Source organism: Dendrobates tinctorius, unplaced genomic scaffold, assembly GCF_039654945.1.
Source record: "Dendrobates tinctorius isolate UK_male_01 unplaced genomic scaffold, ASM3965494v1 ptg000039l, whole genome shotgun sequence".
In the NCBI taxonomy this organism is placed as follows: Eukaryota; Metazoa; Chordata; class Amphibia; order Anura; family Dendrobatidae; genus Dendrobates; species Dendrobates tinctorius.
Window position 1 is genome coordinate 66,735,017 of NW_027361707.1, and position 144,179 is coordinate 66,879,195.

A 144,179-nucleotide genomic window follows, 5' to 3' on the forward strand; every position below is an offset into this window, starting at 1 on the left:
TTGTGTATCTAACACAAAACTAGTATTGCCCAGCGTTTTAACCTTTTCGAAAGTTTGCAGAAAATGATTTACATGAATCGTCTCCTGTTACTCTCACCTGTCTTGGTCTGTATTGTTCAGTGAGTTCTTTGTGAAAAATCCTCAGACCCCCTTCCTTTTGTCCCACTCCCCCAACACAATCTGCAGTGTCTGCCAGAAGCCCACCTACCTGCAGAGTCTATGTGACTAAACCAGTCCGGCAATAGTTAAGCCTCTCTCGCCCTGCAGGTAAAGAGTCACGCATTGTAGGTCTAGGAAGAATGAAAGAATTTATTTCCATGTCTGGTCACGTGATGCCTTAATTCTCGGTGTCACCAGCTCCAGTCCCTCATTAGGAGAGGTCATGCAAACTGCAGGCGGCTCGCGCAAGTCAGATTCATTTCACATTCAAATCCAGAAGACGGACTGAAAATTATGGAACATACATAGAAGAAGTCTTCTTCACCCCGAGTGGCGAGAAAAGACAAGTAAGGAACCTTCTACCTTCTACATAACGCTGTGATCAGCTTCTGGCCGGGATCACCTGTCCTACCTGCCATGAGCGCTGACACACCTGTTACACCAGAACAAGGACACCACTGTATATCACTGCCACAACGCCATTCATAGATGTAGCAGAGCTGAATTAGTCATTTAACTAGAACTTTTCAATTATCTTAACTTAAAATAATCCGGGTTTACCTTTTGTCTTGTGTCCGTTAGAAAATACCATTTTTTTTCGTAATTTTTAAGCTATTATATTAATATCGGACATAAAATAAAGTTAAATATTAGAGCAAAGTATTAAAAAAAAAAACAGAATTATTACTATAACCAGTAGAAATTATATCCAATATGGAAATAATTAAAATCACACGCCATTTAGGCGATCACATGCAGGGGTGTAACTATCGTGAGTTCAGGGGTTGTAGTTACACTTATGTCTTAGACTTTACGGGGGTCATTAGAGAAGACTAATACTATTAGAGGCCCTGACTGGTGGGGGCCCTGTCGGAGATTTTGCAGTGAAGTTACAGTACCGGTTAAAGGAAATGTATTAGATATTATTTCACTATAGAATGCCGTGCTTTTATATTAAGTCTACCCTACTTCAAACAGATCATTGGTGCAACCAGGGGTCCAACAGGTAAGGGGGCCACCACTAACCTCCGAGCAGATGGGATTGTGCACGATGATGAGCTATTGCACCGCACAGGGCTCATGTAATGCTCTTGCACAGTGGGCTCTTTTCTGTCCACCAGTGGGTGAGACCCCTGATGCAAGTGCCATATGCCTGGGTGAAGCTGTGAATGCTGGAAGTTACACTCTATTCTGCTACTTGTACAGTGATGCAATTGAATATTGTCAGTTTTATACTTACCTGCATATTGTGGCCAGAAACTGCAAACTAAATCATTGTACAATGTGACTGCAAACAAGCAAAAGCATGTTTTGTACATAAAGCTAGTAAAAGTTGGCATGGTGACATCCCGGAGAATATACATGGAGCAGCGCCGAGTTTATCATTTATTAAATTTTAGGCTTACGTCACGTTGTATGTAAAAGTCACTGGAGTGCCACAAATGTTCAAGGACAAATTGTGCTCTGCTACACCTGTGGCTGAAGTATTAGGTTAGAGTCACACAAACATATTCTCCGTCTTCTAAGAAAATCAGTCCAATTACTGTATACAGTGCTAATCACACTCTAATCAGAGTTTAAACAGAGTGTGTTCACAGTGTGATCAGAGTGTGATCAGAGTGTTTTCAGATTCTATTCAGAATGTGTTCAGAGTGCGTTCAGAGTGTGTTTAGATTCTGCTCAGAGTGTGTTCAGAGTGTGATCAGAATGCGGTCAGCGTGTGTTTAGAGTGCATTTAGAGTGTGTTCACAGTGCGTTCAGAGTGTGTTTAGATTCTGCTCAGAGTGTGTTCAGAGTGTGATCAGAATGCGGTCAGCGTGTGTTTAGAGTGCATTTAGAGTGTGTTCACGGTGCGTTCAGAGTGTGTTTAGATTCTGCTCAGAGTGTGTTCAGAGTGTGTTTAGATTCTGCTCAGAGTGTGTTCAGAGTGTGTTTAGATTGTGTTCAGAGTGTGTTCACGGTGTGTTCAGAGTGTGATCAGAGTGCATTCAGAGTGTGTTTAGATTCTGCTCAGAGTGTGTTCAGAGTGTGATCAGAATGTGGTCAGCGTGTGTTTAGAGTGCATTTAGAGTGTGTTCACTGTGTGTTCAGAGTGTGTTCACGGTGTGTTCAGAGTGTGTTCAGATTCTGTTCAGAGTGCGTTCAGAGTGTGTTTAGATTGTGTTCAGAGTGTGTTTAGATTCTGTTCAGAGTGTGTTCACGGTGTGTTCAGAGTGTGATCAGAGTGCATTCAGAGTGTGTTTAGAGTGTGTTCAGAGTGTGTTCAGAATGTGTCCAGAGTTTGGTCACAGTGTGTTTAGAGTGTGTTCACAGTGCGTTCAGAGTGTGTTTAGATTCTGCTCAGAGTGTGTTCAGAGTGTGATCAGAATGCGGTCAGAGTGTGTTTAGAGTGCATTTAGAGTGTGTTCACGGTGTGTTCAGAGTGTGTTCACGGTGTGTTCAGAGTGTGTTCAGATTCTGTTCAGAGTGCGTTCAGAGTGTGTTTAGATTGTGTTCAGAGTGTGTTTAGATTCTGTTCAGAGTGTGTTCACGGTGTGTTCAGAGTGTGATCAGAGTGCATTCAGAGTGCATTCAGAGTGTGTTTAGAGTGTGTTCAGAATGTGTCCAGAGTTTGGTCACAGTGTGTTTAGAGTGTGTTCACAGTGCGTTCAGAGTGTGTAGATTCTGTTCAGAGTGTGTTCACAGTGTGTTCAGAGTGTGATCAGAGTGAGGTCAGCGTGTGTTTAGAGTGCATTTAGAGTGTGTTCACGGTGTGTTCAGAGTGTGTTCAGATTCTGTTCAGAGTGCGTTCAGAGTGTGATCAGAGTGTGTTCAGATTTTGTTCAGAGTGTGCTCTGATTGTCTCAGATGTGGAAAAAATGGACACAAAAACCTTATCCATCTTCTCCATTCTGTCAGTCCACAAAAATCTTGAAAGTTTTTTTGATGGACACACTTGACTAGCATGGCTGATCACAATCCAACTTACAGATGAAAATCGCACATGCTGCAATATTCTCTCTCTCTCTCTACAGATTTCAACTGACGTCAAAAAACTGAAATGTTGAAAAGGCCTAATTTTGTTTGTGCAGTTGAACACTTGTGTGCAACATGTTACAACATATTGAAAATGATCGTACAACTATTTTCTCTAAAAATAAGCAATCAAAGCAATAAAAATAGCCATTCTTGCATTTTTGACAATTCATAAAACATGAGCCAGATTTTAATGAATTTTGCACAAAATCCAACAGTACAAAATGAAAGACAAAACAAAAAATTACTTAATTTGTCCCCAATTCATCAAAACCAGCAACATTTACGCTGCTCTTGATGAGGGGACGTGTTGGAGTCAGATGCTCCTGATTCATTAAGAGGAGCACGTCCCTTAATGAAATCGGCGTGTCTGAAAAGTGGTGCACCTCGTCAAAAATTTTACTCCAGTCATGAACTGGAGTAAGATTTTTGGCATAAATGATGACACAGCTTGTAATAAATTAGACCAGCTGTAGCATCACGCACCCATTCCACTCCAGCTCCTCTAATTTTGGTAGAACTGGGTGAAGTTGCAAAATAAATCCTAAAGATCATAATTTTCAAGAATAAGGTATCTTGCAAGTGTCCTTAGCAAAATCTTATAAGCATTTTGTATTTTGATGTTGTCATAGTCTCAGCCCAAACAAGGTCAACACGTGGCTCCTGGATAAACATAGAGATAAATGTATAAAGTATGGAAGTGGATACATATACAGAGAAACAATCCCTTCTGCAGCCCCATTTCTTGGAACTAGCCCTTAAAGCATACCTGCTATTTACAGTAACTTTTCAGAATAATTTATGTAAGTATTTGAAGAATAACACCATTTGAATCCTGTATTTTTTCGCCAGTTTTCCCTGTGCAAGCTCGATATCTAATTTTCAGCTGTCTCTGAGCTAGTGAGTGGAGACTAGTTGCTGTGATTCTCCCATATACAGTACAGTACACGGAGATTCTTATTCTTCTTTCTCTGTAGCACACAGAGAGAAGCACCAGCACGGTAGACATTATACATGAATACAAAAGTGAAGTGAAAGAGATTTGCTAGACGATGCAGCTCGATCTGCCTATGTCTGCCTACTCTCTCACTGTGCTGAGCGCTCCTCACTCCTCCTGTCCTGTCTACTCTACATAAAGTTTAATAGGAACTGTAACCTGACACCTCACTGGGCTTGCAGCCTGTCTTGCTTAGACCATGACAGATCTGAGCTGATTTTATTCGGAGTGGATGAGGTAGGGGGTGAAGCGGAAAGATGTGATATAGGGTTAATCTGCAGATAAATAGTGTAAGGCCGGGGTCACACTGGAGAGGAATACGGACGAGTGAGAGGCGTTAAAAGCATGCATTACACACGGACAAATAATTCTCTATGGGGCAGCTCCCAACAGCTGTATGTTTCTCGGCCGTATTCTACGGTCCGTGCCAATCGCAGCATGCTGCGATTGTCAGCGTACTACGCCCGTAATATGCCAATGCAAGTCTATGGGTGCGCAAAAAATACGCATTACACACGGACCACACATGTGACTTGCGAGAAATACGCACCCGGTGTCTTTTAGCAAAGCCGGCAATTCAGTGCGCTATACAGTAAACTCACACTGACAGGTTTAATAAAGAAACGAAAGGATATATACACATATATATATATATATATATATATATATATACTGTATGCATTCTATGTGTCTATATCTATTATTTGGTTTCTGTTATAAACCCTGTCATAGGGCTCCATTATATGTCCACTTTGCAAGCCTGCGAGAAAATCTCGCCATACGGATGCCATACGGATTACATACGGATGCTGACATGCGCAAAATACACGACCACACCTTGCTTACGGATGACATACGGAGCACTGTTTAGGGGCCATTCATCCGTATTACGCATGTAAAATACTGACCGTATTTTGCGTCGGTTAGTGTGACCCCAGCCTTACAATGAAGCCTGGAGTGTGGCAAAAAATGAAATTATTTCCTCCCAGGAGCTGCCGGCTTTCAGTCATAATGCACAGTACAGCACCACACAACATTCTGTAAGGTCGCCCTGGCACTGTGATTGACAGCTGGGCCCAGGAGGTCTCTTCCAACTCTACGATTCTATGATTCTATAATAGAAGTCTTCAAACAGAGGCTGGACAGACATCTGACTGGGATGATTTAGCGAATCCTGCTTTGAGCAGGGGGTTGGACCAGATGGCCCAGGAGGTCTCTTCCAACTCTACGATTCTATGATTCTATGATTCTATGATTCCACAGATGCAGTAACTTTCTTTCCCTTAGACTATGTTCCCACAATGAGTTTTTGGTGATTTTTTTTAAGATGCATATTTTCGAGGAAAAAAAATGCAAGTAACCTAATGGGTGCAGACATGGTGCAGAAAATCTGCAACATCAAAAACTCACCAACAGCTTGTTGTGGCAACGTAACCTTACGCTCCAGCATGCAGTGCTACTGCCATTGTCTGCTCTGCACTACCTACCTCTCTGTAGGGCCACAATCACTCATCCATTCTACACACCTGTGTGGTGTGTGCTTTTTACACAGACAGCACACAGACCCATAAAGCTTCATTGATCTATACACACATCTGTTTTGAAAATGGATCGGTGCATCCAGTTTGTGAAACTCAGAGCCTGTCCTATTTCAGTGGATCAGACTCAGACATTGAAGTGAACCTGACAGCTGATATATGCTGCCCGATGCACGAGCATGTGTCAGACACTAGCTTTACGAACTCGGTCAGACATGTTTGACTCTGAAGTGTTGAGGGGTTTCAGAGGAAAACAAACCTTAAAAGCTGCCAGGGACTGAGCCGCACGGCAGCCTAGTAAGACAGGAAGATCTCTGGGGTGACAGGTCTCTCCCTATACGCGCACCTAGACTGTCAATCTAGGTAACGGGTGCGGAGAAGCCATCGGGAACCCTTTGGCTCAGGCAGCAAGAACCGGCTGTCTGGTTTCCTTGGGGATCCATTAAAAGCAGAAGAAAAATAGAAAAAAGTTAGTGTTCTCAGTGTTCCATCCATGTTTCATCCTTTTTTAACTAATCCACTGAATGAATATAACAGTTCACCGTGAGTTTAAAAAAAAAATGAGAAAACATACAGACGCAACACAGGTTTAAAATGGAGGCAAAGCGGGATCAAATTGAGTGAAAGTTGTCTGTTTTACACAAATATAAAAGTAGCGTGGAGGTGTGAATGTAGCCCTACGCCTGTGTGTAGCTTGGGCCCGACCCAACTCCCTGTAATCCATCTGAGTTCCTGCTGTTAGAGACGGATTACACAAGTCGCTGCAGGCATTGGACAATAAGTTACACTGCCTGAGTATTCAGGTTCTTGGTTTTATTTATTTTTTTTAAATCTGCCATAAGGTTCCAACGATGTGGGCCAATGTAACTAGCTCTATTTTATATGGTATTTAGGGGGCCATACTAACAGGGTAATAATACAGAGCAGCCAAAAGACACGCCCCAGAGGATCCTGTGAGCCACGCTCCTCTGGAAAGACCATCAAAAATTAGCACCAAATAAAAATACCCATATCTCTGGAACAGTATGGCAGATTTAAAGAGAAAAGAGCAGCAGTGAGAAATAGACAATGGCCACCTGGCGACATGTTTTTTTTTTTTTTGCAATGGCACACGTGACCACAAGTACACGCAAATATCACCACTTAATGCAGTGAGGTGCAATAGCTAGATAACGAGAAATAGGAAATCTGATTTCTATGTTTTTATTTTTTTTTTTAATGATTCAAAAATCCATATAAACTGTTTTTGCGAATAATGTTGACTTCTGTGTGAATAACGTCTATCTATGAACAAGGCCTTATTATAGTATATCCTATGTGCAGACTTTAGTATCACTGCACCTTTAAGAAAGCATGTCATAGATTTGATATTTAGATGTAATAGTAAGTCTATTCCTGTCACAAGCACCGAGCTGATGGTTCTCGCCTGTCAGAAACACGTCCCCATGTATTCTGTTGGATTTGTTGCCTGGGAAGTATGAAAATTAGAGGCGCTGACAGCAGAGCAGTGAAGGATCGTCATCAGGTGCAGCAGATGGGAAGACTCTGTGCATTCTACATTTGTTTCTGAGACTTTCCACAAACTGAATCTATGACATCTTTGGTTAAAAATAAAATTTCATAATAGTGGATTTATGCCATGATTACAAAGCTTCTTGGTGATCATGTTTCCATAGATGTTTCCTGATTCCCTTTCCATGATGGATGATCTCTGCAGTCAGACTTTCCCCAGACTTTCTCCACCATTAGGGGAAGTCCTGAGCACAGAACATACCATTTTATAATGGAGTTTAAAGGGAATCTGTCAGCAGGTATTTGCTATGTAATCCCAGGACAGCATGAAGTAGGGGATAAAACACAGATTTCAACTTTGTGTCACATATCAGTGGCTGCTTGTAGAATTTTCTTATGTAAATTTACATGTACACTGGGAATAAAGCTGTGACCGCTGTAAGATATACTAGGAAAGTAATCTGCATAGAATGTTGGACCTAAAAACGTCATAATGATAAAATGTGAAGAAGATTTACTGAAAGGTTCACATTGACTTGTAAATTAGAGCATCCCACAGAGGACGCCGGTTTCCTTGCATAGAGAATAGACTCATCTGAATACTCTGCGGTATACGGTTGACATAACAGGAGCTGTTACCTCTACAGGTCAATTCTCTGGGGTCAGGTAGTTTTCTTCCTATAGAAAAATCTGTAATTTTTGGCAGCGTAACGACTGTAGCACTTTCTATCTCCTACTGATCGTCCTTCACGGCACTTTATTGCTGCAGTAGCAGCTGGGGGACTTTGCATTCAGTCGTCGTGTCATATTACTTACACTTTGCTTCATCTACACATGAAACGTTTAGGTGCTCAATGTAGGAGAACTACAACTCTCAGCATGTATCACAGCGCCAATTTAAAATGGTATATATTGTTTATTACTTAGATAATCTAAGAAAATCTCGTCAATGCAGATCCTGGATCTGTCATGTAGATAATCAATGCAGGGGAAAAAAAGACATGTATTATGATGTGCAACCTGAAAAAGAACAGCAATTGTCATACTCCATGGAGTTTTATTATGTTTCTGAGCATGAAATGTTAGTCCAAGCTCTGCAGGATCCACAGTATACGTGACACCTTGCTGGGACCCAGAGCCGGACTGGCCATCTGACAAATGCCCGAAGGGCCTGTCTGGTCGTGGGCCGCCTTGTCTGCTATGTTGATAACAAAATCGGTGTTCTCATGACCCCCATACTGTTAAGAGTTGTGATGGAGCGCCTAATAGCTGACTCCATCACTTACCCAGCAGGCCACGGGTATCATTAGACATATTGATCTTGTAGAAAATCTTCCTTTCCTCCATCCAGCGTAATATTAGTAATATATCCCATCTGGTTCATAAGGATGGGGACAACATGGGCCTGTGTGATGTCAAATTCCAGGGCTGAATTTCAGCCTCAGTCCGCACCTGCTGGGACCCAACCTTCCCAGACACCAGGGACCTCTGGCAATCCTATAGAAAATAAATCAAGCGATGACGGATGTGAGGCCAACAAACCGTCCCGACAGTTTTATCTGGATTCAGTCACTAATCAGCAAATTATCCATATTCTGTGTATAGGTAATAACATGCCAATTTTGGAATAACCATTTATCAGGGAATATACATTTTGCAGTATAGATGGAAAGAAGTTGGATGTAAGGCTCAAGTAGGGTGGCATCAAGTGCAATATCATTCTGTGCCACAGATCTTCTAAATTCTTCTGTTCTTCACTCACACTTATTCCTCATGATGAGAAGTCATTGAATATGAGGGGCTCTATGCTATTTCTATTTTTACTATGTGTAGATTCAATATCCACCATAGAATAGCTGATTTGAGGGATCATAGTTGACTAGGAATGGCACTTGATTGCATACACTAGTCATGGGGGACCTGACAGGTTCCCTTTAAGAGGAATTTTGTAAGTTCTGATGTCTTGTTTGATTATCAGAAGACAACTGTGGCCATGTAAAGTCAAGTCAGAATAGAGGGAGAATTTGGGCACCTAAAAAATATACTCAGGATTCAGAAACTTAGTGATGGCATCGGCATACAGGAGTGATCAAATTTGTCAATAGGGACGAAGAGAATATGACTGTAAGAGATGTGCGAGAAGATGATGGGTGTATAGAGTTCACTACATTGGTGAGGTTTTATAATTAACCTGCCTATATACAGTGCACTACATATCAGGTCACCAGGTCTAGTCTAATGGTGAATGTGATTAAAATGAGTCTGCCAGCACAAAACGTCTGTTCAAACCAAGCATAGACATTCAGTGCACGTGCTATAAAGCCAGAGCTGTCAATCAAGGAAGAGGGTGCCGAGATAGATGGAATATAAGTAGGAATGAAAATGCCCAGTAAGTGAGTGACTTAAAGCTGTCACTAAGAAAGACAATAAGTTTTTATTACTGTGTGACTTCTGATAAAATGCTTGAAAAATGTTGCCTGCTGCCATTGCCATCTTACACATAGGAATTTCAGCTCCAAAGTAGGAAGTTTTCCTTCCGCTAAAGAAAATTTGTTCAGATTTTCTTATTACTAGTTGATATTGAGAATAGCCAGAAATGTGGTTAAAGAAGAGGTGTAATTCATTAATTGAAGCCATGCTCTGGGTACTTGTAATAGCTTATCCTGAGAATGTCACAGAATTATGTGTAGTCTATAATTCTAGAACAGGTATGCCAGCATTTTTATCAACCAATTGCCAAAACCTTGAGAAGCCTGACATCTTGTAAAGCAAATTGTCCTGGAAGAAACTAACCTATAATAATGATTAATGACATTCAATGTACAGTGTCTTAGTGGACTTGTTACAGCAACACTAGGACATGCAATAGTCTATAGGGGGAAGAGTTATATTTAGTGCTGGGTTGGTTTGGAAATTGGTATAATAAAACACACAATTTAACCAGAAGATGTAAAATCTATAATTCATAAAGTGGTACAACGGGAATATAATGTGGGGTTTTCCAGATTTTCATTGCCATAAGCATTTTATGTGTAAAAATAACAAAATCAACAGGACTTATCCCCTGCTGCTCCAGCACTCCACAGGTCTTGGTTGACTCTTAACGTGTCCATAATATTAAAATGAAAAAAAAAAAGCCACCGGAAAAACGCGTGTCAGGAATCAACAATCACTCTGAGATACTGTATATAACACTATATGCTTTACAGCATGCTTTATATAAATGTCATTATACTTTTTGCACCTATCTTTGCCTATTTATACTTTGGCTGTACCTGCACCTTGATGGGCATGTTGTTTTCTACGTATACCCTGATGACGTGACATACCCCCACATCCTGGGCTATATTACACTCCGTATTATACATTACTTTGGCTGTGCAGTCTCTGATGCACTTCTCTATATCCTTTTGTGATATCCCTTTGTGATACTAAACATACATACTTCATGTTTATTCCTGATTACATTTGCACAGGTGCACTATACTTGTGTTTACACCTGATTATAGGTAGATATATATATATATAACCATGTATGCACTGATGAACCTTATTTAGTGATCTATATTACACCATAATCTCTTTGGTATCATATTACAGACACAGTGTACATATAAGTCTTACAATGTTCTATGGCTATATATGACATTTTTGGGTGTGTAGTACAACATTGAAATTGTATGCTGTAATTTCTGTACATCTGGTCCTCACACCATTTTGGATGCATATTTTATTCATAATATTTTTTGTGGCATTTCCCTTCGTGTTATAATTTTATAAGCAATAAAAGTCATGCTATATTTTTCCCAATACCTTTCGGTTTTGTATCCTTTTGGAGGTTTTTCAGTTTTATTTGAAACATTATATATATATATATATATATATATATATATATATATATACACAGTGGTGGGATGAAAATGTCCTCTCTTTTGGCACATCCTGTTTCTGAGCTGTGTAGCTAATCCTCTCCTGTGTGATACTGACTGCTGAGCAGTGTATCTAATCCTATTGTGTGTGATACTGTCTGCTGAGCCGTGTATCTAATCCTCTCCTGTGTGATACTGACTGCTGAGCCATGTATCAAATCCTATCCTGTGTGATACTGACTGCTGAGCTGTGTATCTAATCCTATCCTGTGTGATACTGACTGCTGAGCAATGTATCTAATCCTATTGTGTGTGATACTGTCTGCTGAGCCGTGTATCTAATCCTATCCTGTGTGATACTGACTGCTGAGCCATGTATATAATCCTATTCTGTGTGATACTGACTGCTGAGCCGTGTATCTAATCCTATTCTGTGTGATACTGACTGCTGAGCCGTGTATCTAATCCTATCCTATGTGATATTGTCTGCTGAGCCGTCTATCTAATACTATTCTGTGTGATACTGACTGCTGAGCCGTGTATCTAATCCTCTCCTGTGTGATACTGTGTGCAGAGCTGTGTATCAAATCCTATCCTGTGTGATACTGACTGCTGAGCCGTGTATCTAATCCTATCCTGTGTGATACTGGGCTCCCCTTGCTGTCTGTGTCAGAGGGTGGTCTGTAATGGCACGGCAATGAATTGTGTTATTTCCAGCTTTACAGAAGGACAATAGCACCATAGAAATGATAAGAATAATAGGCAAAATTGTTTGGTGAATTGGAATGTGCGGGGTTAAAATTTTGCCTCACAACATGGCCTATGACGCTCTCGGGGTCCAGACGTGTGACTGTGCAAAATTTTGTGTCTGTAGCTGCGACGGTGCAGATGCCAATCCCGGACATACACATACACACACACACACACATAGATACATACACACACACACACACACACACACACACACATACACATACACACACACACACATAGATACATACACATAGATACACACACACACTTGAGCTTTATATATTATAGATTTAGGTTTATTGTCCATACATATTAGTTAAAGGGCTTAGAAGACAAGGAGACCGGTCAGACACTGGCAACTGGAACCTAGTAGAGTAGTAGCGAGGTGGCACAGATCAGAATAATCTCATTCTCTTTGCCCAGAGGAACTGCAAAGTAAGCAAACAGGTTCTGATGACTTTTTTCTTAACTCCGACCCCACATTTTCTAATAACACAATCTAATCTTTGTTCAGGATGACACCATTGTTTCCTGCTTAATAGGATGGATAAAATAGATCCATTAATGTTCAATATTCAGTGAAAAATTCTATGTGCTTTTTTAAGAGGGGAGAGGGGGTATTACTGCATTGTGGCCAGAGAGCTGCATGCTTGCTCTGTTCTATTATGCTTTTACTTGATTGTCAAGCTCATTCTAATCAAGGCGATTTTCTGAATGTCGTTTTATGTGACTTTTAATGAGGATGATTAAATACCAATTAAATTTATGGGGTAACTTAGAGTATAGAGAGGATTTCTGGCTTGTTTAAAAGAGTAAGAGTGGCAAGCCATGGGTATAAAAAATATATACTCACCCTGGGAATCTGCGCCCTGCACCAGTGCTGCATCTTTGAGTCTCCTCTGGGCCACTTCCAATGAGGCCATGACACCGAGCCACCGACTGCTGCAGCCAGTGATTGCCTGCAGGATCATGAGACTGATGATTGGGATGGCATTACTGTAGCAGAGAGTGAGTTCCTGGGATGGGTATATCTTCTTGGCTTTTTTTACAAGGCAGAAAGTTCTTTAGAAGGGTTTCTATACTGTTAAAGGAAACGTGTCATTAGGTTCATACTGCCCATACAGCATGTATCAGAGCCCTGATTGTGTGACTGCAGCACGGCATGTCTAACTCTGAAATTACTGTGATGCGTTCCCCGGCTGACTTCTCCCCGCCCAACTACTTTTGATTGACAGATCCCTCCCATGTGTACATAGGAAGATACTTACAACTCAACTAGAGTGCGGCAGTGAGAAACCGGCCAGCAACATCTGCGCAGGCAGGCTCTGGTTTATGGTGCCCATGGGTCAAGTAGCATGGAGCTGCAAATGTTTACATCTTCAATCCTCTCCCGATCCAGTGCACATGCTCCGGTAATAAGCTGCCAGTCTTTGTTGATAGGCAGTCAATACAGAAGTGTTACACCGCCATTTAACCAAAGCAGCCAATCAGTGACGTCAGTAGTTTATTATGAACACAGAAAATAATCAACCGGCCTTGTGACTAGTGATGGGCGCAAGTGCTCGTTACTCGAGTTTGCTTAGGGTGCTCGGATACGCACTGAGTATCGCGAGTGCTCAAGTCACATGTTCGAGTCCCCGTGGCCGCATGTTTCACGGATGTTAGACAGCGACGAAACATGTGGGGATTACCTGACAAACGCGAGCAATCCCGCCTGTTTTGTGCCTGTATAACAGCTTCGAAACATGCGGCCACGGGGACTCGGACATGCCAGGCAAACACTTGCGCTCATCAATACTTGTGACTATCATGTTAAGGAAGGAAATAACATAAATGATACATCATGCATCCAAACTATAGTAAAACGCAGCATTACACGTGTCTGCTCTATAATTTTCGGCTGCTGCCATTTCTGCTGTTCTTCAGTTATTTGTATAGGACTGGAGGTTCCCTTTAAATCACTAGTAAGGCTACTTTCACACTTGCTTTTTTATGCAGCGCGTTTTTCCCGCAAAAAAAGCATTGAAAAAACGCATACAAACGCATACAAATGCTGCGTTTTTTTCAAGCATTTTTATGAGCATGCATGAAAAAAAACGCAGCATTTTTATGCATTTGTATGTGTTTTTAGAGCGTTTTTAGTGCGTTTACATTTTTTTCCAACATTAGGTGGCCCCTCACACTAACCCAAACCATGACTTTACTAACCCTAACCCTAACCCTGACCCTAACCCTGACCCTAACCCTAACCCTAACCCTTAACCAAACTATGCCCTGATCCTAACCCTAACCCTGACCCTAACCCTGACCCTAACCCTGACCCTGACCCTAACCCTTAACCAAACCATACTAACCCTAACCCTAACCCTTAACCAAACCCTACTAACCCTAACCCAAACCCTAACCCTAACCCTAAACCCTAGCTAACCCTAACCCTAAACCCCCTTAACTAACCCTAACTCTAACCCAAACCCCTAAATTCCATGGTTAACAAAAAAAAATGCATGTGCAAAAAAACGCATACATAAGCATGCCAATGCGCACATATGCACACCCATAGACTTATAATGGGTGTCTTGCTGTAAAAAAACCGCATTGCGTGCGCATGCGTTTTTTTGAGACAAGTCGGACGCCCAAAAAATGTAACAGGATGCATTTTGTGCGCCCGAGCGCATACCGCAAAAAAATGCATGCGCGGAAAAACGCATACAAACGCATGTGTATGCGCACATAAGCGCATCCCATGCAAAATATAGGGAAAAAAACGCATGCATTTTTTAGCGCTAAAATCCAGTGCAAAAAAACGCAAGTGTGAAACCAGCCTAAGTCACATGCTAGCAATATACATCAAGCCATCAATGAGAATTAGCGTAATTGTATGTTCCACTTTAGGGAAACCTCATTTTCGTTGTTATCCTCATTCCTCACTACCATATCATCTAGTAATTTGTTTCCTTGTGAATGCCACGAGAATGACGGCATCAGTTCTACTAGGATAAACTAATGCTTAACGAACGGCAGCAGGGAAGCCATTCACAGTGACAACGACGGGAATAATTACAGCTATAGCGGCTTTACAATAGACATTTTATTGGCCGGCGTGGTGGATGTGATCATTACTGTAAGATATACTCTTCTTGTATTGTGACTTTTAGCGGGTGGAGAAACAGGCTCCTAATATGGAGCGTTAATTGCTGGAGAAAGAGAACGCCTCTGGGAGTCGTTCCACTATGATGACAAATAACATGAGGTATTGGATCCTACAAGAATGTGGGGAAACCAGGTTGGACGTGTAATTCATGACCTCAGAGACAGATACATCACCGGGAACTAATGGCATTGGCGCGTATTGTACAGGTTTACCGCCTACAATTCTCCCATCAGAAAGTTTTGTTCTAGTTACAGAGGGGAATGTATAAATCACAGGATCACGGAGATGAAAAGGTTAAATGCCGAACGGTTCTTACAATTAAGGAAACCGGAAAAAAAAAAAATAACACGGCGTAGCCCAAATAATATAATTCTTGTACTTTATTAGGCAAAAATATGCAAATATTCATTAATCGTAATGCACTAAAAAATAGCATGAAAAGAGGTGAAATAGACGGAATATTAGTATCATACAGATCAAATAGTCGCAGGGAGGATCATCGCATATGATGGGTGAAATATACCAATCCCACCGTAAATAAATACAAGGAGAATAGTATTATTAATCCACTAAAATATTATAAACACATTAACCCCTTCACTACCCGGCAAGTTTCCTTTTTTTGTGTGTTTTGTTTATTTCTTTTTTTTTTTATCCCCTTCTTCCAAGAGCCATTACTTTTTATTTTTTTCTGTCATTATGAGCCATACGAGGGCTTGTTTATTGTGGAAAGAGTTCTACTTTGAATGACACCATTCAATTTCTCATGTATTGTACTGGAAAAGGGGCAAAAAAAATCCTAGTGTGTTGAAATAGCCAAAAAAAAGTTCAATTCCCAATCTGTATTCTTGGATATTTTACTTACCGTGTTCACTTTATGGTAAAACTGACCAGGAAATATAATTCCCCAAGTTAGTACAAGTAAGCAGATACCAAACATGTATAGGTTTTTTTTTGTTTTTTTTTTAATTTAGGTGGTAAAAACCAATTTGAAAATTTGTGCAACATTATTGATTTTGCTTTTTGTCGCCATTTTCCGAGACAAATAATGTTTACATTTTTATGGATCTGGGGCTGGGTGAGGACTTATTTTATTAGCGTCCTGAGCTGACATTTTTAATGATACCATTTTGAAGAGGCTAAAAACACAATTCTTTATTTTTATTTTTTTTTTCTCATTACGCCGTTTACCTATCAGGTTAATTTACTTTATATTTTGAAACAGCAGACATTTCTGAAAGCAGCAATACTAAATATGTGTATTTTTAAAAATTTTAATTATTTTTAATGGGGCAAAAGGGGGGGTGATTTGAATATTTGTGGGGGGGTCATAATTTTTAAAAACTTTTTTTTACTGAATTTAATAGTCCCCTAAGGAGACATGAAGCTGTGATCGTCTGACTGCCTGTGCTATACATAGCATAGTTAAAGAAATAAATGAAAAACAGTGTTTATTAATTTATTAGGGAATAGTATTGCCAGCAACTCTCCATAGTATATCTTTTACTTAAATGTAATTTGTCAGCTGGTTTTAGCTATTAAATCTGAGAGCAGAGACCCTGATTCCAGTGATGTGTAACTTATTATGCAGTGTGCTGTAGTTTCAATACAATCAGTGTTTTATCAGCAGGAGATTATCACTGGAGGACTGGGAGTCACGTGCACACTAGTCAGGCTCATCTGTGTTACCCCGCCCCCATCACCAATTGGCAGTTTGCTGACAATGTGCAGTGAGCACAAGAAGCTACCAATCAGGGGTGTGGGTAGGGTTATGCACAGCTCAGGATTTTGAGCACTGCAACATCTACAGCAGAGAAAACAGGGATTCTAGCTAGACTACAGCAAGCAGTCCGGTAAGTTATACATCACTGGAATCAAGATTTCTGTCCCTACATCATCCTACTCTGAGATTGCATAGCAAAAACTTGCTCGCAAATTCCCTTTAAATCAGCCCCTAACAAAAGGAAGCCACAAATAGACAACAGAGAGAAAAAAAATCACACCCTCAATATGCCGTAAAGCAGATTTAACACATTGATAGTAGTTCTCCTCAGTGACAAGCATAGAAGAGGTGGTCCTAAAGATAAAAATCGGACCATATTATAGTACTAGGTTTTGCCCATTATGACTCTTGGTCCAGTTCCCCACACCTTTGCCCATATTGCCAACCCATGATAACACCAACTATGGCTGAGTCCCCTTCTGCCCTAGTATCCAAGCCAACTACTTGTGCTGCCTGTATGGTATGGACGCCCCTGGTTCTTCTCACAGGTTACACAGGAGATATAAAGCCAAGGGGAATAGGCTGGAGCTGTATAACCTTTTGTTCAGGGTAAAGTAGGTTGGGTTAGAAGAGGTATGTTAATTACATTCTCGTGATGAAATATAAACATGAATGTTTGCTTGGTTATTTACAGAGAGCCGACATATATTCTGCCTGTTTATTATTCCACCGAGCCTTAAAGCATTTTACCCATTTACTGTATCTATGCTAGACAGCGGACACTCCGCAAAACTGAAACTGCAACATCAAGGAGGAAAAGTTGTGGAATTATGAAAATCACTGGACTTACAGACATGTGAGTGATATACAAATGACTGAAAAATGGAAACAACATTTTCAAAACATCTCAATTTATTCAGTATCGAGCATGAGCACCAAGTGCAGAAATCCCCCATACTTCCACGCCTTGGCTGCGATCAATGGGGTTATTAACCCTTTAACCCCCAAGGGTGGTTTGCACGTTCATGACCGGGACAATTTTTACAATTCTGACCACTGTCCCTTTATGAGGTAATAACTCTGAAACGCTTCCATGGATCCTGGTGATTCTGACATTGTTTTTTTCGTGACATATTATACTTCATCTTAGTGGTAAAATTTCATTGATATAACTTGCGTTTATTTGTGAAAAAAATGGAAATTTGGCAAAAGTTTAGAAAATTTCGCAGTTTTCCAACTTTGAATTTTTATGCCTTTAAATCACAGAGATACGGCACTCAAAAAAATTAATAAATAACATTTCCCACATGTTTACTTTACATCAGCACAATTTTGAAACCAAATTTTTTTTTGTTAGGAAGTTATAAGGGTTAAAAGTTGACCAGCGATTTCTCATTTTTACAACACCATTTTTTTTTTTTCAGGGACCACATCACATTTGAAGTCACGTTGAGGGTCTATGTGATAGAAAATACCCAAAAGTGACACCATTCTAAAAACTGTACCCCTCAAGGTGCTCAAAACCACATTCAAGAAGTTTATTAACCCTTCAGGTGCTTCACAGGAATTTTTTTTGAATGTTTAAAAAAAAAACAAACATTTAACTTTTCACAAAAAAATTACTTCAGGTCCAATTTTTTTATTTACCAAGGGTAACAGGAGAATTTGGACAATAAAAGTTATTGTGCAATTAGTCCTGAGTACGCTGATACCTGACATGTGGGGGGAGCCACTGTTTCGGCACATGGCAGAGCTCAGAAGGGAAGGAGCGCCGTTTGACTTTTTCAAGGCAAAATTGGCTGGAATTGAGATCGGATGCCATGTCAAGTTTGGAGAGCGCCTGATGTGCCTGAACAGTGGAAACCCCCCACAAGTGACACCATTTTGGAAACTAGACCCCCCCCAAAGAACTTATCTAGATGTGTGGTGAGAACTTTGAACCCACAAGGGCTTCACAGAAGTTTATAACGTACAGCCATAAAATTAAAAAATCACATTTTTTCCACAAAAATGATCTTTTCACCCCCAATTTTTATTTTTTCCAAGGGAAACAGGACCCCAAAAGTTATTGTGCAATTTGTCCTGAGTACGCTGATACCCCATATGTGGGGGTAAACCACTGTTTGGGCGCATGGCAGAGCTCGGAGGGGAAGGAGCACCGTTTGACATTTTCAATGCAAAACTGTCAAACTGAGATCGGACGCCATGTCGCATTTGAAGAGTCCCCAATTTTTCTTCCCAAGGGTAACAGGAGAAATTGGACCCCAAAAATTGTTGTCAAATTTGTCCTGAGTACGTTGATACCCCATATGTAGGAGAAAACTACTGTATGGGCACACGTCGGGGCTCGTAAATGAAGTAGTCACGTTTTGGAATGCAGACTTTGATGGAATGGTCTGCGGGTGTCATGTCGCATTTGGAGAGCCTCTGATGTGCCTAAACTGTTGAAACTCCCCACAAGTGACCCCATTTTGAAAACTATACCCCCCACAGAACTTATCTAGATGTGTGGTGAGCATTTTGAATCCCCAAGTGCTTCACAGAAGTTTATAACATAGAGCCATAAAAACAAAAAAATCATATTTTTTTCCACAAAAATGATATTTTTGCCCCCAATTTTTTGTTTTACCAACGATAACAGGAGAAATTGAACCCCAAAAGTTATTGTGCAATTTGTCCTGAGTAGGCTGATACCCCATATGAGGGGGGGAAACACAGGGCGCATGGCAGAGCTTGGAAGGGAAGAAGCATCGTTTGGCTTTTTCAACGCAGAATTGGCTGGAATTGAGATCAGATGCCATGTCACGTTTGGAGAGCACCTGATGTGCCCAAAAATTGGAAACCCCCCAATTCTAATTCCAACCTAACCATAATCCCAACCCTAACCCTAGCCCTAACGGGAAAATGGAAATGAATAATTTTTTTTATTTTATTATTTTTCCCTAACTAAGGGGGTGATAAAGAGGGGTTTGATTAACTATTTATAGCGGGTTTTTATATTTGGCAGCTGTCACACGCTAAAAGACGCTTTTTATTGTAAAAATAGTTTTTGCATCACCACATTTTCAGAGCTATAATTTTTCCATATTTTGACCCACAGAGTCATGTGAGGTCTTATTTTTTGTGGGATGAGTTGACGTTTTTATTGGTACCATTGTTGGGCACACAACATTTTTTGATCGCTTTTTATTCCGATTTTTGGGACGCAGAATGAACAAAAACCAGCATTTCATGAATTTCTTTTGGGGGGTGCGTTTACACCGTTCCGCGTGTGTTAACATTGATAAAGCAGTTTTATTCTTCGGGTCAGTATGATTACAGTGATACCTCATTTATACCATTTTTTTAATGTTTTGGCGCTTTTATACAATAAAAACAATTTTATATAAAAAATAATTATTTTTGCATCGCTTTATTCTGCGAGCTATAACTTTTTTATTTTTTCGCTGATGACGTTGTATGGCAGCTCTTTTTTTGCGGGACAAGATGACGTTTTCAGTGGTACCATGATTATTCATATCCGTCTTTTTGATCGTGCGTTATTGCACTTTTTGTTCGACAGTATGATGACAAAGCATTGTTTTTTGCCTTGTTTTTTATTTTGAAGGGGTTCACTAAAGGGGTTAACTAGTAGGACAGTTTTATAGGGTGGGTCGTTACGGACGCGGCAATACTAAATATGTATACTTTCATTGTTTTTTTTATTTCCAAAAAAAAGAATTTATTAGGGAATTCTTTTTTTTTATTTAGGAATTTTTTTTATTTTTTAAATGTGTTTTTTTTTACTTTATTATATTGTCCCAGAGTGGGACATTACTACATAGTGTCATATAGCTGATCAGTGATCTGACAGGCACCTGTCTGCACCTGCAGCGTTGCTCCGAGGGTCTCAGGGAAGCACGCAGGGAGCCCCCTCCCTGCGCGATTCTTCCCTATGCCCCCAGTACACTGCGATCATGTTTGATCGCAGTGTGCCAGGGATTAATGTACCGGGAGCGGTCCTGGACCACTCCTGGCACATAGTGCCGGGTGTGAGCTGTGATAGTCAGCTGACACCCGGCCGAAGTCAGGGGCGCTCCCCCCGTGAGCGCCGCTGATCTATGATGACGTACTATCCCGTCCTTGGGAATTAAGTCCCAGGGCACATGGATGGGATAGTACGTCATCTGTCAGAAATGGTTGTCTGAGAAATGTTCTTCCTCACTATTTGCAGTTGCAAAATGATCAAAATCCGCTGCTGGCAGTTCCTTTTGCAATTCCCAACCAATGACGTCCCAATGAGCTGGAGATGTTGCAGGTCATGGTAGCAGGTTTAGGATACGTAATCTGCTCAGAGTAGAATGAGAAATATGCAGCCTGGTGTTGTAGTGTCATAAAATGGCTTGTGGGACACTTTGGAGAAATGTCCGCACCACTGGTGTTTTAACCACATCAATGTAACTCCAAGCTGTTAGTGTACTTGAAATGAAGACTACTTTATGCCACCCCACACCATAATCCCTTCAGTAGGACTAGGGTAGCATTCCTTTGTGAAAGCTTCTTCATGGAGTTGCCCACATGGCCTCTACAATAATCTCTGGCTTTCATTGTATCCAAGCAAAGTTTGAACTATTGCTGAAGACTATAGACGTCCATTACCACCTCCATTGCCAACTTGCTTCTGCACCTTGGTAGCCATCAAGAGTGGTGGCTTGAGGTCAATGAATAAGCCTTCACAAGGGAATGTCATACCATTCCTACTCCAAGGATTATGGTCTGGGATGCTAGAATGTACATAATGCGGATCCCTCCATTCTTTATTTGGTCATGGAAACTTGGAGATAAAGTAGATATAAATCCACGTTGACAGAGGTCCATGATGTGATGATAGACTAAAAGAAAGGATGGATGCAGCCACTATTTATCTATGCGTTTTGAGGAAATCATACCTCTTCATCAGGACAAACCACAATGATGGAGCTCCCACCTTATGTCCACTTTATCTTCATCCTATCATTTTGCTGGATCTGCAGCATCCTTTTCATTCAAACAAGCTATTTAAGGGGTTGTGACTGTCACAACCCCACCATGTGAGCAATTCCTGTTTTAACCATTGTAAACCGGATACGATCCTATTGTGCTTACTGTCATTCCGTTTTTATTTTATTCATTTGGTCATGCACCCAGTGGTTCAGCCATTTCTTCAATGTGTCCCAAGAGACTTTTTTTAAACATGACAATGCCAGGATGCATGGAGCTCAGGCCAGAGGCGTATCTAGGCTTCCTGGCACCCGGGGCAAGAATTTGGTTCGGCGCCCCCCCCCCACACCAAGTACATATGCGACTTGCACACTTAGTCATGTACCCACGAGCTGCTCTCCCTAATGCTCTCAATGTTCAGTAAAAAACTGAAAGCAGGAAGAGAAGCTCGTTGTCAAGTATGAAAATCGCATATGAGTGAAGTGTCCGTGTGATGACTACTGGAACCTGCAGAGCTGAATCCTGACATTGCAGCTTCTGAATTCTCACAACGAATGCACTGCACACGTTTAGGATTCTCCCTTGCCGATGTACAGTCATGTCAGCACAAGTATGTGATTTATATACTTCTGGCCACATTCCGACTAGACGTGCCCAACCTCACTCCGTTCATTTTCATTGAGTGTGGCCACACATGTCTAGTCAGCATGTGACCGCATGTATGTAAATTACCGGCACGAGAGAGTCCTGACAGCGTTCAGTGCGCACTGTGAGAATTCAGAAGTCTGCAGTCACAAGGAATGACTGCAGACTCCGTACAAACCTGGACAACCCCTTTAATGTTCCTAACAAATAAAAACATGAGAATAAGTCAGTAGCACAAATAACATTTACATCCAGGTACCTTATAGATGACGTCTCTGGAGTCGTTCTCCTTTTCTTCTTCTTGTCCAGACCCCATGATGAGTTTTCTCATCCACAGCAGCCTCTGTAGACTTTCATCTTCTCCGGTCTTCTGCAGCAAATCTCCACACGATGCCCTTAAAGATAGAAGTGTCATTATAATGCTCCTAAATACAAATATCTGCAATATACTGTCGCCTCACACTCCCTCCTCTAACATCCCTCTGTTCACCATACTGTCTCATCATATATTTACCCCCTCACTCTCTATACCGTCTGCTCACACATACCCCTGACTCCCCATACTGTGTCCACATTCATTAACCCGTTCGCTCCCCATACTGTTTCCTCATACATGCCCTCATACATACTCTTCATTTTGTCTCCTCAAATCTCCCCACACATTAAATAACCCCCATCCACACTCCAAATCCCTCACACACATTAAATAACCCCCCATCCCCACTCCCAAATCCCCCCACACATTAAATAACCCCCCATCCCCACTCCCAAATCCCCCCACACATTATGTACCCCCCACTCCAAATCCCCCACACATTAACCCCATCCCCACTCATTAACCCCCATCCCCACTCCAAATCCCCCACACATTAAATAACCCCCATCCCCACTCCCAAATCCCCCCACACATTATGCACCCCCACTCCAAATCCCCCACATATTAACCCCATCCCTACTTATTAACCCCCCAAACAATAACCCCCATCCCCACTCATTAATTCCATCCCCACTCATTAACCACCCCGTCCATGCTCCCAAATCCCCCAACACATTATGTACCCCCCCACTCCAAATCCCCCACACATTAACCCCCATCCCCACTCACTAACCCCCCCACACATTAATTCCATCCCCACTCATTAACCCCCCCACACATTAATTCCATCCCCACTCATTAACCCCCCACACATTAACCCCCATCCCCACTCATTAACCCCCCACACATTAACCCCCATCCCCACTCATTAACCCCCCACACATTAACCCCCATCCCCAAACATTAACCCCCATCCCCACTCATTAACCCCCCACACATTAACCCCCATCCCCACTCATTAACCCCCCACACATTAACCCCCATCCCCACTCATTAACCCCCCACACATTAACCCCCATCCCCACTCATTACCCCCACACATTATCCCCCATCCCCACTCATTAACCCCCCACACATTAACCCCCATCCCCACTCTTTACCCCCACACAGTAACCCCCATCCCCACTCTTTACCACCCACACAGTAACCCCCCCCACAGTAGCCCCCATCCCCACTCATTAACCCCCCACACATTAACCCCATCTCCACTCTTTAACCCCCATCCCCATTCTTTACCCCCCACACAGTAACCCCCCCACTCATTAACCCCACTACACATTAACCCCATCCCCACTCATTAACCCCCATCGCCACACATTAACACCCCCCTTCTTCGGTGGTTCTTCAGTTCCACATTGGAGCACACTTACCACCAGCGCTGAGCGTTCACTCTGGGCGCCGGGGAGCGACGTCAGCAGCGTGATCACATGACATGTCACGCTGCTGACGTCACTCTGGCCCGGCGGTCAGAGCTGCAATTGTACTGGTGTCTATACAGTCGCCAGTACAATTGTTCTCTGAGAGCCGGCACGCGCACCTTCTCTGCGCCAGCTGTCAGCTTGACAGCTGACACAGAGAACCGCCGACTCTGAGGCCGGGGGGGCGGCAGAATGCAGCCGCCAGGGAGGACACTGCGGACTGCTGCATTAGGCGGCCCGGACTGCGCCCCCTGCCGGCTGCGCCCGGGGCAACTGCCCCGGCTGCCCCCCCCTAGATACGCCCCTGGCTCAGGCTATTGTGAGCATCTAAAAATGGTACCATGACTTGCGGCGTCTCCTGACTTGTCTCCCATCGAGCACGTCTGGGATGTCATTGGGTCAGTAATAGCAAAAAGAGCTTATCTGTGGCACCTTCTGCTGAATGCAGATGTGTGCAGGGATCACAGGTGGCCACTGCAGTCACTGTCCTCAGCAATAGGACAGGAAACAAAGACCAGGAGTGCAGAGGGTGTAACAGGTGACTAATGCTTATTTTGGCAATTCACCCTCTTAGCTACTTTTTAGTTAACCTCAGACAATGCCTTTAAAATAACATGTGTAAGTGTAAATCTACTTTGACTGCAAAAACAAAGAAACATTATATTACTGGCATATTATTTATTATTCTTATATATGTGAGGTTCTTGGTGCACGTTATAATCAAATGATATCTGCCACAACAAGGCGACCTCAAGGATAGATCATGTTAGGGACGGCGGAACGCACTAAATATAAATAGGAAGTGCGTTCACCGCCCGGGGTCCACCGTGCAGTAGGTGTAACAACCGCTGCTGAGTAATGGCGGACTCGCTATATGGCGGTATACTGTGCTCGGGTTAAACGTCACCCGAGGTGCGCAGAGCGGACTCTGTTAAACTCACAGAGGTGCTTTAGTATCAGTAAAGCATAAACGCCGAGCCTGTTAGCTTCACAGGTCTCAGCTGGCGTGCACACACAGTATATGGTCACAGGACATGGCCCAAGGCAAAGGTCGGTGTCCGTCTTGACCTACCGTGTGTGCGGCATCGCGTAGGTGCTGCTAAGTACAGCGCGGCGGCAACTACTGCCGCTGTCCGATAGTGCCGTGAGGCATGATACCATCGGACGCTAGTGTAGCTGTGCGGTAGGCACAGTGGCGTATGGCTTGCCACTGACTGGCACTGACTATCCTCTAATTCCCTATCCACATGCGTAATATCCAAGGGTAGGGGTTTCAAATGAGTCAGCCACCAGAATCATACATCCGCCACCATTCACACATCTAGCAAATAATGTCTATACTAGCGCATGGGCGAGCGGCCATGCAGGCCTTTTATAGCCATGCACTTCCGGGACCTTCCAGGCCTCTGGGATGGGCAAATCAGATCAGGACAAGGACCTGAGCATGTGACCCCCGATCTCCACTGGGAGAGCGTCTCATGGGCATGCCCAGTAGCGCGGCGAGAGGACTTAGCCTCTGGAGTGGTTTCCTGCAAAGCAGGTTGTGCTACCATTGCTGGTCCAGAGGTGGCAGCAACATCCAGACCCAGAGAGCTGGTCTGAGCAGAGCGCCTGGATCACCGAGATTGCTGTGCAGGTCCCTGAGTGGTCGGAAAGGAATGGGAGACCGCTGGATGTATGGCTCTGGATTCCTGCTGTGCAGCTGCAGGAATCTGACGCCTAAACGATCAATGGATCAATTGTTGCCTAGATAGACAGGCAGATAGATATCTAAACAAATAGATGAGAGAAATTGCGATAGAGAAAAAGAGAGAGCTCCAAGTCGTCAAATGGATGGATTCAGAAATTACTGATTTCCACCAGATAGAACTTTTCTAGGATTAACAGTATTACCATAAAAATAAAAAAAGTGGTGATGAAGCATGCGCACTACCACTCCATTCACACAGGACATTGAGACCACACAAAATCAGTGCTAGTCAGTAGTTAGACCACTAGGGATTATACCTTTGTCTTTACAATCCTTACCGGTTATTAACTGGTGATAAAAGCATTTAATGAGAAAACCCATTTATTAAACCTTTAAGTGAGTCTTTAGGGGAGCTACTAAATTAATATCAATACAAGCAAAAATAAATTATTTACCATATAAGTACCAAGAAAAAAAAGTTCCTAAGACTCACTATTAGGCCGGGGTCGTACAATGCGAGAAACTCACGCGAGTCTCTCGCAACTCAATACTCGGCACTGCCGCCACCACTCGGGACCGGAGTGTGCGGCTGTATGAATTTCTATGTAGCTGCACACTCCGGTCCGAGTGCCGGCGGCAGTGCCGAGTATTGATGCGAGACACTTGCGCGAGTTTCTCGCATTGTACTCACAAGTCTGACCTCGGCCTTAGTGTCACCCTCTTATGCAGCTTATCACTGTATACAAAGGCACATGGACCATGTCTGTTGTACGCAAACTCTGGATATATTTGCTATCTGGCAATAAAAGAGATGAGTCCCCATATGGCATCTCCTGTCACTGGAGGATCACTAAGGTCTACGGAAAATAATAGCAGTCCATTTATGTGGAGGTCAAAGGAAACAATGATTGCAGAAGACAACAGATTTGCATTATTCACTTGCTGGAGAGCTTATCAATATGTGTGAATTTAAGCTTATCTGGAAGATCCATACTTCATAGTCAGTAGCAGTCAGACTGGTTTACGCTGTTTACTCTGTGAATTCAATGTGGAGGGACGCGGAGGCTCTGGAGCTAAAATGGAAAATTGTAATAATGCAAAGGACTGTGTATTGCATGTTACATACAGAGTTCTTTATTCATTTTATCATTGGCTTTAGCATAGCTTTTCTGTATCTATTATTATGCCTATGGTAGAATCTGCCAATAGGACAGAGGCGTAAAACCATCTGACAACACAAAAGGCAAGGCAAGCTGACATAGGTCATTTATATAGAGAATATTGTCCTCTGGGAATATATAGAAATATATAGAAAGTGGTTACAACAGCAAATATATATAACTATTTGTTTTATGGAAATAGATTATGCAGCTAATCTGCCAAGAAATAGCCAGAAATGGTGAAGTGTTTTCTCCCTTCATATAAATAATAAAAAGTGATACAATGTGCTGACAAGTTGTGTTTCAGTTCAATAGTAATCTCAGAACCCCTTTAATTTTGGTAGACAAGCACAGACCTAAGACGAAATGCAAGGCCAAGAAATGATTGAATCAATTCAATGCAAATTGAATTTGAGATTAATTTTATGAATTTCCCAGATCTCCACAAATTCAAACAATTTGTGATTCGATGCAAATACCCACTATCTTTTTACATTTTGCTTTTTATTAGTCACAGAAGTTTGATATAACCTCAGGTGAGAATGCAAAAGCTTCCCAAGAATGCCTTACAGCTATTTTATCACTTGTTATAGCGCAGTCAATCAGGAGAGCCTATAATACGTAGCTTGTATAAAAGCCGAGGCAGGGAATGCAGCAACCATTTTATAGTGATTTAAGATAGCGAGAAGATATTAGCGTTCACAGTTCAGCAAGACAGGAAGAGAAAGTCCTAAAACATTGGACAAATGCTCCATACAGTAATGTGTTGTACAACTGCAACACTGAAGAAAAGAAGAATAGTAGTTTGCAAGTAATATAGAGGTCTAATTGATAGAGGAAGAGTGAGCGATAGGAGAGGTGCTAGCAATAGTTCAGAATCAGTGTGACTGATCATTGATATGTAGTGATCAGCGAGTATGCTCGTTACTCAAAATTTCCGAGCGTGCTTGGGTGTTCTCTGAGTATTTTGGGCATACTCGGAGATTTAGTTTGTGTCGCCGCAGCTGCATGATTTGTGGCTGCTGGACAGGCTGAATACATGTGAGGAATGCTTGTTTGTTACGAAATCCCTACATGTATTCAGGCTGTCTAGCAGCCACAAATCATGCAGCTGCGGAGACACAAACTAAATCTCCAAGCACGCCCAAAATACTCAGAGAACACCCGAGCATGCACCGAAATCTCGAGTAAGGAGCATATTCGCTCATCACTATTGATATGGTGCAGCTGGCATCTATCCTGCTTCAATTGATATACAATTACCGTATATACTCGAGTATAAGCCGAGGCACCTACTTTTGCCATGGAAAACTGGGTAAGCTTATTGACTCGAGTATAAGCCAGGCATGCATTGTCTCCTCATCCCTGTCCTGGTATGCATAGCTCCCCCATCCCTGTCCTTGTATGAATGGCTCCTTATACCCTATCCTTGAAGGCATGGCTCCCCCGTTCCTGTCAAAGTATGCATGCCTCCCCATCCGTCATTGTATGCATGGCTCCTTATACCCTATCCTTGTATGCATGCCTCCTCCATCCCTGTCATTGTATGTATGGCTCCCCCGTCCCTGTCATTGTATGCATGCCTCCCCGTCCTGTCCCTGTATGCATGGCTCCTTATACCCTATCCTTGTATGCATGCCTCCTCCATCCCTGTCATTGTATGTATGGCTCCCCCGTCCCTGTCATTGTATGCATGCCTCCCCGTCCTGTCCCTGTATGCATGGCTCCTTATACCCTATCCTTGTATGCATGCCTCCTCCGTCCCTGTCATTGTATGTATTGCCCCCCCATCCCTGTCATTGTATGCATGCCTCCCCGTCCTGTCCCTGTATGCATGCCTCCCCGTCCTGTCCCTGTATGCATGCCTCCTTATCCCCTATCCCTGTTTGCATGTTTCCTATTGAGAAAAAAACAAGCAAACATCCTACTCACCTACTTGCGCACCCTGGGTGCTGGCACTGCATCTCATCGGCGCCTGCAGCTCTTCCTGCTGAGTGATCACGTGGCCCCGCTCATTAAGGTAATGAATATGTGCTCCACGCCTATGGGAGTGGAGAGCAGTGCATATTCATTACCTTAATAAGAGAGGCCACGTGATCTCTTGTCAGGAAGAGCTGCAGGTACCGGCGGCCGGAACGAGATGCATTGCCAGCACGCAGGTAGGTGAGTATGCTGTGTGCTAGAAGCATGTGGCTGCAGCTGGCACTGTGCGCTATTACAGCAGCGGCACAGGCTTTAGCCACAGCCAGAAGCTCCTGCCTCAATGACCTGCCGCTCCCCCTACCCCGCCCGATTTCTGGGACAATGACTCATGTATAAGCCGAGGGGGGCGTTTTCAGCACAAAATAAAATGTGCTGAAAAACTCGGCTTAGGCTAGTTTCAGACTAGCGTTTCTGGGCACAGCGCAGGGCCGCCGCTAAGCCCCGCCCCCAGCTGCGCCCCCTACTGTCATCTCCTCCTCTGATCGCATGACTGTGCATGCGTTCAGCGTACCCTATACTTAGCGTTGGGTGCGCTGGTCTGATTTTGCTGGCGCTGCGCCCTTTTGGAGCTGCGCCCAGCGCACAAAAACGCGCTGTGTTGCATTTTTATGCGCTGGGCGCAGCTCCAGCAAACTCAGACCAGATTAAATCAGTGTCAGATGTTTGCTTGCGTGTCTCGTGTGACGGTACAGAGTTTTTGCATTTCTAGTGCATTCATTTTTCTGAATGTCCCTGTCCCTACATAAATAATGCTGCCAGATTACATAGCTACAACCTACAGACAGATTCCCTTTAAAGATATTGAAAGAGGTTGGCTATATTCCTAGGAAACCACAGGGTAGATCTACCTGCAATTTGCAGTAAATTTTTTACCCATCACCCACAAATCACATTTTTGGGAAATATTTAGCCAACCTGATGTATTTGAATGTCGAATGTTTCGATTATCTCTAGCTAGGACATATTCTACTTGAAAGCATTGTGGCATTAGGATGTTATTAGACCTCTGATCTCATTTCTATGAAGCATGTAATAGGCAGATGTTTTATATGGTTTGTACCTATATTTAGTGCTTTGTGCCTTTTCCGACGGCCGCTCTTCTATGCGGGCTGCTGCTATTCTTGTGCTGACTGCAGTCTTTTCCTCTCATGGATTGTGGTAAAAGCTTTGACCTCTAACTATTGCATATCAGTGTAAATGTAAGCTGTGGGCCCTAAGGTGGATGACTTTGTTTAGTAGTTTTCAGAAACCAATCTTGCATTTAGAGGCAATAAGCCTCCGCATTACCGTTGCTCTGGTAATCACTGTCACTTTCAGTAAGAATTGAAAGTTGCGCTATGTATCTCACAGAGATTAGATGAACGCGGTGGGATTTTACACCTCACCGGCTGACAATGACACAATTGTCCTCTCTGTTAGGCAGTTTTATAATATGGCAACAGGTCATTTTACCAATAAGCCATATTATTACAAAAGACTGGTGTCAATCCTTCCATTACCCTAGACTAGCAAAGCTGCATTAACCTCTTCAGTACCAAAAACCATCAACGAAGCAGATTTGAAACCCTAAACTAGATAATCAGACAAATCTAAAATTAGTCTGAATTTTTCTTCGGGTTTCTAGACTTGAGATTCACATTTACTAGATCAATCATTGGGGTTTGGCATTGGAAAACTCTACAGACCTCAAGTCCAAGTTTTTAGGTTCAGTAGAGAGACAGCTATGCATTTAGCTAGGTTGGAGATATAGAAACCTACAAGTGTTTCTATAACATCTATATATGTAAAGCCACTTCATCACTGAATACAAAAGTCAAGATGTCATCATTGGAATAGACCCCTTCCATTCTAAAACAATATCTTTCAAATATAACAATATTGGAACATGCAAGATCATCGTTAGGCATTGCCTCCTTTGTCCACCTTAGCAAATGTTGGGGAGAGATTGGACCTATTGGATTTCACATGCCTGATGCTTTGTTCTCAAGGGAGATAAGGTATTATTAATGGTGTCAGCTTATTCCTTTATTGCAAAAAAAAAAAATTCCCCAGAAGTGGACAACTCTTATTATAAAATTCAGTGATAGGAGAATTTGTAACTTTTTTTTAGCTATGCCCCTCTCAACTGATTTATGGAAATGGACCACATCAAAGTTAAATGAGCTGCAAAATAAAGAGCCTGTAAAAAGTCAAGCAGAGGAAAATCTATATACTAAATTGAATGTATATGTGTATCAGCAACCAATCACGAAGCATCTTTAATTTTACCAGAGCTGTTTAAAAGAAGCTGAGCTGTGATTGGTTGCTATGAGCAACACTTTCCTTGCAACCAATCACTAAGCATCTTTCAATTCACCAGAGCTGTTTAAAAGAATCTGAGCTGTGAGTGGTTGCTATGAGCAACAGTTTTCTTTGCAACCAATCACTAAGCATCTTTCATTTCACCAGAGCTGTTTAAAATAAGCTGAGCTGTGATTGGTTGTTATGAGCAACAGTTTTCCTTGCAACCAATCACTAAGCATCTTTCATTTCTCCAGAGCTGTTCAAAAGAAGCTGAGCTGTGATTGGTTGCTATGAGCAACAGTGTTCCCATTCCATGACAACACCTCAGCAAACATTGACCGGGTGGGAGAAATCTAGCATCCCTGGGAACATAAGCTCCCAGCCATTGTCTGCCCCCCAGAAAGGAGCAGAGAGCACATGACAGAAATGAATCATCCCCTCCCGTACCAATATACACATCACACATCCTCCATCCCATAGGCACATCTTCCCTCTTAAAGGGATCTCCAGAATGGAAGTTAGAGCAGATCCCTCAGCGCTCTGATTCTGACCCCAGGCTTCTATTAAAGGGATCATTGGTATGGAAGTCAGGGCAAATCCATCCAGCGCTTTGGTTTTGACCCCAGGCGTCTCTTAAAGGGATCCCTGATATGGAAGTTTGGACCGTTCCACTCAGCTGTCTGGTTCTGACCCCAGGCTGACGGTATGATGTGGGATATTAGGGGTAGTAGTCTGGTGGCTCTGACTGACGGGATGATGTGGGATATTAGGGGTAATAGTTCGGTGGCTCTGGCTGATGGGATGATGTGGGATATTAGGGGTAGTAGTCCGGTGGCTCTGGCTGACAGGATGATGTGGGATATTAGGGGTAGTAGTCCTTTGGCTTTGACGGGATGATGTTGGATATTATGGTTAGTAGTCAGTGGATCTGATGGGATGATGTGGGATATTAGTGGTAGTAATCCGGTGGCTCTGGCTGAATGGGATGATGTGGGATATTATAGTGAATGTGGCTATGCGGAGTGGGCGGGGCTCTACACTCAGCTTTATATATATATATATATATATATATATATATATATATATATATATATATAGATATAATCATTATAATTTGTTATAACTAACTGTAGTTAGTTATTATGCCCGGGCAACGCCGGGCTCTTCAGCTAGTTGTTAATAAAATCTGAATGGTAAAAATAATTTTAGCCTCAAATACATCCACTTATGTAAAAAAAATAATAAATTCCCAACTCTTGGACAACCCTTTTAAGTACCTCCATCAAGCTCCATGGGAAATTGTGAGAAACAAAAAAGCCGTCTATTAACTTTCTTGGTTGTCACCTCATTTTGCTAAGCACTAGGTTCATTGTAATTGACTAAACAAATATTAGCGCAGTCTTTGAGCAGCTGACTTGCCATAGCCAAGACTGGTTCCCACATTTGTGTATCTCATTTTAAACATCCATGACACAAATTTTCTATGGCTAAGTGATAAATGTTGACTCACTTTATCATTGTCCACAAGGTTAAACAGTCTAAAAATAAATAAGTGTGATATTTTATATTACTTTTAGTTTTGGTTCAAAGGAATAAAATCTTTATGCTTATAAAACCTTTACAGCAAAAGCCTAATAAACTTAAAAGGAACCAGTCAGCAGGATTGTGCAGAGTAACCTACACACAGTGTCAGGTCGGCGCCGTTATACTGATTAAAATGATACCTTGGTTGATGAAATCCATATCATGGTTGTTCTTTAATCTTTATTTTCTGCTTTGTAATAATGAGATTCTTGTGTCCTAAGGCGGGGCTGGTGTATGTAGTCCTCTGATTAGGCCTGTTTCACACATCCGTTTGTCACCATCAGTCAAAATCCGCCGATTTGCAAAAAAACCGGATCTGCCATTTATCTTGGCGGATCGTTTTTTTTCCCCATTGAATTTCATTATCTGCGGATTTTGACTGAGGAACGTCCGTTGCATCCGTATTTCTGCGGATCCGCCAAAATTTTGGCGTCCGCTGAGATCACCGAACAGACAATGCAACTTTTTTTGTTGTCCGGATCCGTATTTTCCTCTTTTGCTACATGTTTAACCCTAAATCCAATCTGGCTGCAGGATAAAAAATTTCTCTCTCTCTCCTCCACTCACCGCCTCATCGCCCGAGATCTAGCCTCATCGCCCGAGATCTCGCCTCCATTCACCGCGACATTACCCGAGATCTCGCCTCCTCTGACCGCTACATGGCCGGTAGTCATTTTTTCTTTTCAGCCGCGGTTCCATTAAAATTCCATAATCGGCGGATCCTGGCGCACCAACGGTCCGGTGGCTCCCGTTGGTGTTTCATCGCCCACAGATCCGTTATCCACCATTTTAGCGGCTGCCAACGCACAGGAAAAATGTAAGTGTGAAACAGGCCTTAGATATTCATAACTGCTGACAGGTCATTGATCCCTCAGTAACCTGCCCCCTAGTTTGCATAATATCTGTACATATTTAAAAAAAAAACCTTCTGCAGGCAGGTGCCAGCCAGGGCACCTGCTCTGCAGCAAAATTGCATTTTTTTATGTGCCACTAATACGTTTTATTCAAGTTATACAGCTAGACAAAAAAACCCTCAATTTGAAAATGACGCCCGCTGGGCCTACGCAGTAGCAGCTCTCGATGTCTAGCTGTGATACAATATTTCCTACGGTGCATGCATGTGCGGCGCCATCTTATCAGAGAAGAAGAAAAAAATTCCTCCTCCAAGATGGCGCCGTCCGCGCCTGCGCAGTAGCAGCTCTTGGCTATTTCCAAGAGCTGCTACTGCTTTTTTCTTCTCCAGTAAGATGGTGCCGCCAACACATGCGCAGTAGCAGCTCGGAGATAGACAAGAGCTGCTATTGCCCAGGCACAGGCGGTGCCATCTTGCAGGAGGAATGCGCAATAGCAGCTATCGATCACAGCTAGACACCGAGATGGCAGCTACTACGCAGGCACGGCGAGCTCCATTTTCAAATTGATTTTTTTTTTCTTTCCTCTAGCTGAATAACTTGAATAAAATGTATTATTGACGCATAAAACATGCGATTTTGCTGCAGAGCATGTGCCACGGCTGGCACCTGCCTGCAGAAGGTTTTTTTTTTTTTTTTAACGTACGTATTTATTCAATATGCAAACTAGAGGGCGGATCACTGAGGGATCAGTGGCCTGTCAGCAGTCTGCATTATGAATATCTAATCAGAGCACTACATACCCCAGCCCCGCCTTAGGGCACGAGAATCTCATTAACACAAAACTGAAAATAAAGGTTAAAGAACAACCACAAGACAGATTTCATTAGCCACGGTATCATTTTAATCAGTATAATGGCGCTGACCTCACAATGTGGTTAGGTTAGGTTACTGTGCACAATCCTGCTGACAGGTTGGTTCCCTTTAAGGAGCATTACACTGCAAGATGATCGTGAATGGGCTTTGTTAAAACGGCTTGTTTAACCGTTACCTTGCCATGTAAACAGATTGACAATCTACGAGCAAAACACAAAACTTTGGCACAAAACTTCATCACACTCGGTGGGGCATCTTCTCGTGTACACAGGACTTTTGCTGCTAAGAAATGTGGCCACCTATGTGCACCGGGCTATCAAGCATAGATCACTTGGTGTGCATCGCTTGCTTTGGTCTTCCTGTGTCAACAGGCGCTCAAATGACCATCAATCAGAAAATGCTTACCGATCTGCAGTCGCAGCGTGCCTCCAGTTGGTTTACGTAAAAGGAGCTTTCAAATGTACAAGCAAATATGAATTGTTCTGTTGACTTTGGTGGAGATGGTTGGATATAAAGATATACTTCAGGTAAAATGAGAAATGAAAACACCTCTCAAACATCAGAGATAAATAAATTTCCACTATAATCACCCTAACACATGGGCACTTCAGTACCACAGATATAAGTGACTCGGACCATATGTTTCCCAGACCTTTTATCACCTTCATATCCACCCCCAAAGCAAAATAGGACTATACATTTCTCTGACATAGTCACCATATCTGGTGCCCTCTGATCTCCTCTCTTATTCTTTTAGATCTGTAGTCTCTTGTCTCTTCCAATATGGCCACCAAGAAGCATATGGAGTGCTATTGATCATGTGAAACTTGCCACCCCTTCCTTTCCCATGCCTTTGGTTGCTATAATCGTCTTCACCACTTGTCTAACCCTCCCAATGTGAAAGCAGGTAAGGCATAGTTTAGACTTTTCACAGCACTCCCCATACATCCATGCTGGCTACTTTAGAGAAAAAGAGAATGGGCAATGCTTTGATGGATTACTGAAAGGCTGCAGCTTAATCATTGGCTGGTTAAGAGCTACAGTGGTCACGTGACATAATGTTAAGTGACCATTGTGTTGGACAGTGCTGACCTTGTAGAATGAGCATCAGACCAGGAGGTATATGTTTTTTTAATTATTTTTTGGGGCAGTTAAAGGGGTTGTCTACTACTCAGAAAAACCCTTCTCGGTCCCTATGTTTCCTCCCTGCAAAATAATAACACCTAGTCTCACCTCCAGGGTTGGCACCATTCCAGTGGTGTCGGCACTGGCTCTGCCGGAGCTTATGTCACAGTGCATTGTCACGCGATCCCAGTGGTCAATCAGTGTTGGCTTCATTCCCCCCTCTTTTGGACACAACTGACATCCAGAGGAAGTGAGAGAGTGCTTTCTCCGGATGTCTGATTTATCGAAAGAAGAGGAGCGTGAAACCAGTGCTGATTGGCCACAAGGATTGCGTAACATAATAATGTCACATAAGCTCCAGGAGAGCCAGTGCCGCCACCGCTGAAATGGCGCCGTCACAGGAAGTGAGTATACTGCAGGTGTTATTATTATACTAGGGGGAAACATTGGAATTGAGAATGGGCTTGTGTGAGTAGTGGACAATCCATTTAAGAACAGGTTGGACACCTTTCATTTCAGCTTGTTCCCCTCTCCCCATCACATGTTTATGGTGGAGTGGGATGAAATAACTGGCTAGTATTTGACAAACTTTAGTCGTGAAATGCAAAATACTCTTGCTACTATTATTAACATATTACTATCAGCACAATAATAACAGCAATGACACCTGTATATTCAGTGTTGTTGTAACACACAGAAAGTAGCACTGTCTGAAATCACGTTGTCTGATCACCGATCACGCGCTCCATTGTAAACTGAAATCTGCAGATTATGTCACTTTGTCCTTGCCGTTGTTTGCTGTATGATAACGTTACACTCACTAGTCACAATGAGGTAAAAAAAAATAGATTATAAAAGATAATCAAATATTTTATGCTAAACACATTCACTGTGTGAGCAGTAATGAGACATATCCACCATAGCCATGCGAAGAACGTCATACAAATGTCTTATTTCTACCTCTTAGGAAATAACAGGGGTCATGACAGGAGAATAATGCAGTTTTAATGACAGAAGCAAAATGTCCAGGAACATACAGCTCAATAAAAAAGATCCGCTATAATGATTGCCCCATGTCTACTCCTTCCTGCCAGCACAGATATGGGAATTATATAATAGTCTCTAATAGGTCCATAGTCCAGAAGTGTCTAATAGGGCAATTATGTGCTGATTAATTTCATAATTTATTTTTATAGTTGTGTTTTTCTCAATCAGAGCCCCAAATCCCCTATTTATACAGTATGTGACTAGTGAAATTCTGGCTGCCTGCAGAAACCACTAGGGTGAGGCACTGAGCTTATTAACTGCTATATTCATAAATTGAACTCAAACTCAGGTCACGGTCTTGGGTCAAAATGCCAGGAGATAGCAGATAAAAGCCAAAGGGCAAGGCAAGGGGATAGTATTAGTCAGAACACGGTCCAAGGGTCAGGCAGAGGAAGATCAGAACCCAGAACAACCGAATCAGGCAAACACTCACCAGGAAGCATAAACTACATCTGACAGGGATCAGAGGCAAACAGCTCAGTTAAATAGTTTGGGCAATCTCCAGAACAGAGAACACCTGGAGAAAGTCCCATACCTCCCAGTCTCAGACTGGACAGCCAAGCTGTCAATCGAAGCAACAACAGCTAAGCATGCCCATCACAAGATTAGAAAGCTGAGCAGTCAATCAAACCACTGACCAATCAGCATGACCCAGTTTCCATAGGACAGCAAAACAATCACTCACTGAGCAGAGAGGAATGGTAACACCAATCATTTTCAGTGAGTTGTTAGTATTCAGCCAGCACTATAGATCTTGGAACTTTATTTCACTCATTTTGAAGTATGCTTTGTGGCTGCCATTACAAAATGACTTTCCTGCCTCAAACTGAAAGCCGCCCTGTCAGTTATAACTGTTTTCAGCTTGCAATACCAATTATTCTTCCAATCTCACTAGCATGGAAATAAAATAATACTAATAATAATAATAATCTTTATTTATATAGCGCCAACATATTCCGCAGAAATAAAAACAATAAACCCATGAGAAACCATTTTTGTAAATAACAAATGTATGTTTTATAGCCTTTGCCATATTATCTTGTGGTTTTTCTATATGCAGTTTGATAGGCAGTGGCCCTCCCCCATGTCCTGTAATCCTTCTCGGTTTGACAGCTGCTAGAGACAGATGACACTTTACAACAGGTAGTGGACAGCAAGTTAAGGGCCCGTTTCACTAAGCGATATCGCTAGCAATATCGCTATAACGTCACTAGTTTTGTGATGCAGCAGCGATATTGCTAGCGATATCGCTATGTGTGATACTTACCTCCGACCGGCTCCCCCGCTGGTTATCGCTGATCGCGCGAGAACGTCCTGGGCCGTTTCTCGTCGGCCACTTCCTGCTGGGCTTCCTGCTGTGGCGATGAGCGACGCATGGATGCAGGCGGGAGGACATCAGGATCACCTTGTCTGACAGGTAAGTAGCGACCCCCGTCCCCAGCGATGTCGCTGGTGAGATCTGCCTGTGTGGCAGCTCACTAGCGACCACTTAGCGATGCACCAGAGATCCTCACCGGGTCGTATCGTAGTCGGGATCGCTGGTGCATTGCTAAGTGTAACAGTACCCTTAGACAAAAGGGACTAACCAAATGGCCAGCAGTTGGATATTTTTTAGGGGGTAATAAAACACAATTTTTAAATAAAACTTATCTATTAAATCGAATTGTTTGAAAATACAAGGACCATAAGTGCATGTAGTGGATTTGGATTTTTTTTTTAATCATAAAAACTCATCTTTGGTGTTCATAAAGATACCTTAAAAATTATGAATACCAATGATTGGACCTAAAATAATTAAAGGGAATGGGTCATCAGAAAATTAACTTATGTCAATGTTTAATGTATTTTTAAATATATAAATCTATATATACCAATCTGTGGGTTTTTAAACAAATCAGAAAGTTTGCAGTTTTCATGCTGGACACTAGGATTAACATTACTCAATACTTCCTTTCCTTTTTAGAATCCAGGTGGTCAAACGCATCAGTATATTGGCTCTAACCTATTGACCTCTAAAATGTTATGGTCATGCTCTGATCTGGGCAAAGGTCATTGTGTAGGTAGAGGGGGGAAGTGAGCTGTGACCGTCACCTATTCTGAATGGTGGATCCTATGTTATCTTCTGTATAAAGAGTTGTTACCTTTCATTGTAATCCCGCCTGTGATGATAATGAGACTGCTTGAAATGTCTTCTAAAAAATGTATTATTAGGCATAGTGCCCTCGTGATTTTTTTTTTAATATGGACAGTGATATGGAAAATAGAAATATATATATATACTAGCTGAAGAGCCAGGCGCTGCCCGGGCATAGTAACTGACAATGTTTAGTTATAACAAATTATAATGATTATATCTATATCTATATATATAAAGATGAGTGTAGAATCCCGCCCACTCCGCATAGCCACATTCACTATAATAACCCATATCATCTAGTCAGCCAGAGCCACCAGACTACTACCACTAATATCCCACGTCATCCTGTCAGAGCCACTGGACTACTACCCCTAATATCCCACATCATCCCGTCAGCCAGAGCCACCGGACTACTAATATCCCACATCATCCCGTCAGCCAGAGCCACCGGACAACTACCACTAATATCCCACATCATCCCATTACCACCGATGGACTACTACCCCTAATATCCCACATCATCCCATCAACCAGAGCCACCGGACAACTACCACTAATATCCCACATCATCCCATTACCACCGATGGACTACTACCCCTAATATCCCACATCATCCCATCAACCAGAGCCACCGGACAACTACCACTAATATCCCACGTCATCCTGTCAGAGCCACTGGACTACTACCCCTAATATCCCACATCGTCCCGTCAGCCAGAGCCACCGGACTACTACCCCTAATATCCCACATCATCCCGTCAGCCTGGGGTCAGAACCAGAGCGCTGAGTGGAACGGTCCTAACTTCCATACCGGGTATCCCTTTAAGAGAGGCCTAGTGTCAGAACCAGAGCACTGAGTGGATTTGCCTTGACTTCCATACCAATGATCCCTTTAATAGAAGCCTGGGGTGAGAATCAGAATGCTGAGGGATTTACCCTAACTTCCATACCAGAGATCCCTTTAAGAGAGGCCTGGGGTCAGTGCCAAAGCGCAGAGTGGATCCCTTTAAGAAGGGCCTTGGGTCAGAACCAGAGCACAGAGTGGAATTGCCCTAACTTCCATACTAATGATCTCTTTAATAGAAGCCTGTGGTCAGAACCAGAGCGCTGAGGGATTTGCCCTAACTTCCATACAGGAGATCCCTTTAAGAGAGCCTGGGGTCAGTACCATAGCATTTGAAAGCAATTACCCTGACTTCCATACTGGAGATCCCTTTAAGAAAGGCCTGGGGTCAGTACCAAAGAGCAGAGTGGATTTGCCCTAACTTCCATACCAATGATCCCTTTAAGAGACCCTGGGGTCAGATCCACAGAGCTGAGTGGAACGGTCCTAACTTCCATACCGGAGATCCCTTTAAGAGGGAAGATGTGCCTATGGGATGGAAGATGTGTGATGTGTATATGGGCAGGGAGGGGGGATTCATTTCTGTCATGTACTCTCGGCTCCTTTCAGGGGGGGGCAGACAATGGCTGGGAGCTTATGTTGCCAGGGATGCTAGATTTCTCCCACCATGTCAGTGTTTGCTGAGGTGTTGTCAAATGGGAAAATTTGCTCATAGCAACCAATCACAGCTCAGCTTCTTTAAACCAGCTCTGGTGAAATGAGAGATGCTTAGTGATTGGTTGCAAGGAAAACTGCTGCTCATAGCAACCAATCACAGCTCAGCTTCTTTTGAACAGCTCTGGTGAAATGAAAGATGCTTTGTGATTGGTTGGTGATACACACACACACATTCATTTTTATATATATATATGTATATACACACAATTTAAAATAACACCCTAATTGAAAAAATGGATAATTTTCCTATAATGCTTTCTCTTTAAAGGGATTTTATTTTACTGTGGGCATAAGTACTAACAGGCAGGTAGTTGCTAACTGCCTGCCTGCTGTGCCCGGCACCGATCTCCGCCAACACAGATCGATCACAGACCACTCCGCTGCTGATTCAACAGCTTTCACTGACATCACGTCATAAGAGCAGTGGCTCCTCTTTCACTCTGCTCTGTTGATGGGACATGACTACGAATGTTATTCCGATTGACAGTCAGCTCCCTGCTTTCTAACTGCGGGGAGCCATCTGAACATCAACATAGCAATCATGCCCAATTGACAGAGCAGCCCAGAAGTAGAAGAACTGCTCTGTTGATGCTGAGCAGCTGACCACTCTGTGCCCGACCCGGATAGAAAAAGCAGGTAGTTAGCAACTACCTCACTGTTAGTTCTTAGGACCACAGTTAAAATAAATAAATACAATAGTCCTGGCTACCTCATCAAGTATTAATAGGTGGACATTTGCTGTAAGGATAGATGTATGCGTTGTTGCCTGGTGCATTTATTTTGCTGCCTTCATCTTTTCAACAATAGTAAACGATCCAGAGAACAATGCAGGAATTATTAAATTGCACAAAGCCTTTCAGGTTGTAATATCACGAGAAAATTGGTATTTATGTCATTCACAAATATTCTAAGAACCATATATGACTTTATATTATAAATACCCTCTACAGTCAGTATCGGTTTTGTAGTATAGATTGCTGCTGCTCATGGAGAATTGTAATTCTGCAGATCTAGCTCATACTTACCCTACATTCATCAGCTGTTATCCTATATCCTATCTCCGATCCTATGGGACCAGGTGAATATTGCAAACAACTACAAGTTGGTGAAGGATTTTGTTTTTTTTTTAATAAAGCAGCATTGTTAATATTCTAATTCGAGCATCGCTGACATTCATCTTATGAAGTTCACGTTTCTCATCAACATTTTTAATGCAGGTCTTATTAATATATGAAACGATTGCTCCCATGAAAATACTAAAGAGCGCCATGCTAATTTCAAGGTCCAAAGATAAATGAATTGAAAGTGTGCAAGCACCTTAGAGAAAGGCAATTTTACAGCCGCGCTGTTTGATGTGCTCAGTCAGATAGAAGGTGAACGTCCCTGGATGTCTTTTTGAAGTCACTACACATTTACAGCGTCAGAAATGTGTTCATTGAGAAATAGCTGATGAAATGTAATATGTCAGTGCAGGGGACAATATGGAAATTGTAAGAATCCCGTAATCACTTGTTAGGAGATTAAAGGATTTCTGAAGGGTTTGCCTGCAACCAGCAGTACAGAAAATGGCCCTTCTAACACAATATTCTGACAGTGAGGGGTAATTGTTCACGCTATTAATATGTAGATATGGGGTGGGGTTGACCTAGAAGGACATTTACAGGTTTCCAAATCTTAGAAGTCTGCCATACCTGCATCAAACACTGCAGAAGGCAAATGAGCAGAATATACAGAATACATCACAGATTTTTATACCATCGTAAACTGCCTGCGAAGGAAGGATTTGAGGTCAATTCCGCATCACAAGGTCGGGATTAGTTTAAAACACAAATGTAAATATGAACGTCAGCTTTGAAATAATGAAGGGATTTCCAGGAGTGTGGGATTTTTATTTTTGCACAGACCTACAAAGAAAACTAAAATTACCTTAGCATGGCCATATCCATGAATTCATAGCAATAGTCACTGGTGACGAAAACATGACTTGTTAATAAACCTGGATGATAAAGACACAAGACAGAAGAAAAATCAATGTCTTCGAAAGAGAAGGATGTTATCAATTCCATGTCTGGCAAGAAGAACAAACAAGTTCATGTTCAGACAAATCAAGCCAGACATGTCATTGGAAGAAAGGATCACCAAGCTACGACTCGCCTACTTTGGTCACATCATACGAACAGAGAAATCACTGGAGAAGGACATCATGGTCAGAAGAATAGAAGGAACAAGGCAAAGAGGAAGACCAGCAACCCACTGGCTTGATACTTTCATGATAGCGATGAAGACGACCCTGGTGGAACTAGCTAGGCTTGCACAAGATCGATCTTCCTACAGATCATTCATACATCAAGTCAAAAAACGCAAAGAAAAACGCAAAACAAACGCGCGTTTTTTTAACGTCATGCGCACGCTGATGTGTAAAAAAAACGCAGCGTTGTTTGCGTTTTACATGCGTTTTTTGCATGCGTTGGCGTTTTTTATGCGCATGCGTTTTTAAGTGTGACGTTTTTTCCATTGTCTAGAGAACATTCTAGACTTGTTTAACTCAAAAACGCATGCGCAAAAAAACGCAAGCGTGCGCAAGACCATGCGCACGCATGCGTTCCCATAGGCTCCAATGTGGTGTTTTTGCGCATTCCGTGCGCAAGCGTGCGCATGCGTTTTTTTGACGAGACAGGGCGGAACCAAAAATGCAACATGTTGCGTCTGGCGCGCCTGGCGCAAAAGACAAAAAAACGCATGCGCACGAAAACGCAAGTATGCGCAAGACCATGCGCACGTCATGTTAAGTATAGGTGCGCAGTGCGCATGCGCACGGGTGCGCACGATGCGCTGCGCACAAAAGCGCTAATGTGAAACCAGCCTTATTGCGAGTATTGACAGCTTCAGTGTGGAATTGGATCTTCACTTGAATCGGTTGGCAATTATTGCTCTCGAGAGGGAGAAAAGAAGATTGCGAATCCTGCGTATGAGGAGACGGCGCCAGTGGATTCATCCCATTAATGCGCAGAGGTTCACCCGTGGCGTTTTTTCCACATTGTACCTGGAATTGAGGGATAATCCGGACAAGTTCTTCAACTACGTGCACATGAGGCTGGAATTCTTTGAGATATTGGTGGATCATGTTGGAGAACAAATCCGGAGAAGGGACACACAAATGCGGTTTTCTATATCACCAGCGGAGCGTTTGATGGTGACCCTTCGGTAAGTTATCTACCTTTTAAAATGTTTCAGATTCTGCAGGATTTTATTGTTATGTTATGGCTTGTAGTTTGTATTAATTTTACTGTTTCAATTTTTTTAACAGATTCCTGGCAACTGGAGAATCCTTCACCTCCCTCCATTTCCAGTTCCGGATTGGGATTTCCACTATTGCTGGAATTGTATAACAGACCTGCCGGGCATTATGGGATTCTCTACAGGAGGAATACATCTCAGAGCCAACACAGGAGAGGTGGCTGGAGATTGCAGACAAGTTTCAAGAAATCTGCCAGTTTCCAAACTGCATCGGTGCCGTGGATGGCAAGCATATCAGGATTGTGAAACCTATGGGATCTGGTTCACAGTTTTACAACTATAAGAAATACTTTTCTATTGTGCTGATGGCCATTTTGGATGCAAACTGCAAATTCATTGCCGTGGACATCGGTGCATACGGTCGTTCTAATGACTCTCAGGTATTCAAGATTTCCATCATGGGCCGTCGCTTGTATGGAGACAATTTTAACTTCCCACCTCTAAGACCACTCCCTGGAACAACAGGCCCACCTTTTGTGTGCGTTGGCGACGATGCTTTTCAGCATTCTAAACACTTACTCAAACCATACGGTAGTCGTGGATTAACACACCGGAAAAGAATCTATAACTATCGGTTAACTAGAGCGCGCAGAGTGGTGGAGTGCGCGTTTGGAATTTTAACTGCCAAATGGAGAGTCCTGTTAACAGCCATGAAAATGAAAACAGAGACTGTGGATGAGGTGGTGAAGGCCTGTGTAATCCTGCACAATTTTGTCCTTTCAAAGGAACCAGTTTCCATCGATGAAAATCTGTCTGAAACCACCTTGTGGGATTATGAGCAGCAAACTTTTCGGAGTACTGGCTCAGTGGCAAGAATCAGGGACACCTTTGCAGACTATTTTGTGACACCAGAGGGACAAGTGGACTGGCAAGATGACATGATATAATTTTCTATACCAATTGTGAGTAACTTTTTTTTTTTTTTAACTGAAATTTTACCAAGTGTTTGGTTTTCCCAAGCATTGTTACCATGTGATTTGGTTTACCAATTTTTTTTTTTTTTTAAGTTTTACACTTTGCAGTGTTACCAATTGTTGGGTACCAAGCATAAAGTTTTACCAGTGTTACCAATTGTTGGGTACCAAGCATAAAGTTTTACCAGTGTTACCAATTGTTGGGTACCAAGCATAAAGTTTTACCAAGTGTTGTTTTGCACTTACAAATGTTACCAAGTGTTGGGTACCAAGCGTAAAATGTGACCCTTTGAAATTTTACCAAGTGTTGTGTACCAAGCGTTTCACACTTTGAAATGGTACCAAATGTTGTGCTACCAAGTGTTTTTTTGTACCTTGTACATCACCGGTGTACTGTGAAATATTGTTGTGTGTTGTGTTACCAAGTGTTGTGTTTACCTTTTACACCACTGGTGTAATTTGAATATTTCAAAAGAAATAAGCAAAAAAGAAACAACACAATAAAGTTTTTTGAAAAAAAAAAAACAGTTTATTTCTGAATTTGTAATATTGTAAGTTTTTTTTTTTTTTGGTATATATTACCTTTTTTGTAATTTTTTTTGGTATATATTACCTTTTTTGTAACTTTTTTTTTGGTATATATTACTTTTTGTAACTTTTTTTTCTTGGTATATATTACCTTTTTTGTAACTTTTTTTTTTTTTTTTGGATAAGAAAACATCACAGAGTGTGATAATGTTGGGTGGAGATAGTATTGGAGGGGTTAACAGGGTTGACCACATCGAGGGGGGGGTAGAGGACTGGGGAGGGAGTTGGTGAGGACCAGAAGTGGAAGGGGGGTTTAACACATGTGGTTGGGACGGGAGTGGATGGACAGACGAGGTTTGTGGGTACATTGAAGGTGTATGTGGGGGTGGGTATGGTGAGGGCATTGGGGTATAATGCAATGGGGAAGGAAGGTACTGGGAAGAATGGAATGGGGAACTAGAGAAAGGAGAGGGAGTGGTAGGAGGAGGGACTGCTGTATGATGGATGGTGGTGGAAGGATGGACGGGGGAAGGATGGACTGTGGAAGGATAGACAGGGGAAGGATGGACAGAGGGAGGATGGACAGGGGGAGGATGAGATGCTTCAGCAAGCACTTCCACTAGAGCATTCTGACAGGCTTGCATCACACGCATCTGCTGGTGAGTACTTAAACCTTCCATTTGCCGGACAACAGATTGAAAAAAGGTATGTCTCGGTGTCTGGTTTGATTCTAAATTCATCTGTTCCATGTATCTTCTGAGTTCCATGATACTTTGATTGATCAAGGTCAACCAAGAAGATAACCGTTCTCCATAAGTGTGGAAACCGTGCTGGACAGATGAGTTTAGACTCAAACAGTCAGACAAGGTCATCCTTTCCTGACTCCTCAGACGCTGCCGGCCAGAACCAAAAGTTGCTCGAGTGCTGGTGGAGGGGATAGAGGGATGAGACAAGAGGGTAGGTACAGAGGGGTCGGATACCTCGATGTGGTCACCGGGGGCGGTCTCACTAGGGATCACTCCAGAGGGACGCAACTCTGATGCAGACTCCCGAGTGCTGCAGATGGTGCTAAAAGAAAAAAAAGGAGAAAAAATGTATATTAAAAATATTGATATTTAATTTAAGTCTGCTGAAAAAAAATGGTTAAACATTTCTACTACAGAAATGGTTTGGGGAATATTTACCTTCTGCACACCATTGTTGATCGCAGGAACGCCAGGGCTCTGTAGTTCTTGTACTGGGGTCCCCGGCATCCTCCCGATCCACTCGGGGTCTGCATCTCCTTGTTGTAGTCCCTCTTGAAGCGATCCCGGAGCGACCGCCACCGTGTGATAACCCTGTCACCTGTGAAGCAAAAAAAAAAAAAGGGGTTTAGTATTCAACACTTCACATGCTGGAATATAAGTTACTGAAGTTGTAATACTTACGCACAAAATCCCTGGCCCTCGCATTGAGTTCCTCCCAGTTCTCAATAACCTCGGAACACACCTCATCCCAGAGCCGTCGGGTGGTTGGTTGGTCGGCGTGTAGACGGTTTGCCATGTTCCACAGCGGCTCCCGGTTTTCCACCTCACGGATGAGTTCGTCAGTATCAATCATGATCCCCTCATCCATATATCTCCGGGGAGCACGCTGTGAAACCTGTGAAGATAAAAAACAAAACAAAAAAAAAAAATTACATTCTATTTAAACACATGATGTTCATTTAAACAATTATCCAAATAGGGTTACTTACCTTTTGCCGACCAACAGATGCATCACCTTGACGACCCTGGGATGTCCTGGGAGTCACTCTAGTGCGGGCACCGGATTCTGAAGACTGTGGAAAAAAAAAAATTTTTGTTTGGATGGATGCGTAGTTATGGTGTGTGCACTGTGATGAATGTTTGTGTTGGGTGTAGCATTATGTATCTGTGTATGTGCTAAACTTACACTCTGCGCATCCCCTCCTTGCGTCTCTCCACCCTGCACGTCTCCTCCTGGAAGCTCCTCTGAATCAGCTTCCTGTTAAAACATAATAGTATAGTGTTTTTAACCCAAAAAAAAAATTAGTTTAAATAAAAAAAAAATTTTTACCTCAGCTCGCTGATGATGTGAGGGGGAGCTTTCAGGAGAAGACATTATGGTTTGGGGCAGCTGCGTTGGCAGCTGCGTTGGCAGCTGCGGTGCTTCCTGAAGTGATCTGCAAGTATAAAGACACTTGTTAAGCTACTATACAAAGGATCATAATAAGCTTTCAGGCCTTTATACTTACAGGGAAAATAAAGGTTGGCTGGCCGTCTCTGCTGCGGCCTGTCCGACCATCTCCGCTGCGGCCTGTCCGACCGTGTCCGCTGCGGCCTGCCTCACCGTCTCCGCTGCGGCCTGGCTGGTGGTGCTTGCTGAAGTCATCTGCAAGTATAAAGACAATTGTTAAGCTACTATACAAACGATCATAATAAGCTTTCAGGTCTTTATACTTACAGGGAAACTAATCGTTGCCTGTACTCTGCCGCGGCCTGGGTGTTCGTCTCTGCTGCGCTCTCGCCGTTCCTCTCTGCTGCGCTCTCGCTGTTCCTCTCTGCTGCGCTCTTTGAAGATCCCTTCTGCGGTCTGGCTGACCGTGTCTGCTGCTTTTTTGGTGCTTCTTCATTATTAAGTGATCTGTAAGTATTAAGAAAATGATTTTAAGTGTTTGCATGTCTACATTTCCTTATCTCTCACCGAGTGTAACCACAGTGATTGAAGGTGTGTAATATTTTGTGTAAACCCACTTTTTTTTGCATGTGAATTCCCTGAAAAAGTGTCACCAAGTGTAACCAGTGATTGAAGGTGTGTAATTGCTGTGTATACCAGTGTTTGCATTCCCTCAAACTCTCACCGAGTGTAACCAGTGATTGAAGGTGTCACCAAGTGTAACCAGTGATTGAAGGTGTGTGATTGAAGGTGTGTAATTGCTGTGTATACCAGTGTTTGCATTCCCTCAAACTCTCACCGAGAGTGTAACCAGTGATTGAAGGTGTTTAATTTGTGTATACCCTCACTGTGTCTGCATGTTTTTGAATTCCCTGAAAAACTCAGCTGTGTATACCCAGATTATTTTCATGTTGCAATCTCACTTTTAACCACACTTGTATACCAAAAATTTAATGTACCTTTATGGTAACTTAATTTTACCTTTTTTTTAAATGATACAAAAGGAGATTTTTTCAAAACAGTTTATTATTCTTTTTTTTTTTTATTATTTTTTTTTTCCAACAAATAGGAGCTCCTCTGCTCTTTATTTTAAATACGACAATAAATGAAAAATAAAAAAACACCAGTTTACAACAGATACATTAATAACACCACAATTGCAAATCTGAAAATAAAATAAAAAAACCCACACAAACACGCATAACACACAGCCAGGCCACACACACACACACACACACACACAGTCTTGCAGGTGGAAGATTTGCAGCTGAGTTTGATAGTCAGGCTGGTGTTTGATGTCTGGTTCGGTGTCTTCAGTGTGGCTGTTGCCAGATGTCTAGGCCCAATTACACCACATACAATACCAGTTAGGTCGGTTTCACATTTGCACTTTATAGCGCAGCGATGACCTGCACACGGCCGCCGCTAATCCCCGTCCCATCCGGTCATCGCCGCCTACTAGCGCACATGGACGCTTGGGATCTGCGCACCCTATGTTTAGTATGCGGTGCGCAGATGGTGCGCTGGCAGGATTTTACAGTGTGCTGTGCACTTTTGAAGGTGTGCCCTTGTGCGCCAAATGCAGCATGTTGCATTTTGTCGCGCATGGCACACCTTCAAAAGTGCGCAGCACACAGTAAAATCCTGCCAGCGCACCATCTGCGCACCGCATACTAAACATAGGGTGCGCAGATCCCAAGCGTCCATGTGCGCTAGTAGGCGGCGATGACCGGATGGGACGAGGATTAGCGGCGGCCGTGTGCGGGTCATCGCTGCGCTATAAAGTGCAAATATGAAACCGGCCTTACACCACACAATCACAGCATAAAAAATACAATATAATTACAGTTGTATGAAAATAAAATGCAGTACACATGCAACAGAAAAAAAAAAAATGGAAAAAAAAAAATAAAAAATGCATTACACACACACAGGCCATACATACACACACACACACACACACGCTCCAGGGGTCTTGCAGGTGGTAGACTTGCAGCTGGGCAGGCAGGCAGGTTCAATCTTCTATCAGGCTGCAGTCAGATATCTTGCTTGGTGTCTTCAGTGTTGCTGGTGCCGGATTGTCTGGGCCCAATTACACCACATACCATACACCACTCAATCACAGCATAAAAAATACAATATAATTACAGTTGTATGAAAATAAAATGCAGTACACAAGCAACAGAAAAAAAAAGTATGAAAAAAAAAAAAACAGACATGCAACACTCGCAGACCACACACTAGCAGGCCATACACACACACACAGAAATGTCATAAATAGGTATACTCACACTTGTAGGTGAGCTGGTACTGGCAGGCTTGGTGGGTGTCCTCTGGCAGAGGCTTGGTGGGTGTCCTCTGGCAGGCTTGGTGGGTGTCCTGTGGCAGAGGCTTGGTGGGTGTCCTCTGGCAGGCTTGGTGGGTGTCCTGTGGCAGAGGCTTGGTGGGTGTCCTCTGGCAGGCTTGGTGGGTGTCCTGTGGCAGAGGCTTGGTGGGTGTCCTCTGGCAGGCTTAGTGGGTGTCCTCTGGCAGGCTTGCTGGCTGACACTGCATGTCTGGGCCCAATTAGCCCACCTTATATAGTTTTGGGACTGTCTGGAAAAGTATCTTTTTTTCTGGGCATGCCCAGTGCGATTTTGCGGATCCTGCCGGCGGATTCCGCAAAATCGCGGATCCCGGCGGATCCGCCGCCCATAGGCGCCCATTCTACCGCATGGCGGATTACGGCGGATCCGCTGTCATCCGCCATTTTGACGGCGAAAAAAAAGGTTACAAGCTCCGTCCCCCTCAGACAGAATCAGCAAAGAATTTTGCGGATCCGCCGAATATCGGATGCAACGGACGACCATCCGTCAAAATCCACCACTAATGTATCCCAATGGGGAAAATGGCGGATCCGCAACAAGAAAAAGCGGATCCGCCATTTTCAAATTTTGGCGGATTTTGACTGATGGCAAAAAACTGAAGTATGAAAGAGGCCTAAGGGTGAAAAAGAAGCAGTGATAATGGTAGAATGTTCAGTAATTGATAATTATTTTATATCTATAGCGGTAACATATTCTGTAGCACTTAGAGGGGACATGTACAGACAATATCAAACATTACGATATTTATCATATACCAAGAGGAGTGAGGACCGTATAAATAGGGGGATACAAAATGTATAAAAGTGCTTGCCATGTATGGTCCAACCATGATTATAATAAATAGGGGTAATGAATAAATACTACCTTCACTTTCACTGAATGTAGGTAACATACCATAGAGTCAACCAATATGGCTGCCAAGGTGTTCCTGGATAAGAAAAAGACTCATTCTAGGCACATATTTTTGATTGGTGGTAAGAACCTGATATTTAGTTTACACAGGTGCTCAAATGTTAGCACGGAAGTGGAAAATGGAATAGGAACACTAAGGAGTTCATAAGTGTGATCCCAAATAGGTCTAGATTCTATCTTTGATATGAAGCTTGCCTTCCCCCAAAATACACCTAGTGTATTACATCTAGTAACCTATATTACATGGATGAAAGTATTAGGACACGATTCTTAATAATTTAATTCATGTTGGGCATGCAGTCACATTATATAACATCTTGCCCATGGCCATGCTGTCTGCCTTTACTAACACATGTAAAAGAATGGGTGGTGGTAAAGCGCTCACTGATATCAGCATGATCCTGTAATAGGATATCAGTTTGGAACAAGTCAGTTCAGACTATGACATTTCTTCTCTCCCAAATATTCCACAATCACCTATGATTGAGAAGTGAAAGTAATCACAGCAACTCCACCACAAAGTGGAGACCACATAAAGTTACGGAGCGGGGTCACCGATTGCTGAGGAGCAGGAGGTATAAAAGACACCAACTGACTCCGAACTGTAATAACTCAAGAGCGCTAAACCTCCGATTGGATTAGCATCAGGACAAATATTGTGTGATGGACGCTCATGGCATGGATTTCCATGGCTGAGCATCTACATGTACGTCTTACATCACCAAGCACATAAGCATTGTAAAGCACATTGCACACATGTTGGAAACATGGTCTGAGTAGTGATGAACCAGACTTCTATACATAACGGTCTAAAGAACCAGTCTGGATTTGACAAATACCTGGAGATCATTACCAGTCTGACTACATTGTGCCAACTGCTCCACCTTTTGTGGAGAAGAGATAATGCTGTGGAGATGTTTTTCAATGTCCATAAACGCATTGTTGGGTGAGTTTGATGTGGAAGAATGTTACCGGCCACAGAGAGCCCTGACCTCAACTCCATTTAACACCTTTAGGATAAACTAGATAAGAGATTGTGAGCCCTTTTCATCAAACATCAGTGTCTCATCTCATAAATGCTATTCTGAATAAAAAAAAACCTTAGACATCCTACAAGTTAGAAAGCCTCCACAGAAGAGTGGAAGTTGTTTTAGATGCAAAGTGGAAACTCAATGTTGATATATTTAGATTGGGATACTCCTGTATGTTTAATGTGTAGATATCCCAATTACAGCTGAAAAAAGATTCACAGGGCCCTGGTCATGATGTTGTCTTTGTAAACACTTGAGGTGCCAGATTTTGACTGCCTGCTCAGGATGCCAACTTTTAACTGTTGGCAGAGGAAGTTCTCAGGACAGTGGAAATGGCGTTCCACCGTGGACATCGGACGAGGGACCTGCAAATGTTTCTGCTCTACTCCAGCCTCAATACTTTTGTCCAGATTATGTATTTATGCTATATGTATTGATATATTGATGGTATACATTAGTTTAGTGTATACTATGGCCTGATCCAACGATTCAGATTCCTTGGCAAACACTAGAGCAAAATAATTGATCGGTATTCTGGAGGACTAGATAAATAATTATTCTGGAGGACTTTAGTTTTCACTGCAATGATAAAATGATATTGCTTTGACTGCAGAAACAAGTAATGATCCAAGTTTTATATATGCAGGAAATATAATCTTGGCTTCTCTCACGTCCCCGCGCACACATATGCTGTGTAAATGTGACAGGTGGCATCTAGTTTGCATACAACCTGCAGGCAGAAAGAGAAGCGAGATCCTACATTCCTACAGCAGCTAAGTGGATGCAAGATATTGATCTCAAGGACAGTGTTGGCTCTGACCCTTCTCACAGGTTCCAAAGAAGCCAGGGTGGTGGTCCAATGAAAGGTCTACAAGAATCATAAAAATGATATACAGATGTTTCCTTCAATATCTTTCTTTTTGACTTGACATATCCTGACATGATGTCACGAGATGACCAGCTTTGGGGTAAAAAATCCCTTGGTTATCTACCAAAAAAAAGTAGGACACTCATGAACAGTAACATTGATGGAAATTTATCTAGAAGTTCTGTTGGACAGTTTCAGTTTACAGAAAATTGAATGAAATTTTAGATGAAATTCACAGACCAGCACTAATGTAATTTTGGCATCATGTCTACAGTCATCGTAATTGTAGTTTTATCTACAAGGTTAGCACTGCATTGTTCATGTCCATAACAACCCATGAATCACCTGCCTTGTTCTGCAGGACATTGTGTGTTAAAAATGAAACAGAACTATTACACTTGGCTAACAAACACAGCACCAAGCTAAATATTAACTGGAAGCAATGTGGACACTGAAGAATATGTTTTTCCTCAACTATAAATCATTACTATGACTGTATGACTGTAAAAAAGAAACTCCTTTTTTTTTTTCATCTACTTGTAGAGGAAGTTCGCATCCATGATGTCCATATGCCATGTTAGGGAACGTAAACTTTTACACACAAGCATGGAAATTACAGTTGTGGTCAAAAGTTTACATACCCTGGTGGAATTTTTGGCTTTCTTGGCTTTTTTCAGAGAATATGAATGATAACACCAAGACTTTTTCTCCACTTCTCTCTTCTTAAATCATAATGACAACCCAAAACATCCAAATTACTCTGATCAAAAGTTCACATACCCTGGTGATTTTGGCCTGATAACATGCACAGAAGTTGACACAAATGGGTTTGAATGGCTACTAAAGGTAACATCCTCACCTGTGACCTGTTTGCTTGTAATCAGTGTGTGCATAAAAGCTGAGTGAGTTTCTGGGATCCATGCGACAGACTCTTGCATCTTTCATCCAGCCACTGATGTTTCTGGATTGTGAGTCATGGGGAAAGCAAGAGAATTGTCAATGAATCTATGGGAAAAGTTAGTTGAACTGTATAAAACAAGAAAGGGTTACAAAAGATATCCAAGAAATTGATAATGCCAGTCAGCTGCATTCAAATTGTGATTAGTAAATGGAAAATCGGGGGCTCTGTAAAAACAAAACCACAGTCAGGTAGACCAACAAAAATTTTGTCCACAACTACCAGGAAAATTGCTCGAGAAGCAAAGAAAAATCCACTAATAACATCAGCTGAAATACTGCACTCTCTGTAAACTAGTGGTGTGGCTGTTTCAAGAGGCACAATAAGGAGGCACTTGCAGAAAAATGGGCTGCATGGTGGAGTCGCCAGAAGAAAGCCATTACTGTGCAAATGACACAAAGTATCTCCCCAATATGCAAAACAGCACAGAGACAAGCCTCAATACTTCTGGAACGAGGTAATTTGGAGTGATGAGACCAAATGTAACAAGGTGGCATGGGGTGGTAGTCTTGGGTGAGTCCACTAGGTCACTAGGTCACAGTCAGTGAGCACCTGGCCCCTTGTACATGAAAGGACAGTTCTAGTCCCAGCCCCAGGTCAATGTGGGTTACCTCAGGATCACAGCTGCTCTCCATGTTGTACAATTCATAAGCTGTCCCTATTCACAACAACGGCTACAGCAACAGAGGCAATGGCTCCCAGGAGCCATAAGTCCCCTGTGAGGCACACACAGTCCTTATACATACATTACATTGTACAATGGTGAAACCTTTAGACAAGACAAGCACAGCATATACACATCAGGAACATATTACAGCATACCTGTGGACTGTGAGCCCTCGCGGGCCGGGTCCTCTCTCATTCTGTACTTGTGTGTCCCTTGTCTTGCACATGTTTATTGTAGCTGTCTATATTTCCCTTTTCACATGTAAAGCGCCATGGAATAAATGGCGCTATATAAATGAACTAGCTGAAGAGCCCGGCGCTGCCCGGGCATAGTAACTAACTGTGGTTAGTTACAACAAATTATAATTATCCTCCATCCCGTAGTCCCGTGCCCATATACCCATCATACATATCCACCATCCCATAGGCATGTGCCCATATACCCATCATACATATCCTCCATCCCATAGGCCCGTGCCCATATACCCATCATACATATCCTCCATCCCATAGTCCCATGCCCATATACCCACATCAGGGGCCACATCAGGGAAGGGGAGAGGGAGCAACCGAGGGTCCCCGCTACCTCCTTACACAAAATTGAACATTTTGGCCACAATAATAAACATTACAATTGGGGAGGGGGATCAACAAGGTCTATGATGAAAGAAACACCATTCCTACTGTAAAGCACAGAGGTGGATCGCTGATGTTTTGGGGAGGTGTGAGCTACAAAGGCACAGGAAACTTAGTCAAAGTTGAAGGAAAGATGAATGCAGCACGTTATTATTATTATTATGCATTTATATAGCACCATTTATTCCATGGCGCTTTACATGTGAAAAGGGGGAAATCTAGACAAGTATAATAAACATGTGTAAGACAAGGGACACACAAGTACATAAGGAGAGGGAACCCTGCCCATGAGGGCTCACAGTCTACAGGGATGGGTGAGGATACAATAGGAGAGGGTAGAGCAGGTTGGGCGGTGGTTCAGTAGACCAAGGATCACTGCAGGCTGTAGGCTTGTCTGAACAGGTGGGTCTTCAGATTCTTCTTGAAGGTTTCCCTTACGTTATCAGCAAATACTGGAGGCAAATTTGCAATCATCAGCCTGGAAGCTGCGCATGGAACGTACTTGTGCGTTTTAACATGACAACGATCCAAAACACAAGGCCAAGTCAACCTGTCATTGGCTACAGCAGAACAAAGTCAAGGTTCTGGAGTGGCCCTCTCAGACTCCTGACCGCAATATAATTGAGCCACTCTCGGGAGATCTCAACCGCACAGTTCATGCTAGACAGCCCAGGAATTTACAGGAACTGGAGGATTTTTTCCAAGAAGAGTGCACAGCTTTACCATCTGAGAAAATAAAGAACCTCATCCACAACTACCACAAAAGACTTCAAGCTGTCATTGATGTTAGAGGGGGTAATTCATGGTATTATGAAATGGGGTATGTGAACATTTGATCAGGGTCATTTGGATGCTATGGGTTGTCATTATGATTTAAAAAGAGAAAACACAGTAGTTTGACAATAAATGTCTTCACCCAACCACTAACCATGAGTGGAGAAAAAGTTTTGGTGTTATCATTCATATTCTCTGAAAAAAGGCCAAGAAAGCAAAAATTCTGCTGGGTTATGTAAACATTTGAGCACAACTGCACATTATTGGCTGTTACATACTAGTAAACTCGAATTTATATGCTTCAGATGCTTTCTGCTCTTGAACCAATATCTTCTATAGACTATAGTTGGATTCTCCAGTCCTACTCAACACCTTATCTAATGTGGTCACCTGGAGAGGGCCTCATTCTCAAAGTCAGTAGGAATTTTACGATCGAACATTCTTTGGTCAAACATCTAAACAATATTCGATAGTCAAAAAAACCCTTTAACACCTCTCCAAGGCTTGTTATACAAACAGCATTTAGTTCTGCAGAGGAAAAGCATTGCTCTTCTTTCTTCATTCATAATAAAAGGGGCTAAATAATGCTATAATAATTTTTGTAATAAAAATGAAACCTATCCTATAATGGGTAGTGCACCCACAAGAGATAAACAGGCCCTTGCCATTGTCAATAAAAAATTAGAGGGAAGGGTCCCGGGTTTCGACTGGCGCAGACTGGTTTTCGGATCTTGCCTGGCATGGATCTGGACCTCAGGTCTTGACTGACGTCGTCTGGACCTTACTCACTTCACTGAACTTGACCGTCGGCGTCTTGACCCCGCACACGGTAACACACTAGTTCATGCCTTTTGGCTCATTCTGGGATCTTGGCCTCAGGGTCCCCTTGCACACACATCCTGCTTGTCTCACCGGTAGGCAAAAAATCTCTTCCTGCTTTGCTGCTCTGGCCTCTGATATCAGGGAACTACATCATCAAGCCAACATGACCTGGTGCAACGTCTAGGCTCTTCCTTCCCAAAACCCTACCTGTTAAGGTCCCGTTACATTTAGCGATGCACCAGCGATCCCGACAACGATACGACCCGGTCAGGATCGCTGGTGCATCGCTAAATGGTCGCTAGTGAGCTGCCAAACAGGCAGATCTCACCAGCGATGCAACAGCGGTCGGCGGTCGTCACTTACCTGTCACACGCAGTGAGGGTGACGTCTCCCGCCCGCGTCCATGGAGTCGCTCGTCGGTGCCAGCAGAAAGCAGACAACGAGAAATGGACCAGGCCGATTTCGCGCCATCAGCAATATCCAGCGGATATCCAGCCAGGTCGGAGGTAAGTGTCACATGTAGTGAGATCGCTAGCGATATCGCTGTTGCGTCACAAAATCGGTGATGCTTTAGCGATATCGCTAGCGATCTCGCTATGTGTGAAGGGGGCTTTAGTTCCGCAGGGTTCCCACAGCGCAGTAGGTGGCAGTCTCTAGACACAAATGCCGCATAAGGCTGGGGAATGTCAAGCTTCGTGGCACACACTGTTACATTTACATGTTTTCCTGCTTCTTAGTTTGAGGCCTTGTACACCTGTTCTTTTTATTCTTTGGTGAAGACAAAGAGGAGCGACTGGGCATGGCTGTTTTGATACTGAGTCGCCAGAATGCATTTATCTTTTAACCCCTTCCCGACCTTGGATGTACTCAGTACGTCATGGTTGGGAAGTGTAGCATACTGGGCACTACAATAGCAGATTTGCAATTTTTGCTCAGCAACATCCACTGCTGCTTATTTCTAGAAAACGCCCATGAAGTCAAAATCATCATTATACCTGTAGATAAATTCCCAAAGGGGTATAATTAAAAAATGCGGTCACTTAAGGAGGAATTCTGCTCTTCTAGCACTTAGTGGCTCTGTATATGGAGTCTGCAAACTATTCTAGCCATATGACAAAGCAGTATTGTACAGCCTTATATGGGGTTTTCACACATTCGGCAGAAATTGTGGGACAAATTTTGGTGCCATTTTTACCTACTTTCCCACGTGAAAATGTAAAATCTGGGGCTAAGACAAAATTTTTGTGGTAAAAATGTAGTTATTTTTTCTTCACTGCCCAATGTTATAAAATTCTGTGACACACCTGCATCCTTAGATTAATTCAATGAGAGTTGTAGTTGGGTCATTATTGAGGAGGTTCTGCTGTTCTGGCACCTCAGGGGCTCTCCCAGTGGGTCAGGCACCCGCAAACCATATCAGTAAAATTTGCACTATAATATGGCGCTCCTTAACTTCTGAGCTTTGCACTGTCCCTGAAAATTATTTCCCGATTACATGTAGAGTATTGGCGCACTGAGAATTTTTTATAACAAACTGTCCATTTTTTCCTATTAGCCCTTAAAAAATTAAAAACTTGGACTGAAACAACATTTTAGTGGTAAAAATGTAATGTATTCTTTCTTCACCTCCCAATGGAATAAAATTCTGTGAGGCCCATGTGGTTGTCAATATGGTCACTGCAAACCTAGATGAATTCATTGGGAAGTGTAGTTTGTAAAATGAGTTCACATGAGTTCACAGGGGGTTTCTGTTGTTCTGGTACCTCATGGGCTCTGCCAATGGGACATAGCACCCACAAACTATTCCAGCAAAAATTTGAACTCTATATGGCTTTTTCCCTTCTGAGCTTTGCACTGTGCCTCAAAAGTAGTTGTACCACATATGAGGTATCAGTGTACTCAGGAGAAATTGCACAACAAATTCTGGGGTCCATTTTCCCCTCTATCCTTATGAAAATTATAAAATTTGGGACTATGTACCTGTTGTGCAACCCAAATTTGATTTTGATGTATGTTGAAACATCAATTGTTAATTCTAATTTCAATAAAAAATATATTGAACCACAAAATTTGTGGCTAAAACAACATTTTTGTGGGAATAAATATAATTTTTTCATTTTCATAGATCATGGTTGAGGGTTTCCACTGTTTACGTACATCAGGGTCTCTCCAAACGGGTGCTCAAAAAGCCAAACGGCTCTTTCCCTTCCGAGCCTTACCGTTCACTAAAATAGTAGTTTTCCCCCACATTTGGGGTATCGGCGTACACAGAAGAAATTGCACAACAAATTGTATGGTATAATATCTCCTGTTAACCTTGTAAAAACAAAAACCATTGGGGTTAAAATAACATTTTTGTGGGATTTTTTTTTTATTTTCACAGCTCAACGTCTCTTATAAACTTCTGTGAAGCATCTGGGGGTCCAGGGTGCTCACCACACATCTAGATATATTTTTTGAGGGGTCTAGATTCCAAAATGTGGTAACTTGTGGGGGGTTCCACTGTTTAGGCACATCAGGAGGGGCTTTCCAAATGTGACATGTACGCTAATGATTCCAGCCAATTTTGCGTTCAGAAAGTCAAATGTTGACTCTTCCCTTCAGAGCCCTGCCGTGTGCCCAAACAGTCGTTTTCTACCACACATGGGGTATTAACATACTCAGAAGAAATTGCACAACACTTTTTGGGTCCATTTTCTTCTGTTACCCTTGCAAAAATAAACAATTTGGGGCTAAAAGAACATTCTGTGGATAAATTGTGATTTTTTTTTTGTCTTACAGCTCAATGTTATGAATTTCTGTGAAACACCTGGAGATTTAAGATGCTCACCACACATCTTGATTATTTCCTTGAGGGGTATAGTTTCCAAACTGGGGTCACATATGGGGGATTTCCACAGTTTAGGCACATCATGGGCTCTCCAAATGCGATGTTGCGTCTGCACTCGATTCCAGACATTTTTAAGAAAGGTCAAAAGGTCAAATGGAGCTCCTTCCCTTGCAAGCCCTGCCGCGCGCCCTAACCGTTGTTTTTCCCCACCTTTGGGGTATTGTCTTGCTCAGGAGAAATTGCACAACAAATTTTCAAAATGTGATTTTGAGCACCTTGAGAGGTGCAGATTTTATAATTGTGTCAATTTTGAGTATTTTCTGTCATATACAGTGGGTACAGAAAGTATTCAAACCCCTTTAAATTTTTCAGTCTTTGTTTCATTGCAGCCATTGGGTAAATTCAAAAAAGTTCATTTTTTTTCTCATACATGTAACACTCTGCACCCCATCTTGACTGGAAAAAAACAGAAATGTAGAAATTTTTGCAAATTTATTTTAAAAAAAACTGAAATATCACATGGTCATAAGTATTCAGATCCCTTGCTCAGTATTGAGTAGAAGCACCTTTTGAGCTAGTACAGCCATGAGTCTTCTTGGGAATGATGCAACAAGTTTTTCACACCTGGATTTGGGGATGCTCTGCCATTCTTCCTTGCATATCCTCTCCAGTTCCGTCAGGTTGGATGGTGAATGTTGGTGGACAGCCATTTTCAGGTCTCTTCAGAGATGCTCAATTGGGTTTAGGTCAGGGCTCTGGCTGGGCCGGTCAAGAATGATCACAGAGTTGTTCAGAAGCCACTTCTTTGTTATTTTAGCTGTGTGCTTAGGATCATTGTCTTGTTGGAATGTGAACCTTCGGCCAAGTCTGAGGTCCAGAGCACTCTGGAAGAGGTTTTCATTCAGGATATCACTGTACTTGGCCATATTCATGTTTCCAGTCATCTTGTCCCTGCAGCTGAAAACACCCCCAGAGCATGATGCTGCCACCACAATATTTCACTGTTGGGACTGTAATGGGCAGGATGTTGAGCAGTGTCAGGTTTTCTCCACACATACCGCTTAGAATTATCAGCAAAAAATTCTATCTTCATCTCATCAGACCAGAGAATCTTATTTCTCTTAGTCTGGGAGTCCTTCATGTGGTTTTTTTAGCAAACTCTATGCGGGCTTCCATATGTCTTGCACTGAGGAGAGGCTTCCGTCGTCCCACTCTGCCATAAAGGTCCGACTGGCGGAGGGCTGCAGTGATAGTTGACTTTGTGGAGCTTTCTCCCATCTCCCTACTGCATCTGTGGAGCTCAGCCACAGTGATATTGGGGTTCTTCTTTACCTCTCACACAGGCAGTTTGGCTGGACGGCCAGGTCCAGGAAGACTTCTGGTGGTCCCAAACTTCTTCCATTTAAGGCTATGTGCACACGGTGTGGATTCTGCTGCGGATCCGCAGCGTTTCTGGTCCTGCGGGTCTGCAGCAATTTCTGCTGTATTGTACAGTACCATTGTTTCCAATGGTAAAACCAAAAATGCTGTGCACATGCTGCAGATTTTTCCACGCGGATTTGCTGCAGGTTACAATTCGCAGCATGTCAATTGTTTGTGCGGAATCCACTGCGGTTTCACATCTCCTCCATTGTAGAGGTGTGAAACCACAGGGCTAAACCGCAGCCTAAATCGCAGGTCTTTTTGACCTGCGGTTTTTCCAAAAGCTGCGCAGAAAAATCTGCACCACCGAAAACTACGTGTGCACATAGCCTAAGGATTATGGAGGCCATTGTGCTCTTAGGAACCTTGAGTACTGCAGAAATTCTTTTGTAACCTTAGCCAGATCTGTGCCTTGCCACAATACTGTCTCTGAGCTCCTTGGCCAGTTCCTTTGACCTCTTGATTCTCATTTGGTCTGACATGCACTGCGAGCTGTGAGGTCTTATATAGACAGCTGTGTCCCTTTAAAAATCAAGTCCTGTGAGTTTAATTAAACACAGCTGGTCTCCAAAGAAGGAGTAGAACCATCTCAATGAGGATCACAAGGATATGGACAGCATGTGATTTAAATATGAGTGTCTGAGCAAAGGGTCTGAATACTTATGACCATGTGATATTTCAGTTTTTCTTTTTTAATAAATTTGCAAAAATGTCTAAATTTCTGGGGGGTTTTTCAGTCAAGATGGGGTGCAGAGTGTGCATTAATGAGAAAAAAAAATGAACTTTTTAAATTTACCAAATGGCTGCAATGAAACAGAGTGAAAAATTTAAAGGGGGTCTGAATACTTTCCGTACCCACTGTAGGCCCTCAACGTCACTTCAAATGTGATGGAAATTTTTTTCACCACTTATATGAAAAGGAACCTTGACATGTTTGGTGTCTATGAACTTGTAACAACCTGGAGAATCATAACGGCAGGTCAGTTTTAGCATTTAGTAAACCCAGAAAAAAAGTCAAACAAAAAACCAGTGTGAGATTGCACTTTTTTGCAATTTCACCACACTTTTTCCCCATTTTCAATTACAAGACATGGTAAAACCAATGGTGTCATTCAACTCATCCCACAAAAAATCAAGCCCTCACATTGCCATTTTGATGAAGAAATAAAAAAAGTTATGGCTCTGGGAAGAAGTGGAGCAAAAAATGAAAATGCTAAACCAAAAATACACCTGGTCGTTAAGGGGTTAAAGAGAGCTCATGACTATGGATGACTACATGGCAACAGGTTTACAAGTCCTCTACTTATAATCTCCTGCTGATAAAACAGATATTTTACTACAGCAAGGAGGCCAGTAAGTGATACATCATTGGAAACAGGGTGTCTGCCTCTTCATCATGCAGCTGTCAGATTAGCTGCCAAACACCTGGTGTAGATTCTCAGCAGAATAAGAGTAGATGTAATAATTTAGGATTTAGAGAGAAATCTGTAAATGCAATATTGCATCAGAATATGGTACAGTATATATCACAGCATTGATTCCAGGTGCAGTTTTGTGTTGTTAGGGGCCATTATAAGTATGCTTTGTTATCTTAAGGCCCCGTCACGCTAGCAAGATCGCTTGTGACACGCCAGCGAGATCGCTGTGTGTGACGGGGATCAGCGACCGGTCCCCCTGCCAGTTATCGCTGATCGTGCTTGAGCGGCCTGGGACGTTTTTCAATCGCTGGTCTCCCGCTGCCCAGCGCGCATCGGTTTCCAAGGTAAACAGCGGGTATCCAGGAGTCGCGCGGCTCCTGGATACCCGACGTTTACATTAGAAACCAGCGTCGCTGGTCCTGATCACTGGAGGGGCTGTCTTGTGACAGCTCACCAGCGATCAGCCTAACGATGTCCCAGCGATCCCATCATGTCGGATCGTTGGTGGGATCGCTGGGACATCGTTTAGTGTGACGGGGCCTTTAGCTTTGAACGAATAATAAGATGATTTTGGAAACTATTACTCTTTCCATGAGGTGTGTCTTCTCCGGCATTGTCTTTAGTGGAGACACTGGGATGACAAAGGTTTCAGCTATTTCATATTGACATATTTGCCCTGTGAAAACATTGTTATTCAGGGGAATGCCCAATCCTTTTGTCCTTGACATGCACTAAACTTCTTTTTAGTGAGAAACTTCAGAAACGAATTCCAGCACACTATGTACAAGTCACATTAATTAAGAGGACTAAAGGTATGGAAATTTATCTGATATTAGCTCCTAAAGAGATCCAAAATCCACATTATTCTGTCAGTGTCCCTATAGCTAAACCACATAACCTCACTGCTGATATACAGTAGATGTAGGGATTGAGCAGCTTCGGTAATTTGTAATGCGGAGCATGAGGCAATGACAGCAACGTCAACTCAACACACAACACAAGTAGGTCCATGTGGACCTAGCGTAAAGCTATTTTTTGCCTGATTTCATGGAGCGAGGGCAGAATTTACTCATTCACAAACTTTTGCTAGAGAAAACCACAGCCTAGGTATAAATTCATTAAGAAACCCTCCAATTCCCACCACTTTCATGTTTACTTTTGGATTTGCGAATATAATGTGATAAAGTGGAATGCAGAACAGAATGCAAAATCTTATTGATCCAAAATTTCAAAAGAAAAAAAAAAAAAAGAACTGATTTGATTTTTCTTCTTAAATTTGGTGCCTCTAAGAACTGGCATTGCTTTGCAGAAAAATCAGAAGGATTTGAAGAGCAGCGCTTGGCTGGTATTCAGCACTCCCATAAGAATAAATGGAGCGACAGTGCGCATGGCTGACCTCCGCTCCAATCAAAAAGGTGGCTCTTCAGAGCCCCAGTTCTCAGGATCGTTGGGGAGCTTAGCGGTTGGACTCCCAGCAATCGAAAAGTTATCCTGTATCTTATGGATGCTGGATAACTTTTAAACTTGAGAATATCCGTATGGTTAAAATCCATAATTGATCTCGTCTTGATGGTTGGGGTGAAAAGGTTGATTTACACTACTCATCTGGCCTCATTAAATGACCACCGATTGGCAACTTGTTGGGATAGGTAGACCATACTTCAGATGCACACATAATGATCAGTAATACATCATTCAGTGCATCTACACTGTCAATGTTCTCGGCAGCACTTGTCTTGCTTATTCAATGTCCAGTCTGGAATGATGATCTTTTATCCAAAGCAAATTGGATGACTGGTGGCCTGCAGGATAATCCGGAAAAGAGCATTCCTAGAAACGCTCATTCCTGATAATCATGCAGTGTACGTGCACTTTAGCTCTTTTATATGTGACCATTAATCAGCTCATAGGAGCTCAGGAAAAGACAGATAAAACTCTCCCATCAGAACAAGCATACTGATCTTTAATTCCGTCATTCTGCAGCCAGGAATGGACAGTGCAGCACAGAGGCAGAAGATGGATGTGGGATATGAGGTGTGTAGCGGCCTGAGCTTTACGGTGAACTGTGAAAGATGTATACAGCTATGACTTACGCATTTGCTGTTGTTGCTGTTTTCAAATGGAGCAATCTGTTGTCTTTCCTTCATTTTATTCAAAGAGGTACAAAAGCTTAGTGGTTACATATTGAAAGAGGTGCACAGCACAATGATTACAATTTCCAAGGGTCATAGCGGTACTCATGGAGGCACGAAACCTGAACAGTCTTTAGTCATAATAATAATAATAATAATAATAATAATAATATGTGTAGGTCAGCAGATTAGTGATGACTTTATTTCCAGTTCAATTTTGCGCCATTTTTTTTTTTTTACTTTTTCTTAGGCCTCACTATCACAGATGGAGACTCACTTTTTGTGTCTCAGGATCGGCAAGGAGGACTCAGTTTTCCACCTGTATGGACTTACAATACAAGGACCCTTCCTCTCCAACCTAATCATCTGTATATAATTCAGTAGCCATTTGCAATCAGCTAATGTCACTATATGGGAAGATATGGCTCGACTTCCTTTCCAAGGGCCGCATCAGAATGTAACATCACACTACAAGCTCAGGCCTAACTTTCTAAAGTACACCATAATTACTCACTAAATAGTATCTTCCTAATACACCGCACAAGGTGACAGCGGACGCCGTGTCCCAGCAACACAGCTCATTAGGGAACCAAGACAATTATCTCCAATACCTTGACATTGGACATGTTCCTCACAGGTGCCATGTAACATACCACCTAGAAGCCACCATGACAGAGGAAAGCACCACCCACAAGGAACAGGGCACAGCACAGCATCACATAACATTCAGATACAACACGCCAGCAACATATTAAACATAATGATAAGGAAAGGATGAGACAGAAGTTGGTTTCCATCCAGGATTCTCACTGGAATTACTCTAGACTTTTCAGGTCTGGTAGCATTTAATATATATGTCCTAAGGACTTGTATTAAAATTGACAAGCAGTGGAGAACAAAGAAGGGTGCGGTGGTTTGTGTAACGCTTCCTGGCTCCGGATTTTCAGCCAACATGTAAATTGTTTCCAATAAAAGGCACAGAGCCTGTCATTGTGGTTGTGAGAAGCGCCTCCTCCAGATAAGACGTCTCTGTCTCACACTTTGCATTTGTGACGTAATGTATGCTCAGGGCGGAATATTTACCATGCAGTTACAGCCGTGTGATTTGTACATGGGCTGCGCATATCGCACAGATTGACAGCCATGGAAACATTTCACCTATGATTTCATTAAGAGCTTTGCACAAGTCTGCAATTGGCTCTGTTTTACCAGATGTTCAGCCATATGTCCGATTGTGCAGCTTCGAACCATGAGACGTGGACCATATGCGTGTCTTTTAGTAATTTGAAGATTTTCTTTAAGATTGCATCCTCACTTTAATCAATAATTTCTCAGAAAATAGCATTTTTATTAATCTGGTAAATTCATCCATGTTTTCTCATTGTCTTCTTTCTGTTGTTGAGTGGTAGCTCTGTTTAATGGGGGCGTACACTGTAATGGGTTAAAATGGGGATTCCGCTAAAGGCTCATTTTTCATAACCCTCTATCGAATGATAACACCTAGTGCAATTTAAAAAGTCATCGTCACGATTGATAGCCATCGTGCTAAACATCAGGGACTTCATTTGCAGACACGTTTCAGGTTTCAAGGTATTTGCCACCTATCAATAGTTGTACCAGAGGTTCAAGTCTTCCTCCTCTCTGAAGAGGCTATTCGCATAATCTATGAGAGGGACGATGCTAGAATCATCTGTTAGCGACTAATCTCCTCCACCGAACAAAAGATCAGGCCATTAAATTATAGATGCCCAGTTCTTATGACCCTCTACATAATTGGTCTGGGTATAACCACAAAACACCTATATGAATTAGAAAGTTGGCTGATCCTGCCGAACTCCGCTGGTTCAGCTGACTTTCATCTAATGGTATAGTGGTCATTGCTTGTACCAGAAAAACATTGTATTGCTCATAGATTGCGTTAGATTTCTCAAACATATTACATCCCTTAGAAAGAGGGTTGTGGCTTAGAGGAATTGAGGATGATTTTCTGAAAAGTATGGCTTAAAATGGACGAAAATCTTACTGCAAAATATTGGCCTAAAGTAAGTCTTCCATTAAGTGGCGTAGGGATAAATGCCTAAATGTCAAGCAAGATGCACCAAATCTGCCACATGGCATGAGACAACGGGATACGTGTGGTGCCTAGTCTAGTGTTAATCTCTCTGATCGGGCAGTAATAAATCTGCGTCTCTCATGGTAGTGTTGTTATAGTTTAGTCTTATAATATCAATTTTATGTTCAAAGTAATGTTTTAAAAATATAGAGAGATTAACAACTGAGCTGTTCACCTTTCCATTGGAAAACCTTCAATATTCTGGTGACGGCAAACGTTCCCTCGTATAGCCCAATTTGCCCTTGTTTTATGGACATCATAGAGTGTTGCCCATCATTGAGGCTTAAGGCCCCGTCACACTAAGCGACTTACCAGTGATCCCGACACCGATATCAAGGTGTCAGGATCGCTGGTAAGTCGCTATGTGATCGCTGGTGAGCTGTCACACAGACAGCTTCACCAGCGATCAGCACAGCGATGCCGAGCGCCCGGCATCGCTTGTCATCGCTGTAAAAAATAGAATCAAAATAAAAAATATAGTTATTCTCACCTTCCGACGTCCCGTTCAGCCATCCCGCCTCTCTCCACGCTCCTGTCCCAGTGATCCTTTGCACGAATGACCGCGAGATGTCACAGTCTCCCGGGAGCGCGAAATCTGGCGGTCATTCGTGCAAAGGATCACTGGGACCGGAGCGTGGAGAGAGGCAGGATGGCTGAATGGGACGTCAGAAGGTGAGAATAACTATATTTTTTATTTTTTTTATTATTTTTTACACCTGATCGCTGGTCTCCCGCCTGTCACACGCAGCTATGCGTGCTGGCCAGCGGGAGACCAGCGACCAAAAAATGTCCAGAGGTTCTTCCAGCAATCCCGGCAGGGGGGCCGCTCGCTGATCGCTGTCACACATAGCGATCTCGCTGGTGAGATCGCTGTTATGTCACAAAAGTTGTGACTCAGAGCGATCTCGCTACCGAGATCGCTTAGTGAGACGGGGCCTTAACTCTGCTGGTATTGATAGGCAGATCAGGTTGCAGTTTTGCAGCTTAATACATTTCCAAATGAAATGAACACTGTCCAGTACTATGGGTGCGGCCACTTCTGACATGAGGTGAATTAAAAAAAAATTTCCGATGTGAGAGATGTGCAGCTGTTCTGTAGTTTGTGCCTATAGGGCAGCGATCCCCAACCTTTCTGACATTAAGTGCCACACTCTGCTTAGAGAGAGGGTCGTGAGCCACATCCAGCACTGAGATAGGGGCGCGAGCCACATCCATCACTGAGATAGGGGAGCGAGCCACATCCAGCTCCCTTCAAAGTAGTGTCAGCCAAAGCCCCCATTACAGGTATAATGATAACCAAAGTTTTTCCACAGAAATCACTCCAAAGCAGTACACCGAGATCCTGGGGTTCCCACAATGTCCCCATTCAGTATTCTCCCATCAAGGACTCCCAGCACACTGTCACATCCAGCTTTGAGCACCTCCTCTAACAGGTAGTACCATCCTCCAGCGTACCATACCTACATCATCTCTAAACCCCTAAGACCAGTATATGTGCATCCAGATCTACACTTCTGTGCAGGGCTACTCACACAATTCACCATTTTGAGATGTACTCTTCATACCTGTTTGTTAGACCTGGACCTAATGCACCAAGCTGGCAGTCACGAGCCACAATTCATGGGACCGCGAGCCATATGTGGCTCCCGAGCTATAGGTTGGGGACCCCTGTTATAGGGTATAATGAAAAAGCAGCATGTCATCCATGTCACCATGCTGACAAGAAGGAAAAATACAGAGACAAACCCTCAGTAAATAGAATGATAAAAATCTGCTTTCTGAGGGACAAAATGGACATAAGGAGAATCTGTAAAGAGTCTGAATCCGAGGGAAACTAAAGGTTAATATAGAGGTTTTATTGTTATATTTTGCTGAAAATATTTCTTTATTAATTTTTACAATTAAATCAGTTTCAATATATAAATAAATATCCGATTCCCTTTGCTGTATTTTCCTTCTCCCCTTCTTTCAAGTTATAGCACAGATGGGAGAAATTTTAATTGAAATTTTCAGGGTTTTTTTTTGTCATACCCATAGTTTTTCTCCTTACTGACCGAACTAATTTTGACTTTAATGACCATGCCAAATTTTTTAAATCTGACCAGTGTCACTTCATGTGGTAATAACTCTGGAACGTGTCAACTGATCCCAGTGATTCTGAGACTATTTTTATATGACACATTGTACTTTATGTTAGTGGTAAATTTAGGTCAATATGTTTTGCATTTATTTGTGAAAATATCAGAATTTTGATGCAAAAATTAGCAATTTTCAAAATCTCTATTTTGATATCCTTAAACCAGTTAGTCATGCTGTACAAAATAATCAATAAACAACATTTCCCACATGTCTACTTTACAGCTACATCATTTTTAAAAAGTCATTTTATAGATTTTAGAAGGGCTAAAAGTTCTCTTTTTTTCCCCAAGACATTTACAAAACCTGTTTCTTTAGGGACCTATTCACATTTAATTGGACTTTCAGAAGCCTATATATTGTAGACTGCCCAAGAGTAATGCCATCTTAAAAACTGTACCCATCAAATACTTCAAAAATGTTGTCAGGAAATCTTTTAACTCGTCAGGTGCTACACAGGAATTAATGCAAAGTGGAGTGAAAAAAAATGTAATTTTTCCTCTAAAATGTTGCTTTAGCCCCAATTTTTTTCAATTTTACAAGGAATAACACGAGAAAATGGCCTGAAAAAGTATTAACCAGTTTCTTCTGAGCGTGCTGATACCCCTCAAGTGGTCAGAAAGCTCTATTATGAGCCAGGGCTCAGAAAAGAATGAGCACCATATGACAGTTGTAACACAAATTTGGCTGAAATAGATTTAAGGTGTCATATCACATTTGCAGAGCCCTTAAGGTGCCTAAAAAGCAGAAAACGCTCACAAGGATTTTATCCAGGGGTATAGTGAGCATTCTGAACTGACAGGTGTTAGGTAGAATTTGATAAAATTAGGTTGTTATTTAAAATTTTCATTTCTTTCATGAATATGTTGCTTTACCCCAAATTTTTTCATTTTTGCAAGAGGAAACACATAAAATTGGATCACACAGTGTGTTACCCACTTTCTTCTTAGGCCTGGATCACACTTCCGTTTTTTTAAAATCGGTCCAAATCCGTCGTTTTCCGTTAAAAAACGGATCCGCCATGTTTTTGGAGGATCCGTTTTTTTTCCCCATAGACTTGCATTAGCGGCTACCGTGCATCCATCAAAAAAACGGATCCAAATGGATCCGTTAGCAGCCGCTAGCGGCAAAAAACGGAAACGGATCCGTTTGGCGGACACAAAAAACAGATGTGTGAAAACAGGGCTTAGCGCAACAATACCCCACAAGATGTCAAGAAGTACTGTTTGGGCACATGGCAGGACTCAGTAGGGAAAAAGCGACAAGTGGTATTTGGAATGTAAATTTGGCTGACTAGATTGCAGACACCATGTCTCATTTGCAGAGCCTCTGAGGTGCCAAAATAGAAGAAACCCCCACAAGTGGCCCCATTTTGGAAACTAGACCCATCAAGGAATTCATTTAGGGCTGTTTTGAGCATGATTAACCCATAGGTGCTTCACAGAACTTTTTAAAATGTACATGTGAAAACGAAAACTACATTTTTTTCCACTAAAACATTGTTTTCGCCCCAAATTTGTAATTTTCACAATGGAAAATGGGAGAAAATGGACGCCATAAATTTGTTACACGGTTTCTCTTGAATACGATGATACCCCCGATGAGGTCAAAAACTGCTGTTTGGGTCCATGGCAGGGCTGAGAAAGGCAAGGACACTATTTGATTTTTGGAGTCTAAATTTGTCTGGAATAGATTGTGAATGTGTCGCATTTGCTGACCCCCCCCCCTGACATGCCAAAAAGCAGATTCCCCATCCCCCACAATTGACCCCATTTTGGAAATTAGACCTATTAAGAAATAAATCTAGTGATGTACTGAGCATTATTAACCTACAGATGATTCAGAAAACTTTATAGCATTTTGATGTGAAAACAAAAAATTTATTTTTTTCCACTAAAATAATGTTTTGTCACCAAATGTATAATTTCCACAAGGGGTAATAGGAGAAAATGGTCCACGTAATTTGTTATGAAATTTTTACTGAACATGGCAAGTATCCCATATGTGGCTGTACAGTACACTACTATTTGAGCTCACAGAAGGGATCGGATGGGATTGGCTTTTATAACACATATTCTATTTCAATAGATTGTGGGCTCCATTTGCCGAGCCCCAGATCAGCAGAAACCTCCCCAGGTGACCCCATATTTGAATTTTCACCGCTTAAGGATTTCATCTAGGGATGTACTGAGTATTTTGAGTCCAGGGATAGCTCACAGAATTTTATAACATTAGGAAATGGAAATATAACATTTTAGTTGTAGCAATGTCATTTTTTTTATTTCCTGTAAATTTGTCAGTTACACAGGAGTTAATAGGAGAAACTGGACCCCACAATTTATTGCATCATTTATCCCGAATACAGTGTTGCCCCATATATAAATAGGAAACTGTTAGGTCACATGTTATGGTTGAGAAGGAAGGAGCGCCATTTGGCTTTTGGAGTATAGATTTTGCTAGAATAGTTTATAGTCAACATTTGTGGGGTCCTGAAAGTGTCAGCAATAAAACCCCAAATGTTACCCCATTGTAAAAATTGCACCTCTCAATGAATTTATCTACGATTGCAGTGACTATTCTGTACCATCCACGCCAGGCTTTTTTCTGATGAATTGCAAATATGCCAGTTTTACGTTGTGCCTAGCTTGTGCTTCTGCAGACTCACACCTGGTAAATTGTTAAGTGCGTTCTCCCCGCTACAATAATGTCACACATGTGGCCGCTTACTGCAGTTTAGGCACAGTGGGACTCAGAATGAGGGGGGCATTTGGATTTGGGAGCGCAGAATTCACAGGATTTTATTTGGGGGTTGTCTGCTTTCCAGCATCTTTTACCAGTAACGTGGGAACCCCTATATTTCCAGTGACAGATGACCGACCTGAGTGGGGGCTGGTTTTGTGTGGGATAAGTTAGGGTTTTTATTGTTAACATTTTGGAGTACATAACATTTTTTGATTGCTTTCAGTATAAGGCTGGATCACATTCTTGTATTCTATGCTGAGTGCTTTACATTGGCATTTGCATGTAATTGCTATAAATCCTACAAAATACGATTCAGATGAAACCACTCACTCTAAGGAGGCAGATGGAGACACTTTGGATTCTTTTTGTCATCTGCTCCTGTGGTATCCATATTTTTAGGTGTGCACAGAACTGTTGTCGTCCACACTTGTGCGCTAAAAAGATGCCTAAAATAATGTGACACCGCCGCAACAGACAACGTCCAAAAGTACTCCATGTGCCTCAGAAATGAGTGGTTCCATCCAGGGTTTTGTCTGAATTGCAGTTTTTGAGATTTACACGCTCAGTGGAGAGCGCAGGATAAATGTGGCCCAAGCCTAATTTCGCAGTGAAGAATAGTTCTTATTTTTATTTTTGCATGGTTTATCATGCAGTACTTGTGATAAGACAGCTTTATTGTGAGATTACAGCGACACCAGATTTATATCAGGTTTTTTATGTTTTGCTGCTATTACACAGTAAAAATGCTTTTTAAAAACAAAAAAAAAAAGTTTTTTGTGGCCATATTCTGAGCGCTATAACATTTTTTATTTTTTGGCCAACAGAGCTGGATGAGGGCTTAACTTTTGCATGATGAGTTGGAAATTTTTATTCAGATTTTTTTGCAGACACAGAATGAACAAAAATAGCAATTCAGTTATTGTTTTTATCTTTTTGGGTGGTTCATTGTGCAATAAAAGTGATAAGACCAATTTGTTTGTTGTGTCAGTACAATTACAGCGATATCAGATTTATCTTTTTTATGCGTTGCTACTTTTCCATGCTAAAAACAATGTTACAAAACTTGATTTGTTTTTGCATCATCATATTCTGAGCACTTTTTTGTTTTCTCCTGAATGAGTCATATTAGGACTTGTTTTTTTCTGGGACTATTTGGCGTTTTCATTTATACCCTTTTTGTTTTACATATGATGTTTTGATTGCTTTTTATTTAATTTTTTGTGTGTCAGTATGATAAAAAAAGCAACATATTAGGCATATTTTTTCTTATATTTTAGTTTATTCTGTACAGTGTTCACCATACAGAATGATAATATGACAGTTTTAGAGATTGGGTCGCTTCTGGAAGCAGCAATACCAAATATGTACCCTTTTTCTTTTTTTTTCTCAAGAGCTGTGTTTTTAGTAGCCAATCACCTTTTTATGATTCTTGTGCTCTTTTTGTTTTTTTTTGTTTTTTTTTACATATTTTATTTAACTTTTTTCGCTAAGTCCCACTGTTGGACATGTATATTTTTTATTTTGATCACTGGTACCATGCACTGCTGTACTCACGTAGTACAGTGCCTCAGACCTGCCAATGTCCCACTGACTCAGCCTGTTAGACTCAATCAGTGAGATCCAACAGGCCACCATACCCTGGGGTCATCAGATGACCTCAGAGCACCATGGCAATGATCGGCACCAGCAATTACAATCGCGGGAGGTCAATCCTGTCACAGGGGTTCTTTTAACCACGTATTTATTGGGTTAATTGGCCCCGACAGATTACAAAACTAGCAAGGGCTGATACCGCAGGGTGTCAGCCGTCATGGCCAGCTGTCACCATTGGGAATTTCACCCGCAGGGAGGCACTATTTACTTATTCCCGAGGGAAGAAGGTCCCCTATTGTATGCGTATCGGCAGTCATTGAGGGGTTAAAGTACAGGGAAATTAATCATTTCTGGATCATATTATTTTCCTGCTATATTCCAGTGACAAACAATAAAAATTACATTAAAAATATGGAAATTTTAACTGCTTTGACCAAAGGGGCATTTCTTTAGGCTGCTCTGGATAAATACAATATGAACCACATACCAGTGGTAAAAAAAAAAGACAAAACAAATTAGCGCCAAATATAAAAGCCAATCTATCTAGAACCAGATGGTAGATTTAAAAAAAAGAAAAAAAAATCAACTAAATACTGAAGGGAGCAGCAGGAATGAAGCAAGAGCAAAATCTGCCCACCTTTGACCTGCTGACAGGTTCTCTAATAATGCATTAAGAGCTGCGCGTTCACTGCCCTGTGAGTGCTAACAGGTACGCGGAAGCAACAGAGCAGATAATGTGGAGGCAGTGGTACTTAAACCAGATGCTATTTATTCGATTAACACAATCAATGGGGTGCCTTCAGCACAATATCAGGGGATAGCACAAACGGGGAAAATAAAACAAGTTATGTTCCGAGAATACAGTAGTTCAGATGAACAGGATATTGACACAATACTTTTTACACACTATCGGTCTACTACTACCATTAAATAACTATCGCCAGTGATGTCTTAGTACTAATACCCCAATCTTAAGGGCGTCACTGTCACTTCTGGGCCCGTCACGGTTGTCACTCTCTAGGCAACACAAAACGAAGCACAGGTCCTAAGGTGGGTCGACAGTACTACCCACTGGTCCGCAAGTCCCAGGTTGGTGAGATAGTCGGCCCACTTGTCACACTCTCCGTCTTTGTTCCCTGAAACACAGTCCTGGTCATAACTTTGGTCCCAGGTTGGAGAGTTAGTCGGCCCACTCATCACACTGGCTGCCTTTGTTCCCTGAAACACGGTCCCGGTCATAACTTTATACCATACGTCTACACTGGAAGCGGTTACGGCTCACACATCCGTCCCTCCGCTGCGGCCTAGTCGTGTCTCTCTCAGCTCAGCACTCGTCTGATTTTTATAATTGTATGCACAAGTCATACTTTTGTGAAGTTTAGGTTGGGTGTCAGAGCCTCAGCAATCCTACAGTTTCTTTTTTTTATGATGTGTCGTTTTTTAAATGAGAACTGTCCTGAACAATATTTTAGTAGATTAGTAACCGGTCTATGACCGACGATTCATGACACATGCTCAGCGTTTAGTCTTTTTAATGCCTTATAAAAAAAAAATATTATTGTATTCATATGTGTTACTATCATCATGATGCCTCTCACACCTTCCATACTTTACAACTTTACTAATAGACAATTATTCTTTCTCCAGGTATGTGGCTGCCATCTCTGATGTTTAATGGAATACCTCCCAGGTAAAACTTTATTTTTTTTACTTTCTGTAAAAATACATAGAGATCTCTATCTCTGTAGCCAGAAATTGTAACTCAGTTATCAAGTTCATGTTATTAATAACTTTATTACAAATTCTTCATTCTCACGGTGTCCCTAAGGTGAATTGCACCTGGTGCAGTGAGTAAGCACATAAACTTTACTAAGTTGGCACTGAGCTGATAGTGACACCTAGGTTACATTCAGTATTTGGTCAGTATTTTACATCCATATTTGTAGCCGAAACCGGGAGAGGGTGATAAGTCCGGTAGTGGTGACTTGCTTCTATGACACTTTTCCTCTCATTGTTCTACTCCAGGTTTTGGCTTACAAATACTGATGTAAAATACTGACCAAATACTGAACGTGTAGTCACGGCCTTAATGTCAATATAGCTGTGTATTGTACTTAGGCAATTTTTGGAAAATGACTAAACAAAGCATATTATTACTATGTGCCTGTTATCCTTTCCTTACACCTCATCTAAAAGTAGCCTTATACTCGTACATGTGTCATGCAAAGCTTTAGCTAGTCAGCCTCTGTTCACACTAGTACAGCTTCCATTTTTAATGGCTGCATAGTGATCCATGGAGAACTTCAGACTGTCATCAGCTTGTGGTTTCCAGTCGATCGGATGGCAAGAATAGTGCAGTCTGGAATCCTATTCTTAGGGTACCGTTACACCTAGCGATGCACCAGCGATCCCGACTAGCGATATGACGTGGTCAGGATCGCTGGTACATCGCTAAGTGGTCGCTAGTGAGTTGCCACACAGGCAGATGTCACCAGTGACATAGCAGCGGTCGGGGGTCACTACTTACCTGTCAGACGCGGCGATCCTGCGTCCTCCCGCCCGGCTCCACGCATCGCTCGTCGGCGCCACAGGAAGCCCAGCAGGAAGTGGCCGACGAGAAATGATCCAGGAGCGCCTCACGCGATCAGCAATAACCAGCGAGGGAGCCGGTCGGAGGTAAGTATCACATGCAGCGATATCGCTAGCAATATCGCTATAACGTCACAAAATCGGTGACTTTACAGCGATATTGCTAGCGATATCGCAGTGTGTAACGGGGGCTTTACAGTCAAAATCAATTAGCGTGTTACCAGAATGGAGATTTGTTGCAAATTGTTCTAAGTCTTTTTTTTATGGTAAAATAACAAACACCATAATATAAACCAGATGGACCCTATTATAGTCAATAGATGCCATGTACATCAGGTATGTAACGGATTCTTCCTCCACATGATTTCCACTTTTTAGTCCCTAGTATGGAACTATAAAAAGCACAGCCTTAAAGGGAATTTTTCTAATATAGGGTTACAGACAACACAAACAAAACAATATTCCTCCTCTCTAGGGCTAGTTCTGCTTCCGGTCTTTGGTTACAGGCTGCCACACGGATGACCATTGTGGCCAATCACTGTAGAACCAGTGGAAAGACATCGCTAAACCTAATGAGACTGAATATCGGTGCGTTTGTGTTTTCAATGTCTGCTACACTACAGGGTGGGCCATTTATATGGATACATCTAAATAAAATGGGAATGGTTGGCGATATCAACTTCCTGTGTGTGGCACATTAGTATATGGGACGGGGAAAACTTTGCAAGATGGGTGGTGACCATGGAGGCCATTTTGAAGTCGGCAATTTTGAATCTAACTTTAATTTTTCCAATGGGAAGAGGGTCATGTGACATATCAAACTTATTGAGAATTTCACAAAAAAAACAAAGGTGTGCTTGGTTTTAACGTAACTTTATTCTTCCATGAGTTATTTACAAGTTTTTCTTTGTTTACAGCCATTAACATGTCGCAGAGGCAAACACGTGAGGAGCGGATAGAAATTGTGTTGATGTCTGGTGAACGCAGTACCCGGTTCATTGCAGCAGATTTCAATGCAAGACACCCTACGCAAGAAAACGGTCACCATTCCCATTTTATTTAGGTGTATCCATATAAATGGGCCACCCAAAAATGTTTGCCTCATCACTGAACATAATGTTCTGTGTAAACTGAGGGTCCTGTTCCAATTTTTGTTTTGCCCATTCTGCAAATTCAGCGCGAAAACCTGGCATCAGTTGAACATCCCTTCGGCGGATATTAGCTACTCACAAATGGCACCCTTACAAAATCCAGCTGCTGCAGCATCTCAACGAGGATGACCCAGATCGGCGCGTTGAATTTGCGATATGTCAATGGCTGTAAACAGAGAAACTCATAAATAACTCATGAAAAAATAAAGTTACGTTAAAACCAAGCACACCATTGTTTTTCTTGTGAAATTCTCAATAAGTTTGATGTGTCACATGACCATCTTCCCTTTGGGAAAAATAAAGTTGGCTCCACAATGGCCGTCTTCAAAATGGCCGCAATGGTCACCACCCATCTTGAAACGTTTTCCCCCTCCCAAATACTAATGTGCCACAAACAGGAAGTTGATATCACCAACCATTCCCATTTTATTTAGGTGTATCCATATACATGGCCCACCCTGTATAATAAAAAAAAATACCCTCAGAAAACCTTTTTATCTCCTTACTGCTCCATGATGTATATCGGTCATGGAGCCGGGTTAGGAGCTGAGCCTTCTCTACATCGGGCAGGTGAACAGAAAGCACCTGCCTCTAACAGCAGCAATCAGAGCCTGCTCAGATCACTGCAGCCAATCTGTAACAGCAGGCAGTACTGAAGTGGCACAATCCTGGTGGGCAGTCCACTCCGGTGCCTCCTCTTCTGATACAGAAGGGCTTCCATTGTAGCTGGGGGTATTATTGTTTTTTTTCTCCATATCACTTAACTTGTATTTTTTCAGTACATTATAAGGTAAAATGTATGATGTTATAAACAACAACAACTCATTGCAAAAATAAACCCTCATACGGCTATGTCAATGGAAAAACATGGGGCTTAATATAAATGTAGGATTGTGCACAACCTCTTTAACTTGTGTTTCCCCAATTATTTTTTCTTTATTATTTCACAAACAGGTATTAAAAGACCTTAACCAGATGGGGTGCAACTGCTGCCGAATGCTGAACAGGTACACAAATACCTCCATATTGTATTGACATCCTGCCTGATCCAGAATAATAAGGTCACGTTCACACGTTCAGTATTTGGTCAGCCAAAACCAGGAGTGGAACAAACAGAGGAAGAGTATAATAGAAACATGTCACCACTTCTGTATTTAATACCCACTCCTGGTTTTGGATTACAAATACTGATGTGAAATACTGACCAAATACTGAATGTGTGACTGTGACCTAAGTGGAAGCGCTAAAGCCAGCCATACATGTTGGATGGCTGTTGGTCAAATGATAGTTCAATCAGCAACCATCTCGGCTGAGTTTCCCATTGAGCAGCTGATCGCTCCAATGTGCTCTATAATAAAGGTACTGTCACACTAAGAGATATCGCTAGCAATATCGCTATAACTAGTGACGTTATAGCGATATTGCTAACGATATCGCTATGTCTGATACTTACCTACGACCAGCTCCCCCGCTGGTTATCGCTGATCGCGCGAGAACGTTCAGGACTGTTTCTCGTCGTCAGCTTCCTGCGGCGCTTCCTTCTGTGACGACGAGCGACGCGTGGAGCCGGGCGGGAGGACGCAGGATCGCCTGGTGTGACAGGTAAGTAGCAATCCCCATCCCCAGCGATGTCGCTAGTGAGATCTGCCTATGTGGCAGCTCACTAGCGACCACTTAGCGATGCACCAGCGATCCTGACCGCGTCATATCGCTGGTCGGGATCGCTGGTACATCGCTAAGTGTGACAGTACCTTAAGAGAGCAGCTGCTGTCACCTCTCGGGGTGACGTACAACAAAAGGATCAGCAGACCGAAATCGTACATGCCGGATCTTTCACTCCCCAACAATCAATTATGCAAGATTCTTTTACACATTAGAGTGTCGGAAAAACCTGGCAGGTTGGGCAGAAATTAGTGTAATGTGCATGGGAGCTTAATATTAGAAATTTGTATCACTAGCTGATTTACACTGGCCAATTGCAAACATTCATACAAACATTCATTTCGAACACCATTCAGTATGCATGCTATGGCGGTAACATGAATGCCTCTCCAGCACCATGGACATTACGTGGCTGGCTGAAGCTTGCCTCTTGCTGCACTGCTACATCTTATGGTGGTTTCCAGCTTACCTTAGGGGGTGTGGACGGTCTCTGCAGGAATTTAACCCTGCTGTGTCCTGCAAAGATTAGGTTCCTCTGCCAATCCCATCTCAGCAGGCTCTATATATGGCAGCTTCTCCCACCACACTATGCCCAAATGTTGTTTTTTAGCCTATTGGTCATGCTAGTCATGTGTTTGTGCTTGTGTATTCCCATTTCTTCCAATACTGACCTGGCTTGCCAACCCATCCTGTCTGACCTCTCCGCTCCTGACCTTGGCTACATATCCAGAACCTGTGATGGCTGCCCTGACCTTGGACTGTTTGATGTTGTTGTCTTTGCCTCCTGTGCTGCGTTCTGTGCCTCTGACTCTTCAGTCCATGGACTGCCATGGCGTGGCACCTGGTGACTACCTGCAGCCATGCCTATCCTCACCACCAGATGCTTTAGTGACAACAAGGTAGTCACTTAGTCACACCCCTCCAGGGTAAGACTAGCCTGTGGTACAGTAGGTCCACACTCCTCAGCGTTACAATACACATGGCTGGCATCAAATGCTTATTGAATTACCACATTGTTGCTCAGTGTTCAACATTGAATATGTCAATTTTGAAGGCTCCTAAAAGTCCAAATCTGCACTTGTTTCTTCTTTATTCGAGTTGTGCCTCATGAGATAAACATTTTTTACATCTTCACATCTAAATGGCCATGTTCAAGGGCTTTCGTATAAGAGATCTGCCCATACGGCTGTAGTGAGACCCTTGGAGAACTGTGATTCAGTTCTTTTTGGCCCTTTGACTCTTGGATACTGAGTGGAGGGGGACCGGTTTCTGTTTCTCTACAGAGTAACTGCATTGTTTACAAACAATAGAGAGGACTTGTCCCAAAGGTAAAAGAAAGGGCTCAGAGAGGAAAGGCTGTGTGTCTGTTTGTGTGCTTTTCTTACTTTCTTGTGCTGCTAATTTTGGAGATAAGTGCACATAACCTGCAGCAATGTCATCATAATTTTCTTCAAATTACCTGTGCAATAAATCTTGTAAGGTACAATTCACTTGCAACTATAGGTCATGTCACAGAGGTGAGCCATAACAATAGGATTATAGTAGCTAGAAACCAAACCAATTATGCCAGATACAAAAGTTCCTAAAGTATATCATGAGTAAGAATTTGCCATTTTGGTGAGGTCCTAAACAGAATCTGAAGTCTTAGGGAGCACATCAAACTTTCCCTCTCATTCTACATAGATCTGAGCATTTTTGTACAGTGGTTTGATCAATTGGTGGGGTCTGGTTTAAGGACCCAGATCCCAGGATCAATGGTGCATCAGGAATTACGATATATAAAAACACTTTCCACAGTTTTGTTACACATCTAGGGCTCGATTCATCAAAGCTTTTTCACCAGAATTCTGGCATAAAACACTTTGAAATATCACAATTTTTGTGCATTTAAAAAGTATCACCAGCTTTTGGTGTCTTTACACCACTCCCCCCCCCCCCCCCCAAGTCTGACAACTTGTAAAATAGTAGGTGTAGTTGGAGTGGAACATGACCAAGTCCAACCGAATAATTCATGATTTATGCCACTAAAGTACCCGAAATTACACAAGAAATGTACTTCAGTCTTAGCTGAAGTGCCATTTCTGGTGTGGCACATGGCGGTTGAAGGAACTGAGAAATTCATTTAGAGGATCATGCTCCTGGATTACGGTAAGTTGGCACGCTACTTCAGCCAACAGTTCATCAAGATTGGGGTGCAAAATGGGTAAAACATAGCCCTATAACATTAATAATTACCTGCACATGAGCCAGATTCACAGTGCCTACACAGTAACTGGGTAGATTCTTGTATACGGTATCCAGACAATTTGTTTTTTATGTATATGTGAACATCTCTATTGGCTTACCGTGAAACTGCTCTATGTTCACATCCCTGTTGGTCATAGAATCATAGAATGTTAAAGTTGTAAGGGACCTCAAAGGTCATCATGTACAACCACCTGCTCAATACAGCACAGGTCTAAAGTATTAGTAGATTAATGCAGAATTCTTAAAAGTCTTGATAAGTAAAAGTGTCTATGCCAACAACCAAGTGGTGATCTAATATAATGAAAGGGTTTATTTAAACATTCCTGGTGGTCTTGGGCAGAAAGGAATCCAATATCTTCTCCGTCTTGGCAATTGTGACAGGAAACACTGGTGGTGTAGAGACCCTTTTCCTAAACTAGCTATGTCATCTGATAAAAGGAAGTGTAAAATGATTTGTTTCAGTTGCATTTTTATCTAATGGGAAACAGATTACAATATGTTGGTGACGAGAGCAGATTTTATATAGTTTGTATATTTTTATAAAAATACTAAGATTTGAGAGTCCTCAGTGGTTGATACCTTTTAATGCCTAATTTAAAACATGGTAATAAATTGCAAGATTCGAGACTAATCAGATCTTTTCATCGGGCATAGTATTCTATGCATGATGAATAATAATAATAATAATAATAATCTTTATTTATATAGCGCCAACATATTCCGCAGCGCTTTACAGTTGAACAGTTTCAAACACAACAGTCATAAGTAACAACGTTAACAATACAATAATTAAGAGACCTGAGTAGTCTTGAAAGCTTGCAGTTTGTTACCATCTTTTCAGTTAGCCACTAAAAGGTATCAACCACTGAGGACTCTCAAATCTTAATATTTTTCTATCTATACAGTACAAAGGTATATTTTTATATTCGCACATGTTATGAATTAATATTCTGCATGAAGTCATATTCTGGTGTCTTTCAGTTATATGTTCAAGCCACAAGAACTACCGTCAAATGGACACGTGAATGAAGCACGCAGCTACGAGCATGACCGATCCAAGTCACCAACTATAAAGATCAGTGAACTTATGAATGAAGGATACAACATAATCGAACGAGAAGGATTCACCGATTCACATAATTTGTACATCCCGCCAGAAAAGATCAATGCTAAAACTGATGATGCCGAATCCACGGAACCAAGTTTCTCACCATATGCAGCTTTAAATGAGAACTTCATCTATGATAAAGAACAAGATGACTATTCCTCCCAATCTACTGACAACTTGACGTCAACTCATCTTTCCTGCCAACATATACCAAATGACCACACGGCCAATTCCGACAAGCCAGAATGCATGCAACATGAGCGATCTGGATCAATTCTGGAAAATATTTCTCTTACGGAAAGTGCAATACTTGAGGTCAAAACTAGTTATTTAAACTTAGAGTCCTCCACTGACATTGGAAACGATATACAATTTGATGGTCTTCCTAAAGAGGCAAACTATGTAGAGGACTCCAACAAAGATCCTCCAGACAAAGCTGACCTTGGATCCAGGTCCCAATCAAATGAACATATTCCAATAGAAAGGTCAAGATTCCCGTCATTGATTGACCTCATGATCGAAAGAAGCTCAGCAAGGGGTTCAAGTAAAAGTAAAGTGGTTACAAATGGGGCAATCCTAGAAGATGATATGGATCCAGATGTGGCTGAAGCACTAGCAGCACTGGCCGCTGCAATAGCTGGTGAAGAGTATGAGGACTATTAGAGACCTGGGAGTGTGGGTGCGTGCACTTTAAAAGCAAGTCAAACTTTAAAAGCAAGTCAAGACATTGTAAAATTTTCATAAAAACAAATTATAATGAAAATATATAGATGTCATCAAGGACACCAGATGATATTTAAAGCACTGTTGACGAGATGCTTAATATATTATGACCATTTTGAGCAGATGTTCTGTATACCACTGGTTGGTAGAAGCAGTCTCTTTTCTTATAATTTAATTTCTCAGTGCAACTATTAATATTTATTGGAATGATTGTACAGTGTGATCTTTTTGTTATTGTTTAATCAAGGACAATTGGGCCTCGTGTATATAAAAAAATGGGGTTGTTACATAGAGTCCATATTCCGGAAGAAGATCTTGTGTTCCTAAATTACGATACTATTTTCCTGATACCCTCTATCCTTCCATCCTATCTATAACAGTAAAGGATTGGTGCATTTTAACATTAAACGGATTTTATTTTTTCATCATTTAAACCTTTGACATATCAGTTTGTGAGAAAAGTAGAATCATCCTTTCTCAAATGTGGAGGACTACAGACAATTATTCGCACATTTGTAAAATTAATTTTACTCATTTGTATAGAACCATTAATTCCACAGCGCTTTACAGACATCATCATCATCATTGTCCCCATTGCGGCTCACAATGTAGGTTCCCTATCAGTATGTCTTTAGAGTATGGGAGGAACCGGAAGAACACGGAGGAAACCCACGCAAACACGGGCAACATAAACTCCTTGAAGATGTTGCTCTTGGTGGGATTTGATCCCATGATCCCAGTGCTCTGGAGTAACAGTGCTAATCACAGAGCCACAGTACTGCTGTAAATGTTGGTCTTCATTCAGATGTCTGTTTTCACATACAAAATGTGTACCTATCTTCGTCTATAGCATACAGTGGGTTCAGAAAGTATTCAGACCCCTTTAAAATTTTCACTTTCATTAAAAGAGGCATAGATGCTCATGAGGAGAACATAATTTTACCTCTATATAAGTCACTAGTGCGACCACACTTAGAATACTGTGTACAGTTCTGGTCTCCAGTGTATAAGAAAGACATAGCTGAACTGGAGCGGGTGCATAGAAGAGCGACCAAGGTTATTAGGTAACTGGGGGGTCTGCAATACCAAGACAGGTTATTACACTTGGGGTTATTTAGTTTGGAAAATCGAAGGCTTAGGGGTGATCTTATTACAATGTATAAATATATGCGGGGACAGTACAAAGACCTTTCTAATGATCTTTTTACTCTTAGACCTGTGACGGGGACAAGGGGGCATCCTCTACGTCTGGAGGAAAGAAGGTTTAAGCATACTCACAGACGCGGATTCTTTACTGTAAGAGCAGTGAGACTATGGAACTCTCTGCCATATGATGTTGTAATGAGGGATTCCCTACTAAAATTTAAGAAGGGACTGGATGCCTTTCTTGAAAAGTATAATATTACAGGGTATATACACTAGTTTCCTTAATATTGCGTTGATCCAGGGAGCTAGTCTGATTGCCGTATGTGGAGTCGGCAAGGAATTTTTTTCCCCAATGTGAAGCTTACTGTTTGCCACATGGGTTTTTTTTGCCTTCCTCTGGATCAACATGTTAGGGCAAGTTAGGATAGGATATGGGTTGAACTAGATGGACTTAAAGTCTTGCTTCAACCTTAATAACTATGTTACTATGTTACTTTTTGTTTCATTCTAATCATTTGGTAAATTCAGAAAAGTTCTTTTTTTTTCTCATTAATGTACACTCTGCACCTCATCTTGAAAAAAAAAAACAAATGTAGAAATTTTTGTAAATTTTTTAAAAAAGAAAAACTGAAATGTCACATGGTCATAAGTATTCAGACCCTTTGCTCAGTATTGAGTAGAAGTACCCTTTTGAGCTACTTCAGCCATGAGTCTTCATGGGAATGATGCAACAAGTTTTTCACAGCTGGATTTGGGGATCCTCTGCCATTCTTCCTTGCAGATCCTGTCCAGTTCCATCAGGTTGGATGGTGGACAGCAATTTTCAGGTCTCTCCAGAGATGCTCAATTGGGTTTAGGTCAGGGCTCTGGCTGGGCCAGCCAAGAATGGTCACAGAGTTGTTCTGAAGCCACTCCTTATGTTATTTTAGCTGTGTGCTTAGGGTCACTGTCTTGTTGGAAGGTGAACCTTCGGCCAAGTCTGAGGTTCAAAGCACTCTGGTAGAAGTTTTCAGCCAGGATCTCTCTGTACTTGGCTGCATTCACGTTTCCTTCAATTACAACCAGTCGTCCTGTCCCTGCAGCTGAAAATCACATCCATAGCATGATGCTGCCACCACCATGTTTCACTGTTGGTATTGTATTGGGCAGGTTATGAGCAGTGCCAGGATTTCTCCACACATACCGCTTAGAATTATCACCAAAAAGTTATATCTTCATCTCATCAGACCAGAGAATCTTATTTCTCATAGTCTGGGAGTCCTTCATGTGTTTTTTAGCAAACTCTATGGGGGCTTTCATAAGTCTGGCACTGAGAAGAGGCATCGGTCCAGCCACTCTGCCATAAAGGCCCAACTGATGGAGGGCTGCAATGATTTTGTGGAACTTTCTCCCATCTCCCTACTGCATCTGTGGAGCTCATCCACAGTGATGTTGGGGTTCTTCTTTACCTCTCTCACCAAGGTTCTTCTCCTATGACTACTCAGTTTGGCTTGACCGCCAGATCTAGGAAGACTTCTGGTGGTCCGAAACTTCTTCCATTTAAGGATTATGGAGGCCACTGTGCTTTTAGGAACCTTGAGTACTGAAGAAATTCTTTTGTAACCTTGTCCAGATCTGTGCCTTGCCACAATTCTGTCTCTGAGCTCCTCAGCCAGTTACTTTGATCTCATGATTCCCATTTGGTCTGACATGCACTGTGAGCTGTGAGGTCTTATATAGACAGACGTGTGCCTTTCCAAATCAAGCCCTATCAGTTTAATTAAACATAGCTGGACTCCAATGAAGGAGCAAAACCATCTCAAGGAGGATCACAAGGAAATGGACAGCATGTGACTTAAATATGAGTGTCTGAGCAAAGGGTCTGAATACTTGTGGCTATGCGATATTCGTTTTTCTTTTTTAATGAATTCGCAAAAATTTGTTTGTTTTTTTCAGTCAAGATGGGGTGCAGAGTGTACATTAATGAGAAAAAAAAATGAATTTTGAATTTACCAAATGGCTGCAATGAAACAAAGTGGTCTGAATACTTTCCGCACTCATATTATATATATATATATATATATATATATATATATATATACACACACACACACTGTATATACACACACATACATACATGTGATATTAACCAATTCCACGATGATGGTAAAAATTGACATACTGACCAATGGGTACAGCACACTGCTGAAGAGGATGTTTAAATGAGGCCTTGCATTTTTGGAATGTCAGTGTTTCCGTCATGGCTTCCATCCGAAATACTGAGAAAATGTATTCCGATAGAACACCTGACAGAGGCACTGACTTTAGTAAGGCAGGCAAAGTCACTTTGTGCTCAGTCTGGCCAATGTTTGGCAACTTTTACCTTTTTTGAGGTGGGGAAAAAAGCACAGTTGACCATTCAAAAATGGAGGCCAAAGAGCATAAAGTGGCTGCCTGCCTCATTAAAGTCAATGACCCCATCAGGGAGTTTGCCAGGATCCAGTTTTCAGAAATTCAGATGGACGCCCCGATGGAGCCATTGCTGTGTGTGGCCCAAAAAGCAATGTGAACCCAGCCTTAGTCTTCATCTTTCAAAAGGTCTCGTGAAGTTCATACAATTAGTACTTCAGAAAAGGGCTATAAACAGAAGCTTATGTTATTGAATTTATTGACCTAAATATAACATCTCTTTCCTCTACTACTGTGTACAGTCATTTGTGGTATATCATTCTGTCTTTGATGGTTCTACATACATTTTGCATCATAAAAACAAAAGCATACTATATACCACTCTGAAGGATTATGACAGAATGACCACGTTAAGTGACACCCAGCTGAATAATAATAATCTTTATTTTTATATAGCACTAACATTACACAGCACCTTACCGTTTCCACACATCATCACTGTCCCCGATGTGGCTCACAATCTATATTCCCCATCAGTATGTCTTTGGAATGCGGGAGGAAACCGGAGTACCCAGAGGAAACCCCGTCAAGCACGGGGAGAACATACAAACTCCCTGCAGGTGTTGTCCTTGGTTGGATTTGAACCCAGGACTGCAGTGCTATCCACTGAGCCACCGTGCTCTGTAATCTGATGATTACTAGTGATGAGCGAGCGTGCTTAATGAATGTCTAATCTGAGCATGCTCGGGTGTTATCCAAGTATCTCGGTCGTGCTTGTATAAAAGTTTTGAGTACTGAGACTGCATGTCTTGTGGTGAAAGACAGGGGCAACACATATGGGGACAGGAACACAAAAATATCCAACCACGCCCAACATACTCGGATAACATGTTATCAGAGCACATTCGATCATAACTAATAATTACCTTTCAGGCCTTACCCCATTTCTTACTCCTGCCAATTGGAATGATCTGGTAACATTTAACAGGCTGTCATTTACAGGTGTTAGCCAATCAGATATCAGCCTTCATTTCTTCAAATTACAGACATAGCTGACATTTCTCGCCCTATTTTGACACGTCAGATAATAAGCTTCTTCCTTATTAGCTTAGCTGAGACAAGGCGTTGGTAATGGATGGAGTTGTATAGGGCATTAATGAGAGGGGAGAATAATGCATAGATTGAAATGAAAAATGGCTTTACTAATAGGACACTTTCTGCAACCCGTTAATAACATGGTAACCTCAAGGTATTATAAGAGCTTTACTTCAGTGGAATTTCACCCATGATTTTTACTCATTTCCACCATCTGACATCCATCATGTTGAGGGTTAGGGAGAAAATTTGTAAACCCATTTCTTGAACTTCATGAGAACTTGTCGAGAAATAGTACAGCTCATTTTAAGACTTCATTGCTACACGTGTGGACATTGTTGGAACCCTTCTGGTAAAGTGAGAAAAACCCACAATAGCCACTGATATAACTTTATAGTGACAAAAGTAATTTTCACTGCAAATTTACGTAATATCAACTAATGAGAATCATACATTGCTTCTCATTTGTGGTTCAACAGATAAAATGTAAAAAAATAAATACAATTACCTGGACAAAATTGATGGTCCATTTATTTTAGTATTTTGTTGCCGAACCTATTGGAAACAAATGATTTCTGTAACGCTCATTGAGACTTCTGCACCTGTTCACAGATATATTGGCCCCCTTCTCATGAGCTATCTGCTAACGCCCTCTCAGGTGTGATAGTTCCTTCTCCAGACTAAAGGCTACAGTTATTGAACATCTGTGGAAGTACCATTTAGATCAGGGCTCATAGAAGCATCTTCAGAAGAGTCCAATGCCTTGCTCGTAGTTATTCTTGGATGATTTTAGCTGTGTGTTAGGTCATTATCCTATTGGGGGACCCGTGAAATGCGATTGAGACAATGCTTTCTGACACCGGGCAGCTCATTTTGCTCCAGAATCCCTTGATAGTCTCGATATTTCATGGTACACTGCACAGATTGAAAACAAGCTTTGTCACATGCAAAAATGGAGGCCCAAAACATAACCAAGTCTCCTCCATGTTTCACAGTCGGTACAATATGCTTTTCTTTGCATCTGTGAACACAGAGCTGATATGACTTGCCAAAAGGTTCCAGTTTTGTTTCATCTGTCCAAAGGACATTCTGCTAAAGGATAGCAGGCACCAAAACTCCCCCGCCTCTATCCACCTTCCCCACTTACTAAATAAATGACACGAAACACATTGGGTGAAGATAAAAGGCTGCGGTATTTATTAATGGTTACTCAAAATTAAATATATTCAACCAATAAATAATGGTTACCCAAATAAATATATTAAACCAATAAATAACAATAAAATTCATCACTCCATAGACAATAAAACCATCCAGTTTGCACCCAGAAAGCTGGGCGAGCACCATCTAAGTACCACGACGACGTTAACTTAGGGCGGGCAGCTGTAATTAAGATCCCGGCTGCTGTAATTCTTCTGACAGGAATGCAGTGTTTAAGAAGTTCTTCTTGGTGCCAAAATCTGTTAACCATTCAGACTCCTGTTGCTCATTTCTGCCTGTCACCTGAGGACTAGAAGAACCAATCCACCAAAAGGCAAGTACCATTAACATAACAAATCAAAGAGGGGGGAGATATGAATAAACCTTAAACATCGAGAGAACTAAGGGAACATACCAAAACTGAACTCTAATCCAATTAGCCAATAGAACACATGGGGGAGCTGGTGCCGCTATCCCATGAAGCCTCCACGCTATTTGTTCTATAGGGGGGCTTGTACAGGAGCTTTGTGGCTTGTCAATTTGCATTTTGGCAAATTACAGTCTTGCTTTTCTATAATTTTCTTTCAACAGTGGTTTCCTCCTCGGTTGTCTTCCATGAAGTCCACTTTACCTAAGACAGCGACGGGTGGTGCAATCTGACATTGATTTACCTTGACCTTGGGGTTCACCTCCAATCTCCTTGTTCTGGGCTCTTTGGTTACCATTCGTATAATCCGTCTTCATAATTCGTCATCAAGTTTCGTCTTGCAGCCACGTCCAGGTAGATTGCTTACAATCCCATAGACCTTAAACCTCTGAATAACATGTGCAATTGTAATACCGGTAACATCAAGCTGTGTGGAGATGGTCTTATAGCCTTTACCTTTAACATCTTTGTCTATAATTTTCATTCTAACTTCCTGAGAGCTCTTTCCTTAGCTTTCTGTGGTTCATGTTCACACCATGATACCAAACAGCACAGTGACTACTTTTCCCCATACAAATAGTCAGACTGATTAAAATTTTGTAGACATCATGATGCTAAATATACAGGGGACAGGAACATGTTACAATGATCAAAATATTTTCAATCTTTTCTAGAGATAGCATCATTTTTGACCAGGCCATTTTCATTATTTTTTTTTTTAGAACCACAATTCAAAGGCATTATCTGATTTTTATAAGCTGATATTCAGTAAATTTAAATTAAAAATTACTTTTGTCAGTTTCAAATTATTTCAGTGACCTTTGTGAGTTTTTGCTACTGTAATAGAAGGGTACAAACTATTTTGTTTGTTTATGTATCATGCTCACTGGTCACATGAGTGTTAACTAGTGATGAGCGAGCATGCTTGGTAATACTCGGTACTCGCCTGAGCATCACAATGCTCGGAGAGCGCCCAGCATTTCCGCGTTTGCTTGGTGGCAGCACGGGTCCCCGCCCTACATGTTTGGCACTCTTTAAAGCGCCAATCAACATGCAGGGATTGTCTGCCAAACACTGTAATGCCGAAGCCATCTTTGTTGTGGTATTACAGTGATTGGCTGGCCGCGCAGCGTCATCAGGTCTATATCAGACCTGGCACCGCCCTGCTCGTCCCAGTCAGCTCCGGAATCACCAATGTAGGGAGAGTTCCTGCAGCGATAGGGACAGAATAGGTGGGGTGTAAGTTACTGTGGATATACCATTGTTGAATCCACAAATCCTACTAAACCAACAGTCCTTCCAAGGACTAATTACGACGGGGTATATAGATATCAGTGATAGGTAGGCAGGCAGTGTATGTGGCTATATATATCAGTGCTAGGCAGCAGGCAGTGTATGTGGGTCTATAGATAGTGTTAGGCAGGCAGTGTATGAGGTATCAGTGGCCAGGAATATTTTTTTTGCATCTTAATACTGATTATTTTCTTTAAAAGCAATCCAGAGCACACGTTTTTTTCTCTGTATTTGCTTGTTGGCACTGCAGAATACAGCCAGATTCTTTCCATAGTACAGCATTAAAATACAGCCATTTTAATCAGGGGTTTGGCCGTCACAGCGATCACATCTGAGTGCACATAAAATTCTGCAATTTTTTTGGTACTGTAATATTTTCTGGAATGTTTTATACAAGTTCTTGACACCAGTTTGCTAGAAAAAAATATATTTACCTACAGGGCAGATAGTTTACACTGGGTTTTGTCCGCCACACGGATTGCCTATCATTGTGTTCAAAATTGAGCCATTTCAGGGCTCCATTGAATATTTTTTGCTGTGTCTATGCCAGCTTATTGATACAATTTTGCTGTAAATAAAAAAAAAAAATGCAGGCCAGATAATTTAAAGTCTGGTATCTCCGTCACACGCCTCACCTATCTGTGTGCTAAAAATTGGGGCATTTTGTTGTCCTCCATTGCACTTTTTTTTGCTGTATCTTAGCCTAGTAATTCACACTATATTGCTGTTTTTTAAAAAAAATAAAAAAAATACAGGCCTGATTATTAAAAGTGGGAGATCTCCATCACAGGCCTCACCTAACTGTGGTCTAAAAATTGGGGCATTTTTGGGCTCAGTCGAACTGTCGTTGCTGTGTCTTAGCCTATTTATTAACACTCTTTTGGTGTTTAAACAAAATACAGGCCAGAGAATTTAAAGTGGGGGATTTCCGTCACAGGCCTCACCTATCTGTAGTCTAAAAATTGGGGCATTTTTTGGGCTCAATTGAACTGTTGTTGCTGTGACTTAGTCTAATTATTGAAACAGTTTGCTTACAAAAAAAGGTGTTACCTACAGGCCAGATATTTTAAACTGTGGTTTTCCCACACACTGATCACATAAGTTTGCTCCAAAGTCATTCCTTTTTAGTGAATGTGCAAAATATTGTAGTCCATTTAAAATGGGCAAGGGGCGTGGCAAGGGACGGGAAAGTGGTGATGGTGCATGCAGAGGGCGAGGCCGAGGACGTGGGCAAGCTGAAATTGGCCCACAACAAACACCCACATCTTCTCGCTCGACCTTCCTGTCACAATTACTAGGGGACCGCAGCAGCACACCACTATTGAACCAAGAGCAGTGTCAAACGGCTGTTGGTTGGATAGCGGATAATGCTTCCAGTCACTTTGTCGTCACCACGAACCACTGCCACCCTGTCTTCCACACGGTCGAGTCTCAGTAGCAGTGAGTCTGGACCTCATATTCATCACCCTGATCCTTCTTCCTCCCACCATGCAGAGTGCCCGGAGACAACTGTTCCAACCCTTGAACACTCCGAAGAGCTGTTCACTTTTCCATTTAGAGACTTGGGCCTCTTTCCCAGTGCACTTGAAGCAGGGCAAGAGGAGATTGCATGTAGTGATGTCCAAATATTTGAGCAGCCACGTTCACATGAAGGCGATGGTGGGAACGTTTCACAAGAGGTGGAAGATGATGAGACACAATTACCAGAAAGTCAGGAGGAGGACCAGGGTGCGGAAGTGGAAGAGGAGGTGGTGGATGATACAGTAACTGACCCAACCTGGCAGGAGGACAGGCAGAGGGAGGACAGCAGCACACAGGGGGAGGGAGGCGTAGCACCTCAAAAGGCAGGAAGCATTGTGGTGGCCGCAGACAGAAGACGGGTAACCGTTCCCTGTAACAACACAATGGAAATTGCCAGTACAAGTGTTAGGTCTTCCCGAGTCTGGTTGCTTTTTAAAGACTCTGCCGATAACCCCAAAGAGGCCATTTGCACCACCTGCCATGCCCACATCAGCAATGGTAGCAAAACTACCAGCCCAACCACCACCAGCATGATCAGGCACATGGCAGCAAAGCACCCAAATTTGTGGGCCAAACCCACATCCTTGTCCCAGCGCAGCGTTCAGTTGAACATACCCAAGTCCTTGTAATGCAAGCGGAAATACGCTGCCAAAGCCCCACAGGCCACCCTACTAAATTCAAATATTTTTTGTCTGCTTGTGCTCAAAATGTTGCCTTTTAGGCTCGTGGAGATGGAAGCTTTCTGCAACCTGATGGCGGCGGCTATCCCAAGGTACTCTGTCCCCAGCCGCCACTATTTCTCCCGGTGTACAGACCCCACATTACGCAAGCATGTGTCCCACAATAGCCATGCCCTCAACAAGGCTGTTACTGGGAAAATACACCTAACCATGAACACATTGACAAGTGCTTGTGGGAAGTGATGGTACATCTCGCTGACGGCACACTGGGTTAGCATAGTGGAGGCCGGGACTCAGTCGGACCTTGGAATGGAACACGTCCTCCTGACTCCGAGGATTGCGGGCCCTATGAAAATCAGGGTTGCTCCCAGTCTACAGCTCCTGCACCACCTCCTCCTCCTCCTCCTCTTCAGCCTCCATTTCCGAAGTGACCACATCAGTCACAAGCTGGAAGCACTTCAGCACTGCCTCAGCCAAGCGGCAACAGGCTGTGCTGAAGCTAAATATGTTTAGTTGACAAATCACACAATGCTGAAGAGTTGTGAACAGCTCTGAAAGAGCAGACAGATCTGTGGCTGACACCGCTGAACCTACAGGCAGGCATGGTTGTGTGTAACAATGGCCGGAACATGGTGGCGGCTCTGAGGCGAGGCTAGCTCATGCACGTACCATGCCTGGCCTATGTGTTTTATCTCATGGTTCAGCAGTTTCTCAAAACCTACCCTGAGCTGCCGGATCTGCTTGTAAAAGTACACAGCTTTTGTGCCCATTTTAGAAAGTCAGCTACAGCTTCCGCCGCCCTTGCCGTGCTTCAGCAGCGTTTGCAGCTTCTGGCTCACTGACTGTTGTGTGATGTCTCCTCGCATTGTAACTACACTGCAGATTTTGGAAAGGATTTGTGAGCAGAAGAGGGCAGCTGTTGACTACCAGCATCAACAAGACCGTCGGTATTCAGATCAGACTCCAAACAAGACCTCAGGAATGGACATGGATGTTAGATATATGTACCATCTTCCAAAACTTTGAGGAGTCCACCAAGATTGTGCGCGGCGATGACGCCATAATTAGAGTCATCATCCCGCTTCTCTGTGTTCTGAAATGCTCTCTGCTCACAATCAAAGAGGATGCATTACAGGCGGAGCGCGATGGGATGGATAAAGGAACCATACAGGGTGATTACACACAGCCCAGCCTCATGTCATCCCAATGTGGATTGGATGACAATGAGGAAGAGGAGGAAGAACAGGAGCTACTTTCATGCGCTATAGATGGTACTACAAGCACAACTGTCATATTGTCTGTTCAGCGTGGATAGCCTGAGGACAGGGAGGAGGAGGAGAGCATGGTCAGTCGTCCTCTCGGTGAGGACACGGAAGTCTTGTCAGTTAGTCTGGCACGCATGGCTGCCTTTATGTTGCTCTGCCTTTTCTGTGACCCTCGTATTCTCCAAATTTTGGGTGACAGTCATTACTAGTTGGTGACACTTCTAGACTCATGCTACAAGGAGAACTTTCGAACTCTTCTTCCAGAGGCAGACAGGTGTACTAAAATGGTGCAGTGCCAGAAGGCCATTGTTGTGGAATTATTAAAAAAAATTCCCACTGAAAACGCTGGCGGCAGGGGTCACAGTCCATTGGGCAACCAAGGAGTACAGGCAAGAGAGACACAACCAATCCAGCAGAGGCAGGTGAACACAGGCGAAGTTCTGGGAGAGTTTTCTCAGACCCTCCCATCGCAGTGGCACTGAGGCACAGGGTACTGTCACAAGGAGTGTAAAGTTTGGGAAGATGCTGAAGGAGCACCTTGCTGACCGTATCAACATCCCCCGTGATTACTCTGTGCCTTATAATTATTGGGTATCCAAGCTGGACACATGGCATGAACTGGCTCTCTACGCTTTGGAGGTCCTGGCTTGCCCTGGCACCAGTGTTTTGTCAGAGCGAATTTTAAGTGTGGCTGGTGGAATTATAACTGATAAGCGCATGCGCCTGTCAACTAAAAATGTTGCAGGCTGACTCTTATAAAAATGAACAATGGCTGGATTGGGCCAGACTTCTCTACACCACTGAATGATAACAGCGAAACAACCTCAAATCCAGTGTCATTTTTTGCGACGTATATTCCCATGAACCTCTTCACACCCACACATGGGTGTACGCTTCCTGATTTTGGCTATTTGCTGTTAGCCAACTCCTTCTCATCCTCATCAGCCACCACTACTAGATCACATGGTGACCGTGGTCCTTGATGCAACAGCCACGTTATAGTGTTAAAGAGTGTTTTTGATGCCCGTAAAAAAATGTTTACACATTATGTTGATGTGTACCCCCCAGGGGAAAATGTTTGTCAGCCCATACACTTACTGTATGGGTATTACAATTATAGGAGACCCGCTCTTTTGTAATGGGAACAGATTTTTTAGGAGGCCCTCCTCCACGTTTTCGTTCCAAGGGTTTTTGGGGTGCGTCGAAATTTGTGGCAGGCCTTGCATTCACTGCATAGGAAAACAGTATGTGAACTTCGTTGTTTGGTCAGCTTCAACTCTGAAATTCTCCACTGCTGGTTCTTCAGCCTCAACAGTGAAATTCTCCACTGCCGTGCCTTCAGGCTCAACGCTACAATGCTCCACTGCAGGATGTTCAGCCTCAACACTGCACTGCTCCACTGCTGGTTCTTTAGCCTCAACCAATCACTATCTTCTGGTACCTTCCCCTCTGCCTTCAAACATGCCACCATCACACCCATCCTCAAAAAACTAACCTTGACCCAACTGCTATGTCCAGCTCACGCCCCATATCACTGCTTCCGTTTGCTTCCAAACTCCTTGAGCAGCATATGTCCATGCTCAACTTTCCTCCCACCTCTCATCTAACTCTCTCCTTAAACAACCTCCAATCTGGCTTCCGCCCCCACCACTCCACCGAAACTGCCCTGATGAAAATTACTAATGACTTTCTCACATCCAAAGCTAGCAGACAGTTCTCCATCTTCCTCCTTCTCAACTTGTCCTCTGCCTTCGACACAGTCGACCACTGCCTACAGTGGCTACAGATTCTTTCTTCCTTTGGCATCAAAGACCTTGCCCTGTCCTGGATTGCCTCATACCTTTCCGACCACACATTTAGTGATACTCACACTACCTCCTCATCCCGTCCTCTCTTTGTTGGAGTCCATCAAGGCTCTGTCCTAGGACCTCTACTTTTTTCCATCTAAACCCTTGGCCTAGGACAACTCATAAAACTCAAAATCCCATGGCTTCCAGTACCACCTGTATGCGGACGACACTCAGATCTACCTCTCTGGCCCAGATGTCACCTCTCTGCTGTCCAGAATCCTGGAGTGTCTATCAGCCATATCCTCCTTCACCTCTCGCTTCCTAAAACTCAATGTAGACAAAACCAAACTCTTCATCTTTCCTCCATCTCGCGTATCTCCCCTACCCGACCTATTATGGTAAATGGTATAACGCTCTCTCCCGCATCTATAATCCGCTGCCTCAGAGTAACTCTTGACTCTGCCCTGTCCTTCAAACCGCAAGCCCAAACTCTTGCCACCTCCTGTTGCCTCCAACTCAAAAATATTTCCAGAATCCGTCCCTTTATCAGACCTCAATCTACTAAAACTCTTGTGCATGCCCTCATCATCTCCTGCCTTGTTTACTGCAACACCCTCCTTTGTAGCCTCCCTGCTAACTCTCTCTTGCACCACTCCAGTCTGTCCTCAAGTCTGCTGCCTGACTAATCCACCTCTCTCCTTGCTACTCCCCCATTTCTCCCCTCTGCAAATCCCTCCACTGGCTCCCAATTCCCCAACGAATCCAGTTTAAACTACTAACACTGACCTACAAAGCCATCCATAACCTGTCCCCTCCCTATATCTCTGAACTAATCTCCCCTCACGTAATCTTTGATCTTCTCAATACCTTCTACTCTCCTCCACACTTATTCATTTCTCACACAACCGCCTCCAAGATTTCTCCCGAATATCCTCCATCCTCTAGAATTCCACACCTCAACACGTCCGATTATCCACCACCCTCGAAACCTTCAGACGGAACCTGAAAACCCATCTCTTCAGGAAAGCTTACAGCCTGCAATAACCATTCTGCCTCCTCACCACCACCAGAGCTGCTACACCCCCGACCTTCTGTCTCTACCCCATTATCCCATAGAATGTAAGTCTGCAAGTACAGGGACATCTCCCTTCTGTACCATTCTGTCATCATAATTTTTTTTACTGTAAACGACATCTATAACTTTGTAACCCCTTCTCAGGTACAGCACCATGGAATTAATGGTGCTATATAAATAAATAATAAATAATATTTCCCAGGAAAATCAATTTTGGTTTCGTTTTTGTATGTTTTATTGTGCACCCGGAAAGTGGCATAAGACTCTCACAACATTGTTCACAGCTGGGAGTCAGAAACGCTTCCAGGAGTCTTCCCCATGATGTTCACATGTCATTTCAGCACTGATCCCATCGATTTGTGATGTTTTCAGACCCTAGAAAGACCCCCATGGGGGTTGCGACAAAAATACTTGGGTTTCCCACAGACTTACACTGGGTTCGTTGTTCGGGTCAAGCACCCGAGCATTCCAATTTGCTCGACCCGAGCAACGAGCACCCGAGCATTTTAGTGCTCGCCCATCACTAGTGTTAACGCAAAGCTTCTGGATCCTATGGGGAAAAAAAACTGGAAACTGGGTTCCCCACCATAGGTACTATTTTTAATACTGGTATTTCTATGTGCCACTGGGGCTCTTGGAATTCCTCTGATACCAGGACTGGGTGTGACTGCCACCTAATATTGCTATGTTCAGGGACGTTGGCATCCAAGACACAAACATTTTATACCTCATTGCTGCCCTAAAAAAAGATCTGAGTCAAGGCAGTAACTTTATAGCACTCCTAACAGAAGTGATCGGATACTGAGCCAAGTAGAATAATGAACCACTAATAATGATTGGAACATAAAAAAAAAAAGACCAGAGGTGCCGGGAAATGATCACTGTGATGCCTAATGATGGGATATAGCGGCAGTCCAGACACTGTGATTTAGCAATTACAATAACAGCATGAGAAATGTAATAGTGTTCCCTTCATTTCACAGGACATGTGAGTAACTTTTCTGATAAGTTCTTACATGCAGCCTTGTTGTGATACTTATTCTGGGGTTTGCTTATTACAGCAAATAGGAAATATAATCTCTAGCCTGATTGAAGAAACTTCTGGATCACACAATACAATGTTCTTCAACCAGCCATCAAGAAGTCAGCCAGCTCCGTATTTAGTATAGAATAGTACAGAGCTGAAGAGAAGTCCACAATCTCATAATTGCCTCATAAGAGTAGCATTAAAGATGAAAGCATAGCAAATCTCCATTCTTAAATGCTACAGCACTTTTCTTACTTGGGAAGTAGTGAGGGTTCATTTTAGGGGAAAACATATAATGAACTGAACATATAATGAACTGAACATATAATGAACTGAACTAGGTGAAGTAAATATTCCCTTACATCAAACACCTGAAATTTAAGGTCATTGTTGTGTTTCACCTTTTAAGGGTGACCAAACTACAGAACTGATATGTTTTAGAAGTTTACAACAATCTAACAATAACTAACATAATTGGAACACAAAGAGGAAACAAGAAGAGTCGTAATTTAATAAAAGCATGTGAGAAAGCGGTTTCTCAATTCTAGGAGGTTGACAGACAGGTCTGATCAGATGCTCCTCCATTAGCGGTCATTTTGTATACAGAAGTTGTGCAGTGTGTGAGGATTGAATATAATTAACAATTTGCCTAAAGCCCCCGTCACGAAAAGCAATCTCGCTTGTGACGCAACAGCGATCGCACCAGCGAGATCGCTGTGTGTGACACCAGCAACTGGGCACCCTGCCAGGTATCGCTGATCGTCCTGGAATGGCCAGGACATTTTTTTGAGCGCTGGTCTCCCACTGGCCAGCACACATCGCTGCGTGTGACAGGCGGGAGACCAGCGATCAGCGAGCTGGCGCTGGTAACTAACGTAAACATCGGGTTTCTAAGCGGCGTGCAGCGCTTAGAAACCCGATGTGTACCTTACTTACCAGCGCACTGATGCAGGGAGATGGTAACCAAGGTACACATCGGGATTCTAAGTGCCGCGTGCCGCTTAGAAAGCCGATGTGTACCTTGGTTACCAGCTCCCTGAACCAGCGCGCTGGTAACTAAGGTACACAGTGGGTAACTAAGAGAAGTGCGTCGCTTGTTACCCGTGTGTCGCTGGTGCTGATCGCTGGTGAAGCTGCCTGTTTGGCAGCTCACCAGCAATCATGTAGCGACACACCAGCGATCCTGACAAGGTCATATCGTTGTCGGGATCGCTGGTGCGTCGCTATGTGTGACGGGGCCCTAAGGCAGGCAACAAATCCCTTAACTGAAGACCTAAAAATTAACTTTTATTGTTATGAACTGCTTAAGGAAGCAATACCATTAAAAATCGCAGACTCTATCATTTGGTGGACACTAGCGTACTAATAATGAAGTAATGATCTCTCTTGCATCTAACTCTAAGCAGTTCTGCCTATATGCTTATTTCATTTAGGCATGTGGATCCAGGTTTGGCTGCTTAGCCTCAATCCCCTGATGATGCCAGTGATACTGGTGAAACACGTTGGGGAGGCTCATGTCATTGAATTATATTGGGAAAATAGATGTGGCATACTGGATCCACATGCCTAAATGAAATTATATAAGTATATAGGTAGGACTGCTTAACGCTAGATACAGGACGGAAGATTACTTCATTTTTAGTACGCTAGTGTCCGCCAAATGATATTGACTCTGATTTTTAATGGTATTGCTTCCTTTAGTAGTTAATAATAATAAAAGTTGACTTTTAGGTCTTCAATTAAGGGATTTGTTGCCTTCCTTAGGCAAATTGTTAATTATATTCATTGCCCCATGCTGACAATGGACAGCAATTTGTGTGTTTGTGTGTGAGAAACGAAACACCAACAAGTGTAGGAGGATAACCTAGAATACTTATGGCATGTATAATTAAATTCACAACGCAACAATTGCCAAAGCCTTGGAATTTAGAAATATCAACCAATTTGCTGGTTCTGCTAGAACAGAAATCATCCATCACAGAACCATCAGCAATGTCAAGATGAGATATAGGCAGTTTTTAAGGAGAGTGTTCACAGTAAAGAGTAATCGCCAACGATATTTTTCACTCAATTTGGGCCAGTTTCACGTTCACAAACCACAAGGTCCAGAACGGCAACAGGTCTCTTAACTCAAACACAACAGCCTCATACTGTATATGCCATTGAGGCTGTTGCATTCTGGACAGGAGGCCCGTGGCCGGTTCAGACATTGCAGTCTGTGCTCGGATCACAAAATGTCGGATGAGGGAAATCGGCCTTACAAAATACCTTGTGACTAGAGTTGAGCGAAACGGGTCGAAAAATTTCAAAAGTCGCCGACTTTTGGCAAAGTCGGGTTTCATGAAACGAAACCCGACCCTAGGATGAGGTCGGCCACGAGGTCGGCGACTTACGCACCAAAGTCGCGTTTCAAAAGTTTGTTTTGCGCTCTTTTTCAGCCAATCAGGATCGACGGACACTGTGGGCAACGTGATGACATAGGCAGGGGTCACCACCATCTTTCAGAAGGGCATGCAAGTGATTGGCTTGCTTTGGTGGGCATCACAGGGGGTATAAAAGGGCGTGCATGCCGACCGCCATCTTACTTCTGCCGATATCAGTATAGGGAAAGGTTGCTGCTGATTCTGTAGGGAGAGCGTTAGGCAGGGAACAAGACAAAAAAACTGCTTCTGCTGCTAGTGATTTGGCCTGCACAACACACCAGTCACTGTGTGTGCAGTGCAAGGGGAGGCTATATAGTGGTGTATCAGTGGTGTTGGTTGTTGGGCTGCCTTCTAAGGCTTCCTGACATTCCTGCATTGCTGTTTACCCACTGCTCCGCAAACTGCTTTTTTTAAAAGCAATCCCAATTTTTTTTTTTTGTCCTGCTGAGAAGAAAAAAAAACTGCTTCTGCTGCTAGCGATTTGGCCTGTACAACACACCAGTCACTGTGTGTGCAGTGCAAGGGGAGGCTATATAGTGGTGTATCAGTGGTGTTGGTTGTTGGGCTGCCTTCTAAGGCTTCCTGACATTCCTGCATTGCTGTTTACCCACTGCTCCGCAAACTGCTTTTTTAAAAGCAATCCCATTTTTTTTTTTTGTCCTGCTGAGAAGAAAAAAAAACTGCTTCTGCTGCTAGCGATTTGGCCTGCACAACACACCAGTCACTGTGTGTGCAGTGCAAGGGGAGGCTATATTGTGGTGTATCAGTGGTGTTGGTTGTTGGGCTGCCTTTTAAGGCTTCCTGACAGGCTGGCATTGCTGTTTACCCACTGCTCTGCAAACTGCTTTTTTAAAAGCAATCCAATCTCCCTTATCCTCTAGTCACTTTTGTCAAAGCTGTGCCATCGAGCCTGTCACATAGCGCTCAGATATTCATTGGGCCTCACACAATCCAAAAGTGTCCAGTGTCCACAAGTGTGTGCAGAAATTCAAAATCTCCCTTATCCTCTCGTCACTTTTGTCACAGCTGTGCCATCGAGCCTGTCACATAGCGCTCAGATATCAGTGGGCCTCACACAATCCAAAAGTGTCCAGTGTCCACAAGTGTGTGCAGAAATTCAAAATCTCCTTTATCCTCTAGTCACTTTTGTCACAGCTGTGCCATCGAGCCTGTCACATAGCGCTCAGATATCAGTGGGCCTCACACAATCCAAAAGTGTCCAGTGTCTACAAGTGTGTGCAGAAATTCAAAATCTCCCTTATCCTCTAGTCACTTTTGTCACAGCTGTGCCATCGAGCCTGTCACATAGCGTTCAGATATCAGTGGGCCTCACACAATCCAAAAGTGTCCAGTGTCCACAAGTGTCTGCAGAAATTCAAAATCTCCCCTGTCCTATAGACACCTTGTACCTTGTTTTACATTACTATATAGTTTGTTGGATTTTGTCTACATTTCTACCAAAAATGAGGAAAGCTGGTGGAAGAGACCGTGGAATTGGGCGGGGGTTGGCAGCTGGTAATGATGGTGTTGGTGGTGGATCTGATGGTAGTGGCAAGAGCAAAATAGGACTGAATGCAGGAGGTGTTGAGCCTGCGTCATCGTCTGGCTACATAAGGCCTCAAACGCTTAGTTTTCTAGGAGTTGGCAAACCGCTTTTAAAGCCAGAGCATCAGGAAAAAGTTTTGTCTTACATTGCTGACTCAGCCTCCAGCTCTATCGCCTCCTCTTCTTCAGTTGTAAAAAGTAAAAGCACTGAGTCGTCATTGGAGGCTCATGTTCATGAACCACACCTTTCCTTGTGTCCTTCACCCCAACCAAGATTGAAGGATGACGCAGGCCATACTACTGATTACTCCATGGAGCTGTTTTCACATACCATGCCTGGATTATCAAGTCAAATGGTGAATTACCCAGGCCAAGATGAATCTGACATGGAGTGCACTGATGCACAGCCGCTGATGGATGATTCTGCTGGTACATTCACTCAGAGCACTACATTGTCCTCGCAGTGTACAGAGCCAGATTCTGACCCTGATGAGACTCAGGTGCCCCTTGCCGCACACTATACCACCATACACGGTGACACAGAGGAAGGTGCACATGACATAGAAGAGGAGGTGATGGATGACCCAGTTGTTGACCCAGATTGGCATCCATTGGGGGAAGAGGGTGCTGCTTCCAATAGCTCAGATGAGGAGCATCCACAGCAGACATCGACATCGCAACAGCTGTTATCTGGCAGGCCCGGAGCACTCCAAAGACAGGTTCCAAACATCAAAAGAGTTGCTGGACAGCTTGTCCAGAGGGTCAAAAGATCACAGCGTGCTAGGCCGCAAAATGTCTGCCAAAGTAGGAAGAGTGCAGTGTGGCACTTTTTTTACCAAAATCCTCATGATCAGGCCAAGGTTATCTGTAAGAAGAGCGCAAAGACCTGTAGCCGAGGGAAAAATCTGAAAAATTTGAATACCAGTTGCATGCTTAGACATTTAACCAGCATGCACTTGCAAGCGTGGACACAACACCAAACCTCAAGTGCCACATGTGCAACTGATCACAACGAAGGTAGTCAGCAACGCTACATTGTTTCCCCCACTGTAAGCCCACCGGTTAGCACAGCAGCAAATGTTGAGGTGTCGTTGCAAGGCCACAGCAGTCAGGGAATCCCACTGTTATATCAACGAAAGACTGATTCTAGGCCATCAGAAAGAACACCAACTCCATCACCATCATCAACCCTCTCTCAGTCCGCCCTGTCCACCGCTACTTCCACCATATGCAGCTCTCAAGTGCAGCTCACCCTATGAGTAGGTCAAGAAAGTACTCAGTCTCTCATCCGCGTACACTGGGTTTGAACGCCCACATTGCCAAACTAATCTCGTTTGAGATGATGCCCTTTCGGTTGGTGGAAAGCACAGCTTTCCGCGAACTCATGGCCTATGCAGTACCACGCTATGACCTACCCAGTCGCCACTTCTTCTCTCGCAAAGCCATCCCAGCCCTCCACCATCATGTGAAAGACCGCATTGTCCATGCACTCAAGCAGTCAGTGAGCGGAAAGGTGCACCTCACAACTGATGCATGGTCCAGTCGGCATGGCCAGGGCCGTTACGTGTCCATCACTGCGCACTGGGTTAATGTGGTGGATGCAGGGTCCACAGGGGACAGCGGTGGTGGGACAGTGCTGCCTAGCCCACGGTATAGGAAACAGTTGGCTGTAGGCGTTCGACCCTCCTCCTCCTCCTCCTCCAGAAGCGAAAGCTCGTCCACAGAGCGCAGTCGTACGAGCACTCCATCTGCAGCTGCCACTGTTGCACACAATGTGTCCCCCTATCAAGCAGCTAGTGGAAAGCGTCAGCAGGCTGTGTTGCAGATGATGTGTTTGGGCAACAGACACACTGCCGAGGTGCTGGCCGAGTACTTGAAGCGACAAACTGAGTCATGGCTGGGCAGTGTACATCTTGAGGCAGGCAAGGTAGTTAGTGATAACGGCCGTAATTTTGTGGCAGCCATAGCCCTTTCAAAACTCAGCCATATACCTTGCTTGGCTCACACCTTGAACCTGGTGGTGCAGTGCTTCCTCAAAAATTATCCGGAGTTAACAGCCCTGCTCCAGAAGGTGCGAAGACTGTGCGCGCACATCCGCCGGTCGCCTGTACACTCCGTTCGTATGCAGAAGCTGCAGCGATTGCTCCACCTTCCCAACCACCGCCTCATTATCGACATTGCAACAAGGTGGAACTCCACCCTGCACATGGTGGAGCGGCTGTGCGAGCAGAGGCAGGCCATAATGCATTTGTGGGAGGATACACGGCCAGGCACTTTGAGAGCAGACATGGAGTTGACAGGTGTGCAGTGGTCGAAGCTGAAAGACCTCTGTAAAGTCCTTCAGTGTTTTGAGGAATGCACACGGCTGGTAAGCGCAGACGACGCCATCCTAAGCATGAGCATCCCACTTATGCGTCTGCTCATGCAAACTTTGACGCACCTTAAGGAGCAGGCGTCTGCAGCCAATGTTGATGAGGAGGAAGAGGAGGAAGGAATCCTTGATGACATTCAGCCATTGTCTGCTCAGGGACCTCTCCTGGACGAGGTGGAGGAAGAAGAGGAGGAGGAGGATGATGGGGATGATTACTTAGAGGAGGAGGATGCATCTCGTGGGGCAAGTGAAAATGTTGGCGTGGCAAGGTCTGGTACAGGGTTTGTGCGTGACTGGAGGGATGTGGATTTGCCAGAAAGTGCTCCTCCACCCAGCACTCGCAGTGCATCATTGACACCGGGAACATTGGCCCACATGTCAGATTATGCCTTGCAGATCCTAAAAAGGGACCCACGCATTGCCAAAATGATGAACGATGACGACTACTGGTTGGCCAGCATCCTGGATCCACGCTATAAAGGCAAATTACAAAACATCATGCCACAGGAGAACCTTGACCTAATATTGGCTAATAAACAAGCAACTCTGGTAAATCGGTTGCTTGAGGCATTCCCAGCACACAGCAGCGGTGATGGTTCTCACACGAGCCGTACGGGCCGGGGGCAGCTTGGCAGAGGTGTTCGTGGTGCACACAGCAGAAGTGGCGTTGGAGACAGGGGTTTCATGACAATGTTGTGGACTGATTTTTCAAATACCGCTCACACAACTGGTAATACTGCATCGATGGAAAGTGACAGGAGACAGCAGTTGTCAATTATGGTTACAAACTACTTTTCCTCCCATATCGATGTTCTCCCACACAGGTCATTCCCCTTTGACTATTGGGCCGCTAAACTGGACACCTGGCCTGAATTGGCCCAATATGCCTTACAGGAGCTCGCTTGCCCAGCTGCAAGTGTGCTATCGGAAAGAGTCTTCAGTGCAGCTGGATCAATCCTGACAGAAAAAAGGACCCGTCTGTCAACCCAAAATGTGGATGATCTAACCTTCATTAAAATGAACCATGCATGGGTTTCCAAGGATTTTGTCCCACCTTCCCCTGATGACACATAGGGTGACAGAAAAATGGCTTGCTTTGGTCCACCTCTTCCTGGGACTTCACCTATTTCGCCTTTTGCATCAGCTGAATGTCCAACATCAACATATGCCACTTTCTAAAACTCCCTAACTGTGCTGCCTCCCCCCCCATGGCCGGGGTCACCACCTAGCGCACGACACCGTGCGAGTGCCGTTGCCCTGGACAGGTGGGTAGGCCGACTCTTGGGTGCGGGCACTGGCACAGGGTCCCTCATAGTGCAATCAAGTGTCTCTGACGGTGGTGGTGCACACCCGCCGTCAGACACACCGCCGTACTATGAGGGGCCCAGTGCCAGTACCGACGCCCACGAGTGGGCCCCCCTTGCTTGGGCAGGGCCCCAGCATTTGCAATCTTTACCTCTCCCTACTCCTCCGCTGTGTAATCTGGGCCGTCAAATCCATACTGTGCCTGACACCGTCTGAGCCTGCCTCCTGATGTACAGACATATATTTTGAATGTGTACGCTATCCATACATGTTATCCGGGGATACGGTACCCTTTCTAACCTTTGTGCAATCACGTGCAATCCATACTGGGCCTAACACCGTCTGAGTCTGCCTCCTGATGTATAGACATATATTTTGAATGTGTACGCTATCCATACATGTTATCCGGGGATACGGTACCCTTTCTAACCTTTGTGCAATCACGTGCAATCCATACTGGGCCTAACACCGTCTGAGCCTGCCTCCTGATGTACAGACATATATTTTGAATGTGTACGCTATCCATACATGTTACCCAGGGATACGGTACCCTTTCTAACCTTTGTGCAATCACGTGCAATCCATACTGGGCCTAACACCATCTGAGCCTGCCTCCTGATGTATAGACATATATTTTGAATGTGTACGCTATCCATACATGTTATCCGGGGATACGGTACCCTTTCTAACCTTTGTGCAATCACGTGCAATCCATACTGGGCCTAACACCGTCTGAGCCCGCCTCCTGATGTATAGACATATATTTTGAATGTGTACGCTATCCATACATGTTATCCGGGGATACGGTACCCTTTCTAACCTTTGTGCAATCACGTGCAATCCATACTGGGCCTAACACCGTCTGAGCCTGCCTCCTGATGTACAGACATATATTTTGAATGTGTACGCTATCCATACATGTTATCCAGGGATACGGTACCCTTTCTAACCTTTGTGCAATCACGTGCAATCCATACTGGGCCTAACACCGTCTGAGCCTGCCTCCTGATGTACAGACATATATTTTGAATGTGTACGCTATCCATACATGTTATCCAGGGATACGGTACCCTTTCTAACCTTTGTGCAATCACGTGCAATCCATACTGGGCCTAACACCATCTGAGCCTGCCTCCTGATGTATAGACATATATTTTGAATGTGTACGCTATCCATACATGTTAACCGGGGATACTGTACCCTTTCTAACCTTTGTGCAATCACGTGCAATCCATACTGGGCCTAACACCGTCTGAGCCTGCCTCCTGATGTATAGACATATATTTTGAATGTGTACGCTATCCATACATGTTATCCGGGGATACGGTACCCTTTCTAACCTTTGTGCAATCACGTGCAATCCATACTGGGCGAGAACGGCTGGCGAGCTGTTAAGCAAGCTACAGCACCTGTGGTTTGCACACGTAAGTTTTTCATTTTTTCAGGAATGACGGTTAGGCCTAATTCCGGAACTGTGGTTGACCTGCACTTACTGGGAAATCATTGTTCGCGGGTAATAATTGTCATCAGTGATCCCCATCACTAACGTTGTCCAGCGGGTTATCTGCACCTGTAAGCGACAAACGCTGGCCTTTTCAGTGTAGCGCACATGCAGCCACGGACATGTAATGGCATGACACACCAGTTATTGGCCAATCTCATGTGCCAGAGCCTCACGTGTCCCTCTAGTAAGCCAGTCTCGGACCGCGGGGCATGACGGAGTCTCGTTCGTTAATGTAATTAAGCTTGCAATGTGTGCATCTGTTCTGTAGCTGGCATGGTTGAGGTTTCCCAGGTGGAGTCGAATTTAACCGTAGGCTCCACTCCTGCTGGTGCCCTTCTGGACATTCCTTTAAGGTTCAGCTTTGCAACCATACTGCCCACGTAAAACAAACACTTTGCCTTCATGAACGCTGTTTGGAGGGTCATGACTCGTGGGAATAACGCCGCCCAATCAGTTAACCTGCTAGAGAGATCGTTCATTGCTCCCAAGCATGACATCACACTCCCTAGGAAGAAGGTAATGCCACTGTGGCGACCGTACTCCTGGGGGCGACACAAGTGCACTGATGCCCAGCCACTGCTCGATGAATCTGCTGGTATATTGACCCAGACCACTACATTCCCCTCGCACGCTACTCGGCCTGAATCTGACCCTGATGAAACTCAGGTTACCCTTCCCATATACAGATCCATCTTACACGGTGACAAAGAGGAAGCTGCAGATGAAAGTGCAGGTTCGGCCCACCCGCCATCAGACACACCACCGTACTATCAGGGGCCCTGTGCCAGTGCCGTTGCCAACGAGTGGGCCCCCCCCTGCTTGCTCAGGATCACAGCACTTGCAAAGTTGAAATACTGTGCAGTGAGATGGAAGATGGGGACGACGAGGAGTCCAGACTAGTACAGGTATTCCCTAGCGAGGAGACTTATTTGATTGTTTTCAATGTTGGGACAGCAATTTTTGGGGAGCACTATACTCTGGAGAATGATAGATGGTGCCCACCATACACTGGAACATTCCAAAGGTGGACATCAGACACTGGAGCAGCATTTACAGGGCCAATTATACACTAGAGCAGTAGAAATGGGGCCCATTATGTTTGGAGCATTATTTGGGCCCATAAGACAGTGGAGCTTCATCCATGGGGACCAACATATACTGTAGCATTATGTGAAGCTCATCATATACTGTTTCAAACATTATATGGGACCAATGATTCTGTATGGAGAAATAGATGGGCCTCGTCATGAGATGTAAAAAGTATTTTTCATTGTACTATACCGGTATTTCTCTGCCGTATCGGAGCAAGATGAGTTGTGGTATGTGTTAAAGGGGCGCTCTTTCGCCCAGGGCACATGAAAACCTGGAGCCAGCCCTACCCCCCCACAACTTTAGCCAAATAACCCCCATTTTCCAGTGCGTAACTTGTATTATGAAGTTAATTAAGGTTGACAAGCTTAAGTAAGAAGAATTGATGCTTTTGGCATTCAAATGGGCACTGTAGGTGTGTTTCCTGTCCTCCTCTCACTGCCGACTTTTATTCCCCATTGACTTACATTGGGTTTCGTGTTTCGGGACGACCCCGACTTTTCCCTATAATCGGACGATCTTGCTCGACCCGACTTTTGGAAAAGTCGGGTTTCACGAAACGAAACGCGACCCTAAAAAACCAAAAGTCGCTCAACTCTACTTGTGACCTAACCAAATCTGCCCTTGTCTATGAAAATCCCAACTATGATATATACAAGGGAAATTCAGATCAGTTGCATAGCTGAATTTTCCGGTATGAATCCAGGAACCCATCAATCTTGGATAAAGACTTTATCAGGATCGGATGAAGATTTAATGTTATGTACGGGTCTTCCAGTTCACTCCCTATAGCAGAAGTTAGCATCAGGAAAGGTGGACCTGTATATATCAGAAAGTACCATAAAATCTTGTCCTCAAAAAGGATCTGTCACCTACCATGAATGTCATTTATAATTTGGTGTGAATGCTGTTGTTCTCCTGAATCCGACATAGTTTTTCTTTTTTTTCCTGCTCCTCTCCGTTCCTGAGATATGGCCCTCTCTTCCCTTTATATAAATCTAGTCTTGTTAGCCAACTGAACGTGGTTCTCAAGAGGATACCTACAGAGCGGGTAAAGACCACCTTTACCTAGAGGGAAGAGGGGACCATATCTCAGGTACGGAGAGGTACAGGAACAAAAGTGTTAAGCGTCAGGTTTCTACGTCTGCTCTGCAGGAATCCAGAGCCTCACATTCTGCGGTCTCCTGCTGTCTATCTACTGCAGAGATTACTTTGCAGCAGACCGCTCCAGAGACTAAGTTCCTCTGTGCTCATACTGGGCATGCTCATGAGACGATCTCCCATTGGAGATCGGGAGTCATGTACCCAGGTCCTGCTCCAGATCTCATTGGTCCATCTCGGAGATCAGGAAGGTCCCGCACGGCTATAAAAAGCGCGCATGACCGTTCAACCATGCGCTAGTATAGACTATACTTGCTATGTGTGAATGGTGATGGATGTATGATTCTGGTGACTGACTTATTAAGAAACCCCTTCCCTCTGATATTACGCATGTGGATAGGGAATTAGTTCAGCAGTCAGTGCCAGTCAGTGGCAAGCCTTAGGCCACTGTGCACAACGCACCTCTGCGCTAGCGTCCGACATTGCGCCTGCTTTGTAGCTGTGTCGTCCTGCGGCAGTGTCCTATGCCACGCTGCAGCTGCAGCCCTTTTTGGCTCTCGCAGTAGCGATGCCGCACACACGGTAGGTCTAGACGGACGCAGCTCCTCTGTCTTAGGTCCTGCTCCTGTGACCTGATACCGTGTGTGCATTTACCTGAGGCCTGTGATACTAACAGGCTCAGTGTTTTTGTATGTTTATGTTGCGGCGCCTCTGTGTGTGAACAGAGCCCGCTTTGCGCACTTCGGGTGAAGTCTAACCCGTAAGCATTATACCTCCATATAGCTTGTCTGTCATCACCTAGCAGCGGTGTAACATCTACTGCACGGTGGACCGCGAACGCACTTTATTTTTATTTAGTGCGTTCCGCCGTTCCTAACAAAAAGAAAAACAATGATGCATTCAGCAGCACAAAGTTGAAAAGAATAGGTATTCATGGTGAGTGGCAAGTTCTATTTACCACATCTGTTAGAATAAAGTGCGCAGCCCCCTTGACTTATGCTACAAAATCCATCCAATATTAATGTTTCACAGCCACAGCCTCAACATGACAGCAACAATCTAACAAGGATTGCTTAATCCTCAATGGCATGTGCTTGACTTTGTTTCTGTTTAATGTATAGTTGCCAGGGTCAGACTGGTCCACCAAAAAAACAAAGACCCCTCCAATGGGTGTTGGCTTTAAGTCCATTTACACTGCACGATTATTGGGAACATGTATTCCTAGGAATCCTCTTCTCATGATCATCTTGCTGTCTAAACAGGCTGCCGATCACTGGGTGAACAAGCAAAGCTCACGCTCATCTGGGTAAAAAATAATCTGGTTTGCCGAAATGACCATTGTTCTCAGCAGAGTTTCGATCTTTGTAAACAAGACTTGTGCTGCCAAGAGAAATGGCAGCCTATGCGCCCTGACTAATCTACTACAGTTCGATCCCACATCTGGAGACCATCTACAGTGGGGAAAAAAAGTATTTAGTCAGTCAGCAATAGTGCAAGTTCCACCACTTAAAAAGATGAGAGGCGTCTGTAATTTACATCATAGGTAGACCTCAAATATGGGAGACAAACTGAGAAAAAAAAATCCAGAAAATCACATTGTCTGTTTTTTTTTCATTTTATTTGCATATTATGGTGGAAAATAAGTATTTGGTCAGAAACAAGCAATCAAGATTTCTGGCTCTCACAGACCTGTAACTTCTTCTTTAAGAGTCTCCTCTTTCCTCCACTCATTACCTGTAGTAATGGCACCTCTTAAAACTTGTTATCAGTATAAAAAGACACCTGTGCACACCCTCAAACAGTCTGACTCGAAACTCCACTATGGTGAAGACCAAAGAGCTGTCAAAGGACACCAGAAACAAAATTGTACCCCTGCACCAGGCTGGGAAGACTGAATCTGCAATAGCCAACCAGCTTGGAGTGAAGAAATCAACTGTGGGAGGAATAATTAGAAAATGGAAGACATACAAGACCACTGATAATCTCCCTCGATCTGGTGCTCCACGCAAAATCCCACCCCGTGGGGTCAGAATGATCACAAGAACGGTGAGCAAAAATCCCAGAACCACGCGGGGGGACCTAGTGAATGAACTACAGAGAGCTGGGACCAATGTAACAAGGCCTACCTTAAGTAACACACTACGCCACCATGGACTCAGATCCTGCAGTGCCAGACGTGTCCCACTGCTTAAGCCTGTACATGTCCGGGCCCGTCTGAAGTTTGCTAGAGAGCATTTGGATGATCCAGAGGAGTTTTGGGAGAATGTCCTATGGTCTGATGAAACCAAACTGGAACTGTTTGGTAGAAACACAACTTGTCGTGTTTGGAGGAAAAAGAATACTGAGTTGCATCCATCAAACACCATACCTACTGTAAAGCATGGTGGTGGAAACATCATGCTTTGGGGCTGTTTCTCTGCAAAGGGGCCAGGACCACTGATCCGGGTACATGAAAGAATGAATGGGGCCATGTATCGTGAGATTTTGAGTGCAAACCTCTTTCCATCAGCAAGGGCATTGAAGATGAAACGTGGCTGGGTCTTTCAACATGACAATGATCCAAAGCACACCGCCAGGGCAACGAAGGAGTGGCTTCGTAAGAAGCATTTCAAGGTCCTGGAGTGGCCTAGCCAGTCTCCAGATCTCAACCCTATAGAAAACCTTTGGAGGGAGTTGAAAGTCCGTGTTGCCAAGCGAAAAGCCAAAAACATCACTGCTCTAGAGGAGATCTGCATGGAGGAATGGGCCAACATACCAACAACAGTGTGTGGCAACCTTGTGAAGACTTACAGAAAACGTTTGACCTCTGTCATTGCCAACAAAGGATATATCACAAAGTATTGAGATGAAATTTTGTTTCTGACCAAATACTTATTTTCCACCATAATATGCAAATAAAATGAAAAAAAAAAACAGACAATGTGATTTTCTGGATTTTTTTTTCTCAGTTTGTCTCCCATAGTTGAGGTCTACCTATGATGTAAATTACAGAAGCCTCGCATCTTTTTAAGTGGTGGAACTTGCACTATTGCTGACTGACTAAATACTTTTTTGCCCCACTGTATGTGAGTAAATATCAAACATCCGTCAATTGGCAAACATTTACCAATCGGTGGTCATTTAACACCCCATAACCATGTATCATAAATACAGCCAAAGCACCAAAACTTCATGAAAACAAAATCTCATTTGGAGCAGACTTTAAGCTTTGATGCCAGTCACTTGCCACTAGTGCTTATTTCTTATGGGTTTAAGCGCAAATATTGGGAGGCTAAAAGGAATCTTAGTCTTAGTCTGGCATTGCTCCTGGCAAGAAACTGGTGATTTGTATGAAAAGCATGTTAATTTATTCTATTTTTATTTTTTGTTCTATGGGTCTCATGGATTACTGTGATTATACCTGGCAGCAAGTCTTCTATGTGCATTAACTGCCTGAACTGCCAACCATGACGGCTGAATTATTTGCAGTCCATACAAAAGCCTCTGGAATGTTTTCATTAAAGCAAACATTCACTCGTACACCTATAAAAAAAAGTTCCTATATCATGTCTTCATCCCGGATCCCTCCCAATGTTTTATTGGACATGAAAGTGAAGATAAATCTCTAAGTGCTACACACCTCGCTGTGTACACAGTGATTCAATGCGAGTGATTCAAGGCTGTTAAACAATCCATAAAAAAGGCCAAGATGGCGAATAGGTTTTATTAGGCATTGTACATGCTCATACTATTTGAATGAGACAAGAGTTGTATAAGAATAATGAAGGAATACTCAGACCAAATTTCCACTATTTAATTTTGCAAACTCGTGGAATAAGTTTAATCTTATTATAGTACTACTTTTATTTCACATTGATCCAGTTTCTCACATCCAACACTCACATTGTGAGTATGGGCCACCATGTAAGGACTAAGTGGCTACCGATCTCCTGACCTGAACTCAACAGCCTCAAGGTATAGATTAAGTTTGGAAGTTCAGACTCAGAGTGATCAGTTGATCGTGGACCATAAATGTTGGATCTGAGAAGCCGGACTGAGTCTAATGTTAATATTGTACCTTCCAATCGGAGACTTAAAAGTAGGTTTGAGGCCCTCTGTGTTGACAGTGACTTGGACAACATCCCTAGTGTATGGCCTAAAATAAATATTTGATCTCATTGTCAATCAGCTCTTCAAATTAATGGTAATGTTGCCAGTCAACCATACAAAACTTAACATTTTTGGGGCCATCCTACAAAAGGGAATACCGTATATACTTGTGTATAAGCCGACCCGAGTATAAGCCGAGGCACCTAATTTTGCCACAAAGAACTGGGAAAACTTAGTGACTCGAGTATAAGCCAGGTATGCCTTGTCCCCTCATCCCTATCCTGGTATGCATGGCCTCTCTCATCCCTATACTGGTATGCATGGCTTCTCTCATCCCTCTCCTTGTCTGCATGGCTCCTAATTCCCATCCTTCTCTGCATGGCTTCTTATCCATATCCTTGGTTGCATGGTTCCTCATCCCTATCCTTGTATACATGGCCCCCATGAGAAAACCATAAAAAAAAAAAAAAAAAAAAAACATCCTACTTACCTTCCCTACGTGTCCTTGCAGCATCTTTTTACGGTGCCGGCCAATCACGTGTCTCCGTTCATTAAGGGAATGAATATTCACTTCATGCCTATGGGAGTGGAGAGAGGTGAATATTCATTACCTTAATGAGTGGGGACACGTGATCAGCTGGCCGCAGGAGCTGCTGAAAGCCAGCGGCTGTAACCAGGGGTGAACCTAGCCTCTCTGTTGCCTGAGGCGAACTGAAAATGCTCTCCCCCCGTAGTAAAATCAGTACAAATAAATTTGGTTTACTCTTTACTAGCCTAATCTAACGCACATGTAAAATACACACTTTTAAATAGGAATATAATTGAAACATTGATCTATACACTTGTCTTCAGGGACTCAATGCCGCCTGAGGCGAAGTGATCAACTTGCTTCATTTTAGGCGAGTCCCGGGCCGGAGAACAGTGCTTACTGTAGCGCTTCTTCCCCGGCGGCCGTCCGTGTGGTACTGATGCGGCATATAGGCGGCACACAGTTGCCACACGTATTACACACACGGACAGGAATATCTCCAGTACCGTTTTTTCCAGAACCAGAAATATCAGGATGTGTGAAACCAGCCTAAGCCACGTTCACATGTTCAGTATTTGGTCCGTATTTTACATCAGTATTTGTAAGGCCAAATCAGGAGTGGGTGAGAAATCAAGAAGTGGGGACGTGTTTCTGTTATACTTTTCCTCTGATTATTCCACTCCTGATTTTGCCTTATAAATACTGAGGTAAAATACTGAACGTGTGAAAATGGTCTGATAGCGTGTTTCTATTACTTCGGACTTCCCGCAGACAGAAGTTGCAGTCATAAGATGGCGCCGATAAAAGGTGAAAACGGCACTAGGGAGTAAAGGAGCAGGGTAGGGACCTTAAGTTAGAAGCACCACTCCAGGGCAGCTCCCCCAAGAAAAACCACCAAGTGGTGCTTAGAATGCAGAATCCCAACATTAAATCTACACCAAAATACATACACTGGGAAACCTAAAAAATACAGCAATGACCCAATAATCGGAGCAGATTGTTAACAAAAAATATATATTAAAGACGAAATGTGGAATAACGCAGTGTTTCTGCATTTAGGACCATAGCACAGGGGGCAGACAACCTGGATCGGCAGTACCCAGGGTGTATGATTTGGGGCCATTTTGCTGACACAAATTACTTGTGAATAAAACTGGTGATAAATCTTATAAATTAGTGCTTAGTAATAGTGTAACAAATGCTGTAAGAACAATGGAGATTCCTCCTGCTTTGTCCCAGCTCAGCACCGTCTTGGGAGCAAACATTGTCCGTCTGCACACAGATAGGGCTGCCACTAGGAGTTTTGGGGCAGTATAATTTTTGGGGCCCCCTTGAAACTCCACCCAGGCTCCACCCCAGCCCTGCCTCCACCCCTTGAACTGTCCACAGTCCCACCGCTCTCTCTTGGAAAAACTGCACTACTCACCAATTACACATTAAGGCTAAGTGCACACGTACCGGAACTCTCGCGGAAATTACCGCGAGAATTCCATTCCGCGGGAAAATTGCATTTTAAATTCCCACGATTTTCCCGCGGAAAAACTAGCATTTTGCAAGCGTAATTAGCTTGCAAAATGCTAGCGTTTTCCAAGCGATCGGTAGCATCGCTTGGAGAACTGATTGACAGGTTGGTCACACTCGTCAAACATAGTGTTTGAAGAGTGTGACCAACTTTTTACTACTGAGGCCGCCTATGCGGCCTCAGTAGTAAAAGATAGAATGTAAAAAAAATAAAAAATAGTGTTATTCTCACCTTCCGAAGTCCCGCGCATACGCTACCAGTAATCCTTTGCGAAAATGCCCGCGATGACGTCCGTTCTCGCGGGATCGCGATGTCTCGCGGTATTTCGCAATGACGTCGCGCGAATGACCGCGAGACTTCGCGATCCCGCGAGAACGGACGCCATCGCGGGCATTTTCGCAAAGGCTTACTGGGAACGAGAGCGTGGAGAGAAGCGGGAATGCTGCGCGGGACGCCGGAAGGTGAGAATAACAATATTTTTTATTTTAAATTCTATTTTTTACAGGGATATGGTACCCAAAGCCCGGAGGACAGTCTCCTCTCCTCCGGACCGTGGGTACCATCCGCAATTGTTCTGCTTACTTTCCGCATGGTGTGCACAGCCACATGTGGGAAGTAAGCGGAACAATGCATTCCTATGGGTGCGGGATCGCCGCGATTCCGCAAATTAATGAGCATGCTGCGTTTTTTTACTGCGAAGCGATTCCGCCGCGGTAAAAACCGCAGCATTAGCACAGCATTGCGGAATCCCATAGGAATGCATGGGATGCTTATTTTTCGCGTTTTCGCGGCAAAATCGCGCGGTTAAAACCGCCGCGGAAACGCGAAAAAAACGCCACGTGTGAACTCAGCCTAACCGTTCCCATCACCAGATCACACATATAGCCAGCAGCTTTTGTTTTGGCCAAAAGATTTTTCAAGCCGCCACCACGACTCTTTTGGCTAGGCTCTACTCTACTCTAACCTATTAAACATTTGTTAAAATATCCAATACAATTTAGGTATATTTTTATTTCTTTTTCAATTTTTAAAATAATCAATGATATCACATACAGGGGACAAATACCACGGCACCATGACCAAACCATATAACACCACCACATAATTGCCTATAATATCACATACAAAGGAACAATACCACCACAAAATGTCCAGACTACATATTACCACCACATAGAGACCTAAAGTACCACATACAGGGAACAAATACCACCACACCATGTCCAGACACCATATTACCACCACAGTGACCGAATAATACCACACACAAGGAACAAATACCACCACACCATGACCAGACCACATATTACCATATGGTGACAGAATAATACCACATACAAGGGACAAATACCACCACACCATGACTAGACCACATATTACCACCACATAGTGACCAAATAACACCACACCATGACCAGACCACATATTACCAAATGGTGACCGAATAATACCACATACAAGGAACAAATGCCACCACACCATGTACAGACAATATATTACCACCACAGCGACCGAATACCACCACATACAAGGAACAAATACCACCACACCATGACCAGACCACATATTACCACCACATGGTGACCAAATAATAGCACATACAAGCAACAAATATCGCCACACCATGGCCGGACAACATATTACCACCACATAGTGACTGAATACTACAATACTGATCATTAACAAAAAAAACACAATACTAAAATCATCTTAAGCGCCATTATGCACAGGAGATCTGTACTTCGTATGCAGTGTTTGTGTACAGGTAATACAGTGATCAAGTGACATTATACACATGAGCTCTGTATAGAGTGTCAATGTACAGGTAATATAGTGATCACCAGTAACATTATACACAGCAGCTCTGCATATAGTGTACAGGTAATACAGTGATCACCGGTGACATATATAGGAGCTCTGCATATAGCGTCAGTGTACAGGTAATACAGTTCTCACCGGTGACATACACAGGAGCTCTGTATATAGTGTCAGTGTACACTTAATACAGTGATCACCGGTGAAATTATACACAGCTCTGTATGTAGTGTCAGTGTACAGGTAATACAGTGATCACCGGTGACATTATACACCGGACTGCTGTATATAGTATGCAGTGTATAGTGTCAGTGTACAGGTAACACTACCTCACCAGTGACATCTCTAGGTGAAGTCCTTCAACTTTGCTTTTCATATTTCATCTAGCACAGACCACCTCACTTCTTCCAGCCAGGGCTCATCTCTGCAGGAAATAACAGTTATCTAGAGCACCGCTTGCAGAACATATTACTGAATTTTATCCCAAATTCTAAACTACACCAGATAAAGAAAAAAGCAACTATAGTCATTTTGCTATCAGGTCAGATTAATATTGAGGATCTGAGATCCCAGTAGTACCTTTTTAACAACCCCGCCTTTTCTGTTCATTGGTTATAGGGCACTTCCTTCACTGTGGTACCCCTTTGTTTTTGTTTGACTAATTTTGCTTTTTACAATTTTACCTAATAAAGGTTAAGTTTTAATATCCACCTTGCTACACAGATAATCCCTATGGTATATCCTGGCCCCCATGTGTCAAATACATGAAATAAAGAACAGAGAGAGAGAAAGAACAGAGAGAGAGAAAGGAAGAACAGAGAAAGAAAGAACAGAGAGAGAAAGAGAAAGAACAGAGAGAAAGAAAGAGGGGAAATAAAGCAAGAACAGAGAGAAAGGAAGAACAGAGAGCAAGAAAGGGGAAAGAAAGAACAGAGCAAAAGAAAGAGCAGAGAGAGAGAAAGAAAGGGGAAAAAAAGAAAGCAGAGGGAGAAAGAAAGAGGGGAAAGAAAGAAAGAACAGAGAAAGAAAGTGAGGAAAGAAAGAACAGAGAGAGAAAGAAAGAACAGAGAGAGAAAGAAAGAACAGAGAGAGAAAAACAGAGAAAAAAAGATTCTATAAAGATACTGTAGCAGCCCGGCTCCCATTGAAGTGCCCACCTGAACTTCCGGTGCAGGACATATCAAGATCCGCTCACATGGCCGACATCCCTGATTCCAAGGCAATCCCCCTGTCCGCGCTGTCAGAGGACATGTTGATGGATCTGAAGCATTCCCTGAAGTGCCTCCATGGTTCCGTCACAATCTCCTCCCGAGATTACCTCATTTCCGGTCAGCTCACTTCAGGTGGAACGTCACGTGCGAGTTTTAAAGTGCTCCTCGGGGCTCCACCGTGTACTCCTGTGTCCGTGGGAAAAGTAAGCTCCCAGCCAGGACGGGGGGGGGACTTTCAAAATTGGGACTGTACTGCTGGATCGGGGACGGTTGGGAGGTATGAAAGCTCCCCACCATACACCTTGTACACACCCAGCTCCGCACACCTCACACACACGGTTCCACTTTGTATGCCTCGTACACATGCGGCCCTGCTCCGTACACCTTGTACACACGCAGCCATGCTACATACACCTTATACACAAAATGGCTCTGCTCCGTAAACCTTGTACACATGTGGCTCTGCTCCATACACCTCATAATCATGCAGCTCCGCTCCGTACACACAGGACTCCATTTCCTACATCCCATACACACGCGGCTCTGCTCCGCACATCTCGTACACACATGGCTCTGCTCTATACACCTTGTACACACAGATCCACTAAATCCACCCTGTAAACCCCTCCTGACCCCACACAAACTTGCTCTCATCCAGAACCATGACAACCAGCACAGCAGAGTCCTGCATACACTGAGGCCCCTGATCATGTGCCTCCCCTCCTGTGACCTCATCACAGGTTCTGTGAACACAGAACAGCCATTTATGAGCAACCCGAGCAGATGAGGAGAGGAGAATCTGCCGCCCCCTATCTTCAGGGACGCACCGCTGCCTGAGGAGAGCTGCTCAACTTTAAAAAAAAAAAAAAAGCAAAATCCTATACAGAAGAAATACTAATAGTAAAAATATATTGTATAAAAATTGATACCAATCATACACTCAAAAAAACACAAACAATATTCATAAAGCACAAAATGTACAATAATAAAATATTAAGAGTAAGCAAAATGACACAATCTCAATTTACAAGGCTAAAAACAATATTTTATTAATATGATTAAAATCAAGAAAGAACTGTATGTGCGGGGGCAAGACAAAGCCTAACCGACTGGATGGCTTTTTTTATTCGGTGCATTCCCTGGCCGGTTCCAGTCCAACCCGGCCGGTCTTGCACCAGACTACTTGGGTTCCTTTCTAGGTCGCTGCCAGATGTCCGGAGCCTGATGACCGTGGCCTCTCACCCAGAGCCTGATGACCGCGGCCTGATGTCCGGTGTCTGACGACCTCTTCCAGATGTGCTGTGCCTGATGTCCTCCCCCAGATGTCCAGATCCTATGCTTTCCTGCCCGATGTCTGGAGCCTGCCGATCGCTGCCAGTGGTCCGGAGCCTGATGACTGAGGCCTGATGTCCGCAGCCTGTTGATCGTGGTCAGATGTCCGGTGTCCGATGCCAATGTGTTGGTGCTCTGAGAACCGTGTTCCTGATGTCCAGTCCGTGTTCCTGATGTCCACCCAGTGATGATGTCCGTCTGGGATCGGTGTCTGATGTTCTTCTGCAGAGCCTGTGCTAGGTCTGAGGCCTGAGAGAGAGACCGTCCTAGTATGCCTGTGCCAGAGGATCTTGGACTGCATCAACCGGTGATGACTACTGCCATCGTCTGACGTCTGTCCTGGGTGTGTCTGATGTTCTCCTGCTGAACCTGTACTATGCCTGAGAGCGGCCGTCCTGATATGCCCGTGCCAGATGACCCTGGACTGCATCAACCCGTGATGACCCTTGCCATCGTCTAAAGTCTGTCTGAGGTCGGTGTCTGATGTTCTCCTGCTGTGCCTGTGCTACGCCTGAAGCCTGAGAGGCCACCCTAGTATGCCCGTGCCAGACAACCCTGGACTGCATCAACCCGTGAAGTCCTCCTGCCTTCATCTGTGAACCTGAGACATGTACCATTCCCTGATGTGCGGAATCGGGAGCCTGGCATTATGTTTTGTTTATGTACTGTCTTCAAGTAAACTTAATGTTCTTCAATCCTGAAGTTGTGTGGTGTCATGTCGTTCTGCCTCCTCGTCCACATGCTCAGCTGCCACAGACCCCGGTCGCTACCCTTCCCTAGTTCGGGTAGGACCGGGTCCCCTTGTGGTCCAGTGGGTCCACATTCCGTCCCCACCTGGGACGCTCACCCCATGTCGGCGTGGTCGGTAGACGTGGAGTCGCCGGCTCGGTCGCAGTCGTGACAGTAATGTTATCCTACTGTGGATTAATTTTTAATAGTATTTATTATTATATGTTGTTGCACTTTATCTTACTGGTTACAATTAACTTTCACAATTATTTTATATTTTGGTGATATGAATTTAATACGTATATCAATAATCAACGTTTTAATATCCATTTTTTCATATAATTATTATACTATTTTGGTGTAGTTGACCTCTTATAGATTTTTAGCCAATATTTTTCTTTTCCTGTCATCCCATCTGGTTTTGTCTTGCCCCCGCACATTCAGTTCTTTCTTGACTTTAATCATAATAAAATATTGTTTTTAACCTTGTAAATTGAGCTTGTGTGTCATTTTGCTTATCTAATATATAAAGCTCAAGTGTGTGTATGTATGTATGTCTGTCCAGGATTGGCATCCGCACCGTCGCAGCTACAGCCACAAAATTTGGCACAGTCACACATCTGGACCCCGAGAGTGTCCTAAGCTATGTTGTGAGGTGAATTATTAACCCCACGCGTTCCAATTATGATCTCATTGGAATCACTGAAACTTGGTGGGACGATACACATGATTGGAATACAAGACTAGAAGGATACAACTTATTTGCAAGAAACAGACTTGATAAACGAGGAGGAGGTGTCGCATTGTATGTTAGAAACGCGTATATCTGCACAGAGATTGAAGCTTCAGACACTGGGAGTTCTGTGGAAACTGTTTGGGTAAGAATACAAGGACAGAACAATGGAAAGGACACCATTGTAGGCATTTACTACAGGCCACCTGTGCAAGCTGAAGATATGGATGAACTCTTTATGCATCAAATGGCCAAGTTCTCCCAAAAATATGACATAGTTGTCATGGGAGATTTCAACTATCCAGACATTTGTTGGGAATCTCTCTCAGGCAAAACTAACAGGTCAAGGAAATTCTTATCCTCTCTTGCTGACAACTTTATCTTCCAAAAGGTAGGGGAGAAAACAAGGGGAACTGCTACCTTGGATCTAATCCTTATAAACAGGGAGGAAATAGTTGAGGAGGTAAAAGTGGCTGGGACCCTAGGAGGTAGCGACCATGCTATTTTAGAATTTTGGATAACTAGAGGAGGAAGACCTGTGAAGACTCAGACGTCAAGGTTAGATTTCAGAAAGGCAGATTTTAAAGGGATTCAGAAAGAGAATTGGAGGGATCCAATGGCTGGATATCCTTAAAGACAAAAATGTCCAGGAAGGATGGGAAATCTTGAAAAATGAAATTCTCAAAGCACAATTGTTAACAATTCCGAAAAGAGGGAAGAATAGGAAGCATTTAAGAAAGTCAGGATGGATGAACACAGAACTTAAGCACATGCTAAAAAGGAAGAAAAAAATGTTTATAAAATGGAAAGAGGGAGGCATATCTAAAGAAGAATATAATGCTGTCTGCAGAACCTGCAGGGCACAAATCAGATTAGCTAAAGCTGACAATGAATTTAAGGCTTGCAAGAGATGTCAAAAGCAATAATAAAGGATTTTGGGGATATGTCAAAAGTAAAAGAAAAGTCAAAGATGCTATAGGATTTTTACAGGATGAAAATGATGAAATGGTAAGACAGGATGTTGAGAAGGCCGAACTTTTAAATTCCTATTTTGCATCTGTTTTCTCTCAAAGGAAATGTGACATCAACTGTTCTTCTCTGTCCTATTAAGGGAATAGAAGAATCCAGGATATCTATAAACAGAAAGATAGCGAGGAAACACTTAGCTAACCTAAATGAATTCAAGTCTCCAGGTCCAGATGAATTACACCCCAGAGTACTGAAGGAGATAGCAGAAGAAATTTTTGAACCCCTCTCCATAATATTTGAAAATTCTTGGAGAACAGGAGAAGTCCCAGAAGACTGGAGAAGAGCAAATGTTGTTCCTATCTTCAAAAAGGGGAAGAAGGTGGACCCAGGCAACTATAGGCCGGTGAGTCTGACTTCTATACCAGGAAAGATCTTTGAACAAATTATTAAACAACATGTATGTCAGTACCTGGATAAGAATGAAGTGATTAAACAGAGTCAGCATGGGTTTGTAACTAATAAGTCATGTCAGACTAACTTAATTTCCTTCTATGACGGAATCACTGATTGGGTGGATCAAGGAAATGCTGTAGATATAGTATATCTTGACTTCAGCAAAGCATTTGACAAAGTATCTCATACAATCCTTATTGAAAAAATGACTAAGTATGGAATGGACAAGGCAACTGTTAGGTGGATTCATAACTGGCTTAGTGATCGGACCCAAAGAGTGGTCGTAAATGGCTGCACATCCAGCTGGAAGAATGTCTCAAGTGGGGTACCACAGGGCTCTGTCCTGGGCCCTGTATTGTTCAACATCTTTATCAACGATTTAGATGAAGGAATTGAGGGTAAACTGATTAAATTTGCTGATGACACAAAGCTAGGAGGGATAGCTAATACTAGAGAAGAGAGAGAGAGGATTCAAAAAGATATAAATAAACTGGAGCAGTGGGCAGCAACTAACAGAATGGTTTTTAACAGGGAAAAATGCAAAGTACTACATCTGGGCAATAAAAATGAAAAAAGCATATACAGAATGGGAGGAATAGGCCTAAGCAACAGCACATGTGAAAAAGACTTGAGTATACTAATAGATCACAAACTGAATATGAGTCAACAGTGTGATGCAGCAGCAAAAAAAGCAAATGCAATTCTAGGATGTATTAACAGAAGCATACAGTCTAGATCACGTGAAGTCATTATTTCTCTCTACTCCTCTTTGGTCAGACCTCATCTGGAATATTGTGTCCAGTTTTGGGCACCACATTTTAAAAAAGACATCAACAAACTGCAGCAAGTTCAGAAAAGAGCAACCAGAATGGTGACCGGTCTGCAAACCCTGTCTTATGAGGAAAGGTTGCAGGATTTGGGATTGTTTAGTTTGCAAAAGAGAAGACTGAGAGGAGACTTAATAGCTGTCTACAAATGTCTAAAGGGCTGTCACATTGTAGAAGGATCATCTTTATTCTCATTTGCACAAGGAAAGACTAGAAGCAATGGGATGAAACTGAATGGGAGAAGACACAGATTAGATATTAGAAAAAACTTTTTGACAGTTAGAGTGATCAATGAGTGGAACAAGCTGCCACGAGAAGTGGTGAGTTCTCCTTCAATGGATGTCTTCAAACAGAGGCTGGACAGACATCTGACTGGGATGATTTAGCGAATCCTGCTTTGAGCAGGGGGTTGGACCAGATGGCCCAGGAGGTCCCTTCCAACTCTACGATTCTATGATTCTAATTAACCAATTTAGCCCCTATCTACATAATGGGGAAAAGTGTGTGTGTGTGTCAAGCCCCGCCCCTCATTATGAGGTCATAATGGTTGCCATGGCGACGCTGATGTCATCATAGGTTGCAAGCCCCGCCGCTCATTATGTCGTCATAATGGTTGACTATGGGATGGAGGATGTGTGATGGGTATATGGGCACTGGACTATGGGATGGAGGATATGTATGACGGGTATATGGGCACGGGACTATGGGATGGCGGATATATGGGCACTCGACTATCGGATGGCGAATATGTATGATGGGTATATGGGCACTCGACTATGGGATGGAAGATATGTATGATGGGTACAGTGGGGCAAAAAAGTATTTAGTCAGTCAGCAATAGTGCAAGTTCCACCACTTAAAAAGATGAGAGGCGTCTGTAATTTACATCATAGGTAGACCTCAACTATGGGAGACAAACTGAGAAAAAAAAATCCAGAAAATCACATTGTCTGTTTTTTTTTCATTTTATTTGCATATTATGGTGGAAAATAAGTATTTGGTCAGAAACAAGCAATCAAGATTTCTGGCTCTCACAGACCTGTAACTTCTTCTTTAAGAGTCTCCTCTTTCCTCCACTCATTACCTGTAGTAATGGCACCTGTTTAAACTTGTTATCAGTTTAAAAAGACACCTGTGCACACCCTCAAACAGTCTGACTCCAAACTCCACTATGGTGAAGACCAAAGAGCTGTCAAAGGACACCAGAAACAAAATTGTAGCCCTGCACCAGGCTGGGAAGACTGAATCTGCAATAGCCAACCAGCTTGGAGTGAAGAAATCAACTGTGGGAGCAATAATTAGAAAATGGAAGACATACAAGACCACTGATAATCTCCCTCGATCTGGTGCTCCACGCAAAATCCCACCCCGTGGGGTCAGAATGATCACAAGAACGGTGAGCAAAAATCCCAGAACCACGCGGGGGGACCTAGTGAATGAACTGCAGAGAGCTGGGACCAATGTAAGGCCTACCATAAGTAACACACTACGCCACCATGGACTCAGATCCTGCAGTGCCAGACGTGTCCCACTGCTTAAGCCTGTACATGTCCGGGCCCGTCTGAAGTTTGCTAGAGAGCATTTGGATGATCCAGAGGAGTTTTGGGAGAATGTCCTATGGTCTGATGAAACCAAACTGGAACTGTTTGGTAGAAACACAACTTGTCGTGTTTGGAGGAAAAAGAATACTGAGTTGCATCCATCAAACACCATACCTACTGTAAAGCATGGTGGTGGAAACATCATGCTTTGGGGCTGTTTCTCTGCAAAGGGGCCAGGACCACTGATCCGGGTACATGAAAGAATGAATGGGGCCATGTATCGTGAGATTTTGAGTGCAAACCTCCTTCCATCAGCAAGGGCATTGATGATGAAACGTGGCTGGGTCTTTCAACATGACAATGATCCAAAGCAAACCACCAGGGCAACGAAGGAGTGGCTTCGTAAGAAGCATTTCAAGGTCCTGGAGTGGCCTAGCCAGTCTCCAGATCTCAACCCTATAGAAAACCTTTGGAGGGAGTTGAAAGTCCGTGTTGCCAAGTGAAAAGCCAAAAACATCACTGCTCTAGAGGAGATCTGCATGGAGGAATGGGCCAACATACCAACAACAGTGTGTGGCAACCTTGTGAAGACTTACAGAAAACGTTTGACCTCTGTCATTGCCAACAAAGGATATATCACAAAGTATTGAGATGAAATTTTGTTTCTGACCAAATACTTATTTTCCACCATAATATGCAAATAAAAGGAAAAAAAAAAACAGACAATGTGATTTTCTGGATTTTTTTTTCTCAGTTTGTCTCCTATAGTTGAGGTCTACCTATGATGTAAATTACAGACGCCTCTCATCTTTTTAAGTCGTGGAACTTGCACTATTGCTGACTGACTAAATACTTTTTTGCCCCACTGTATATGGGCACGGGCCTATGGGATCGTGGATATGTATGATGGGTATATGGGCACGGGACTATGGGATGGAGGATAATTATAATTTGCTATAACTAACCACAGTTAGTTACTATGCCCGGGCAGCGCCGGGCTCTTCAGCTAGTTCTTAATAAAATATTATTATTGTACATTTTGTGTTTTTGAAGTGCTCAACTTCTCTCATGGTAGGTGCGCCCCTGGCTGTAACTGTGCGCGCTATAAGAGAAATAAATATTAATTTCTCTTTAGCAGTGGGCACAGTTATAGCTGCTGGATCCTGCCTCCTGTGACCTGCCACTCCCCCACCGTCTTGTCACAATGACTCGTGTATAAGCCGGGGGGGGGGGGGGGGTGCATTTTCAGCACAAAAAATATGCTGAAAAACTCAGCTTATACACTAGTATATACAGTAAATACAGAGTCAACAAACTTAGCCGCCATATTAAATATGGGCTCTGATCCATCAAAGCATTTACACCAGAACACTAGAGATTCCCTTTGAAAAGTTGTAAAAATTTTGGGCAACAGTTCATCAATGCTAAGTCTATATTCTGTTGCACTGAACAGACAATCAAGGACATGTAAGTGGAGCTAGGTAAGGAGAAGAGGATCAATGCACAAACCAGTAATTGTCCTGTTGTTTTGGCACACTGGCCCGCCCTTGGGGCATTAGTGGAATAGGGAAAGTTGATTTTTTTTCAGTGATGAAAGATCCATTTCCGATGCAGCCACGAAGAAGAGTAGTTCTTCACTACTTTATCCAACAGTGTAATTGATTTGATGACCCTTTAAAAGAGAGTCGGTGCACCCTTGGTGTGGCTAAATATTTAAGTGCACTCTTGATGTCTTTAATACTTATTATAATAACCAACGAAGGTTAATTTGCTTTAGAATCTCTGCACAGCACCAAGGAAGACTTTTAAAGTGAACAAAAAAAATTGGGGGAAAAAAAAAAAAAAAGGATAATTGGCGGTATACATTATGCAAGTATGTGTCTATATAGAAAAGCATGCACTATTCCACTACGTTATGCCGCACACAAAAAAAGTGTCTCCAAAGGGATGTTCCTAATGGAACCCTATGATCACTTTTGGGAGTGTGCACCAACGTGAGTTTTCTTAATTCTTTGCCACAATATTATAACAGAATAAAATACAATTTCTGAGCAAACAAGGAAGCAGCAGCTATAATCCTGAAATAACCTCCAGGCTACAAACAAAGGAGACCTGCGGAGAGAGCCTTTCAGGTGTAGGTAGAGATATTAAAAACTCGCAGGTCTATAGTACACAGTACTGACGGCTCCAATCTGAGATAACACAGTCTGGGCGCTCACACCATTTTCGCTGCCCCTCGTGACCCTGGAAATGTTCAAGCACAAAGGCATCAATTGCATTATTTTTGTTGCCATTAGTGCAGGAATGTGAGAATGAGCCATATAGGACCAATCAATTTAAGGGAATGTGACATCAGAAAATCTATTGTTAAATCAGTCTTTTTTATGAAATGTATTTTTATTAAAATTGGCATTTTTTTTTTTTATATTTCCCATCACAACCTGTAATAAAAATGAGAAATCTTCAGACTTCTCACTGGGGCTATTCAAGGTTTATACTTCCTCATTTAGGAAATTCACTTGTACAGTGGCAGCAATAGACCGACTGATTCAATGTGTTGTACTGAAGCATCTAATGAGCGAGGGCAAAGATCATTGTTAAGGGAGGAGGGGCAGCGTCAGATGTGACATCACCTACTGTGATTGGTAGATCCTGTGTTATTAGCTGTGTATAGAGGTCTTACCTGTCATTGCAATCCTGTCTCTGATGATAATGAAACTACTGAAAAGTCTTCTGGACAAAACAGAAGAAACAAAATAAACAAGAGGAGGGGGCACTCCCGCTGTAATACCCGGTGGTGAAATGGAGGAGGTTAAAAACAAAATACACTATCCTGCCATAGTTGTGCTACCGGTATCACCACGTTTGCCGAACCTGCTGTGCTTAACGTGCACCATTCGCCGTCCCCCCTTCGGAGGCTGGTCGGCCACATGGATTGTCACGGGATGTTGAGGTCACCGCAGGTCCTCAGACCTTCAGGTACTGTAGGATGATCGACGGACTGACAGGTCTGTGCTGCACCAAGCCGTTCACCCAGAAGGGTGTAAATTCAAGGAAGGGAAAATTACAGCTGGTTAGGGCGCTCAGACCAAGACAGACACTTGTTTTAGATAAAAAGGAAATGTCTTTACTTGGTCATTGACTCCTCACAAAGCTTTTTGGCTGTAAATTGCCTGATGAAGGAAGATTTATCGCCAAAAAGCTTTGTTAGGAGTCAATGACCAAGTAAAGACGTTTCCTTTTTATCTAAAACAAGTGTCTGTCTTGGTCTGAGCGTCCTAACCAGCTGCAATTTTCCCTTTCTGGACAAAACAGGAACAATAAGCCTAAAATACGCTCAGCGGCCAGTGATGAAATTGAAAGATAATACGCATATGCGCACGTGTATTCGTTTCGGCTTTTTATAGCATGTTTTCCCGTGTAAGCCATTACAGTAGGCCAACATTTCAAAATTTAATATTTTTCAAGCTGGTGTTATAAAGTATTCTAATTTACTGAGATAATGACTTTTGGGTTGTCATTGGCTGTAAGCCATAATCACCTGAAATAGATCATTCTGTTCGTGATAACTATATAATATGCGAGTTTCACTATTTGTATTGAAGAACTGAAATAAATTAACTTTTTGCTGATATTCTAATTTAGTGAGAAGCACCTGTATGTATCTATATATACGTTTGCCATAAATGAACACAAAAGTATCACAAATTCCTGACTTAACCAAGTAATTTTCTAATAATACTTTCCTTTTAAGAGGAAAGACGTTATGTTGCCCAACTATGACCCATTTTGGGGAGGTACTTTAAGTCTTGACTAGTTGCAAATTTCCTTCATTATGAGAATTTTTATTTTTTTATTTGAAACTCAATACAGGCAGCCCCTCGGTTACAAACCTTATAAGTCCTGTAGATTTATGCCAAATCTATATTTTTAAGTTGGAACAAGTATAGCGTTGGCAAACGCTTATAAAAAAAAAAAAAAAATTAAAGACTCTCTTCACTTACCTGTCCGGCCATCCAGTCCTCTTTCGTTCATCACGCACCTCATCTCTGACTTCTTCATTATAGGCCATAACTGTCATCAATGCCCAGGCTTCAGAGGCCACTGTGTGTTGTAAGGTCGTGAAAGCAAGTCATCCACAATTTTAGGAGCTATCACCGCCGGGTGTTAAGTTGACATGACAACTGACACCCGACACTTAGTACCAAGAACAATGCCAACACCGCTCCCGGCAGCGTAACCACCTTAATGTAGTGATCTATGTCGATCACAATATTTAGAAGGCAAGCATAGAGAGGGAGCTCCTCTGCTCTCCGATCAGCACCCCTGCGCAGCCAGCGCAAAGGCCAGGTTGTTGCATGGTGCTTCGATGTAGTTATGACGACATCTGGATCACCATGGCTAGTATATTAATTAAAATATGCACAATGCATGATCTACAGTGGGGAAAAAAGTATTTGATCCCTTGCTGATTTTGTAAGTTTGCCCACTGACAAAGACATTAACAGTCTATAATTTTAAGGGTAGGTTAAATTTAACATTGAGAGATAGAATAACAAAAATAAAATCCAGAAAATCACATTGTATAAATTTATATAAATTGATCCCCTACCAACCATTAAGAGTTCTGGCTCCTACAGACCAGTTAGACGCTCCTAATCAACTCGTTACCTGCATTAAAGACAGCTATCTTACACAGTCACCTTTATAAAAGACTCCTGTCCACAGATTCAATCAGCCAGACTCTAACCTCTACAACATGGACAAGATCAAAGAGCTTTCTAAGGATGTCTAGGACAAGGTCCTAGACCTGCAAAAGTTGGAATGGGCTACCAAACCATAAGTAAGACGTTGGGTGAGAAGGAGACAACTGTCAGTGCAATAGTAAGAAAATGGAAGAAATACAAAATGACTGTCAACCCATATCGATCTGGGACACCATGCAAAGTCTCACCTCTTGGGGTATCCTAGATCATGAGGAAGGTGAGAAATCAGCTTAAAAGTACACAGAGGGAACTTGTTAATCATCTCAAGGCAACTGGGACCACAGTCACCAAGAAAACCATCGGTAACACATTACGCCATAAAGATTTAAAATCCTGCAGTGCCCACTAGGTCCCTCTGCTGAAGAAGGCTCATGTGCAGATCCGTCTGAAGTTTGCAAATGAACACCTGGGTGATTCTGTGAGTGATTGGGAGGAGCTGTGGTCAGATGAGACAAAAATTAAGCTCTTTGGCATTAACTCAACTCGCCGTGTTTGGAGCAAGAGACATGCTGCCTATGACCCAAAGAACACCATCCCCACTGTCAAGCATGGAGGTAGAAGCATTAGGGGGTGCTTCTCTGCTAAGGGCACAGGACTACTTCACCACATCTATCGAAGAATGGATAGAGCCATGAACCGTAAAATCCTGAGTAGAGATGAGCAAGTATGTTTGGAAAACGATCACCAAACATAAATTTGGCACGAATATGGTACATTCAGATTCGTGATCGGTAACAAACATTTTTCTCTTTTTTTTTTTAAATTATTTAAATAATTTTAAATAATACGGCATGGGGACCGATGTATTCTTGATAACCAACCTTGCTGAAGCTGACGGTTGCAGCCCCCAGCCGTGGCTTTTGCCAGGCTGGTTATCAAAAGTACTGGGGAACCCACGCAGGTTTATTTTTTATCTATTTACAGCGCAGGAGCAGCTTATGAATACTCCCATCCACCGCTTCTGCTCTCACTATTAGCTGCAGCAAGTGTCAGCTGATGAGAGCTGTAGTCCCAACAGCTGACACCAGTGGCTGGAGGTGAACTTTTGCCTCCGATCAAAGCTGAACACTCACGCTGTCTTCTGCCAACGTGGGAACTGTGGATCTCTGACTGGCTGGCTGATTTCATCGCCGATCAGAAGTGCTACTCCGGTGTTTCTCACAGTGTCTCACAGCTTGGGAAAAAATGTTTTTTTTGTGCAGTGTATGTTCGACTATATTCGGCAATTTAATCAACGATTAAATCGGCGAATATTGCAAATTCGGCGATTGAGAGCCGAACCGAACATTGAAATATTCGCTCATCTCTAATCCTGAGTGACAGCATCCTTCCCTCCGACAGGATATTAAAAATGGGTCATGGCTGGGTCTCCCAGCAAGACAATGACCCAAAACATGCAGCCACGGCAACAAAGGAGTGGCTCAAAAAGCACATTGAGGTCATGGAGTGGCCTAGCCAGACTCCAGACCTTAATCCCATAGAAAACTTATAGACGGAGTTGAAGCTCTGAGTTGCCAAGCGACAGCCTTAAAATCGTAATGATTTAGAGATGATCTGCAAAGAGGGGTGGACCAAAATTCCTCCTGACATGTACACAAACCTCATCATCAACTGCAAAAAAGTCTGACTGCTGTGCTTGCCAACAATTGTTATCCCACCAAGTATTAAGTCTTGTTTGCCAGAGGAAGCAAATACTTATTTCTCACTGCAAAATGCAAATAAATTTATGTAAGTTATACAATGTGATTTTTTGGATTTTATTTTTGATATTCTATCTCTCAATGTTAAAGTTAACCTACCCTTAAAATTATAGACTGTTCATGTCTTTGTCAGTGGCTAATCTTACAAAATGAGCAGGGGATCAAATACTTATTTCCCTCACTGTAAAGCGGGAGTCACACATAGCAATCTCGCTAGCGAGATCGCTGCTGAGTCACAACTTTTGTGACACAACAGCGATCTCACCAGCGAGATCGCTGTGTGTGACAGCGATCAGCGACCCCCAGCCGGTATCGCTGATCGCTGCAAGAAACCTCTGGACATATTTTTCATCGCTGGTCTCCCGCTGGCCAACACGCATCGCTGCGTGTGACAGGCGGGAGACCAGCGATCAGCTGTAAAAAAAAAAAAAAAAATTATTATTCTCACCTTCCAACGTCCCGCGCAGCCATCCCGCCTCTCGCCACGCTCCCGGTCCCAGTGATCCTTTGCACGAATGACCGCGAGACGTCGCGCTGCCACGAGACCGTGACATTCTCGTGGTCATTCTCACAAAGGATTACTGGGACCGGAGCGTGGCGAGAGGCAGGATGGCTGCGCGGGACGTTGGAAGGTGAGAATAACAATATTTTTTATTTTGATTCTATTTTTTTACAGGGATATGGCATCAGCGCTAACGAACACAGCAATGCCGGGCGCTCGGCATCGCTGTGCTGATCGCTGGTGAAGCTGTCTGACAGCTCACCAGCGATCACATAGCGACTTACCAGCGATCCTGACACGTTGATATCGCTGTCGGGATCGCTGGGAAGTCGCTATGTGTGACTCCAGCTTAGGTAACTTGTCTCTGTAGCACTGATAGATAATGAAGCATAGAAATGCTATTGCATTGCTATTCTTTATTATGCGATCAGAGCTGTGAAGGTCACATCGTGGGACTAAGTAAAAAGGTTAAAAAGATTATTTGTAAAAACATTTAAAAAAAAAAAAAAATCACAATATAAAAATATGTTGTACCAATAAATATTTTGATGAAAAACTACAGTACACATTTGGTATTGACGTGCCTGGAACGACCCAACCTATAAAACTGTCCCAAAAATTAGGCAAAAAACAAGCCACCGTACACCTCCATCAGCGGGAAAAAAAAAAAAAAAAAAAAAGCTATAGCTCTCAGAATAAAGAACTGCTAAAATAATTATTTCTATAAAATAGTTTTTGTGTAAAAGCGCTGAAACTAAAAAAAAAAAAATATACAATTGTGGAATCGCTGTAATAATACTGACCTAAAGAATAAGGCTGGGTTCATATTGCGTTAGGGGGTGCGTTTAACACATCCGTTACATAGCAGTGTTAACGCTATGTAATGGATGCATTAGCGCACCCATACACTGCTATAGACGAGCGCATCGCTAACACGTCATAATCGGCCTGCGCTAGCGATGTGCCGCCATTCTGTGACGGACGCTCGGACGCGGTCGGCAGCATCCGAGGATCCATCACTGCTAGCGCAGATGAAGCATCTGCGCTAACGCGATCGCGTTAGGGAGTAGCGTTAACGCAGCCTATCAACACTATCCGTTTCCCCCGCATATGGGGGTATCAGTGTACTCGGGAGAAATTGCACATTTTTGGGGTCCATTTTCTCCTGTTACTCTTGCCAAAAATAAAAAAATTGGGTCTAAAGTAAAAAGTTTTGTGAAAAAAAAAAAAAAGGAAAATGTTCATTTTTTTTCTTCGACGTTTCAATAATTCCAGTTAGCACTTGAAGTGTTAACAAACTTCTCAAATGTGGTTTTGAGCACCCTGAGGGGTGCAGTTTTTAGAATGTTGTCAATTTTGGGTATTTTCTATCGTATAGAAAAATCTCAGCATTAGTGGGATCCTTTCAAGTGTTCCAGAGTTAAGGCCTTGAAGTGACACTCATGCATGTGAAAACAGGCTCAGTGGGTAAAGGGGTTAAAGATCCATTTGAATCTGTGTTGGAAGCTCCATTGTAGGGATGGGACCCAAATGCCAAACATTCACATCATACAAAGCTTTTTCACTGCCAGTGTAGTAGTGCAAAGAGACAGGGTTCACGCTTAACATTTTAAGTGCCAAGTATAATCAAATTCCTATAACTAGAGTCCCCTCCTAAGTGCTTGGAACCAGTACCAGCCATACTAGCCCACTACATGCTGCTATTTACATCCTGAAAGCAAGGATCCCATGTAATAAATTTAAATCTATATTAAAAAAAACTATAAGGAACAATAAGAAATAAGCAAAAAAAATTGGTGCAATTCCAAAATGTGCAGTTTGCCACACAACCTTGACAAAAAGAGAGAAGTACCCACACCGTGAAATGCACGTAGAGGTTCATCATTTCATTATTCATGATTTATTGAAGTCACTTTTGTATTGTCTCGTCGCATTCGTTTACTTTTTTGTGCTTAATTCTTCAAAAACGGCTCACGCGATCGATGAATTTGCCGCAAAATGAAAAAAATATTCTTTATTTTAAATCTATTTTTTGTGACTTTGCAGCACCATAAGTTGTATATCCTTTAAAAAGTTGCCAAAAAAAATGCCAAATTTAAAACTCTTCTGGGAACCTTATTCCAGGCAGGTACTGGAGTGAAATCTTTTTTTTTTTTTTTTTTCATATGTGGTAAAAATGAGCATTTCATGTATCGGTCTAAGGCTGAGTGCACACGTACTTTTTGGCCCTGCGGATTTTTCCGCGCAGAATTGAAGAAATCCGCAGGTCAAATGACCTGCATTTTTCCTGTGGATTTCTTCCATTATTAATGCGGTTTTCTTGCGGTTTTCCCCCTGCGGATTTGAAGACTGGGGAGATGGAAAACCGCACAAAAGAAGTGACATGCTGCAGATTTTGTACCGCAGAAAAATCCGCAGCGTCTGCACAGCGGTTTTTATTTTCAATTGACTTACATGGCACTGTACATCACAATGCGGATATGCAAAGTTTCTGCGCGGTAAAATGCGCTGCGGATCCGCTGTATATCTGCATCGTGTGCACACAGCCTAAAACATCTTTATAAGGCCTGTTTCACACATCAGTTTTTTCTGTCAGTCTAAATAAGCCAAAATAGCGGAAAACAGATCCGCAGGCGGACTGACAGAAACGGGGGTCAGCGGACCGGCGGATGTATGGATCCGCCGATGGCAAAAATTTAAAGGAACCGCGCCTGGGAAAAAAGCAAAAAAATAAAAAATTAATACCGCCAGATGTAGTGGTATCCGGAAGAGCATCTGCGGTGAGCGATCATCTCGCAGGATGTGGGTGAGCGCGCGATCAGAGACCATGAGGGAGGAGATCGCGCGATCAGAGACCATGAGGGAGGAGATCGCGCGATCAGAGACCATGAGGGAGGAGATCGCGCGATCAGAGACCATGAGGGAGGAGATTGCGCGATCAGAGACCATGAGGGAGGAGATCGGGTGAGGAAAGGAGGCGAGAGAGATTTTCATCCAGCAGGCAGACATAATTGCGGGTTAAAACAGAAAATAGCAGATCCCGGAGAGAGAAAAAAAACGTTGCAGGATCCATCCAGTCAGGTCAGCGGACGCCAAAATATTGTCCGATCAGCAAAAATGCGGTTGCTACGGACGGCCATCAGTCAAAATCCACCGATAATGAAAGTCAATGGGGGAGAAAAACGGATCCGCAAAGAAAAATGGCGGATCCGTTTTTTTTCCAAAACGGTGGATTTTGACTGATGGTGACAAACGGATGTGTGAAACAGGCCTAAGCAAAGATAAAAAAGACAAAAAAGGAAGACATCCAAAAGTGGAACAAAACAGAAGCTAATTTTTAATGGAACATGAGATTTTTAGTTAACATTTTTTGGCAAAGTGTATAAGCCCGCTGATACGCCATGTAACCGCTTTAATTTGGAGCTCTAACACTGTGTGCATTAGGCAATTTGTATTTTTGATTACCCTTTTTAATAACAGTCATAAGTTTTCCATCCACGGAGCCTGTCCGTTCCTTAATCTGTTGATGATCAGGTTTTTTTGGGCAGCACCATCCTCAGCCTCCCAGAGGTTTACGGTTTTTTATCGTTAATTTCTCATAAAGGGCCCACAAGTTCTCAATAAGAATCAGGTCAGGTGAGGAAGGAGTCATGTCCTTATTCTTAAGGTCTTTACTGGCAGCCAAGCATTGGAGACTTTGATGCATGGGATGGAGCAGTGTTTTGAATAAAAATAATGGTTTTCCTGAAAGATGAAGACATTTTCCAGTACAACTGCTTGAAAAAAGTGTTTTCTACAAAATGGCAGTAGGTTTTGGAGTTGATTTTGAGTCCATCTTCAACTCGAAAAGATCCAACCAACTCACCTTTAATAATTCCAGGCCATTGCAGTACCCCACCTTCAACCTTGCTGACGTTCAAGTGGAGATTTGTGCCCATTACTGATCCAGCCATGGGACCAGATATCTGGTCAGTCCACAAAACTTTGAAAAAAAAAAATCTGTCTTCAGACATTTCTGGGCCCAGTCTTGGATGTTTCACCTTCTGTTTTGTACAGTGGTGTTTAGGTTTCAGCCTCTTTACCTCGGCCTTGTACTTCCAGTACTTGCAGTCCTGGAATATGACAGCACTGGAGGATAATGGTCTCCTGCTTACTTCATAATTGATTATGTCTAAACACATTTTTTTGCCACCCTGTTGATTTGCAAAAATACTTTTTTGAAGGTTCTGTGATTGCCCCAATATCCTAGTAATTTCAAGAGTGCTGCATCTCTCTAAGACTTCTAAAAAAATTTTTTACTTTTCAGAGTCAGATAAATCTCTTTTTTGAACCATTTTGCCTGAGGTAAACCAGCTGCCTAAGGCCGGAGTAAGACATGCGAGAAACTCGCACCTCAATACCCGGCACTGTCGCCGGCACTCGCGACCGGAGTGTGCGGCTGCATATATTTCTATGCAGCTGAACGATCTGGTCCGAGTGTCGGCGGCAGTGCCGGGTATTAAGGTGCGAGACTCGTGCAAGTTTCTTACATGTCTGACCCCAGCCTTATAATTCTGCACACCTTGGGCATTGTATCATCAGGCCTCATCCCCCTCATTACACAAACACTTGATCTGCGTCATCCAATAAGCATTCAAGGATATACAGCGCGGAGTTGGAAAAAAATACGGTCAAAATACTCACTTGCCTAATTGTGCACAATATAAGTGCAGCACAAGCATGGTGATCACCACAACACTGCACTTGTAAAGGTAGACACTATCAAAATGGTATATACTTGCTGTTCTGTCCTCACTAAATGAAGAATTCATGTATCTTATACAGGCAGCTAAACCGCTATACCGGGGTCCAATAAGGAGACTGTAGGTTGAATCTGTGCTTTATTGAACGTGATGGTATATTGGCGCGGTGAAACTACAAACAAACATATATGCATACAATCAATACTGGGTTCATCAGGGATTCATATATACGTAATACATCATTTGCACTAATAGCTAGCCAAGGGAGAACTAACGAAGAAGACTAATATGAGACAGGAATTGAATGCAGGAATCATAAGTACATACCAGTGATGCTGTCACAAGGGGAGAAGAGAAATGAGATGCTTCCTGAATGCAGGCAGAAGGAAAATGGTGGACTGGAGGGAAAATGGGGGCTGAACTAACCATAATCCTTTGCAAAAGGCTACCAGGGTGTATTGTAACCTTACCAGAATGCACTGTAAACGGAGTGAAATAGAAAGTGAAAGTAAAACACACAATAACACTGCGGTTATGACTCTGCTCACTAGATGGAGCCAGAATACACTGTAAACGTTAACAAGCAGATAATTAAATGTCGGAGACAGAACACTTGCCATATCGAGCAGTCCCAGAAGTGAAGCCTTCTCCATACATGCAGTGTTATATAGCCAGCACCCAATAATAACTGTTATGTTAGGAGCAACAGTATAACCTCTTAGGTGCTGCTGTCAAACATGGCTGCTGCATTTAACAGGTTAGAAATGAGAACACGGTGCAGATGGTGCCATCATGAAAGCAGAGGCTACTAAAGACCTCAGTGCTGGCCATATCTTTACATCAATGAAGCCCAGCTTTAAAAGAGCTCAGGAACTGTGCAATACATAAACAAAACACGTAAAGAGAAAAAAAATAATATATATATACTAGCTTGGCCGTGAGAAATTTTCACACATTGGTTGTCTGGGGCACAGGCAATTTCAGAAAAAGCAAACCTGGTCAAATGTAAATGTATTTCATGAGCCGATGAACAGACAGGTATTTATATAGATTGGTAATACAATAATTTGTTTTGATAAGTAGAGGCCAAAAACTGTCTTCCGGTTGAGGTGCCACCTGTTACGGGCTGGCGGAAAGCACCAAATAAAGATGAAATAATATAAGTGGTGCGTTCGCAGCCCAGGCCCACCGTGCAGTGGTGACCAACTGCTGCTAAACAATGAGGGGAAGGCGTGTAGGAGAAAAGCCGGACACCGGTAGGTAACCCCTGACCCAGTGCTAGCAGGCACGAACTCCGCTGCTTCACGTAGCACGTGCCAGCCGGCGAACAACCGCAACCTGTTTACATTACAGGTCACGGTAGTGTGAACCACTGCTTAGGACGGGTGCGATGTCCGCCCTGACGGACACCACTAACCAGCCTAACGGTTCTTGAAAGCACACACACGGCGCACAGCGTTACTGTGGCGGACCCTGCGGTAGCAGTGTCGAGGCCAGTACTGACCTACGCCCTAGGCGCTGAAGGTAGATGAGGATAACACTGCGGCGCTGTGCAGTGTCCGAGCTATTGATGCGTCAGTCACCAAGCTCATTCATCCATCATCATTCATACACTAAGTACTATAGCCTCAGAGTCAATCATAGCACATGGCGGGGCGGCCATGCGAACCTTTTATAGCCGTGCCCTTCCAGGACCTTCCTGATCCTCCAGACGGACCAATCAAAACTGGAGGACATGAGCATGTGACTCCCAATCCCCAATGGAAGATCGTCTCATGAGCATGCTCAGTGGACCGAAGGACTTAAGACTCTTGAGTCTTTTGCTGCTGGCCAGGCTGCATTGCCATAACTGGACCAGAGGTGGCAGCAGCAACCGAACCCACAATGCTGGTGTGGGCAGAACGCCGGGATCGTGGAGTCTGCTGAGCAGGCTCCACTGCGGCCGGAAGGGAATGGGAGACTGGCCGATGGCAAGGCTCGGGATTCCCGCTATGCAGCGCCCGGAAGTCGATGCCTAACACCACCTGCAGGTCATTGTGTCTTTCTGCAGGTTTATGAAAATGTTTAAACTGTATTTAGTGATAAAATCATGAATGTGTGGTTTGTTTGGCTGTTTTCTTGCTGAAGGGGGCAAGTTTACCTTTCGAACGGTGTATCGTGTGTGTGTGGGGGGTGAAGTGATCAGCAAAAAAGCAGTGCATGTTTACAAATGTGTTAGTAGTGTGCTTTGGGGTACTGTGGTGCCACCTGCAGGTCATTTTTCCTTACTGCAGGTTTAAGAAAATTAATGTTAAACTGTATTTTGTGATCAAATCGTGGATGTGTGGTTTGTTTGGCTATTTTCTTGCTGAATGGGTCAAGTTTACCTTTCAAATGGTGTATCATTTGTGTGTGTGGGTGTAGTATGAACGGGGATACAAAGGAACCACTGAAAAACAGTGTTTAGAAATAAAAAGAAAAAATGAAATATCTATTCTATGTGTTTATGTTTATATATATTTTTTTCTGAAGTTACTTTGTCATTGCTAGTATATGAGAGGTTAAAACCAAAGAACATGCTACTATCAGGATAATAAGACTTTTCAATTATTTTTTTCCATAAAGATATTTTTTATTACTTCTCATCGATTCTATCGCTCATGTGTTTGTCTCCCTCTGCTGGATATCAGACGTATTACAGTCATTCCTCTGTGTCGTTACAGTGGCTCCGAGTAGAGTTCTCTTCTTGGGATAGATTCTTTGGATTTTAATATTAGTAACATTCTCTTTCTTGCAATTTTTACACATCTTACACTTTTTTCTCCTTTTTTTACTTTTTCTTTTTTTTGCTTTACATATTTCGTTCATGTTTGGCAGTTTGCTGACAACGGATACAGGAAGCTGCCAATCAGGGGTAGGGGTATACACAGCTCAGCATTTGAGTTTTGCTACATCTACAGCAGAGAAAACTCTGCCCCTACATCATGCCGCTCTCAGACTACTCGTACATAGCAAAAACTCGCTGACAGACTCCCTTTAACTTCTTCCTTCTGCTTCCTCTTACTATAGCAAATATCTTTTTTATTTTTTAGCCAATTATGTTGTTTATTTTATTGTTAGTGCACTTTTTAATGGCATGACCCCACACTGGGGGTGAAAAAAGGCATAAAACACTTTTGAAAAGTTGCATAATTTTGCACAAAGTAAACGTTGCATATTTTTGCAACTTTTGGCGCTTTCATAACAATTTTAAGCAGCTAACAAAATGGGGAGGACCGGAGGTTTGAAGGGGCAAGTCTACAGCAGCCCATCAAATTCTTCAAGTGGTAGTCCCTGGAGTCACATTTCTGGTGAGGTGCATGCCACTAACATACACATCAAGTGGCGATCGACCCATAACGAATTCAGGGCATCTTACATCTGCACATCCGTCATTATTACTAGTGTCACGATCCATTTTTGGATCTGTGTCAGTTTGGGCTTCTCTGATACAAACTTTTTTCCTTTCAGGCCATCGGGGGTTAATGTCAGTTTTTCCTCTCGGTGGCCGCTGGTGTTACTACATGTTTAGTTAGTCTGCTGGTGCTGGTGGGGACCATTTCCTCCTTTTTATATAAGGTCACCTGGTGCACCAGCTGACTGTTGGTAATACAGGTCCTTTGGAAACCAACCATTGTGAAGACTGGTCCTACCTGGTGCAGAGGTGGTTCAGCTTAACTGGCGCAGTGGTGATGCTGCTGAATGGAGGAGCTTTCTGGAGCAGTGTTTCAGCTGAAAGCTGAGTTCGGGTGCCTTACTCTGCTGTCCTGTGCATGACAGCAGAGAAAGCCAAGTGTTGTTTTTTCCTGTGTTATTTTCCTTGGTGTTGTATTAGTGCAGCGGTGGGACCAGTGTCCGCACTTACCAATTCCCTAGTGAGGGATAGGTGCAGGGTAAGTTAGGGCTGAGGTATCCTGGTCGGCGACTGTTTGAAAGAAGCTGTATAGGGACATCAGGCTAGTCCAGGACCCAGCCTCAGGAGAGTGCAGGAGGTGTCACTTTCCCCGTTCCCTATTACAGGGCCCACCGTTGCAATTGTGTCCCCTTGTTTTGTCTTGTTGTTTGGTGATTGACCGATCGTCGGGTCACCTCACGCAGGGCCAGTCACATCGTGACAACTAGTGTATGAAATGCCAGTCTGAATGAATCGGACCCCAAACATTTCTTGGTGTACCAGGAAGTTTGGGTAGTAGAGCCATAGCCAATGGCGGCAGAACAGGAAGTGATGGCAGAGATTATCGATTTTAGTTAAGCAAGTTTTCCTGTACAGTCCAAGATCTTGCAGTCATTTTATTTGCTGTAATGTTGGAAGGCTGCACATAGAAAATCCACAAAAAAGTCGCTGAATTCCTCTATTTCCTACTTTATGGCTCTACTAACATCTCATATTACAAATATACCTGAGAAATAGGTAAAGAAATGGTCTGTGTCTCACAAGCACCTCAGTGTCCAGAGGATGGTAGCAGCAACTAAATGTCTAACAGTTCTGGTCCGGCTGCAGCAGTTAAAACACCGATACCAGCTTTCTTCCACACTTGTGGACCCTGGGGCAGATAGTACGGTTTAATCCATTTTACAGAAAGAGGCTGAGCTGCTTAGGGTACATGGGGATGAATCAAATGCAGGAATACAGTGCTCACCTCTGGTTTTTGTGAAAGATTTCTGGTCCTTTCAGTTTCTTTAAGGACTGTAGATATAAGGCCTGGCAGTAAGGGACATCGTCAGCAGGAAGACAATCGTAATCAATGGCGCAGAACGCAGCAGTTAAATAGGACACAACACTGACGATACGCAGGAACATGTTTTATTGTGATTACTGGTCACATTTTATAAAAATATAAAGCTTTTTTTTTCTTCTTGTTGCATATTGATGAGTCTTTCAAGTAAAAAATATTTGCTAAAAGGTTATGTATAATTGATGTATAAAAATTTGTATAGAAAAATCCCTAGTGACCACCAGCTCAGCAGGGCAACTGGTCTCACATGTTACTTTTCAGGGCTTGTGCACTGACAACGCTGACACAGGTAGGATGAAGCACATGTATCTGCTACAAAACAATGTTACTAATGTTGTTCCTAGAAAAAATAAAGTCTGAATGAGGCCTGAGTGATGGTTCTAAATAGACAAAATTCAAGCGCAAATATAATTACTCTGCTACAAAAAGCTAAACTCCCTCAGCACACAAGCATAATGCTACATACCCACAATAGTCCTATAACGCTGGGACCAGATAAATCACCCACACTACATGACAGCTCAGTAGACCAATCCCACAACACGTGTTTCACCTGAGAGCTTTGTCAGGAGATGCCTGAACTGTCAGAGTCCTGGTGAGTTATCTAGTCTTTGTAAGATGTCTCAATACTATAAATCGGTCAAACTGGAACGTGCTAATAAAAACAAGCAACTTTACAATTGCAATTAGTTTTTCTTTTAAAAATCCTCTTCGTTCTCAAGAATAAATTTTAATTTTATAGTTTACTACTGATGTGGCAAATCTAGGCAAGATGTGCAACTCTCACATCTTTGGTTCGGTCAGCTTCATTAACCCTCTGCTTACATAATGGCAGGGCGCACAATTCTATCCAGCGGCAGTGGAGTGGCGAGCTACTGAAGTTAGCAAGCAGACATTTCGCTTTTCATTTTGACCTCCACTGAATCCCTTTGCTTTCACGTCCATGTTTTTTACAGACAGCATCAGTCCTCTCTTTATAGTCAGTGGAGAGCTCATACATGGAGCTGCTGCCTGTGAAAATGGAGATGCGAGTTTGAGGGCCAGGGAGACCCAAACACAGGAGAAAAGCCGGATTACTTACCGGTAATGCTCTTTTAATGAGTCCACGACAGCACCCACTGGAGGTATCGGATCCGCCCATTTGGAACAGGAAACCCTACAGGAAAGATAAAAGGGGCGGTCCGCCTTTCCTCCTCAGTTTTACGTTTCAGAGTACCAGAAGGACCGCCAAGGATTAGGCAATGTTCTCTTATTTTAACATCTTTCTTATCCATTATTTGGTAATACTTTAACTATTGATATCTTTTTAGGGGGGGGAAGTGAACGGGTGCTGTCGTGGACTCATTAAAAGAGCATTACCGGTAAGTAATCCGGCTTTTTACTCTTCGCCACGACAGCACCCACTGGAGAGATTCCAGAGACCATCACCTGGGTGGGACCACCGTGCCAAGGATAGTCCTGCCAAAGCTTAAGTCAGAGGTTGATGAAAGATCAAGTCTGTAGTGGTTATAGAAGGTAGAAGGGGATGACCAAACTGCCGCCTTACATATAGTTTCAATCGGAACATCTCCCTTTTCCGCCCAAGAGGTTGCCATTGCCCTGGTGGAATGCGCCCTGATGTTCCCTGGAGGATCTTCGTTTTTTGCGGAGTAGGCTAAACGAATGGCCTCTCTGATCCACCGGGAAATGGTGCTCTTCGTGACTCCATACCCCTTCTTACAGCCCTGAAATGAAACAAATAGGGCCCTACTCTGCCTCCAACTGTTGGACCTCTCAATACATTTTAGGACAGTTCTTTTGACGTCCAGAGTATGGAACCTCTGCTCTTCCGGAGTAGAGGGATTTTTATAGAAGGTTGGGAGGAGTATCTCCTGAGATCTATGATATTTTGTTGCCACTTTTGGCAGGTAGGCAGGGTCTGGTTTTAATACCAATCTGTCTTGGTATTCTTGAAAAAAAGGTGGATCTATTGACAAGGCCTGAATATCACCCACTCTTCTAGCTGAGGTTAGTGATACTAAGAGGGCCATTTTAAGTGCTAAGTATTTGAAGGGTATTGTGTCGATCGGCTCAAAGGGGTCTACCGTTAGGGCGTCTAAGACCAGATTTAGATCCCATGTAGGGACGGAGGGTATGTGGATTGGAGTTATTCGTTCACATGCTGTAATAAAACGAGTTATCCATTTGTTGCCTGCTATATTATGGCCATATAGTGCTCCTAATGCCGATATTTGTACTCTCAGTGTATTTACTGCTAAGCCTAAGTCTTTCCCCTACTGCAGAAATTCCAAGATTGGGATTATCGGAACTTCTGTTGTATGAGGTACTGTATGGAATTGAAGAAATTTTTTCCATATTCTAATGTAAATCTGGGTCGTGGACTGTTTTCTACTTTGTAGTAGTGTAGCAATTAAGGACTCCGAGAATCCTCTTGTCCTCAATAACTGCCTCTCAAATTCCACGCCGTCAAGTGCAAGCTGAGCACTTGAGGGTGGAAAAAGGGGCCTTGGGAGAGTAGATTGGCAGTCGGAAGGACCCAAGGATCTGTTATCGACATAATCTGCAGCCACGAAAACCACGGTCTTTTTGGCCAGAACGGTGCTATTAAGATTATTCTTGCTTTGTCGTCTCTGATCTTCCGAATTACTTGAGGTAGGAGGATCAATGGAGGGAACGCATACGCTAGGTTGAAATTCCATGGAACTAGAAAGGCGTCCAGTATGTTTGGGTGATCTGACGGAGATAGGGAGGCAAAGGTTTTTATCTGCCTGTTCTCCCTTGTGGCAAAAAGATCCACCTCGGGTTGTCCCCATGCGGCTACTATGTCCCTGAAGACCTTCCGATTGAGGCACCACTCTCCTTGTCGTAGAGTGTGACGGCTTAGGAAGTCTGCCTTTTGATTGCTCTCGCCTCTTATATGAAGGGCCGAGAGGGACAAAAAATAGTTTTCTGCTAAGTTTAAAATTTTTGCCGCTGAAGACATCAGAGTCTCTGATCGAGTTCCTCCTTGTCTGTTTATATATGCCACTGTGGTGGTATTGTCCGACAGGATCCTTACATGCTTCTGTTGGAGCTGCGGAAGGAAGTTGTATAGAGCATAGAACACTGCAGTCAGTTCTTTTAAATTAGATGAGTAATCACATTCCTCTTTACTCCACCTTCCCTGATAAAACCCATTCTCCATGTGGGCTCCCCAGCCCTGGGGACTGGCATCGGTGGTTACAATACAGGATGGAACTATAACCCATGGGACTCCTGAACATAAATGGTCATCGTCTAACCACCACTCTAGGGAAGTCAAGACTTTTTGTGACAGGGTTATTTTGCTCTGTAAACGACCACTATGTCGCTTATCCTCCTGGAGGATCTGGTGTTGTAGTGTACGGACATGGTACTGGGCCCACCGGACTGCCGGGGTGCAAGAATTTAGTGATCCTAATAGTGACATTGCTCCTCTTAAGGATACACGTGGTTTATCTATAGCTGCTTGTATTT

The 144,179-nt window shown here is 43.1% G+C and overlaps 2 protein-coding genes across 5 annotated transcripts in view; one reads left to right on the forward strand and one right to left on the reverse strand.

Moving 5' to 3' along the window:
* Positions 1-338: 338 nt before the first annotated feature.
* Positions 339-86,048, forward strand: PGCKA1 (PDCD10 and GCKIII kinases associated 1). 4 transcript variants are annotated; one of them, XM_073574730.1, is made up of 5 exons: positions 339-506; positions 17,490-17,573; positions 74,393-74,435; positions 77,440-77,492; positions 81,376-86,048. In XM_073574730.1, exons 4-5 carry the CDS (start codon positions 77,461-77,463, stop codon positions 82,163-82,165), a joined length of 822 nt encoding a protein of 273 aa, XP_073430831.1. In that variant the 5' UTR covers positions 339-506; positions 17,490-17,573; positions 74,393-74,435; positions 77,440-77,460; the 3' UTR covers positions 82,166-86,048. The 4 variants fall into 4 exon arrangements, 3 of the variants coding, with proteins under 3 accessions (XP_073430831.1, XP_073430830.1, XP_073430829.1); XM_073574729.1 differs by lacking the exon at positions 17,490-17,573 and adding an exon at positions 35,300-35,449; XM_073574728.1 differs by lacking the exon at positions 17,490-17,573.
* A 54,682-nt stretch (positions 86,049-140,730) lies between these two features.
* The window catches only part of LOC141088578 (RELT-like protein 1), a 17,114-nt gene continuing 13,665 nt past the window's right edge, over positions 140,731-144,179 (reverse strand). The window contains exon 4 of the mRNA XM_073574732.1: positions 140,731-144,179. This exon is cut by the window's right edge and continues 3,799 nt beyond it. The gene's annotated coding sequence lies outside the window, so the exon portion shown is untranslated.

What these genes read in the sequence shown, in the direction of transcription:
- PGCKA1 (XM_073574730.1), top strand. Translation starts at nt 77,461, where the DNA reads ATGGGGTGCAACTGCTGCCGAATGCTGAACAG. An exon ending in TGCTGCCGAATGCTGAACAG is followed by an intron (nt 77,493 to 81,375) that starts GTACACAAATAC and finishes GGTGTCTTTCAG; the next exon opens with TTATATGTTCAAGCCACAAG.